Source organism: Patagioenas fasciata, chromosome 39 (genome assembly GCF_037038585.1).
Source record: "Patagioenas fasciata isolate bPatFas1 chromosome 39, bPatFas1.hap1, whole genome shotgun sequence".
NCBI classification, from domain to species: domain Eukaryota; kingdom Metazoa; phylum Chordata; class Aves; order Columbiformes; family Columbidae; genus Patagioenas; species Patagioenas fasciata.
Window position 1 is genome coordinate 635,111 of NC_092558.1, and position 122,390 is coordinate 757,500.

The following is a 122,390-nucleotide window of genomic DNA, read 5'->3' on the forward strand; positions in this document are numbered from 1 at the left end:
AACATGAGCCCCCCAAATTTGGACATAGAGCCCCCAGATATTCAGAGCCCCCAAATTGGGACCCAGAGCCCCAATCAAAACATGAGCCCCCCAAATCACAACATGAGCCCCCCAAATTGGGACCCAGACCCCCCAGATATTCAGTGACCCCTATTTGGGACTCAGACCCCCAAATCACAACATGAGCCCCCCCAAATTGGGACCCAGACCCCCCAGAGATTCACTGACCCCAAATCAGTACCCAGACCCCCAACCACAACATGAGCCCCCCCAAATTGGGACCCAGACCCCCCATAGATTCACTGACCCCAAATCAGTACCCAGACCCCCAACCACAAACATGAGCCCCCCCAAATTGGGACCCAGACCCCCCGTAGATTCACTGACCCCAAATCAGTACCCAGACCCCCAACCACAACATGAGCCCCCCAAATTGGGACCCAGACCCCCCATAGATTCACTGACCCCAAATCAGTACCCAGACCCCCAACCACAAACATGAGCCCCCCAAATTGGGACCCAGACCCCCCATAGATTCACTGACCCCAAATCAGTGCCCAGACCCCCAACCACAACATGAGCCCCCCAAATTGGGACCCAGACGCCCCAGATATTCAGTGACCCCTATTTGGGACTCAGACCCCCAAATCACAACACGAGCCCCCCCAAACTGGGACCCAGACCCCCCAGAGATTCACTGACCCCAAATCAGGACCCAGGCCCCCAAATCAGTACCCAGACCCCCAACCACAACATGAGCCCCCCCAAACTGGGACCCAGACCCCCCCATAGACTCAAACCCCCAAATCACACCACGACCCCCCCCCCCAAATTTCTACCCACCCCCCCACCTCACACCATCCCCTCCCTCACCTGCTGCACCACCCGTGCCCTCACAGCCCTCCCCTCGCTGCACCCCCCGCCGTGCTGGGGGGGGGTCCCCGTGTTCTGCTGTTGGGGGGCGCCCCCCGGGGTGCCCTCGTCGGGCTGGGGGGGCCCTTCGGGCAGCGGGAGGCGGCGGCGCAGGGCGATGTTGTGCAGGACGCAGCAGGCCAGGAAGATGCGGCACACCTTGGGGGGGGCGTACTGCAGCGGGCCCCCCCGCGAGCGGTCCAGGCAGCGCCAGCGGCGCGGGAGCAGCCACAGCGTGCGGCGCAGGGCGCCCAGCGCCCCGTGGTGCAGAGCGTTGTAGCGCAGCTCCGCGGGGCCCCGCGGCGCCGCGATGGGCGTCAGCAGCCACGGCTTCAGCGGGTAGCTGCCGTCACCTGGGGGGGGACATAGGGACACACATGGCACCCACAGACCCACAGGTGAGTCCTGAGACACCCATGGCACCCACAGAGCCATAGGTGAGCCATGAGACCCCCATGAGACCCCCATGGCACCCACAGAGCCATAGGTGAGCCCTGAGACCCATGGCTTCAGCGGGTAGCTGCCGTCACCTGGGGGGGGACAGGGACACCCATGGCACCCACAGACCCACAGGTGAGTCCTGAGACACCCATGGCACCCATAGAGCCATAGGTGAGTCCTGAGACACCCATGGCACCCACAGAGCCATAGGTGAGTCCTGAGACACCCATGGCACCCACAGACCCACAGGTGAGTCCTGAGACACCCATGGCACCCACAGACCCACAGGTGAGCCCTGAGACACCCATGAGACCCCCATGGCACCCATAGAGCCATAGGTGAGCCCTGAGACCCCCATGGCACCCACAGAGCCATAGGTGAGCCCTGAGACACCCATGAGACCCCCATGGCACCCACAGAGCCATAGGTGAGCCCTGAGACCCCCATGAGACCCCCATGGCACCCACAGAGCCATAGGTGAGCCCTGAGACCCCCATGAGACCCCCATGGCACCCACAGAGCCATAGGTGAGCCCTGAGACCCCCATGAGACCCCCATGGCACCCACAGAGCCATAGGTGAGCCCTGAGACCCCCATGACACCCCCATGGCACCCACAGAGCCATAGGTGAGCCATGAGACCCCCATGAGACCCCCATGGCACCCATAGAGCCATAGGTGAGCCATGAGACCCCTATGGCACCCACAGAGCCATAGGTGAGCCCTGAGAGCCCCATGAGACCCCCATGGCACCCACAGAGCCATAGGTGAGCCCTGAGACCCATGGCTTCAGCGGGTAGCTGCCATCACCTGTGGGGGGACATAGGGACACCCATGGCACCCACAGACCCACAGGTGAGTCCTGAGACCCCCATGGCACCCACAGACCCACAGGTGAGTCCTGAGACCCATGGCTTCAGCGGGTAGCTGCTGTCACCTGGGGGGGGACATAGGGACACACATGGCACCCACAGACCCACAGGTGAGTCCTGAGACACCCATGGCACCCACAGACCCACAGGTGAGCCCTGAGACACCCATGGCACCCACAGAGCCATAGGTGAGTCGTGAGACACCCATGGCACCCACAGAGCCATAGGTGAGTCCTGAGACACCCATGGCACCCACAGACCCACAGGTGAGTCCTGAGACACCCATGAGACCCCTATGGTACCCATAGAGCCATAGGTGAGCCCTGAGACGCCCATGAGACCCCTATGGTACCCATAGAGCCATAGGTGAGTCCTGAGACACCCATGGCACCCACAGAGCCATAGGTGAGTCCTGAGACCCCCATGAGACCCCTATGGTACCCATAGAGCCATAGGTGAGCCCTGAGACGCCCATGAGACCCCTATGGTACCCATAGAGCCATAGGTGAGTCCTGAGACGCCCATGAGACCCCCATGGCACCCACAGACCCACAGGTGAGTCCTGAGACACCCATGGCACCCACAGAGCCATAGGTGAGCCCTGAGACCCCCATGGCACCCATAGAGCCATAGGTGAGCCCTGAGACCCCCATGGCACCCACAGAGCCATAGGTGAGCCCTGAGACCCCCATGGCACCCCCAGAGCCATAGGTGAGCCCTGAGACCCCCATGAGACCCCCATGGCACCCACAGAGCCATAGGTGAGCCCTGAGACCCCCATGGCACCCCCAGAGCCATAGGTGAGTCCTGAGACCCCCATGGCACCCACAGACCCACAGGTGAGTCCTGAGACACCCATGGCACCCACAGAGCCATAGGTGAGCCCTGAGACCCCCATGGCACCCACAGAGCCATAGGTGAGCCCTGAGACCCCCATGGCACCCATAGAGCCATAGGTGAGTCCTGAGACCCCCATGAGACCCCCATGGCACCCATAGAGCCATAGGTGAGCCATGAGAACCCAATGGCACCCACAGAGCCATAGGTGAGCCCTGAGACCCCCATGAGACCCCCATGGCACCGACAGAGCCATAGGTGAGCCCTGAGACCCCCATGGCACCCACAGAGCCATAGGTGAGCCCTGAGACCCCCATGAGACCCCCATGGCACCCACAGACCCACAGGTGAGCCCTGAGACCCCCATGAGACCCCCATGGCACCCATAGAGCCATAGGTGAGCCCTGAGACCCCCATGAGACCCCCATGGCACCCACAGACCCATAGGTGAGCCCTGAGACACCCATGAGACCCCCATGGCACCCATAGAGCCATAGGTGAACCCTGAGACCCCCATGAGACCCCCATGGCACCCACAGAGCCATAGGTGAGCCCTGAGACACCCATGAGACCCCCATGGCACCCACAGAGCCATAGGTGAGCCCTGAGACCCCCATGAGACCCCCATGGCACCCACAGAGCCATAGGTGAGCCCTGAGACCCCCATGAGACCCCCATGGCACCCACAGAGCCATAGGTGAGCCCTGAGACACCCATGAGACCCCCATGGCACCCACAGAGCCATAGGTGAGCCCTGAGACCCCTATGGCACCCACAGACCCACAGGTGAGTCCTGAGACCCCCATGAGACCCCCATGGCACCCATAGAGCCATAGGTGAGTCCTGAGACCCCCATGAGACCCCCATGGCACCCCCAGAGCCATAGGTGAGTCCTGAGACCCCCATGAGACCCCCATGGCACCCACAGAGCCATAGGTGAGCCCTGAGACCCCCATGGCACCCACAGAGCCATAGGTGAGCCCTGAGACCCCCATGAGACACCCATGGCACCCACAGAGCCATAGGTGAGCCCTGAGACCCCCATGAGACCCCCATGGCACCCCCAGAGCCATAGGTGAGTCCTGAGACCCCCATGGCACCCACAGACCCACAGGTGAGTCCTGAGACCCACGGCTTCAGCGGGTAGCTGCCATCACCTGCGGGGGGACATAGGGACACCCATGGCACCCACAGAGCCATAGGTGAGTCCTGAGACACCCATGGCACCCACAGAGCCATAGGTGAGCCCTGAGACCCCCATGAGACCCCCATGGCACCCACAGAGCCATAGGTGAGCCCTGAGACCCCCATGGCACCCCCAGAGCCATAGGTGAGCCCTGAGACCCCCATGAGACCCCCATGGCACCCACAGAGCCATAGGTGAGCCCTGAGACCCCCATGGCACCCCCAGAGCCATAGGTGAGCCCTGAGACCCCCATGAGACCCCCATGGCACCCCCAGAGCCATAGGTGAGTCCTGAGACCCCCATGAGACCCCCATGGTACCCACAGAGCCATGGGTGAGCCCTGAGACCCACAGGTCACTCCTGAGACCCCCAGCCCCCCAGGTGACCCTTGAGACCTCCAGGTGGCCCCCGAGGACCCCAGGTGACCCTTGAGCCCCCCAGGTGTCCCCAGGTGACCCCTGAGAACTCCAGCCCCCCAGGTGACCCTTGAGACCCCCAGGTGTCCCCAGGTGACCCCTGAGAACTCCAGCCCCCCAGGTGACCCCTGAGACCCCCAGGTGTCCCCAGGTGACCCCTGAGAACTCCAGGCCCCCAGGTGGCCCCTGAGACCCCCAGGTGTCCCCAGGTGACCTCTGGCGACCCCAGGTGACCCCTGAGCCCCCCAGGTGTCCCCACGTGACCCCTGAGAACTCCAGGCCCCCAGGTGACCTCTGAGACCCCCAGGTGTCCCCAGGTGACCCCTGAGCCCCCCAGGTGTCCCCAGGTGACCCCCTCACCCAGCAGCCAGGCCCCGTCGGGCCGCGTCCCGTCCAGCAGCCGCGCCAGCGCCGAGTTCTCCAGCACCGCCGCGTTGGGGCACGACCCGGGGAACTTGGCCACCACGTTGGTGATGGCGCCGGCCGCGTCGCAGACCACCTGCGGGGCCACCGCGTCACCAGGGGCACCCCCACACCCCCCGGGACCCCCCAGGAAACCCCAGACCCCCCAGGGAACCCCCAGACCACCCAGGGAACCCCCAGACCCCCTGGGCACCCCTGAGACCCCTTGGGCACCCCCAGACCCCCTGGGCACCCCTGAGACCCCCAGGGAATCCCCAAATCCCCCAGGGCACCCACAGGCCCCCTGGGGAACCTCCAGACCCCCAAGTCATCCCCAGACCCCCTGGGGAACCCCCAGATGCCCCAAAACCCCTGGGCTCCCTCAGACCTCCCAGGCACCCCCAGGGCCCCCTGGAGACCCCCTGAGACCCCCATATCACCCCCAAGTCACCCCTGGGACCCCCAGACCCCCTGGGCCCCCCAGTCATCATGGGGAACCCCCAGACCCCCTGGGGAACCCCCAGACCCATTGGGTACCCCCAGCCCCCCCAGGGCACCCCCAGAGCCCCTAGGGCACACACAGACCCCGCAGTCACCTTGGGTCACCCCCAAGGCCCCCAGGTGACCCCTGGGACCCCTTGGTCATCTCCAACCCCCCCAGTCACCCCTGAGACCCCCAGGTCACCCCTGGGGAACCCCCAGACCCCCCCTGGGAACCCCCGGGCACCATGGGTCACGCACAGACCCCCTGGGGAACCCCCAGACCCCCTGGGAACCCCCAGACCACCCAGGGCACCCCCAAGACCCCCTGGAGACCCCAGAGACCCCCAGGTCATCCCCAGTCCCCCAGGTGACCCCAGGTGACCCCCACATCACCCTCAGCCCCCCCAGGTGACCCCAGATGCCCCCAGGCGCCCCCCCCCATCACCCCCAGCCCCCAAGGCCCCCAGGTGACCCCCACATCACTCCCACCCCCCAGGTGACCCCCTGATCCCCACACACCCCCCAGGTGACCCCTGAGACCCCCACATCACCCCCAGCCCCCCAGGTGACCCCAGGTGACCCCCAGAGCCCCCCAGCTGCCCCCTACATCACCCTCAGCCCCCCAGGTGCCCCCAGTCCCCCAGGTGACCCCTGAGACCCCAATATCACCCACAGCCCCTCAGGTGACCCCAGGTGACCCCCACATCACCCTCAGCCACCCAGGTGCCCCCCAGATCACCCTCAACCCCCCAGGTGACCCCCACATCACCCTCAGCCCCCCAGGTGACCCCCAGACCCCCCCAGCCCCCCACATCACCCTCAGACCCCCGGTTGCCCCCAGGTGACCCCCACATCACCCTCAGCCCCCCAGGTGACCCCAGATGCCCCCAGGTGCCCCCCACATCACCCCCAGGCCCCCAGGTGACCCCCACATCACCCCCAGCCCCCCAGGTGCCCTCAGGTGCCCCCAGGTGACCCCCAGCCAACCCCCAGCCCTCCACATCACCCCCAGCCCCCCAGGTCCCCCCAGGTGACCACAGGTGACCACAGGTGACCCCCAGCCAACCCCCAGCCCTCCACATCACCCCCAGTCCCCCAGGTGCCCCCAGGTGACCCCAGGTGACCCCCACATCACCCTCAGCCCCCCAGGTGACCACAGGTGACCACAGGTGACCCCCAGCCAACCCCCAGCCCTCCACATCACCCCCAGCCCCCCAGGTCCCCCCAGGTGACCCCAGGTGACCCCCACATCACCCTCAGCCCCCCAGGTGACCACAGGTGGCCACAGGTGACCCCAAGTGACCCCCACATCACCCTCAGCCCCCCAGGTGACCACAGGTGACCACAGGTGACCCTCAGCCAACTCATAGCCCTCCACATCACCCCCAGCCCCCCATGTGACCACAGGTGACCACAGGTGACCCCAAGTGACCCCCACATCACCCCCAGCCCCCCAGGTCTCCCCAGGTGCCCCCAGGTGTCCCCAGGTGACCCCAGCCCCCCCCCAGGCTCCCCCCCGCCGCACCTGCGCGTTGACGGAGTGGAAGTTGCCGGCGTTGCGGTAGGCGGGCTCGTCGCGGGACGGCGCGCGCAGCGCCACGTGCATGGCGCCCACCAGCCCCAGCACCCCGGGGAACGCGCCGGCGACACCTCCGGCACCGCCGGCGGCACCGACACCCGCAGCGACGGCCGGGAAGGCGATGTGGCGGGCGGCCCGGCGCCGCAGCGCCTCCAGGAACTGCGCCAGGCAGTTGGACACGGCCGACTGGCTGATGCCGGCGGCGGCGCGCGTGGCCGCCTGGAAGGAACCGGAGGCCAGGAAGGCCAAGGCCGCCGTCACCTTGACGGCCACCGGCAGCGCGTGGCTGCGGCCCGTCAGGCTCTCCAGGTCGGCGCCCAGCTCGCGGCACAGCGCCGCGATGGCCGCCTTGTCCAGCCGGTAGCGCCGCAGCACCTGCTCCTCGCTCAGGTCCAGGAAGGAGCAGCGCGCCCGGTACACGCGGTGCTCCGGGTAGAAGCGGCGCCGGCGGACGCGCTTGCGGCGAGGGGAGGGGGACGGGGCGGCGGGGGGGACGGCGGGGACACCGGGGACGTCGGGGACACCCCCTCCGGTTGTCGCTGCTTCCGCCGCACCGCGGTCTCGAACCCGCCGCAGCAGCAGCACCGGGGCCGACATGGAGGGGCGGGGCTAAGGGAGGGGCGGGGCGAGTGGCGAGAGGGCGTGGCTAATGGATGGGCGTGGCTAAGGTTGCACACAGAACGGTGCTGTGCAGGGAGGGGCGGAGCCAAGGGTGGGGGGGGCTAAGGATGGGAGGGCGGGGCTAAGGACGGGAGGGCGGGGCTAAGCCCGCACACAGAACAATGATGTGCGGGAGGGGCGGGGCTAAGGGAGGGGCGGGGTTAATGGCGAGAGGGCGGGGCTAAGGCCGCACACAGAATAGTGGTGTGTGGAGGGGCGTGGCTAAGAATGGGAGGGCGTGGCTAAGGGCTAAGGGCGGGGCTAAGGCGCACATAGAAGTGATGTGCGGGAGGGGCGGAGCTAAGGGGTGGGAGGGGCTAAGGACGGGGGCGTGGCTAAGGGCTTAGGGCGGGGCTAAGGGCAGGAGGAGCGGGGCTAAGGCCGCAGACAGCTATGCGCAGGGATGGGCGGGGCTCCAGGAAGAGGGGCGGAGCTGTAGGGGGAGGGGGCGTGGCTCCAGATGAGGGTGGGGCCCCAGCAGAAATGAGCGGGGGTCTAGGTGAGGGGCGTGGCCTTGCGGGCGAGGGGCGTGGCTCAAGTGCCGGTCCCGCCTATAGGAGCAGCGCTCCAGCGAGAAGGGCGTGGCTCTAGAGGAGGGGGCGGAGCTTCGCGCCGCGAAGGGGCGGGGCCACGCTCGGTCGCGGTCGGTCCCGGTGGGCGCGGGGGATCCCGGTGAAGCCCGCGGGTGCCGGTGCCGGCAGGGGCCGCCTGCCCGCTCTGTCCCCGTCCCGGACGTCGGTCCCGGTGCGGCGCGGTCGGTCCCGGTGCGGTCGGTCCCGCTCCCGCTCCCGCTCGGGCCCGGCCCGGCCCGGCCGCCCCCGCTCCGGCCGCCGCCGCCGCTCCGACCCCGCCGGCTCCGCCAGGCCACGCCCCCTCCTCCCACCCCGATTGGCCGCCGGCGCCGTCACGTGCCCACAGGTTTCCCTCTTCGACCCGCGATTGGCCGGCGGGCGCGCGGGCGCGCTCGGGCGGTGACGTCGTCCGGCGCGCGGGGCTGGGCGGCTCCCCCCCTCCCAACCCTCCGCACCAATCGCCTGCCGCCGTCTCGCCGCTCTCCGCCAATCGGCGTGCGCGGTGGGCGGGGCGCCGCGCGCGGTGGGCGCCGCGGGGGGCGGAGCCGCAGCTGCCGCCATTTCGTCGCCGTCACCGTCCCGGCCGGAGGGAGCGCGGGCGCCGCGGTGAGGGCCGGGCCCGGCGGGGCCCAGCAGGGCCGGGCGGACCGGGGGGCGGCCGGGCCGGACCGGGCCGGGCCTGGGGGGGCTCCGGGGTTGGGCCGTGTGAGCTGCGTGGGCTGAGGGGGCTCCGTGGGCTGAGGGGGCTCCGTGGGCTGAGGGGGCTCCGTGGGCTGAGGGGGAGCGGGGCCTGAGGGGGCTCCATGGGCCGAGGGGGAGCGGGGCCTGAGGGGGCTCCGTGGGCTGAGGGGGCTCCGTGGGCTGAGGGGGAGCGGGGCCTGAGGGGGCTCCGTGGGCTGAGGGGGAGCGGGGCCTGAGGGGGCTCAATGGGCTGGGGGCGCTCTGGAGGCTCCGTGGGCTGAAGGGGCTCTGGGGGCTCCATGGTTGGGAGGCGTCTACGGGGCTCCATGGGCTGAGGGGGTCGATGGGGGCTCCATGGGCTGAGGGACTCTGGGGGCTGGGGGGGGTCTATGGGCGCTCCATGGGTTGTGGGGGCTCCATGGGCTGAGTGGGCTGCAGGGCCTAAGGGGGTCTGTGGGGCTCTGGGGGCTGGGGGGGTCTATGGGCGCTCCGTGGGTTGTGGAGGCTCCATGAGCTGGGGGAGCTCTGGGAGCTCCATGGGCTGAGGGAGTTCCATGGTCTCCATGGCCTGAGGGGGCTCCATGGGCTGAGGGTGTCGATGGGGGCTGAGGGGGCTTCATGGGCTGGGAGAGCTCTGGGGGCTCCATGGGCTCAGAGGGTCTATGGGGGCTGAGGGGGCTCCATGGGCTGGGGGAGCTCTGGGGGCTCCGTGGGCTCAGGGGGTCTATGGGGGCTGAGGGGGCTTCATGGGCTGGGGGAGCTCTGGGGGCTCCATGGGCTCAGGGGGTCTATGGGGGCTGAGGGGGCTCCATGGGCTGGGGGAGCTCTGGGGGCTCCATGGGCTCAGGGGGTCTATGGGGGCTGAGGGGGCTTCATGGGCTGGGGGAGCTCTGGGGGCTCTGTGGGCTCAGAGGGTCTATGGGGGCTGAGGGGCTTCATGGGCTGGGGGAGCTCTGGGGGCTCCATGGGCTCAGGGGGTCTATGGGGGCTGAGGGGGCTCCATGGGCTGGGGGAGCTCTGGGGGCTCTGTGGGCTCAGGGGGTCTATGGGGGCTGAGGGGCTCCATGGGCTGGGGGAGCTCTGGGGGCTCCATGGGCTCAGAGGGTCTATGGGGGCTGAGGGGGCTCTGGGAGCTCCGGGCCCTGTGGCGAGCAGGGAAAGACCCAGGAGTGTTTGGTGGCCCCTGAGGGGGTTTAGAGGCGGGGAGGTGATTCCAGGCCCCTGGGGCTGGGCCAGGGGGGCCGTGGCCGATCCTCCCTCTGAGCCTCCGCTTCCTTTTGTCAGGCTGGGCAGGATGGTGAAGCTGTTCATCGGGAACCTGCCGCGCGAGGCGACGGAGCAGGAGATCCGCTCGCTGTTCGAGCAGTACGGGAAGGTGCTGGAGTGCGACATCATCAAGAACTACGGCTTCGTGCACATCGAGGACAAGACGGCGGCCGAGGACGCCATCCGCAACCTGCACCACCACAAGCTGCACGGCGTGTGCATCAACGTGGAGGCCAGCAAGAACAAGAGCAAGGCCTCCACCAAGCTGCACGTGGGCAACATCAGCCCCGCCTGCACCAACATGGAGCTGCGCGCCAAGTTCGAGGAGTACGGCCCCGTCATCGAGTGCGACATCGTCAAGGATTACGCCTTCGTGCACATGGAGCGGGCGGAGGACGCGGTGGAGGCCATTCGCGGGCTGGACAACACCGAGTTCCAAGGTGATCCGCCGCTCGGGTAGGAGCCGCGTTCGCGCCGCCGGGGCCGCTCGGTGTCGTTCGGGGCCGTTCGGTGCTGTTCGCGTCGCTCCAGGCGCTCGGGACCCGCGTCCTCGTCCCCGTCCTGCGTCATAGAACCTTAGACCTATAGAACGTTGTGGGTCGGATTGAGCTCAATGATCATTGATTGCGGAGCAGGGACACCCAGGGGGGTCACACAGGAACCTGGGGGGGTTGAACATCACCACAACCCCCCCGGACACCGTGTTCTGGGCTTTATCACCTTCGCCACGTAGCGGTTTGTTCTCATATTTAATTGGAACGCTCTGCGCTCCAATTTGAACCCATTGTCTTATTGTTGTCACTGATGGTTCCGTTGTCCCGGCGCTCACCGTTTATATATTAAACCCCCCCCCGGTTTGGCGGCACCGCCGCGTTTTATTGGCAAACGGGGGCGGATTTGCCCCCAAAGCGGCACCTTCGCGCCGTCCGGGGCGGGGAACACAGGGCGACAACACGGAGCCCCCGGCTCCGCATCCGCGGCGCCTCCAACCCCCCCGGCTCCCCCCGCGCCGCCGTGGCCGCGGCGTAACCGGCGGCTCTTGCGTCTCTCCCCAAGGCAAGCGGATGCGCGTGCAGTTGTCCACCAGCCGGCTGCGGACGGCGCCCGGGATGGGAGACAAGAGCGGCTGCTACCGGTGCGGCAAGGAGGGGCACTGGTCCAAGGAGTGCCCGGTGGACCGCCCGGGGCAGGTGCCGGACTTTACCGAGGCCTATACCGAGCAGTACGGCGCCGTGCGCACCCCCTACGCCGCGGGCTACGGCGACGCCGTCTATTACGACGAGGCCTACGGCGGGATGGCCGACTACTACAAGCGCTACCGCGTCCGCTCCTACGCCGCCGCCTCGGCGTACGACGCCTACGCCGAGCAGACCATGGCCCAGTACTCCCAGTACGCCCAGTACTCGCAGGTCCAGTCCTCGGCCGTGGCCGCCAGCACCGCCATGGCCGCCCGCATCCCCACCACGCTCGACGCGTACGACCGAGCGCTGCTGCCCACCCCGGGCGCCGCGGCCGCCGTCGCCGCCGCCACCGCCGCCGCGGCCGCCGCCTCCTCCTCCTATTACACGCGGGACCGGAGCCCCCTGCGCCGCGCGGCCGCCGCGGCCGGCACCGTGGGAGAGGCCTACACGTACGAGCGGGGGCAGCTGTCGCCGGTGTCCTCGGTGGCCCGCGCCTCCCTCTACGACGTCCAGCGCTTCGAGCGCGACCCGTACGGCGACCGCGCGCGGTACTCGGCGTTCTGAGCCGCAGGTGAGTGCCGGCGCCGCGGGGGCCGCTCGGTGGCGTCGGCACCGGCGCTAACGGCACCGTTTCCCCCCCGAACCCGCACAGGAGGCGCCGCCGCGGCCCTGCACCGCGCAGCACCGGGGCCTCGCCGCCGCCGCCGCCCCCCCGGATCTCCCCCGTTCCCCGGACGCCGCCGCCGCGCCAGGTCAGCCGTGTTCCCCGCGCCGCCGCCGCCGGCTCCGTCACCGCGTCGCTCCCTCCCCCGGCGCCGCGGGACCGGGGGGGGCGTGGCTCCGGACACCCCCCCCCGAGCGCCCCCCCCCACCTCGTCGCCGGAGCGGGTCCCGTCGTCGTCGCTGTCGCCGTCGTCGTCGCCGCGTCCCCGTCTGTCCCGCCGTCCGTCCGTCTGGCCGCGCGCCCCCCCGCCCCACGCCGCTCACCTCTTTGCTCTTTTCCAGGTCCGGCGGCCTCGGATGGAGCCCGCGCCCCTCCCCCCGCAGCCTCAGCCCCCCCTTTTTGTACGGAGCTGCCCCCGAATCACCCCCCGACCCCCCTGGGACTGGGACCCCCCCTCCCCCCTGGCCCCCTCCCCAGCCCCCCGATTTTCCAGCAAAATAAAGGTTTTCACCGACTCTTTTTGTCCGGGTTTATTGGGGGGGGTCGGGGCTGAGTGGGGGGGACGAACCGGGGCGGGGAACCAGGGGAACGGGTCCCGTTTTGGGCCGGAACCTTTTTGCCGCCCGGACCTTTTTTTCACCCCATGCGGGTCCGTGTTTCCATCCGGGCACTTGGCTCCAGCCGCGTCGCTCTCTCCGTGACGTCATTGCGCCGCGACGCCGTCTCCGCCGTGACAATGGCGCTGAACGCGGGTACGGGAACCGACGGGACCCCCGAGACCCCCCCCCGGGATCCCCCGAACCCACCGGGAACCCCCGAGACCCCCCCCCGGGATCCCCCGAACCCACCGGGAACCCCCGGGATCCCCCGAACCCACCGGGAACCGCCGGGACCCCCCCCGGGATCCCCCGAACCCACCAGGAACCGCCGAACCCACCGGGAACCGACGGGACCCCCCCCGGGATCCCCCGAACCCACCGGGAACCGACGGGACCCCCGGGACCCCTCCCGGGATCCCCCGAACCCACCGGGACCCCCGAACCCACTGGGAACCCCGGACCCACCGGATACCGCTGGGACCCCCCGAACCCACCGGGGACCCCCGGGACCCGCCCCCCCCCGAGACCCCCGACCCCACCGGGGACCCCCGGGACCCCCAAACCCACCGGGACCCCGGGACCCTCCCCGCCCCCCCGGGCCACCCTGAGCCCCCGGGTTCCTCCGCCCGCCGGTTCCATCCCCCCGCTCACTCGGCTCTTCCCCGTCCCCATTAACCCCCGGTTGCCCCTCCGATGCCCCCCCGGTCTCCCGGTGCCCTCCCCGTTCCTCCCCCCGGTGACCCCCCCAGTGACCCCCCGGTTCCCTCCCCGGTAACCCCCGGTGTCCCCCCCAGCGACCTCCCCGTTTCCCCCCTGTTGACCCCCTGGTGTCTCCCGGTGCCCCCCCTGGTATCCCCCTGTGACCCCCCCTATTTCTCCCCCCGTTTCCCCCTCGGTGTCCCCCCCACGATGTCCTCTGGTGCCCCCTGTTCCCCCCCGTTTTTCCCCCCGATGTCCCCCGGTGACCCCCCCGGTGACCCCCCCGGTGAGCCCTGTTCCCCCCCGTTTCCTTCCCGGTGTCCCCCCCGGTGACCCCCGTTCCCCCCATGTCCCCCCCGATGTCCCCCGGTGTCCCCCCCGATGTCCTCTGGTGCCCCCCATTCCCCCCCGATGTCCCCCGTTCCCCCCCCGCTGTCCCCCCCGATGTCCTCTGGTGCCCCCCGTTCCCCCCCGATGTCCCCCGGTGTCCCCTCCGGTGACCCCCATTCCCCCCCGTCACCCCGGTGTCTCCCAATACCCCCCGTTCTCCCCCTGGTAGCCCCCGATGGGCCCCTTGGTGACCCCCCCGATGTCCCCCGGTGCCCCCCTGGTGTCCCCCCCATGTCCTCTGGTGCCCCCCGTTCTCCCCCAGTGTCCCCACCGATGTCCCCCGTTCCCCCCCCGGTGTCCCCCCCGATGTCCCCCGGTGTCCCCTGTTCCCCCCCGTGTCCCCCCCCATGTCCCCCGGTGTCCCCCCCAGTGACCCCCGTTCCCCCTCGATGTCCCCTGGTGACCCCCTTGATGTCCCCCGTTCCCCCCCCGCTGTCCCCCCCGATGTCCTCTGGTGCCCCCCGTTCCCCCCTGATGTCCCCCGGTGTCCCCTCCGGTGACCCCCGTTCCCCCCCATCACCCCGGTGTCTCCCGATACCCCCCGTTCTCCCCCTGGTAGCCCCCGATGGGCCCCTTGGTGACCCCCCCGATGTCCCCCGGTGCCCCCCTGGTGTCCCCCCCATGTCCTCTGGTGCCCCCCGTTCTCCCCCGGTGTCCCCTCCGATGTCCCCCGGTGTCCCCTGTTCCCCCCCGGTGTCCCCCGGTGTCCCCTGTTCCCCCCCGTTTCCCTCCCGATGTCCCCCGGTGTCCCCCCCGATGTCCCCTGGTGTCCCCCCCAGTGACCCCCGTTCCCCCTCGATGTGCCCGGTGACCCCCTTGATGTCCCCCGTTCCCCCCCCGGTGTCCCCTCCCATGTCCCCCGGTGCCCCCCGTTCCCCCCCGATGTCCCCTGGTGACCCCCCCGATGTCCCCCATTCCCCCTCTGGTGTCCCCCCACGATGTCCCCCGGTGACCCCCGTTCCCCCCCCTGTTCTCCCCCCGGTAACCCCCGATGTCCCCCGGTGCCCCCCCCGGTGACCCCCGTGTCCCCCCCGATGTCCCCCGGTGCCCCCCCCGATGTCCCCCGGTGCCTCCCCCAATGTCCCCCGGTGTCCCCCCGTGACCCCGGTGTCTCCCGATACCCCCCATTCCCCGCCCCGTTCTCCCCCCGGTGCCCCCCCGGTGTCCCCCGGTGCCCCCTGCGGTGTCCCCTCCGTGTCCCCCCCGTGACCCCGGTGTCCCCCCCGATGTCCCCCGGTGACCCCCGTGTCCCCCCCGATGTCCCCCGGTGTCCCCCGTTCCCCCCCGTGTCCCCCCCCATGTCCCCCGGTGTCCCCCCCAGTGACCCCCGTTCCCCCTCGATGTCCCCCGGTGACCCCCTTGATGTCCCCCGTTCCCCCCACGGTGTCCCCTCCCATGTCCCCCGGTGCCCCTCGTTCCCCCCCGATGTCCCCTGGTGACCCCCCCGATGTCCCCCATTCCCCCTCTGGTGTCCCCCCACATGTCCTCTGGTGCCCCCCGTTCCCCCCCATGTTCCCCCCCACGATGTCCCCCGGTGACCCCCGTTCCCCCCCCTGTTCTCCCCCCGGTAACCCCCGATGTCCCCCGGTGCCTCCCCCGATGTCCCCCGGTGCCCCCCCCGATGTCCCCCGGTGCCTCCCCCAATGTCCCCCGGTGTCCCCCCGTGACCCCGGTGTCTCCCGATACCCCCCATTCCCCGCCCCGTTCTCCCCCCGGTGCCTCCCCGGTGTCCCCCGGTGCCCCCTGCGGTGTCCCCTCCGTGTCCCCCCCGTGACCCCGGTGTCCCCCCCGTGTCCCCCCCGTGACCCCGGTGTCCCCGTTGCGCAGGCGCGGAGGCGGCGGCGGAGGCGGCGGCGGAGGCGGAGGCGGCGGCGCGGCGGGAGCGGCAGGAGCGGGTCAGCCGGGCGCTGGGGGAGCTGCTGCTGCGCGGGTACCGGATGCTCGGCCGCTGCTGCCCCCGCTGCGGGGTACGGGAACGGGACGGGACGGGAATGGAACGGGAACGGGATGGGAAGGGAATGGGAATGGAACGGGACGGGAACGGGACGGGAACGGGAATGGGAACGGGAACGGAATGGGAAGGGAATGGGAACGGGACGGGACGGGAACGGGAATGGGAACGGGAACGGAATGGGAAGGGAATGGGAACGGGACGGGACGGGAACGGGACGGGATGGGAACGGGAACAGGACGGAACGGGAATGGAACGGGAACAGAATGGGACGGGACGGGATGGGAACGGGAACAGAATGGGAACGGGAACAGAATGGGAACGGGAACGGGAACGGAATGGGAACGGGACGAGACGGGACGGGACAGGAAGGGAACGGGAACAGAATGGGAACGGGAACGGAATGGGAACGGAACGGGAACGGGAACGGGAAGGGAATGGGAATGGAACGGGAACGGGACGGGAACGGGAACGGGAACGAAATGGGAATGGAATGGGAACGGGAACGGGACGGGAACAGAATAGGAACGGGAACGGAATGGGAACGGAATGGGAAAGGAAATGGAACGGGAACGGGACGGGAACGGGACGGGACGGAACGGGAAGGGAACAGAACGGGAACGGGACGGAACGGGAAGGGAACGGGAACGGGACGGGAACGGGAATGGGAACGGGAAGGGAATGGAACGGGACAGGAACGGAACGTGAAGGGAACGGAACGGGAAGGGAAGGGAAAGGAACGGGAAGGGAACGGGAACGGAATGGGAATGGGAACGGGAACAGGATGGGAACAGAACAGGAATGGGAACGGGAACGGAATGGGAACGGGAACGGGAACGGGACAGAACGGAACGGGAACGGGAACGGGAACAGAACGGGATGGAATGGGAACGGAACGAGAACGGGAACGGGAACAGAACAGGAAGGGAACGGGACGGGAATGGAACGGGACGGGAACGGGAACGGGAACGGAACGGGACGGGAACAGAACGGGAACGGGAACAGAACAGGAGCGGAACGGGAACGGGAACAGGAAGGGAACGGAACGGGAACGGGAACGGAATGGGAACGGAATGGAAACGGGAACGGGAACGGGAAGGGAACGGAACGGAATGGGAACGGGAACGGAATGGGAACGGAATGGGAACGGAACAGAATGGGAACGGGAAGGGGAAGGGAACGGAACGGGAACGGGAACGGAATGGGAACGGAATGGGAACGGAACGGAATGGGAACGGGAACAGAATGGGAACGGGAACAGAATGGAAACGGGAACGGAATGGGAACGGAACGGGGGGAGACAGCTCGGGGAGCCGGGGAGCCGGTTTAGGGGGGAACAGGGGGATCTGGTTTGGGGGAAATGGGGAAGGGGGAACCGGTTTGAGGGGAAATGGGGAAGGGGGAACCGGTTTGAGGGGGAACAGGGGGATCTGGTTTGGGGGGAATGGGGGGATCTGATTTGGGGGGGAACGGGGAACCGGTTTGGGGGGGAACAGGGGGATCTGGTTTGGCGGGAATAGGAGGATCTGATTTGGGGGGGAATGGGGAAGGGGGAACCAGTTTGGGAGGGATGGGGGAGCCGGTTTGGGGGAGAATGGGGGGATCTGATTTGGGGGGAATGGGGGAACCAGTTTGGGGGTAACAGGGGGATCTGGTTTGGGGAGAACGGGGAAGGGGGAACCAGATTGGGGGAGAACAGGGGGAGCTGATTTGGGGGGGAACAGGGACTCTGGTTTGGGGGGGGAACCGGTTTGGGGGGGAATGGGGGGACAGGGGATCTGGTTTGGGGGTAACAGGGGGAGCCGGTTTTGGGGGGGGTCAGGGTTTGGGGGTGCAGAGTCTTGGGGGGAATTGAGGGGTCAGGGGTTTGGGGGGGTCAGAGTTTGGGGGTGCAGAGGTTTGGGGGGTCATGGTTTGGGGGTTTGGGGGGCTGTGGTTTGGGGGGGTCAGGGTTTGGGGGGTCGGGGTTCGGGGGTTTGGGGGTGCAGAGGTTTGGGGGGGTCAGGGTTTGGGGGGTCGTGGTTTGGGGGTTTGGGGGGTCAGGGTTTGGGGGTGCAGAGGTTTGGGGGGTCGTGGTTTGGGGGTGCAGAGGTTCGGGGGGTTGTGGTTTGGGGGTTTGGGGGTGCAGAGGTTTGGGGGGTCATGGTTCGGGGGTTTGGGGGGTCAGGATTTGGGGGTGCAGAGGTTTGGGGGGTCGTGGTTTGGGGGTTTGGGGGGCTGTGGTTTGGGGGGGTCAGGGTTTGGGGGGTCGGGGTTCGGGGGTTTGGGGGTGCAGAGGTTTGGGGGGGTCAGGGTTTGGGGGGTCGTGGTTTGGGGGTTTGGGGGGTCAGGGTTTGGGGGTGCAGAGGTTTGGGGGGTCGGGGTTTAGGGGTTTGGGGGGCTGTGGTTTGGGGGGGTCAGGGTTTGGGGGGTCGTGGTTTGGGGGTTTGGGGGTGCAGAGGTTTGGGGGGGTCAGGGTTTGGGGGGTCGTGGTTCGGGGGTTTGGGGGGCTGTGGTTTGGGGGGTCAGGGTTTGAGGGGTCGTGGTTTGGGGGTTTGGGGGGTCATGGTTTGGGGGGGTCAGGGTTTGGGGGGTCGTGGTTTGGGGGTTTGGGGGGTCATGGTTTGGGGGTGCAGACGTTTGGGGGGTCGGGGTTTGGGGGTTTGGGGGGCTGTGGTTTGGGGGGTCAGGGTTTGGGGGGTCGGGGTTCGGGGGTTTGGGGGTGCAGAGGTTTGGGGGGTCATGGTTTGAGGGTTTGGGGGGCTGTGGTTTCGGGGGGTCAGGGTTTGGGGGGTCATGGTTTGGGGGTTTGGGGGATCAGGGTTTGGGGGCTTGGGGGTGCAGAGGTTTGGGGTTGCAGAGGTTTGGGGGGTCGGGGTTTGGGGGTTTGGGGGGCTGTGGTTTGGGGGGGTCAGGGTTTGGGGGTGCAGAGGTTTGGGGGGTCGTGGTTTGGGGGTGCAGAGGTTTGGGGGGTCAGGGTTTGGGGGCTCAGGGTTTGGGGGGCATGGTTTGGGGTGCAGGGGGGGTGTCGCTGACCCCCCCCCCCCAGACCATCCTCGTGCAGGACAAGCAGCAGCAGCTGCACTGCGTCACCTGCCAGGACCCCGAGGGGGGGGACGGTACGGGGGGGACATGGCGGGGGGGGGGACAGAATGGGGGGGGGGACATGGGGGGCTGGGTGGGGAACACATGGGGGCTGGGGGATGGAATGGGGGGGGGACATGGGGGGCTGGGGGGGGACATGGGGAGGGGGACAGAATGGGGGGGGTCATGGGGGGCTGGGGGGGGACATGGGGAGGGGGACAGAATGGGGGGGGACATGGGGGGCTGGGGGACAGAATGGGGGGGGACATGGGGGGAGGGGGGGACAGAATGGGGGGGGTCATGGGGGGCTGGGGGACAGAATGGGGGGGGGACATGGGGGGCTGGGGGGGGAACACATGGGGATTGGGGGATGGAATGGAGGGGGGGACATGGGGGGCTGGGGGGGGGGACATGGGGAGGGGGACAGAATGGGGGGGGACATGGGGGGGAGGGGGGGACAGAATGGGGGGGGACATGGGGGGGGGACAGAATGGGGGGGGACATGAGGGGCTGGGGGACAGAATGGGGGGGGACATGGGGGGGGGGGACAGAATGGGGGGGGACATGGGGGGCTGGGGGACAGAATGGGGGGGGACATGGGGGGGAGGGGGGGACAGAATGGGGGGGGTCATGGGGGGCTGGGGGACAGAATGGGGGGGGACATGGGGGGGAGGGGGGGACAGAATGGGGGGGGACATGGGGGGGGGACAGAATGTGGGGGGACATGGGGGGCTGGGGGACAGAATGGGGGGGGGACATGGGGGGGAAGGGGGGGGAACATGAGGGGGCTGGGGGATGGGCAAGGGGGGGATGGGGACAGAATGGGGGGTGGGGATGGGGGGGGATGGGGATGAAATGGGGGGGGATGGGGGGGATGGAATGGGGGATGGGAGGGGGTGGGGGATGAAATGGGGGGGGGACAAGGGGGGGATGGGGACAGAGTGGGGGGTGGGGACAAGGGGGGGGATGGGGACAGAATGGGGGGGGTGGAGTAGGGGGAGTGGGGATGGGGGGATGGGGATGGAATGGGGGGGTGGGGATGAATTGGGGGGTGCGGGGGGGTCCCAGCTGTGGGACTTGGGGGCCAAATTTGGTGGGGGGGGACACACAAGCTCTGAGTCCCCCCCTGACCCTGTGTCCGTCTGTCTCCCCTGATCCCTGTGTCCATCTGTCCCTCCTGACCCCCTGACCCCTGTGTCCGTCTGTCCCCCTTGACCCCCTGACTCCCCTGTCTGTGTCCTCTTGACCCCCGTGTCCGTCTGTCCCCCGTGACTCCGTGTCCATCTGTCCGTCCTGACTTCCTGACCCCCATGTCTGTCTGTCCCCCCTGACCCCTGTGTCCGTCTGTCCCTCCTGACCCGTGTCCGTCTGTCCCTCTTGACCCCCCTGTCCATCTGTCCCTCCTGACCCCTGCCCCACCTGTCTGTCCGTCTCATCCGTCCATCTGTCCCCCCCATCCACCTGCGTCCCCTTGCTCCCCATGTCCGTCTGTCCCTCCTGACCCCCCCGTCCATCTGTGTCCCCCTGACCCCTGTGTCTGTTTGTCCCTCCTGACCCCAATGTTTGTCTGTCCCTCCTGACCCCCATGTCCATCTGTCCCTCCTGACCCCAATGTCCGTCTGTCCCTCCTGACCCGTGTCCATCTGTCCCTCCTGACCCCCGTGTCCGTCTGTCCCTCCTGACCCCCTGCCCCACCTGTCCGTCTCATCCGTCCGTCTGTCCCCCCCATCCACCTGCGTCCCCTTGCTCCCCGTGTCCATCTGTCCCTCCTGACCCCCCTGTCCGTCTGTCCCTCCTGACCCCTGTGTCCATCTGTCCCTCTTGACCCCCTGACTCCCCTGTCCGTCTGTCCCTCCTGACCCACCTGTCCGTCTGTCCCTCCTGACCTGTGTCCATCTGTCCCTCTTGACCCCCCTGTCCATCTGTCCCTCCTGACCCCCCTGTCTGTCTGTCCCCCCTGACTCCCCTGTCCGTCTGTCCCTCCTGACCCCAATGTCCGTCTGTCCCTCCTGACCCCCCCGTCCATCTGTGTCCCCCTGACCCCTTTGTCTGTCTGTCCCTCCTGACCCCAATGTCCGTCTGTTCCCCCTAACCCCTGTGTCCGTCTGTCCCTCCCGACCCCCTGCCCCACCTGTCCATCTCATCCGTCCGTCTGTCCCCCCCATCCACCTGCGTCCCCTTACCCCCCATGTCCATCTGTCTCTCTTGACCCCCGTGTCCATCTGTCCCTCCTGACCCCTGTGTCCATCTGTCCCTCTTGACCCCCTGACTCCCCTGTCCGTCTGTCCCTCCTGACCCACCTGTCCGTCTGTCCCTCCTGACCCGTGTCCATCTGTCCCTCCTGACCCCCCTGTCTGTCTGTCCCTCCTGACCCGTGTCCGTCTGTCCCTCCTGACCCCAATGTCCGTCTGTCCCTCCTGACCCCCCCGTCCATCTGTGTCCCCCTGACCCCTGTGTCTGTTTGTCCCTCCTGACCCCAATGTTTGTCTGTCCCTCCTGACCCCCATGTCCATCTGTCCCTCCTGACCCGTGTCCATCTGTCCCTCCTGACCCCCCTGTCCATCTGTCCCTCCTGACCCCCCTGTCCGTCTGTCCCTCCTGACCCGTGTCCATCTGTCCCTCTTGACCCCCTGACTCCCCTGTCCGTCTGTCCCTCCTGACCCCCCTGTCCATCTGTCCCTCCTGACCCCCCTGTCCGTCTGTCCCTCCTGACCCGTGTCCATCTGTCCCTCTTGACCCGTGTCCATCTGTCCCTCTTGACCCCCTGACTCCCCTGTCCGTCTGTCCCTCCTGACCCACCTGTCCGTCTGTCCCTCCTGACCCGTGTCCATCTGTCCCTCCTGACCCCCCTGTCTGTCTGTCCCCCCTGACTCCCCTGTCCGTCTGTCCCTCCTGACCCCAATGTCCGTCTGTCCCTCCTGACCCGTGTCCGTCTGTCCCTCCTGACCCCAATGTCCGTCTGTCCCTCCTGACCCCAATGTCCGTCTGTCCCTCCTGACCCGTGTCCGTCTGTCCCTCCTGACCCCAATGTCCGTCTGTCCCTCCTGACCCCCCCGTCCATCTGTGTCCCCCTGACCCCTGTGTCTGTTTGTCCCTCCTGACCCCTGTGTTTGTCTGTCCCTCCTGACCCGTGTCCGTCTGTCCCTCCTGACCCCCGTGTCCGTCTGTCCCTCTTGACCCCTGTGTCCATCTGTCCCTCCCGACCCCCTGCCCCACCTGTCTGTCCGTCTCATCCGTCCGTCTGTCCCCCCCATCCACCTGCATCCCCTTACCCCCCGTGTCCATCTGTCCCTCCCGACCCCCTGCCCCACCTGTCTGTGTCCCCCCCCCCCATCCACCTGCGTCCCCTTACCCCCCGCGTCCATCTGTCCGCCCGTGCCCAGGCCCCGCCCCCCCCGCGGACCCCCCCGCCCCCCGCCCCGAGCACTGCGAAGGAGCGGCCGCCGCTCTCCGGGGCGCCCCCCCCTGCCCGGCCCCCTCCCCGGAGGAGGAGGCGGCGGCGCTGGGGGCGGCGCGGGGGGCGGTGCTGGCCAAGCTGGGCTGGGCCGCGCGGGAGCTGGGCCGGAGCGGCTCGGCCGACGGCGGCGCCCGGCTCTGTGCGCTCATCCGCGCATGCGCAGACGCGCTGGGGGCGCTGCGGGCGCTGGGTCCCCCCGCCGGGACCCCGTGAGTGGGGGGACCCCGAAACACAACCGAGTGCTGGGATCCCCCCCCAAAACACACCCGAGTGCTGGGACCCCCGAAATACACCTGACTGCTGGGACCCCCAAAACACCCGAGTGCTGGGACCCCCAAAATAAACCCGAGTGCTGGGACCCCCAAAATAAACCCGAGTGCTGGGACCCCCAAAAACACCCGAGTGCTGGGACCCCCAAAATAAACCCGAGTGCTGGGACCCCCAAAATAAACCTGAGTGCTGGGACCCCCAAAACACCCGAGTGCTGGGACCCCCAAAATAAACCCGAGTGCTGGGACCCCCAAAACACCCGAGTGCTGGGACCCCCAAAATAAACCTGAGTGCTGGGACCCCCAAAACACCCGAGTGCTGGGACCCCCAAAATAAACCCGAGTGCTGGGACCCCCCCAAAACACCCGAGTGCTGGGACCACGTGACTGGGGGACCCCAAAACACACCCGAGTGCTGGGCCCCCCCACCGGGACCCCGTGAATGGGGGGACCCCCGAAACACACCCGAGTGCTGGGACCCCCAAAATAAACCCGAGTGCTGGGACCCCCCAAAACACCCGAGTGCTGGGACCCCCAAAATAAACCCGAGTGCTGGGACCCCCAAAATAAACCTGAGTGCTGGGACCCCCAAAATAAACCCGAGTGCTGGACCCCCCAAAACACCCGAGTGCTGGGACCCCGTGACTGGGGGACCCCAAAACACACCCGAGTGCTGGGCCCCCCCATCGGGACCCCGTGAATGGGGGGACCCCCGAAACACACCCGAGTGCTGGGACCCCCAAAATAAACCCGAGTGCTGGGACCCCCCAAAACACCCGAGTGCTGGGACCCCCTAAATAAACCCGAGTGCTGGGACCCCCAAAACACCCGAGTGCTGGGACCCCGTGACTGGGGGACCCCAAAACACACCCGAGTGCTGGGACCCCCCATCGGGACCCCGTGAGTGGGGGGACCCCCCCAAAACACACCCGAGTGCTGGGACCCCCCATCGGGACCCCGTGAGTGGGGGGACCCCCGAAACACACCCGAGTGCTGGGACCCCCAAAATAAACCCGAGTGCTGGGACCCCCAAAACACCCGAGTGCTGGGACCCCCAAAAGAAACCCGAGTGCTGGGACCCCCAAAACACCCGAGTGCTGGGACCCCCAAAATAAACCCGAGTGCTGGGACCCCCAAAACACCCGAGTGCTGGGACCCCGTGACTGGGGGACCCCAAAACACACCCGAGTGCTGGGCCCCCCCACCGGGACCCCATAAAGGGGGGGACCCCCCAAAACACACCCGACTGCTCCTATTTATTGGGGAGCTGGGGATGGGGTTGGGGTACAGTGGGTTTGGGGGGGCATGGGGTGGGTTTGGGGGCTGGGAGGCGAGGTTGGGTCCCCCCGAACGCCTGGGTCCCCTCCCGAACTCCTGGGTCCCTCCTGAACTCCTGGGGCCCCTTGCCCCTCCTCGGGGGTGGGTTTGGGGGTACAGTGGGATCTGGGGGGCCATGGGGTGGGTCCGGAACCTCTGGGACCCCCTCGGGACCCTCCCGGACCCCACGTGTTCCCCAGGAACCTGCAATCCCCCTCCCCCCCCGCTTCTGCTGCCGCTTTCGTTTTGAGTTCAAAATGCCCAGAAACGGGTCCGGGCGGGCAAACGGCGACTCCGCCCCTTTCAGTCCCCGCCCCTTTAAGTCCCCGCCCCTCGCAGTCCCCGCCCCTCGCAGTCCCCGCCCCTCGCAGTCCCCGCCCCTCGCAGTCCCCGCCCCTCTCAGACTCCGCCTCCGTGCTCAGACTCCGCCCCCGCGCTGCAGGCCACGCCCCTTGCACACTCCGCTCCCGCCCCATGGTGACTCCGCCCCTGCCTTGTGCAGACTCCGCCCCCGCGCATGCGCAGCGCCGCTGCCGCCGCTCCCGCCGCCGCCGCCATCATGTCGGGCCTGTGCGACCCCCCCGGAGCCACCAGCCCCCCCCGACCCCCGCTCAGGTACCGGGACCCCCCGGGACCCCCAGGGAGCCCCCCGGGAACCCCCCATAACCCCCTGTAACCCCTCATATTCCCCCCCAGCGCCTCGGAGCTGTCGCAGGAGGTGAAGCCGTTCCTGAGTGGGCTGGAGCCCCTGGGACCCCCCAGGACCCTCTGATCCCCTCTGGGACCCCCAAACCCCCCATAACCCCCCCAAGACCCCCATATTTCCCCTCCATAACCCCCGTATTTCCCCCCCAGCGCCTCGGAGCTGTCGCAGGAGGTGAAGCCGTTCCTGAGCGGGCTGGAGCCCCTGGGACCCCCAGGACCCTCTGATCCCCTCTGGGACCCCCCAGGACCCTCTGATCCCCTCTGGGACTCCCAAACCCCCCATAACCCCCAATGTTTCCCCCCCATATACCCCCATATTTCCCCCCCCAGCGCCTCGGAGCTGTCGCAGGAGGTGAAGCCGTTCCTGAGCGGGCTGGAGCCCCTGGGACCCCCAGGACCCTCTGATCCCCTCTGGGACCCCCCAAGACCCTCTGATCCCCTCTGGGACCCCCCAGGACCCTCTGATCCCCTCTGGGACCCCAAACCCCCCATAACCCCCAATATTTCCCCCCCATATACCCCCGTGTTTCCCCCCCCAGCGCCTCGGAGCTGTCGCAGGAGGTGAAGCCGTTTCTGAGCGGGCTGGAGCCCCTGGGACCCCCAGGACCCTCTGATCCCCTCTGGGACCCCCCAGGACCCTCTGATCCCCTCTGGGACCCCAAACCCCCCATAACCCCCAATATTTCCCCCCCATATACCCCCGTGTTTCCCCCCCCCAGCGCCTCGGAGCTGTCGCAGGAGGTGAAGCCGTTCCTGAGCGGGCTGGAGCCCCTGGGACCTCCAGGACCCTCTGATCCCCTCTGGGACCCCCCAGGACCCTCTGATCCCCTCTGGGACTCCCAAACCCCCCATAACCCCCAATGTTTCCCCCCCATATACCCCCGTATTTCCCCCCCAGCGCCTCAGAGCTGTCACAGGAGATGAAGCCGTTCCTGAGCGGGCTGGAGCCCCTGGGACCTCCAGGACCCTCTGATCCCCTCTGGGACCCCCAAACCCCCCATAACCCCCCCAAGTCCCCCATATTTCCCCTCCATAACCCCCGTATTTTCCCCCCCCAGCGCCTCGGAGCTGTCCCAGGAGGTGAAGCCGTTCCTGAGCGGGCTGGAGCCCCTGGGACCCCCAGGACCCTCTGATCCCCTCTGGGACCCCCAGGACCCTCTGATCCCCTCTGGGACCCCCAAACCCCCCATAACCCCCAATGTTTCCCCCCCATATACCCCCATATTTCCCCCCCAGCGCCTCGGAGCTGTCGCAGGAGGTGAAGCCGTTCCTGAGTGGGCTGGAGCCCCTGGGACCCCCCAGGACCCTCTGATCCCCTCTGGGACCCCCAAACCCCCCATAACCCCCCCAAGTCCCCCAATGTTTCCCCCCCATATACCCCCATATTTCCCCCCAGCGCCTCGGAGCTGTCGCAGGAGGTGAAGCCGTTTCTGAGCGGGCTGGAGCCCCTGGGACCCCCAGGACCCTCTGATCCCCTCTGGGACCCCCCAGGACCCTCTGATCCCCTCTGGGACCCCCCAGGACCCTCTTATCCTCTCTGGGACCCCCCAGAACCCTCTGATCCCCTCTGGGACCCCAAACCCCCCATAACCCCCCCAAGTCCCCCATATTTCCCCCCCATATACCCCCGTATTTCCCCCCCCAGCGCCTCGGAGCTGTCGCAGGAGGTGAAGCCGTTTCTGAGTGGGCTGGAGCCCCTGGGACCCCCCAGGACCCTCTGATCCCCTCTGGGACCCCCAAACCCCCCATAACCCCCCCAAGCCCCCCATATTTCCCCTCCATAACCCCCGTATTTCCCCCCCCAGCGCCTCGGAGCTGTCGCAGGAGGTGAAGCCGTTTCTGAGCGGGCTGGAGCCCCTGGGACCCCCAGGACCCTCTGATCCCCTCTGGGACCCCCCAGGACCCTCTGATCCCCTCTGGGACCCCCCAGGACCCTCTGATCCCCTCTGGGACCCCCCAGGACCCTCTGATCCCCTCTGGGACCCCCAGGACCCTCTGATCCCCTCTGGGACCCCCCAGGACCCTCTTATTCTCTCTGGGACCCCCCAGGACCCTCTGATCCCCTCTGGGACCCCCAAACCCCCCATAACCCCCCCAAGCCCCCCATATTTCCCCTCCATAACCCCCGTACTTCCCCCCCCAGCGCCTCGGAGCTGTCGCAGGAGGTGAAGCCGTTTCTGAGCGGGCTGGAGCCCCTGGGACCCCCAGGACCCTCTGATCCCCTCTGGGACCCCCCAGGACCCTCTTATTCTCCCTGGGACCCCCCATAACCCTCTGATCCCCTCTGGGACCCCCAAACCCCCCATAACCCCCCCAAGTCCCCCATATTTCCCCCCCATAACCCCCGTATTTCCCCCCCCAGCGCCTCGGAGCTGTCGCAGGAGGTGAAGCCGTTCCTGAGTGGGCTGGAGCCCCTGGGACCCCCAGGACCCTCTGATCCCCTCTGGGACCCCCCAGGACCCTCTGATCCCCTCTGGGACCCCCAAACCCCCCATAACCCCCAATGTTTCCCCCCCATATACCCCCATATTTCCCCCCCAGCGCCTCGGAGCTGTCGCAGGAGGTGAAGCCGTTCCTGAGTGGGCTGGAGCCCCTGGGACCCCCTAGAAACCTCTGATCCCCTCTGGGACCCCCAAACCCCCCATAACCCCCCCAAGTCCCCCATATTTCCCCCCCATAACCCCCGTATTTCCCCCCCCAGCGCCTCGGAGCTGTCGCAGGAGGTGAAGCCGTTCCTGAGTGGGCTGGAGCCCCTGGGACCCCCAGGACCCTCTGATCCCCTCTGGGACCCCCCAGGACCCTCTTATCCTCCCTGGGACCCCCCATAACCCTCTGATCCCCTCTGGGACCCCCAAACCCCCCATAACCCCCAATGTTTCCCCCCCATATACCCCCATATTTCCCCCCCAGCGCCTCGGAGCTGTCGCAGGAGGTGAAGCCGTTCCTGAGTGGGCTGGAGCCCCTGGGACCCCCAGGACCCTCTTATCCTCTCTGGGACCCCCCAGAACCCTCTGATCCCCTCTGGGACCCCCAAACCCCCCATAACCCCCAATGTTTCCCCCCCATATACCCCCATATTTCCCCCCCAGCGCCTCGGAGCTGTCGCAGGAGGTGAAGCCGTTCCTGAGCGGGCTGGAGCCCCTGGGACCCCCCAGGACCCTCTGATCCCCTCTGGGACCCCCAAACCCCCCATAACCCCCCCAAGTCCCCCATATTTCCCCTCCATAACCCCCGTATTTCCCCCCCAGCGCCTCGGAGCTGTCGCAGGAGGTGAAGCCGTTCCTGAGTGGGCTGGAGCCCCTGGGACCCCCTAGAAACCTCTGATCCCCTCTGGGACCCCCAAACCCCCCATAACCCCCCCAAACCCCCCATATTTCCCCTCCGTAACCCCCGTATTTCCCCCCCCCAGCGCCTCGGAGCTGTCCCAGGAGGTGAAGTCTTTCCTGAGCGGGCTGGACCCGGTGCAGGGCACGGCGCTGAGCCCCAAGGCGCACGCCCGCTGCGCCCTGCTGCTGCTGCGCTGCCTCCCGCCCGCCCGCCACGCCGCCCTGGACCACCTGCGCTCGCTGTTCGACGAGCACGTCTGCGCCCACCTCCTGCAGCGCGAGAGCGGCGCCGCGCACCCCGGCCCCGCCGCGCTCGGCGCCCTGGAGGAGGTGGTGCAGGAGGTGCAGCGCGTCCTGTCCGAATTCATCCGCCTCAACCCCAAATCCTGGGCGCCGCTCGTCTCCGCGTGGTCCATCGACCTGATGGGGCAGCTGAGCAGCAAATACGCCGGGCGGCACGGCGTCCCGCACCCGTCCAACCTCAACGAGCTGCTGCAGCTCTGGATGGCGTGCGGCTCCACGCGGACGCTCATGGAGATCTACAGCCTGTGCCTGGCGGCCATGAGCGGCGGCGACGCCTGCGTGGACGCGCTGCTCGACACCTCCCTGCAGCACTCGCCGCACTTCGACTGGGTGGTGGCCCACATCGGCTCCTCCTTCCCCGCCACCATCATCAACCGCGTCCTCGCTTGCGGCTTGAAGGATTTCGGCGCCCACGGGGAGAACCTGCAGTTCCCCGGCGGCGCCGGCGATAAGCGGGTGCCCAAGATCGCGTCGGTGGTGGGGATTTTGGGGCACCTGGCGGCGCGGCACGGCGGCAGCATCAAGCAGGAGCTGCTGAGGATGTTCCACGAGAGCTTGGCGCGCGAGCAGCCGCAGCACAAAGCCACCGTCCCCTTCCTGCTGCAGCTCGCCGTCATGTCCCCCCCGCTGCTGGGCGCCGTCTCCTCGGAGCTGGTGGACTCCCTGCAGCCCGCCGTGCTCAACCAGCTCCACCAGAGCCTGGCGCCGCTGCCGCGCGAGGACCTGGACAACATGGTCACCATCCTGGTGCACCTCATCGCCCAAACGGCCGCCGGCGCCTACCGCACCCTGCAGTTCCTGGTCAACACGGCCATCCCGGCCTCGGTGATCACGCCGCCGGGGGGGTCGCTGGCCCCGCACGAGGGCGTCCGCGACGCCTGCGACCGCCTGGTGCACCTGCTGCTGCTGCACCTGCAGAAGCTGGTTTACCACCGCGGCGCCGCCAGCCTGAGCGACGCGGCGCCGCCGCGGGCCGTGCCGTTCCTGGACTCGCTGCAGGCGCACCTGCGCGAGCTCTGCGCCGAGACGCTGCGCCTGGAGAGGAAGCGCTTCCTATGGCAACACCGCCTTTTAGGCCTCCTCGGCGTCTACTCGGCGCCGTTCGGCGCGGCCGACGCGCTGGTGCTGCTGCTGCGCTTGGCGCGGGGGGAGAACGAGCTGGCGCTGGTGCCGCAGCTCTTCGCCGTGCTCAGCGCCAGCCTCACCGGGCTGCTCCCCGCCGCCCTGGCCGCCTGCGTGCGCCACGTCCACGCCGGCACGCTCCCGCCGCCCGAGATCGCCCAGTTCTGCCGCAATCTGGCGCTCATCCTGCAGTGGGAGGGCGGCGAGGGCGGCGCGGCCGCCATGGGCGCCCAGCTGGCCGCCGCGTTGCCGCAGTTCCTCCCCGATTTGGCGCAGCTCCTGCTGCACCGCGACGCCGAGGTGGCCGAGGCCGCGTGCCACCTGCTGTCCGTCTGTCCCTTCCCGCGCGTCCCGCCGCCCGCCCACCTCTCGGCCGCCGTGCGCGCCGCCGTGCGCCAGTTCTTCCGCGTGCTGCGCCAGAAGAACGCGGCCAACCTGTGCCACAGCGCCCGGCTGGTGGCGCGGCTCAGCGCCGTCTCGCCCGCCGCCGGCAAAGCCGCGGTGCAGCAGCTGGTGGAGGGGGCTCTGCGCCGCCAAAACGCCCCCGTTTTCGGCGGGTTTTGCGACGACGACGACGCCGAAAGGGACGCGACCGCCCGGCACGTGTCGCTGCTGGAGATCAACCAACGCTTCACCGCCACCGTCAACTTCACCGGGGGGGTCTGGGCCGTTTTCCACGCCGGGGTGATCGGGCGCGGGTTGAAATCGCCCGCACCGGGCGAGGAGACGCTGGAGGAACCGGCGCAGAACCTGCAGATCTTCCTCACCCTCCTCCTGCGCTGCTGCGGCGCCCGCGCCCCGACCCCCCCCATAAACCCCCCTCTAAACTCCCATTACTCCCCCCCCATCGTCAACCCCGACGCCGCCAAAGCCGTGGCGGCCGCGCTGGTGGAGGCCGTTTGCCCCGAAGCCGCGGGGGGTGGCGACTTAATCTGGCCCCCTGAGGACCAAACGCGCGCCACGGTCGAGCGGGATTTGCGCATCTGCCGGCGTTTTCGCCAAAACCCCCTGCTTTTCCCCCTTTTGCGCGTGGTGGCCGCCGGGCGCCCCGCGCTCTGCTACTGCTCCGTGCTGCTGCGGGGGCTGCTGGCCGCCCTCATGGCGCATTGGGACGCCTGCCGCCAGCCCAGTACCACCAGTTCGCCCTGGCAACTGGGAGCCTCGTGCGCCGTGGTGGCCGCCATGGCCGAGGGCTCGCTGCTGCCGCCCGTTTTGGGGAACGTCCACGAGGTTTTCCCCCATTTGGCGCCGTTCGAGGTGCATCTGCTGCTGCTCAGCGTCTGGGATTACCTGCGCGACAACCACCCCCTGCCGCAGAAGTTCACCTTTTTGCCCGAAAAAGGGGTTTTTGTGAGGGATTTCGCCCGCGATGGGGAGGTGGGGAAGCACCTGGGGGTGCTGCATAGCGTGCTGCATAAAAATATACACAAATTGGGGAGGCTGGCCGGGCGCTTTCGGCCCTAAAATGGGCCAAATTGACCCAAAGCGTTGCCGCTTCGCGGACGCTTTGTGGGGAAAATGGAGGGGAATTGAAGTTGTGGAACTGGGGGGTTCAGGGGGGTCCTGGGGGTCTTGGCCGCACATTTTTGAGCCCAAAACACCCCAAATCGCCCACTGCTTCGCACCCGGTTTGTGAGGAAAATGGAGGGGAATTGAGGGAAGGTTGTGGAGTTTGGGGGGTTCAGGGGGGTCCTGGGGGTCTTAACCAGGTGATTTTGCACCTAAAGTCTCCCCAGACCCCAAATTTTTAATAAAATTGGTGGAAAATGAGGTGAAGTTGTGGAACTGGGGGGTTCAGGGGGGTCCTGGGGGTCTTGGCTGCACATTTTTGAGCCCAAAACACCCCAAATCGCCCACTGCTTTGCACCCGGTTTGTGAGGAAAATGGAGGGGAATTGAGGGAAGGTTGTGGAGTTTGGGGGGTTCAGGGGGGTCCTGGGAGTCTTAACCGGGTGATTTTGCACCTAAAGTCTCCCCAGACCCCAAATTTTTAATAAAATTGGTGGAAAATGAGGTGAAGTTGTGGAACTGGGGGGTTCAGGGGGGTCCTGGGGGTCTTGGCCACACATTTTTGAGCCCAAAACACCCCAAATTACCCCAAATCGCCCACTGCTTTGCACCCGGTTTGTGAGGAAAATGGAGGGGAATTGAGGGAAGGTTGTGGAGTTTGGGGGGTCCAGGGGGGTCCTGGGGGTCTTAACCGGGTGATTTTGCACCTAAAGTCTCCCCAGATCCCAAATTTTTAATAAAATTGGTGGAAAATGAGGTGAAGTTGTGGAACTGGGGGGTTCAGGGGGGTCCTGGGGGTCTTGGCCGCACATTTTTGAGCCCAAAACACCCCAAATTACCCCAAATCGCCCACTGCTTTGCACCCGGTTTGTGAGGAAAATGGAGGGGAATTGAGGGAAGGTTGTGGAGTTTGGGGGGTTCAGGGGGGTCCTGGGGGTCTTAACCGGGTGATTTTGCACCTGAAGTCTCCCCAGACCCCAAATTTTTAATTAAATTGGTGGAAAATGAGGTGAAGTTGTGGAACTGGGGGGTTCAGGGGGGTCCTGGGGGTCTTGGCTGCACATTTTTGAGCCCAAAACACCCCAAATCGCCCACTGCTTTGCACCCGGTTTGTGAGGAAAATGGAGGGGAATTGAGGGAAAGTTGTGGAGTTTGGGGGGTCCAGGGGGGTCCTGGGGGTCTTAACTGGGTGATTTTGCACCTAAAGTCTCCCCAGACCCCAAATTTTTAATAAAATTGGTGGAAAATGAGGTGAAGTTGTGGAACTGGGGGGTTCAGGGGGGTCCTGGGGGTCTTGGCCGCACATTTTTGAGCCCAAAACACCCCAAATCGCCCACTGCTTTGCACCCGGTTTGTGAGGAAAATGGAGGGGAATTGAGGGAAAGTTGTGGAGTTTGGGGGGTTCAGGGGGGTCCTGGGGGTCTTAACCAGGTGATTTTGCACCTAAAGTCTCCCCAGACCCCAAATTTTTAGTAAAATTGGTGGAAAATGAGGTGAAGTTGTGGAACTGGGGGGTTCAGGGGGGTCCTGGGGGTCTTGGCCGCACATTTTTGAGCCCAAAACACCCCAAATTACCCCAAATCGCCCACTGCTTTGCACCCGGTTTGTGAGGAAAATGGAGGGGAATTGAGGGAAGGTTGTGGAGTTTGGGGGGTCCAGGGGGGTCCTGGGGGTCTTAACTGGGTGATTTTGCACCTAAAGTCTCCCCCAAGCCTCAAATTGTAATAAAATGCACCAAAAATGAGGTAAAGTTGTGGAATTTGGGGGTTTCTGGGGCTCCTGGTTGGATGTTTTGACCCTAAATTGCCCCAAATTCCCCCAAAACGCCGCCGCTTCGCACCCGGTTTGTGAGGAAAATGGAGGGAAACTGAGGTAAATTTGTGGAGTTTGGGGGTTTTGGGGGGGTCCAGGGGGTCCCTGGGGGTCTTGACCGGGTGATTTTGCACCTAAAGTCTCCCTCAAACCCCAAATTTTAATAAAATGGAATGAAAATGAGGAAGAAGTTGTGGAGTTTGGGGGCTTAGGGGGCCCCCCCACCTGTCAATCACTCCCCTTCTTCCCGCCCCCGTCCATCCCCGCGCCTTTTTCCTGCGCCCTGTCCATCAAGCCCGACTGGCCAATCATCGCACGCTTCTTCTGCCGTAGCCCGCCCCCCCACCTGTTCACGCCCATCAGCGGTTGCGTGGGTGTGGCTTCTCGCGGGCAGCGACCAATCAAAACGGAGCCGAGGGGCGGGGCCTGAGCGCCACTTCCGGCCCGGCGGCGGCGGCGGGAGGATGTTTTACCATGTGAGCGGCGGCGGCGGCGGCGGGGGGAGTGGGCGGGGCCAGGACGGTACCGGCGGTCACGTGTCTTACCGGGATGGTCACGTGTCCTATCGGGGGTCAGTGTGGGGGGGGTCCGGTGTGTTTCCGATGGGGGAGCGGCCTGTTCTGAAGGAACGGGTCCGGTACGGGGAGTCCCGGTGGGTCCCGTTATTCTAACGGGGGGGTCCCGGTGTCCCTTCCGGCCCCCCCCCCCCGCCCAGATTTCCCTGGAGCACGAGATCCTGCTGCACCCCCGGTACTTCGGGCCCAACCTGCTGAACACGGTGAAGCAGAAACTGTTCACCGAGGTGGAGGGGACGTGCACCGGGAAGTGAGTGACACCGGGGGGGGACACACCGGGGGGGGCACCGGGGACATGGGGAGGGGGCACTAGGACCTGGGGGACATCGGGACATGGGGGTCACCGGGGACATGGGGAGAGGGCACTAGGACCTGGGGGGCACTGGGGACGTGGGGAGGGGGCACTAGGACTGTGGGGACACTGGGGACGTGGGGAGGGGGCACTAGGACCTGGGGGCCACTGGGGACGTGAGGAGGGGGCACTAGGACCTGGGGGGCACTGGGGACGTGGGGAGGGGGCACTAGGACCTGGGGGGCACTGGGGACGTGGGGAGGGGGCACTAGGACCTGGGGGCCACTGGGGACGTGGGGAGGGGGCACTAGGACCTGAGGGACACCAGGACATGGGGAGGGGGCACTAGGACCTGAGGGGCACTGGGGACACATCTTTGTCATTGCTGTCACCACCATCCACAACATCAGTGCCGGAGTCACCCAGACCCCCCATTTCCCCCTGTAATCCCCCAAAATCCCCCCCCAAATCCCCACAGGACCCCCCCCCGCGATGTCCCCCCTGATGTCCCTGTGTCCCCCCCCAGGCACGGCTTTGTCATCGCTGTCACCACCATTGACAACATCGGCGCCGGGGTGATCCAGCCGGGCCGCGGGTTCGTGCTCTACCCGGTCAAGTTCAAGGCCATCGTGTTCCGGCCCTTTAAGGGCGAGGTGGTGGACGCCGTGGTCACCCAGGTCAACAAGGTGACGTTCTGGGGGGGGACATTGGCCAATACCCCCCGGGGGGGGCTGTGGGGAGGGTGACACCCCTATTGTCACCCCCACAGCTCAGTGAGGTGACACTGGCGACACACAAGTGACATGACCCCCAACTGTGTGTCCCCCGCAGGTCACCAAGGTGACATTGGGGGACGTATTGGGACCCCCCCCTGTCCCCCTGTCACACCTCCCTAGGTCACCAAGGTGACATTTGGGGACATATTGTGACTCCCCTGTACCCCGCAGGTTACCAAGGTGACATTTGGGGACATATTGTGACCCCCCTGCCTCCCCCCAGGTTACCAAGTTGACATTTGGGGACATATTGTGACCCCCTTGTGCCCCCCCCAGGTCACCAAGATGACACTTGGGGACATATTGTGACCCCGCCATGTCCCCCTGTCACACCCCCCTAGGTCAACAAGGTGACATTTGGGGACATACTGTGACCCCCCCATGTCCCCCTGTGTCCCCACCCAGGTCACCAAGGTGACATTGGGGGACATATTGCGACCCCCCTGTCCCCCCCAAGTCACCAAGATGACATTTGGGGGGGGGGACACACACATGTCATGATCCCTTTGTCCTCATGTGTCACCCCCATTTCATCAAGGTGACACTTTTCTTGGGGGGGGGACGGGGGACACGCACAGGAGCCCCCCCAGATGTCCCCTGGGGGGTATTGGGGACAATGACCCCCCCAAATGTCCCCCTTTGTCCCCACCGCTTGGTGAACACAGTGACATCGGGGGGGGGGACATGACACACAGGGGGACGGTGACCCCCCCCGGTCACCGAGGTGACGCTATGGGGGGGCCACACACACATGGGGGGGTCAGTGTCCCCATGTCCCCCCCCAGGTCGGGCTGTTCACGGAGATCGGCCCCATGTCCTGCTTCATCTCCCGCCACGTGAGTCCCGGGGGGTGTCACTGTCACCCCCCACGGTGACACCGGACCCCCCCCACCCCAGGGCCCCGTTTACCCCGCCTGGGGACCCCCCTGTTTATCCCTTTGGGGACCCCAGGGCCCCCCAACCCCCCCATTTCTCCCTGTAGGGACCCCTTGACCCCTCCATTTCCCCCACCTTTGGGGACCCCCCCAGCCCCCCTATTTATCCCTTTGGGGACCCCCCCCCATTCCCCCCATTTCTCCCTTTGGGGACCCCCCCGACCCCCCTATTTATCCCTTTGAGGACCCCCCATTTCTCCCTTTGGGGACCCCCACAGCCCCCCTATTTATCCCTTTGGGGACCCCCCCCCATTCCCCTCATTTCTCCCTTTGGGGACCCCCCCGACCCCCCTATTTATCCCTTTGAGGACCCCCCATTTCTCCCTTTGGGGACCCCCCCAACCCCCCTATTTATCCCATTGGGGACCCCCTTGACCCCCCCCATTTCCCCCCATTTTTCCCTTTGGGGACCCCCCTGATTCCCCCCCCATCTCCCCCCATTTGGGGACCCCCCAGCCCCCCATTTATCCCCTTGGGGTCCCCCCTGACCCCCCAATTCCCCCCATTTCTCCCTTTGGGGACTCCCCCAACCCCCCTATTTATCCCATTGGGGACCCCCTTGACCCCCCCCATTTCCCCCCACTTTTCCCTTTGGGGACCCCCCTGATTCCCCCCCCATCTCCCCCCATTTGGGGACCCCCCAGCCCCCCATTTCTCCCCATTTATCCCCTTGGGGTCCCCCCTGACCCCCCAATTCCCCCCATTTCTCCCTTTGGGGACTCCCCCAACCCCCCTATTTATCCCATTGGGGACCCCCTTGACCCCCCCATTTCCCCCCATTTTTCCCTTTGGGGACCCCCCCAATTCCTCCCTGACCCCCCATTTCCCCCCAGTCCATCCCCTCCGAGATGGAGTTCGACCCCAACTCCAACCCCCCCTGCTACAAAACCGTGGACGAGGTGAGTCCGGGGGGGTTCCCCCATTCCTGTGACACCCCCCCCCAAATTTGGGGTGGTCCCCAGCAGATTTGGGGGGGTCCTGACCCCATGTCCCCCCCCCAGGACATTGTGATCCAGCAGGACGACGAGATCCGGCTCAAGATCGTGGGGACACGAGTGGACAAAAATGACATTGTCAGTGAGGGGGGGGCCCCAAATTCACGAGGGGGGTCCCCAAATTCGGGGGGGGTGTCCCTAACATCTTTGGGGGGGGTACAGATCCATGGGGGGGGGGGGTTCCAGGTCTTTGGGGGAGGCCCCAAATCCATGGGGGGGGGGTCCCAGCTCCATAGGGGGGTTCCCAGGTCTTTGGGGAGGGGGGGAATATCTGGGGGGGTCCCCAAATCTATGTGGGGGTCCCCAGCTTGAGGGGAGGGGCCCTAAATTCATGGGGAGGTCCCAAGGTCCACAAAGGGGTCCCAAAATGAATGGGGGGTCCCCAGCTACTTGGGGGGGTTCCCAGGTCTTTGGGGGAGGGGGAAGATCTGGGGGGGTCCCCAGTTCTGGGGGGGCACAAATCCCTGGTGGGGGGCCCTAAATTCATGGGGGGTCCCAAGGTCCACAGGGGGGTCCCCAAATGAATGGGGGGTGTCTTGGGGAGGGGGTAAATCAAGGGGGCCCCACAATACGGGGGGGGGCCCAAATCAATGGGGGGGTACCCATTTCCTTGGGGGGGTCCCCAGCTATTTTGGGGGGGCTCCTACTCACACCCCCTCCCCCCCCCCCCCTCCAGTTCGCCATTGGGTCCCTGATGGACGATTATCTGGGTGAGTCTGGGGGGGGACACATGGGGCGGGGGGACACATGGGGTCATGGCCCCCCCAAAAAGGCCTGGGGGGAGGTTTGGGGGGGGTCACCCCTTTCTCACCCCCCCTCCTTTCCCCAGGCCTTGTCAGCTGAGCACATGAGGCAACCATGCCCCCCCCCATCGGTTGTGCCCCCCCTGCCTGGTTCCTCCTTCCACCCCCCCCCCCCCCCAAATTCTGCCCCCCCACCCAAGGCTGGTGGCCCCTCCCCGGGATGGGGGGGCTCTGTCCTTCCCCACCGAAAAGCTGATATTTCAATAAAAAACCTCATTTTTGTCACCTCTCACTTGTTTTATTCCGGGGGGGGGGCAGCGGAGGGGGGAATACGGGAGTTTGGGGCCCACCGCGTCCATCGTCACTTTAAGGGGCATCGCCGCTTTAAGACTCATTGCCGCTTCAAGGTGCGTGGCCGCTTTAAACGGGCGATGCCAGCGCGCATGCGTAGCTGCTTTCCCCCCACCCATCACCACGGCAACCGCCCGGCCGTCTCGCTTTACGGCTGCACCGCCTTCAAACTCCCCCACAGCAGCTGCGCTTTGCCAGCACTTCGCGGCTTTACGGCTTGCCGCGCTGCACGCCGTCCTTCTCTCTGTCTCCGCTCGCCAAGATGGCCGTGGCCGGGGTGAGTGCGGCGGCGCCATCCTCCTCCATCCGCCGCCATCCGCCGCCCCGGGGCGCCGCCGCCGCCCCCGATGTGCTCCCAGGGGCCGGGGAAGCCGGGCGGAGCGGGGCTGGAGCCGCGGGGGCCGGGGATGGCGGCTTGGTGGGGGGGGGGTTGCGGCCTGAGGGAGCCGGGGCTGGAGCGGCGGCCATGGGCCCCGGGTTGGGATGGGGGGGGGGGGGCGTTTGCGGTCACCCCCACTCGTGACAGTGGCCTCAGCGGTCCCGGTGTCACCCGGGGTGGTGTTCCCGCCCGTGACTGTCCCATTGTCGCCCGAAGTGACCCCCCCCACGCGAGTGACACCCCCTTTGACACCCCCCTATTGCCCAACGTGACTCCCCCCGCCCCGTGTCCCCCCCAACATGTCCCCAGCTGTGTCCCCAACCCCCAGTGACCCTGTCCCCCCCCATGATACTGTGTGTTCCCCCCATCCCCCAAGATCTGTCCTGTGACCTCCCCTTTAACAACCCCCCCATCACCCATAGTGACTCCCCCCACCCTGTGTGTGTGTCCCCAGTGTCCCCAAGCCCCAGGTGACCCTGTCCCCCGCCCAGTGACCCTGTGTCACCCCCCTTGGTGACCCCGTCCCCCCATGTCCCCCCCAGACATTGTCCATGTCCCCCACGATCTGTGACGTCCCCTTTAACGTCCCCCCCATCACCCATAGTGACTCCCCCCACCCTGTGTGTGTGTCCCCAATGTCCCCAAGCCCCAGGTGACCCTGTCCCCCCTCCTTGGTGACCCTGTCCCCCCGTGTCTCCCCCAGACACTGTCCCCATATCCCAGGATCTGTCCTGTGACGTCCCCTTTAACGTCCCCCCCATCACCCATAGTGACTCCCCCCACCCCTTGTCCCCCCCCACATGTCCCCAGCTGTGTCCCCAACTCCAGGTGACCCTGTCCCCCCTCTTGGTGACCGTGTCCCCCCCAGACACTGTCCCCATCCGCCAAGATCTGTCCTGTGACGTCCCCTTTAACGTCCCCCCCATCACCCATAGTGACTCCCCCCACCCTGTGTGTGTGTCCCCAGTGTCCCCAAGCCCCAGGTGACCCTGTCCCCCCCCCAGTGACCCTGTGTCACCCCCCTTGGTGACCCCGTCCCCCCATGTCCCCCCCAGACACTGTCCATGTCCCCCACGATCTGTGACGTCCCCTTTAATGTCCCCCCCATCACCCATAGTGACTCCCCCCACCCCGTGTCCCCCCCAACATGTCCCCAGGTGTGTCCCCAACCCCCATGACCCTGTCCCCCCCGCCATGACATTGTTCCCCCCAACTCGGTGACCCTGTCCCTCCCCCAGACACTGTCCCCATGCCCCAGGATCTGTCCTGTGACGTCCCCTTTAACGTCCCCCCCATCACCCATAGTGACTCCCCCCACCCCTTGTCCCCCCCCACATGTCCCCAGCTGTGTCCCCAACCCCAGGTGACCCTGTCCCCCCTCTTGGTGACCGTGTCCCCCCCAGACACTGTCCCCATCCGCCAAGATCTGTCCTGTGACGTCCCCTTTAACGTCCCCCCCATCACCCATAGTGACTCCCCCCACCCCGTGTCCCCCCCAACATGTCCCCAGGTATGTCCCCAACCCCCATGACCCTGTCCCCCCCGCCATGACATTGTTCCCCCCAACTTGGTGACCCTGTCCCTCCCCCAGACACTGTCCCTGTCCCCCAAGATCTGTCCTGTGACGTCCCCTTTAACGTCCCCCCCATCACCCATAGTGACTCCCCCCACCCCGTGTCCCCCCCCACATGTCCCCAGGTGTGTCCCCAACCCCAGGTGACCCTGTCCCCCCTCTTGGTGACCCTGTCCCTCCCCCAGACACTGTCCCCATCCCCCAAGATCTGTCCTGTGACGTCCCCTTTAACGTCCCCCCCATCACCCATAGTGACTCCCCCCACCCTGTGTGTGTGTCCCCAGTGTCCCCAAGCCCCAGGTGACCCTGTCCCCCCCCCCCAGTGACCCTGTGTCACCCCCCTTGGTGACCCCGTCCCCCCATGTCCCCCCCAGACATTGTCCGTGTCCCCCACGATCTGTGACGTCCCCTTTAACGTCCCCCCCATCACCCATAGTGACTCCCCCCACCCCGTGTCCCCCCCCAACATGTCCCCAGGTATGTCCCCAACCCCTGTGACCCTGTCCCCCCCGCCATGACATTGTTCCCCCCAACTTGGTGACCCTGTCCCTCCCCCAGACACTGTCCCTGTCCCCCAAGATCTGTCCTGTGACGTCCCCTTTAACGTCCCCCCCATCACCCATAGTGACTCCCCCCACCTCGTGTCCCCCCCCACATGTCCCCAGCTGTGTCCCCAAGCCCCAGGTGACCCTGTCCCCCCCCTTGGTGACCGTGTCCCCCGTGTCCCCCCCAGACGCTGTACACGTACCCCGAGAACTGGCGCGCCTTCAAGGCCCTGATCGCCGCCCAGTACAGCGGGGCCAAGGTCAAGGTCGCCTCGTCCCCCCCCCACTTCCACTTCGGCCAAACCAACAAGACCCCCGAGTTCCTGCGCAAGTTCCCGCTGGGCAAGGTGAGTCCGGACCCCCCCATTTGGGATGGGACACCCCCAAAATACCCCGCATTTGGGAGGGGACACCCCCAAAACAACCCCATTTTGGGGGGAGCGCCGTCACCAACGTGTCCCCACCAGGTCCCGGCCTTCGAGGGCGACGACGGTTTTTGCGTCTTCGACAGCAACGCCATCGCTTATTATGGTGCGTGGCGGGGGGGCTGCGGTGTGGGGGGGGTCATTATGTTAATTAGTGTGTTAATTAGTGGTTTGGGCCCCCCCACAGTGAGTAACGAGGAGCTGCGGGGGACGACGCGCGAGCGAGCGGCCGAGATCGTCCAGTGGGTGAATTTCGCCGACAGCGACATCGTCCCCCCCGCCAGCACTTGGGTTTTCCCCACGCTCGGCATCATGGGATACAACAAGCAGGTTTGGGGGGGGTTCCCCAAAAATCACCGTCCCCCCAGGACCCCCAAAACCTCCTCGTTTCACCCCAAAAATGCACCATTTCGCCCCAAAAACTCAGCGTCTCTCCCCAAACTCATCATCCCCCCCCACCAGGACTTGGTTGTTCCCTCCATCTTGGTATCATGGGACACACCAAGCAGGTTTGGGGGGGTCCCCAAAAATCGCCGTCCCCCCAGGACCCCCAAAACCTCCCCGTTTCACCCCAAAAATGCACCATTTCGCCCCAAAAACTCAGCGTCTCTCCCCAAACTCATCGTCCCCCCCCACCAGGACTTGGTTGTTCCCTCCATCTTGGTATCATGGGACACACCAAGCAGGTTTGGGGGGGGGGGCCTCAAAAATCACCGTCCCCCAGGACCCCAAAACCTCTTTGTTTCACCCCAAAAACTCAGCATCTCTCCCCAGACTCATCGTCCCCCCCCACCAGGACTTGGTTGTTCCCTCCGTCTTGGTATCATGGGACACACCAAGCAGGTTTGGGGGGGTCCCCAAAAATCACCATCCCCCCAGGACCCCCAAAACCTCCTCGTTTCACCCCAAAAATGCACCATTTCGCCCCAAAAACTCAGCGTCTCTCCCCAAACTCATCGTCCCCCCCCACCAGGACTTGGTTGTTCCCTCCATCTTGGTATCATGGGACACACCAAGCAGGTTTGGGGGGGTCCCCAAAAATCACCATCCCCCCAGGACCCCCAAAACCTCCTCGTTTCACCCCAAAAACTCAGCGTCTCTCCCCAAACTCATTGTCCCCCTCCACCAGGACTTGGTTGTTCCCTCTGTCTTGGTATCATGGGACACACCAAGCAGGTTTGGGGGGGGTCCCCAAAAATCACCATCCCCCCAGGACCCCTGAAACCTCTTTGTTTCACCCCAAAAACTCAGCATCTCACTCCAAACTCATCGTCCCCCCCCACCAGGACTTGGTTGTTCCCTCCATCTTGGTATCATGGGACACACCAAGCAGGTTTGGGGGGGGGTCCTCAATAATCACCGTCCCCCAGGACCCCCAAAACCTCCTCGTTTCACCCCAAAAATGCACCATTTCGCCCCAAAAACTCAGCGTCTCTCCCCAAACTCATTGTGCCCCCCCACCAGGACTTGGTTGTTCCCTCCATCTTGGTATCATGGGACACACCAAGCAGGTTTGGGGGGGGTCCCCAAAAATCACCATCCCCCCAGGACCCCTGAAACCTATTTGTTTCACCCCAAAAATGCACCATTTCGCCCCAAAAACTCAGCGTCTCTCCCCAAACTCATCGTCCCCCTCCACCAGGACTTGGTTGTTCCCTCCATCTTGGTATCATGGGACACACCAAGCAGGTTTGGGGGGGGATCCCCAAAAATCACCGTCCCCCCAGGACCCCCAAAACCTCCTCGTTTCACCCCAAAAATGCACCATTTCGCCCCAAAAACTCAGCATCTCTCCCCAAACTCATCGTCCCCCCCCACCAGGACTTGGTTGTTCCCTCCGTCTTGGTATCATGGGACACACCAAGCAGGTTTGGGGGGGGGTCCCCAAAAATCACCATCCCCCCAGGACCCCCGAAACCTCCTCGTTTCACCCCAAAAATGCACCATTTCGCCCCAAAAACTTAGCGTCTCTCCCCAAACTCATCGTCCCCCCCCGCCAGGACTTGGTTGTTCCCTCCGTCTTGGTATCATGGGACACACCAAGCAGGTTTGGGGGGGGTCCCCAAAAATCACCATCCCCCCAGGACCCCCAAAACCTCCTTGTTTCACCCCACAAATGCACCATTTCACCCCCAAAACTCAACATCTCACTTCAAACTGGGACCCCCCAATATTTTGGGGGGACACACACACAGTGACCCCCTGGTACCTCTGTGCACCCCCAAATCCTCCCTGGGGTTCCCCAAATCATGGTGGGGGGTTCTGAGGGCTGGATTTTGGGCCTAAATCCCCCAATTTTGGGCCTAAATCCCCTGGTTTGGGGCCTTTTTACCTCCAGACACTGATGCTCTGGTGCCTCCCCCCACCCCAATATTCCCCCCCTGCACCCCCAAACCCACCCTGGGGTGCACAATGACCCCCGGGGGGGTCCCCAAATCATGGTAGGGGGGTCTGAGGCCTGGATTTTGGGCCTAAATCCCCCAATTTTGGGCCTAAATCCCCTGGTTTGGGGCCTTTCTACCTCCAGACCCTGATGCTTTGGTGCCTCCCCCCACCCCAATATTCCCCCCCTGCACCCCCAAACCCACCTTGGGGTGCACAGTAACCCCTGGGGGGATCCCCAAATCATGGTAGGGGGGTCTGAGGCCTGGATTTTGGGCCTAAATCCCCCAATTTTGAGTCTAAATCCCCCGATTTTGGGCCTAAATCCCCCAACTTTGGGTCTAAATCCCCTGATTCATTGGTTTTATTGTCTCCAGACCCTGATGCTTTGATCCCTCTCTTCACCCCAATATTGCCCCCTGCACCCCCAAACCCACCTTGGGGTGCACAGTAACCCCTGGGGGGGTCCCCAAATCATGGTAGGGGGGTCTGAGGCCTGGATTTTGGGCCTAAATCCCCCAATTTTGGGCCTAAATCCCCTGGTTTGGGGCCTTTTTACCTCCAGACACTGATGCTTTGGTGCCTCCCCCCACCCCAATATTCCCCCCCTGCACCTCCAAACCCACCCTGGGGTGCACAATGACCCCCAGGGGGGTCCCCAGATCATGGTAGGGGGGTCTGAGGCCTGGATTTTGGGCCTAAATCCCCCAATTTTGAGTCTAAATCCCCCGATTTTGGGCCTAAATCCCCCAACTTTGGGTCTAAATCCCCTGATTCCTTGGTTTTATTGTCTCCAGACCCTGATGCTTTGATCCCTCTCCTCACCCCAATATTTCCCCCCTGTACCCCCAAACCCACCCTGGCGTGCACAGTAACCCCTGGGGGGATCCCCAAATCATGGTAGGGGGGTCTGAGGCCTGGATATTGGGCCTAAATCACCCAATTTGGGGTCTAAATCCCCCAATTTGGGGTCTAAATCCCCTGATTCATTGGTTTTATTGTCTCCAGACCCTGATCCTTTGATCCCTCTCTTCACCCCAATATTGCCCCCTGCACCCCCAAACCCACCTTGGGGTGCACAGTAACCCCATGGGAGATCCCCAAATCATGGTAGGGGGGTCTGAGGCCTGGATTTTGGGCCTAAATCCCCAAATTTTGGGCCTAAATCCCCTGGTTTGGGGCCTTTTTACCTCCAGACACTGATGCTTTGGTGCTTCCCCCCACCCCAATATTCCCCCCCGTACCCCCAAACCCACCCTGGGGTGCACAGTAACCCCTGGGGGGATCCCCAAATCATGGTAGGGGGGTCTGAGGCCTGGATTTTGGGCCTAAATCCCCCAATTTTGAGTCTAAATCCCCCAATTTTGGGCCTAAATCCCCCAACTTTGGGTCTAAATCCCCTGATTTGTTGGATATTGTTGTCAGACCCCGATGCTTTGGTGCCTCCCCCCACCCCAATATTCCCCCCCTGTACCCCCAAACCCGCCCTGGCGTGCACAGTAACCCCTGGGGGGATCCCCAAATCATGGTAGGGGGGTCTGAGGCCTGGATTTTGGGCCTAAATCCCCCAATTTTGAGTCTAAATCCCCCGATTTTGGGCCTAAATCCCCCAACTTTGGGTCTAAATCCCCTGATTCCTTGGTTTTATTGTCTCCAGACCCTGATGCTTTGATCCCTCTCCTCACCCCAATATTGCTCCCTGTACCCCCAAACCCACCCTGGGGTGCACAATGACCCCCGGGGGGGTCCCCAGATCATGGTAGGGGGGTCTGAGGCCTGGATTTTGGGCCTAAATCCCCCAATTTTGAGTCTAAATCCCCCAATTTTGAGTCTAAATCCCCCAATTTTGGGCCTAAATCCCCCAATTTTGGGCCTAAATCCCCCAACTTTGTGTCTAAATCCCCTGATTTGTTGGATATTGTTGTCAGACCCCGATGCTTTGGTGCCTCCCCCCACCCCAATATTCCCCCCCTGTACCCCCAAACCCACCCTGGCGTGCACAGTAACCCCTGGGGGGGTCCCCAAATCATGGTAGGGGGGTCTGAGGGCTGGATTTTGGGTCTAAATCCCCTGATTCCTTGGTTTTATTGTCTCCAGACCCTGATGCTTCGATCCCTCTCCTCACCCCAATATTCCCCCCCTGCACCCCCAAACCCACCTTGGGGTGCACAGTAACCCCTGGGGGGATCCCAGGGGGGTCCCGCGAGCTGGATTTTGGGTGTAAAAGCGGCGGTTTTGGTTGCAGGCCACGGAGCAGGCCAAGGAGGAGGTGCGGCGGGTGCTGGGGGTGCTGGACGCCCACCTGCGCACCCAGACCTTCCTGGTGGGCGAGCGCGTGTCCCTGGCCGACATCTCGGTGGTCTGCGCCCTGCTTTGGCTCTACAAACAGGTACGGGGGGGCTGGACCCTCTTGTCACCTCTTGTCCCCTCCTGTCACCTCCTGTCTGTTTTTCTGCCCTCCTGTCTCCCCTAAACTGTTCCCCCCCAACCACATCTCTCTGGTGACATCTGGGTGCTCTGAGCCATCCTATGGGGCTGTAGATGGGTCTGGGGGTCCTTGTCACCTCTTGTCCCCTTCTGTCATCTCTCGTCACCTCCTGTCCCCTCTTGTCCCCTCCTGTGTCACCTAAACTGTTCTCCCAAACGACATCTCCCTGGTGACATCTGGGGACTCCGTGCCCTCCTGTGGGGCTGTAAATGGGTCTGGGGGTCCTTGTCCCCTCTTGTCCCCTCTTGTCCCCTCTTGTCCCCTCTTGTCCCCTCTTGTCCCCTCTTGTCCCCTCTTGTCCCCTCTTGTCCTCTCCTGTGTCATCTAAACTGTTCTCCCAAACCACATCTCCCTGGTGACATCTGGGGACTCCGTGCCCTCCTGTGGGGCTGTAAATGGGTCTGGGGGTCCTTGTCACCTCCTGTCCCCTCTTGTCCCTTCCTGTCACCTTGTGTCATCTGCTGTCCCCTCCTGTCTCCCCTAAACTGTTCCCCCCCAACCACATCTCTCTGGTGACATCTGGGTGCTCTGAGCCATCCTATGGGGCTGTATATGGGTCTGGGGGTCCTTGTCCCCTCTTGTCCCCTCTTGTCCCCTCTTGTCCCCTCTTGTCCCCTCTTGTCCCCTCCTGTACTCTCTTGTCCCCTCCTGTGTCACCTAAACTGTTCCCCCCAACCGCATCTCTCTGGTGACATCTGGGTGCTCTGAGCTATTCTATGGGGCTATAAAAGGGTCTGGGGGGTCTTTGTCCCTTTTTGTCACCTTGTGTCATTTCCTGTCCCCTCCTGTCTCCCCTAAACTGTTCCCCCCAACCACATCTCCCTGGTGACATCTACGGGTTCTGAGCCATCGTGTGGGGCTGTAAATGGATCTGGGGGTCCTTGTCCCCTCTTGTCCCCTCTTGTCCCCTCTTGTCCCCTCTTGTCCCCTCTTGTCCCCTCTTGTCCCCTCTTGTCCCCTCTTGTCCCCTCTTGTCCTCTCCTGTGTCACCTAAACTGTTCTCCCAAACCACATCTCCCTGGTGACATCTGGGGACTCCGTGCCCTCCTGTGGGGCTGTAAATGGGTCTGGGGGTCCTTGTCCCCTCTTGTCCCCTCTTGTCCCCTCCTGTGTCACCTAAACTGTTCTCCCAAACCACATCTCCCTGGTGACATCTGGGGACTCCGTGCCCTCCTGTGGGGCTGTAAATGGATCTGGGGGTCCTTGTCACCTCCTGTCCCCTCTTGTCCCTTCCTGTCACCTTGTGTCATCTGCTGTCCCCTCCTGTCTCCCCTAAACTGTTCCCCCCAACCACATCTCTCTGGTGACATCTGGGTGCTCTGAGCCATCCTATGGGGCTGTAGATGGGTCTGGGGGTCCTTGTCACCTCCTGTCCCCTCTTGTCCCTTCCTGTCACCTTGTGTCCCCTCCTGTCTCCCCTAAACTGTTCCCCCCAACCACATCTCCCTGGTGACATCTACGGGTTCTGAGCCATCGTGTGGGGCTGTAAATGGGTCTGGGGGTCCTTGTCCCCTCTTGTCCCCTCTTGTCCCCTCTTGTCCCCTCTTGTCCCCTCTTGTCCCCTCCTGTGTCATCTAAACTGTCCTCCCAAACCACATCTCCCTGGTGACATCTGGGGACTCCGTGCCCTCCTGTGGGGCTGTAAATGGATCTGGGGGTCCTTGTCCCCTCTTGTCCCCTCTTGTCCCCTCCTGTGTCACCTAAACTGTTCCCCCCAACCGCATCTCTCTGGTGACATCTGGGTGCTCTGAGCTATTCTATGGGGCTATAAAAGGGTCTGGGGGGTCTTTGTCCCTTTTGTCACCTTGTGTCATTTCCTGTCCCCTCCTGTCTCTCCTAAACTGTTCCCCCCAACCACATCTCCCTGGTGACATCTACGGGTTCTGAGCCATCGTGTGGGGCTGTAAATGGATCTGGGGGTCCTTGTCCCCTCTTGTCCCCTCTTGTCCCCTCTTGTCCCCTCTTGTCCCCTCTTGTCCCCTCTTGTCCCCTCTTGTCCCCTCTTGTCCCCTCTTGTCCCCTCTTGTCCCCTCTTGTCCCCTCCTGTGTCATCTAAACTGTTCTCCCAAACCACATCTCCCTGGTGACATCTGGGGACTCCGTGCCCTCCTGTGGGGCTGTAAATGGGTCTGGGGGTCCTTGTCCCCTCTTGTCCCCTCTTGTCCCCTCTTGTCCCCTCTTGTCCCCTCTTGTCCCCTCTTGTCCCCTCCTGTGTCATCTAAACTGTTCTCCCAAACCACATCTCCCTGGTGACATCTGGGGACTCCGTGCCCTCCTGTGGGGCTGTAAATGAGTCTGGGGGTCCTTGTCCCCTCTTGTCCCCTCTTGTCCCCTCTTGTCCCCTCTTGTCCCCTCCTGTACTCTCTTGTCCCCTCCTGTGTCACCTAAACTGTTCCCCCCAACCGCATCTCTCTGGTGACATCTGGGTGCTCTGAGCTATTCTATGGGGCTATAAAAGGGTCTGGGGGGTCTTTGTCCCTTTTGTCACCTTGTGTCATTTCCTGTCCCCTCCTGTCTCCCCTAAACTGTTCCCCCCAACCACATCTCCCTGGTGACATCTACGGGTTCTGAGCCATCGTGTGGGGCTGTAAATGGATCTGGGGGTCCTTGTCCCCTCTTGTCCCCTCTTGTCCCCTCTTGTCCCCTCTTGTCCCCTCTTGTCCCCTCTTGTCCCCTCCTGTGTCACCTAAACTGTTCTCCCAAACCACATCTCCCTGGTGACATCTGGGGACTCCGTGCCCTCCTGTGGGGCTGTAAATGGGTCTGGGGGTCCTTGTCCCCTCTTGTCCCCTCTTGTCCCCTCTTGTCCCCTCTTGTCCCCTCTTGTCCCCTCTTGTCCCCTCTTGTCCCCTCCTGTGTCACCTAAACTGTTCTCCCAAACCACATCTCCCTGGTGACATCTGGGGACTCCGTGCCCTCCTGTGGGGCTGTAAATGGGTCTGGGGGTCCTTGTCCCCTCTTGTCCCCTCTTGTCCCCTCTTGTCCCCTCTTGTCCCCTCTTGTCCCCTCCTGTGTCATCTAAACTGTCCTCCCAAACCACATCTCCCTGGTGACATCTGGGGACTCCGTGCCCTCCTGTGGGGCTGTAAATGGGTCTGCGGGTCCTTGTCCCCTCTTGTCCCCTCTTGTCCCCTCCTGTACTCTCTTGTCCCCTCCTGTGTCACCTAAACTGTTCCCCCCAACCGCATCTCTCTGGTGACATCTGGGTGCTCTGAGCTATTCTATGGGGCTATAAAAGGGTCTGGGGAGTCTTTGTCCCTTTTGTCACCTTGTGTCATTTCCTGTCCCCTCCTGTCTCCCCTAAACTGTTCCCCCCAACCACATCTCCCTGGTGACATCTACGGGTTCTGAGCCATCGTGTGGGGCTGTAAATGGATCTGGGGGTCCTTGTCCCCTCTTGTCCCCTCTTGTCCCCTCTTGTCCCCTCTTGTCCCCTCTTGTCCCCTCTTGTCCCCTCTTGTCCCCTCTTGTCCCCTCCTGTGTCATCTAAACTGTCCTCCCAAACCACATCTCCCTGGTGACATCTGGGGACTCCGTGCCCTCCTGTGGGGCTGTAAATGGGTCTGGGGGTCCTTGTCCCCTCTTGTCCCCTCTTGTCCCCTCTTGTCCCCTCTTGTCCCCTCTTGTCCCCTCCTGTGTCACCTAAACTGTCCTCCCAAACCACATCTCCCTGGTGACATCTGGGGACTCCGTGCCCTCCTGTGGGGCTGTAAATGGGTCTGGGGGTCCTTGTCCCCTCTTGTCCCCTCTTGTCCCCTCTTGTCCCCTCTTGTCCCCTCTTGTCCCCCCTAAACTGTTCTCCCCAAACCACATCTCCCTGGTGGCATCTGGGTGCTCCATGTCCTCCTATGGGGCTGTAAGTGGGTCTGGGGGGGTCCCTGGATTATGGGGTGTCCCCGGGGGTGTCCCCACACTGATGTCCCCCTGTGTCCCCCCCCGCAGGTGCTGGAGCCCTCGTTCCGTCAGCCCTTCGTTAACGTCAACCGCTGGTTCGTCACCTGCCTGAACCAGCCCCAGTTCAAGGCCGTGCTGGGCGAGGTGACGCTGTGCCAGAAGATGGCCCAGTTCGATGGTACGGGGACATGGGGACATCGGGGGGACCTGGGGACATCAGGGACACTGAGGTCATTGCGGGGGCATGGGGATGTTGGGGATATTGAGGTCATTGGGGGACATGGGGATATTGAGGTCGTTGGGGGGACATGGGGACATCATGGGGACATTGGGGGGATATGGGGACATCGGGGGCATTGGGGACGTTGCAGTCATTGAGGGGACACGGGGACATTGGGGGGATATGGGGACATCGGGGGCATTGGGGACGTTGCAGTCATTGAGGGGACACGGGGACATTGGGGGGATATGGGGACATCGGGGGCATTGGGGACGTTGCAGTCATTGAGGGGACACGGGGACATTGGGATATGGGGACATAGGGGGCATTGGGGACGTTGCAGTCATTGAGGGGACACGGGGACATTGGGGGCATATGGGGACATCGGGGGCATTGGGGACGTTGCAGTCATTGAGGGGACACGGGGACATTGAGGTCATTGGGGGGGACACGGGGACATTGAGGTCATTGGGGGGACACGGGGACGTTGAGGACGTGGGGACGTTGGGGTCATTGGGGGAATCGGGGGGACATCAAGGGGACATCGGGGGCATTGAGATCATTGGGGGAACACGGGGACATTTGGGACATTGAGGTCATTGGGGGGACATTGGGGACTTTGAGCTCATTGGGGGGACGTGGGGACATTGAGGTCATTGGGGGGACATCAGGGGGACATGGGGACATCAGGAGGACATGTGGACATCAGGGGGACATGGTGACATCGGGGGGGACATCAGGGACATTTGGGGGACACAGGGACAGGGCCATCCTGGGGTATGGGGACATTGCGGGGGGGGCGTGGGGACGTTGAGGTCGTTGGGGGGACTTGGGGCCATTGAGGTCATTGGGGGGACATGGGGACATCAGGGACATTGGGGGGGACATGGGGACATTGGGGGGGATGTGGGGACATCGGGCGCATTGGGGACATTGAGGTCATTGGGGGAACATGGGGACATTGGGGACTTTGAGCTCATTGGGGGGACGTGGGGACATTGAGGTCATTGGGGGGACATCAGGGGGACATGGGGACATCAGGAGGACATGTGGACATCAGGGGGACATGGTGACATCGGGGGGGACATCAGGGACATTTGGGGGACACAGGGACAGGGCCATCCTGGGGTATGGGGACATGGCGGGGGGGTGTGGGGACGTTGAGGTCGTTGGGGGGACTTGGGGCCATTGAGGTCATTGGGGGGACATGGGGACATCAGGGACATTGGGGGGGACATGGGGACATTGTGGGGGATGTGGGGACATCGGGCGCATTGGGGACATTGAGGTCATTGGGGGAACATGGGGACATTGGGGACTTTGAGCTCATTGGGGGGACGTGGGGACATTGAGGTCATTGGGGGGACATCAGGAGGACATGGGGACATCAGGAGGACATGTGGACATCAGGGGGACATGGTGACATCGGGGGGGACATCAGGGACATTTGGGGGACACAGGGACAGGGCCATCGTGGGGTATGGGGACATTGCGGGGGGGGCGTGGGGACGTTGAGGTCGTTGGGGGGACTTGGGGCCATTGAGGTCATTGGGGGGACATGGGGACATCAGGGACATTGGGGGGGACATGGGGACATTGGGGGGGATGTGGGGACATCGGGGGCATTGGGGGGGACATGGGGACATTGTGGGGGATGTGGGGACATCGGGGGCATTGGGGACATTGAGGTCATTGGGATTTGGGGCGCAGGGAAGAAGTTTGCGGAGACGCAGGGCCGGAAGGAGCAGCCCCCCCGCAAGGAGAAGCCCCCCCGGGAGGAGAAGAAGAAACCCCCCCCGCCCCCCCCCGAGGAGCAGGACGAGGACGACGAGCCCCCCCGGGACAAGGACAAGGACAAGGACCCGTTCGGCCACCTGCCACGCAGGTGGGACATGGGGACAATGGGGGGGACATGGGGACAATGCGGGGGGCAGGGACACCGTGGGGGGGTTATTGTCACAATGGGGGGGACAAGGACCCCTTTGGCCACCTGCCGCGCAGGTGGGACATGGGGACAGTGGGGGGGACATGGGGACAATGCGGGGGACAGGGACACCGTGGGGGGGTTATTGTCACAATGGGGGGGACAAGGACCCCTTCGGCCACCTGCCGCGCAGGTGGGACATGGGGACAATGAGGGGGACATGGGGACAATGGGGGGGTTATTGTCACAATGGGGGGGACAAGGACCCCTTCGGCCACCTGCCGCACAGGTGGGACATGGGGACGGTGGGGGGGACATGGGGACAATGCGGGGGGCAGGGACACCGTGGGGGGGTTATTGTCACAATGGGGGGGACAAGGACCCCTTCGGCCACCTGCCGCGCAGGTGGGACGTGGGGACAATGAGGGGGACATGGGGGCAATTGGGGGGTATTGTCACTGAGGGGGGGACATTGTCACACCATGGGGGGGTTATTGTGACAATGGGGGCGACAGGGACACCGTGGGGGGGTTATTGTCACAATGAGGGGGACAGGGACAAGGACAAGGACCCGTTCGGCCACCTGCCACACAGGTGGGACGTGGGGACAATGGGGGGGACATGGGGACAATGGGGGGGTTATTGTCACAATGGGGGGGGACATTATCACAGTGGTGGGAAGGGGGGTCTGTCTGTCTGTCCCATTCAGTCCGTTTGTCCTGGACGAGTTCAAGTTCAGCAACGAGGACACACTGGGGGTGGCCATGGGGGCTCATTAACGTCTGTCTGTCTGTCCCGTTCAGTCCGTTTGTCCTGGACGAGTTCAAGTTCAGCAACGAGGACACGCTGTGGGGGAAGGGGGTCATTAACGTCCGTCTGTCTGTCTCTCCCATCCAGTCCGTTTGTCCTGGACGAGTTCAAGCGCAAGTTCAGCAACGAGGACACACTGGGGGTGGCCATGGGGGCTCATTAACGTCTGTCTGTCTGTCCCCTTCAGTCCGTTTGTCCTGGACGAGTTCAACTTCAGCAACAAGGACACACTGGGGGTGGCCATGGGGGCTCATTAACGTCTGTCTGTCTGTCCCGTTCAGTCCGTTTGTCCTGGACGAGTTCAAGTTCAACAACAAGGACACACTGGGGGTGGCCATGGGGGCTCATTAACGTCTGTCTGTCTGTCCCGTTCAGTCCGTTTGTCCTGGACAAGTTCAAGTTCAGCAATGATGACACACTGGGGGGGGGGTGATTAATGTCCGTCTGTCTGTCTCTCCCATCCAGTCCGTTTGTCCTGGACGAGTTCAAGCGCAAGTTCAGCAACGAGGACACGCTGGGGGTGGCCCTGCCCCACTTCTGGCAGCACTTTGACCCCGCGGGCTGGTCGCTGTGGCTGGCGGAATATCGCTTCCCCCAGGAGCTCACGCAGGTCTTCATGAGCTGCAACCTCATCACCGGTCAGTGCGCTTCCTCTTCCTCTTCCTGTTCCGTTTCCTGCTTCATTTCCTGCTCCGTTTCCTCTTCCCGTCCTCCTTCCCCCCTGCTTTCTCTTCCCGTGTTCTTTCTGCTCCGCCTTTGCTCCTTCGTGAGCTGCAACCTCATCACTGGTCAGTGCCACTTCCTCTTCCTGCTCCATTTCCTGCTTCGTTTCCTGCTGCGCTTACTCTTCCTGTCCTCCTTTCCCCCCCGCTCCGCCTTCCCGTGTTCTTCACGTTCTTTCTCTTTCTGCTCCACCTTTTCTCCTTCATGAGCTGCAACCTCATCACCGGTCAGTGCGCTTCCTCTTCCTCTTCCTGTTCCATTTCCTGCTTCATTTCCTGCTCCGTTTCTTCTCCCCATCCTCCTTCCCCCCGCTTCCCCTTCCCGTGTTCTTTCTGCTCTGCCTTTGCTCCTTCGTGAGCTGCAACCTCATCACCGGTCAGTGCCACTTCCTCTTCCTGCTCCGTTTCCTGCTTCGTTTCCTGCTGCGCTTACTCTTCCTGTCCTTCTTCCCCCCCGCTTCCCCTTCCTGTGTTCTTCACGTTCTTTCTCTTTCTGCTCCGCCTTTTCTCCTTCATGAGCTGCAACCTCATCACCGGTCAGTGCGCTTCCTCTTCCTCTTCCTGTTCCATTTCCTGCTTCATTTCCTGCTCCGTTTCCTCTTCCCGTCCTCCTTCCCCCCTGCTTTCTCTTCCCGTGTTCTTTCTGCTCCGCCTTTGCTCCTTCGTGAGCTGCAACCTCATCACTGGTCAGTGCCACTTCCTCTTCCTGCTCCATTTCCTGCTTCGTTTCCTGCTGCGCTCACTCTTCCTGTCCTTCTTCCCCCCCGCTTCCCCTTCCTGTGTTCTTCACGTTCTTTCTCTTTCTGCTCCGCCTTTTCTCCTTCATGAGCTGCAACCTCATCACCGGTCAGTGCGCTTCCTCTTCCTCTTCCTGTTCCGTTTCCTGCTTCATTTCCTGCTCCATTTCTTCTCCCCATCCTCCTTCCCCCCGCTTCCCCTTCCTGTGTTCTTTCTGCTCCGCCTTTGCTCCTCCGTGAGCTGCAACCTCATCACCGGTCAGTGCCACTTCCTCTTCCTGCTCCGTTTCCTCTTCCCGTCCTCCTTCCCCCCTGCTTTCTCTTCCCGTGTTCTTTCTGCTCCGCCTTTGCTCCTTTGTGAGCTGCAACCTCATCACCGGTCAGTGCCACTTCCTCTTCCTGCTCCGTTTCCTGCTCCGTTTCCTGCTCCATTTCCTGCTGCATTTCCTGCTGCGCTTACTCTTCCTGTCCTTCTTCCCCCTCTTCCCCTTCCCGTGTTCTTCACGTTCTTTCTCTTTCTGCTCCACCTTTTCTCCTTCATGAGCTGCAACCCCATCACCGGTCAGTGCGCTTCCTCTTCCTCTTCCTGTTCCGTTTCCTGCTTCATTTCCTGCTCCGTTTCCTCTTCCCGTCCTCCTTCCCCCCTGCTTCCTCTTCCCGTGTTCTTTCTGCTCCGCCTTTGCTCCTTCGTGAGCTGCAACCTCATCACTGGTCAGTGCCACTTCCTCTTCCTGCTCCGTTTCCTGCTCCATTTCCTGCTGCATTTCCTGCTGCGCTTACTCTTCCTGTCCTTCTTTCCCCCCCGCTTCGCCTTCCCGTGTTCTTCACGTTCTTTCTCTTTCTGCTCCACCTTTTCTCCTTCATGAGCTGCAACCTCATCACCGGTCAGTGCGCTTCCTCTTCCTCTTCCTGTTCCATTTCCTGCTTCATTTCCTGCTCCGTTTCCTCTTCCCGTCCTCCTTCCCCCCTGCTTTCTCTTCCCGTGTTCTTTCTGCTCCGCCTTTGCTCCTTTGTGAGCTGCAACCTCATCACCGGTCAGTGCTGCTTCCTCTTCCTATTCCGTTTCCTGCTTCGTTTCCTGCTGCGCTTACTCTTCCTGTCCTTCTTCGCCCCCGCTTCGCCTTCCCGTGTTCTTCACGTTCTTTCTCTTTCTGCTCCGCCTTTTCTCCTTCATGAGCTGCAACCTCATCACCGGTCAGTGCGCTTCCTCTTCCTGTTCCGTTTCCTGCTTCATTTCCTGCTCCATTTCTTCTCCCCATCCTCCTTCCCCCCGCTTCCCCTTCCCGTGTTCTTTCTGCTCCGCCTTTGCTCCTTCGTGAGCTGCAACCTCATCACTGGTCAGTGCCACTTCCTCTTCCTGCTCCGTTTCCTGCTCCCTTTCCTGCTGCATTTCCTGCTGCGCTTACTCTTCCTGTCCTTCTTCCCCCCCGCTTCCCCTTCCTGTGTTCTTCACGTTCTTTCTCTTTCTGCTCCACCTTTTCTCCTTCATGAGCTGCAACCTCATCACCGGTCAGTGCGCTTCCTCTTCCTCTTCCTGTTTTGTTTCTTGCTTCATTTCCTGCTCCGTTTTCTCTTCCCATCCTTCTTCACCCCCACTTCCCTTTCCCGTGTTCTTTCTGCTCTGCCTTTGCTCCTTCGTGAGCTGCAGCTTCAGCACCAGGTGGTGCTGCTGATCCCCCTTCCTCTTTTTCCCCTTCCTCTTTTTCCCCTTCCTCTTTTTCCCCTTCCTCTTTTTCCCCTTCCTCTTTTTCCCCTTCCTCTTTTTCCCCTTCCTCTTTTTCCCCTTCCTCTTTTTCCCCTTCCTCTTTTTCCCCTTCCTCTTTTTCCCCTTCCTCTTTTTCCCCTTCCTCTTTTTCCCCTTCCTCTTTTTCCCCTTCCTCTTTTTCCCCTTCCTCTTTTTCCCCTTCCTCTTTTTCCCCTTCCTCTTTTTCCCCTTCCTCTTTTTCCCCCATTCCCATTTCCCCTCCCATTTCCATTTCCCTCTTTTCTCTCTCATTTTCCCCATTCCCACCTCTTTTTCCCCCATTCCCCCTGTTGCCCCTCGTTTCCCCCTTTTTCTCTCTTTTCTGTATTCCCCCCACTTCCCCCCCCCACTTCCCCCCCCCCACTTCCCCCCCCCACTTCCCCCCCCCACTTCCCCCCCCACTTCCCCCCCCCACTTCCCCCCCCCCACTTCCCCCCCCACTTCCCCCCCCACTTCCCCCCCCACTTCCCCCCCCCCCACTTCTCCCCCCCCCACTTCCCCCCCCCCACTTCCCCCCCCCCCACTTCCCCCCCCCCCACTTCTCCCCCCCCCACTTCTCCCCCCCCCACTTCTCCCCCCCCCACTTCTCCCCCCCCCACTTCTCCCCCCCCCACTTCTCCCCCCCCCACTTCTCCCCCCCCCACTTCCCCCCCCTCCCTCCCACTTCCCCCCCCTCCCTCCCACTTCCCCCCCCTCCCTCCCACTTCCCCCCCCTCCCTCCCACTTCCCCCCCCTCCCTCCCACTTCCCCCCCCTCCCTCCCACTTCCTCCCCCCTCCCTCCCACTTCCCCCCCCCCTCCCTCCCACTTCCCCCCCCTCCCTCCCACTTCCCCCCCTCCCTCCCACTTCCCCCCCTCCCACTTCCTCCCCCCTCCCTCCCACTTCCTCCCCCCTCCCTCCCACTTCCCCCCCCCTCCCTCCCACTTCCCCCCCCTCCCACTTCCCCCCCCCCTCCCACTTCCCCCCCCTCCCTCCCACTTCCCCCCCCTCCCTCCCACTTCCCCCCCCTCCCTCCCACTTCCCCCCCCTCCCTCCCACTTCCCCCCCCTCCCTCCCACTTCCCCCCCCTCCCTCCCACTTCCCCCCCCTCCCTCCCACTTCCCCCCCCTCCCTCCCACTTCCCCCCCCTCCCTCCCACTTCCCCCCCCTCCCTCCCACTTCCCCCCCCTCCCTCCCACTTCCCCCCCCCTCCCTCCCACTTCCCCCCCCTCCCTCCCACTTCCCCCCCCTCCCTCCCACTTCCCCCCCCTCCCTCCCACTTCCCCCCCCCTCCCTCCCACTTCCCCCCCCCCCCACTTCCCCCCCCTCCCTCCCACTTCCCCCCCCTCCCTCCCACTTCCCCCCCCTCCCTCCCACTTCCCCCCCGCCTCCCTCCCACTTCCCCCCCGCTCCCATTTCGCCCTCCAATTTCCCTTCCCCCCCCCGTTTCCCCCCCACTTCCGCCCACTTCCGGGTTGTTTCCTCAGGGATGTTCCAGCGCCTGGACAAGCTCCGCAAAAACGCCTTTGCCAGCGTCATCCTGTTCGGCACCGACCACGACAGCAGCATCTCGGGCATCTGGCTGTTCCGCGGCCACGAGCTGGCCTTCACGGTGAGGAAACACCCCCAAAACACCCCAAAACACCCCAAAAACACCCCAAAACACCCCAAAACACCCCCAAAACACCCCCAAAACACCAAAAAACACCCCCAAAACACCTAAAACCATCCCAAAATACCCCAAAAACCACCCCAAACCCCCTCAAAACCAGCCCCAGAAACATCCCCAAACCCATGCCCCAAACCCCCTAAAACACCCCAAAAACAGCCCAAAATAACCCCAAAACACCCCCAGACCTCCCCACATAAACCCTCAGACCCCCCCACAGGCCCCCCAAACCCCTCCCAAAAAACACCCCCCAAAACCCCCCCAAACCCCCTCAAAACCATCCCCAAAACAGCTCAAAAACCATCGCCAAAACCCCCTAAAACACCCCAAAAATGACCCCAAAACCCCCCCAAACCAGCCCCGAATAACCCAAACCCACACCCAAATAACCCCCAGACCCCCCCAAATTCACCCCCAACCCCCCCATAAACCACCCCCCCCAAACACCCCAAAAACCACCCAAAAACCCCCCAAAACAAGCTCCAAAACCATCCCCAGATGCCCCCAAATCCATCCCCAAAACCCCCCAAAACCACCCCCAAATAACCCAAAACCACCCCCAGACCCCCCACATAAACCCCCAGACCCCCCACAAGCCCCCCAAACCCACCCCCAAAAACCCCCCCCCAAAACCCCCCAAACCATCTCCAACCCATCTCCAGAACCATCCCCAAGACCCCCACAACCATCTCCAAATCCATCCCCAAAACCCCCTAAAACCCCCCAAAACCACCCCCAAATACCCCAGAACCACCCCCAGACCCCCCACATAAACCCCCAGACCCCCCACAAGCCCCCCAAACCCACCCCAAACCCCACCCCCCAAAACCCCCCAAACCATCTCCAACCCATCTCCAGAACCATCCCCAAGACCCCCACAACCATCTCCAAATCCATCCCCAAAACCCCCTAAAACCCCCCAAAACCACCCCCAAATAACCCAAAACCACCCCCAGACCCCCCCACATAAACCCCCAGACCCCCCACAAGCCCCCAAACCCACCCCCAAACCCCCGTCCCCCAAAACCCCCCCAAACCATCTCCAACCCATCTCCAGAACCATCCCCAAGACCCCCAGAACCATCCCCAAGACCCCCAGAACCATCCCCAAGACCCCCACAACCATCTCCAAATCCATCCCCAAACCCCCTAAAACCCCCCAAAACCACCCCCAAATACCCCAGAACCCCCCCCAGACCCCCCCACATAAACCCCCAGACCCCCCACAAGCCCCCCAAACCCACCCCCAAACCCCACCCCCCAAAACCCCCCAAACCATCTCCAACCCATCTCCAGAACCATCCCCAAGACCCCCACAACCATCTCCAAATCCATCCCCCAAACCCCCTAAAACCCCCCAAAACCACCCCCAAATAACCCAGAACCACCCCCAGACCCCCCCACATAAACCCCCAGACCCCCCACAAGCCCCCCAAACCCACCCCCAAAAAAACCCCCCCAAAACCCCCCAAACCATCTCCAACCCATCTCCAGAACCATCCCCAAGACCCCCACAACCATCTCCAAATCCATCCCCAAAACCCCCCAAACCCCCCAAAACCACCCCCAAATACCCCAGAACCACCCCCAGACCCCCCCACATAAACCCCCAGACCCCCCACAAACCCCCCAAACCCACCCCCAAACCCCCGTCCCCCAAAACCCCCCAAACCATCTCCAACCCATCTCCAGAACCATCCCCAAGACCCCCACAACCATCTCCAAATCCACCCCCAAACCCCCTAAAACCCCCCAAACCACCCCCAAATACCCCAGAACCACCCCCAGACCCCCCCACATAAACCCCCAGACCCCCCACAAGCCCCCCAAACCCACCCCCAAACCCCCCCCCCCCAAAACCCCCCCAAACCATCTCCAACCCATCTCCAGAACCATCCCCAAGACCCCCACAACCATCTCCAAATCCACCCCCAAAACCCCCTAAAACCCCCCAAAAACCACCCCCAAATAACCCAAAACCACCCCCAGACCCCCCACATAAACCCCCAGACCCCCCACAAGCCCCCCAAACCCACCCCCAAACCCCCCCCCCAAAACCCCCCAAACCATCTCCAACCCATCTCCAGAACCATCCCCAAGACCCCCACAACCATCTCCAAATCCATCCCCAAACCCCCTAAAACCCCCCAAAAACCACCCCCAAATAACCCAAAACCACCCCCAGACCCCCCCACATAAACCCCCAGACCCCCCACAAGCCCCCCAAACCCACCCCCAAACCCCCGTCCCCCAAAACCCCCCCAAACCATCTCCAACCCATCTCCAGAACCATCCCCAAGACCCCCACAACCATCTCCAAATCCATCCCCCAAACCCCCTAAAACCCCCCAAAACCACCCCCGAATAACCCAGAACCACCCCCAGACCCCCCCACATAAACACCCAGACCCCCCACAAGCCCCCCAAACCCACCCCCAAACCCCACCCCCCAAAACCCCCCAAACCATCTCCAACCCATCTCCAGAACCATCCCCAAGACCCCCACAACCATCTCCAAATCCATCCCCCAAACCCCCAAAAACCCCCCAAAACCACCCCCAAATAACCCAGAACCCCCCCCAGACCCCCCACATAAACCCCCAGACCCCCCACAAGCCCCCCAAACCCACCCCCAAACCCCCCCCCCCAAAACCCCCCCAAACCATCTCCAACCCATCTCCAGAACCATCCCCAAGACCCCCACAACCATCTCCAAATCCATCCCCAAAACCCCCCAAACCCCCCAAAACCACCCCCAAATAACCCAGAACCACCCCCAGACCCCCCCACATAAACCCCCAGACCCCCCACAAGCCCCCCAAACCCACCCCCAAACCCCACCCCCCAAAACCCCCCAAACCATCTCCAACCCATCTCCAGAACCATCCCCAAGACCCCCACAACCATCTCCAAATCCATCCCCAAAACCCCCTAAAACCCCCCAAAACCACCCCCAAATACCCCAGAACCACCCCCAGACCCCCCCACATAAACCCCCAGACCCCCCACAAGCCCCCCAAACCCACCCCCAAACCCCACCCCCCAAAACCCCCCCAAACCATCTCCAACCCATCTCCAGAACCATCCCCAAGACCCCCACAACCATCTCCAAATCCATCCCCAAAACCCCCTAAAACCCCCCAAAACCACCCCCAAATACCCCAGAACCACCCCCAGACCCCCCCACATAAACCCCCAGACCCCCCACAAGCCCCCAAACCCACCCCCAAACCCCCGTCCCCCAAAACCCCCCAAACCATCTCCAACCCATCTCCAGAACCATCCCCAAGACCCCCACAACCATCTCCAAATCCATCCCCCAAACCCCCAAAAACCCCCCAAAACCACCCCCAAATAACCCAGAACCACCCCCAGACCCCCCCCCATAAACCCCCAGACCCCCCACAAGCCCCCCAAACCCACCCCCAAACCCCACCCCCCAAAACCCCCCCAAACCATCTCCAACCCATCTCCAGAACCATCCCCAAGACCCCCACAACCATCTCCAAATCCATCCCCAAAACCCCCTAAAACCCCCCAAAACCACCCCAAATAACCCAAAACCACCCCCAGACCCCCCCACACAAACCCCCACGCCCCCCACAAGCCCCCCAAACCCACCCCCAAACCCCCGTCCCCCAAAAGCCCCCAAACCATCTCCAACCCATCTCCAGAACCATCCCCAAGACCCCCACAACCATCTCCAACTCCATCCCCAAACCCCCCAAAGCCCCCCAAAACCACCCCCAAACCCCCCAAAAACCACCCCCAGACCCCCCCACATAAACCCCCACACCCCCCACAAGCCCCCAAACCCACCCCCAAACCCCACCCCCCAAAACCCCCCAAACCATCTCCAACCCATCTCCAGAACCATCCCCAAGACCCCCACAACCATCTCCAAATCCATCCCCCAAACCCCCCAAAACCACCCCCAAATACCCCAGAACCACCCCCAGACCCCCCCACATAAACCCCCAGGCCCCCCACAAGCCCCCCAAACCCACCCCCAAACCCCACCCCCCAAAACCCCCCCAAACCATCTCCAACCCATCTCCAGAACCATCCCCAAGACCCCCACAACCATCTCCAAATCCATCCCTAAAACCCCCCAAAAACGGCCCCCAAACCCCCCAAAAACCCCCCCCAAACCCCCCAAAAACCCTCCCAAGCCCCCCCAGCCCCCCCCCAACGCATCTGTGGGGCTGACCCCCCGGTGTGGGGTGCGTTGCAGCTGCACCCCGACTGGCAGGTGGACTATGAGTCCTACTCATGGCGCCGCCTGGACCCCGGCAGCGCCGAGTGCCGGGCCCTGGTGCAGGAATATTTCTCGTGGGAGGGGGCCTTCAAACACGTGGGGAAGCCCTTCAACCAGGGCAAGATCTTCAAGTGACCCCCCCCGCCCCCCCGGGACCCCCAAATAAACCACCCCACGGCGCTATGGGGCTTGGGGGTGGCGTGGGGATGAGGTGGGGCTGTGTGGGTCCCCCCTCCTCTTCCCCGCTGCAACCTGGGAAGTGATTGTGGTGATGGAGGTTTTGTTTGGGGGGTGGGGGGAATGGGGGTGGTCGGCCCCGTGGGGTTGTGGGGGTGGGTATGGGGGTTATGGGGGTGGTTATGGGGCTGGGATGGTGGGGTTGGGGGGGGTTATGGGGCTGGTTATGGGGCTGGGATGCTGGGGTTCTGGGGGGGTTATGGGGCTGGGATGCTGGGGTTGTGGGGGTGGGTATGGGGGGGTTGTGGGGCTGGGATGGTGGGGTTGTGGGGGTGGGTATGGGGGGGTTATGGGGCTGGGATGGGGGGGTTGTGGGGGTGGGTATGGGGGGGTTATGGGGCTGCGACACTGGGGTTGTGGGGGGGGGTTATGGGGCTGGGATCCTGAGGTTGTGGGGGTGGGTATGGGGGGGTTATGGGGGTGGGTATGGGGGGGTTATGGGGCTGAGATGCTGGGGTTGTGGGGGTGGGTATGGGGGGGTTATGGGGCTGGGATGCTGGGGTTGTGGGGGTGGGTATGGGGGGGTTGTGGGGCTGGGATGGGGGGGTTGTGGGGGTGGGTATGGGGGGGTTATGGGGCTGGGATGCTGGGGTTCTGGGGGGGTTATGGGGCTGGGATCCTGAGGTTGTGGGGATGGGTATGGGGGGGTTATGGGGCTGGGATGGTGGGGTTGTGGGGGTGGGTATGGGGGGGTTATGGGGCTGGTTATGGGGCTGCGACGCTGGGGTTGTGGGGCTGGGATGGTGGGGTTGTGGGGGTGGGTATGGGGGGGTTACGGGGCTGGGATGCTGGGGTTGTGGGGGTGGGTATGGGGGGGTTGTGGGGCTGAGATGCTGGGGTTGGGGGGAGTGGGTATGGGGGGGTTATGGGGCTGGGACGCTGGGGTTGTGGGGGTGGATATGGGGGGGTTATGGGGCTGGGATGGTGGGGTTGTGGGGGTGGGTATGGGGGGGTTATGGGGCTGGGACGCTGTGGTTCTGGGGGGGGTTATGGGGCTGGGATGCTGGGGTTGTGGGGGTGGGTATGGGGGGGTTATGGGGCTGGGATGCTGGGGTTGTGGGGATGGGTATGGGGGGGTTATGGGGCTGCGTTGGTGGGGTTGTGGGGATGGGTATGGGGGGGTTATGGGGCTGGGATGCTGGGGTTGTGGGGATGGGTATGGGGGGGTTATGGGGCTGGTTATGGGGCTGGGATGCTGGGGTTCTGGGGGGGGTTGTGGGGCTGGGATGCTGGGGTTGTGGGGGTGGGTATGGGGGGGTTATGGGGCTGCGACGCTGGGGTTGTGGGGATGGGTATGGGGGGTTATGGGGCTGGGATGCTGGGGTTGTGGGGGTGGGTATGGGGGGGTTATGGGGCTGGGATGCTGGGGTTGTGGGGGTGGGTATGGGGGGGTTATGGGGCTGGGATGCTGGGGTTGTGGGGATGGGTATGGGGGGGTTGTGGGGCTGGGACACTGGGGCTGGCTATGGGGGGTGGGTTATGGGGCCGGGACACCATGGGGCCGGCTATGGGGGGTGGGTTATGGGGCGGGGACACCATGGGGCCGGCTCTGGGGGGTGGGTTATGGGGCTGGGCCACCATGGGGGTGGGTTATGGGGCGGGGACACCATGGGGCCGGCTCTGGGGGTGGGTTATGGGGCTGGGACACCATGGGGCCGGCTATGGGGGGTGGGTTGTGGGGCGGGGACACCATGCGGCCGGCTATGGGGGGTGGGTTATGGGGCGGGGACACCATGGGGCTGGCTATGGGGGGTGGGTTATGGAGCTGGGACACCATGGGGCCGGCTATGGGGGGTGGGTTATGGGGCGGGGACACCATGGGGCTGGCTATGGTGGTGGGTTATGGGGCGGGGACACCGTGGGGCCGGCTATGGGGGTGGGTTATGGGGCGGGGACACCATGGGGCCGGCTATGGGGGGTGGGTTATGGGGCGGGGACACCATGGGGCCGGCTATGGGGGGTGGGTTATGGGGCGGGGACACCATGGGGCCGGCTATGGGGGGTGGGTTATGGGGCTGGGACACCATGGGGCTGGCTCTGGGGGTGGGTTATGGGGCTGGGACACCATGGGGCCGGCTATGGGGGGTGGGTTGTGGGGCGGGGACACCATGGGGCTGGCTATGGGGGGTGGGTTATGGGGCGGGGACACCATGGGGCTGGCTCTGGGGGTGGGTTATGGGGCTGGGACACCATGGGGCCGGCTATGGGGGGTGGGTTGTGGGGCGGGGACACCATGGGGCTGGCTATGGGGGGTGGGTTATGGGGCTGGGACACCATGGGGCTGGTTATGGGGGTGGGTTATGGGGCGGGGACACCATGGGGCTGGCTATGGGGCGGAGAGGCTGAACGGGCCCCGTGTGGGTGCGGTTGGGGGGCGGCCGGAACGGTGACTCATGCGGCGCATCCTGCTGCTCCCAGTACAAACCAGCAACCCCAGTAACCGCGCTGGTTCCTTCCTGGGGGGGGCGGGGTGCGGCCCCCCCCAGATGTGGGGACACGCGGCCCTGGGTGTGGCCGCCCCACCCCCACCACCACCATCCCCCCCCCCGGGCCACATCTGGATCCAGTTGGGCTGGAGCTGAGTCAGCGGCAGCTGCACCCACACTGGGGGGCGGGGATGGGGGCACCCATGGTGGGGCTGGGGGCACCCATGGGTGTTGATGGGGGGCTGGGTGCACCCATGGGTGCTACTGGGGGTACCCATGGGGGCTGGGGGGGGGGCTGGGTGCACCCATGGGTGCTACTGGGGGTACCCATGGGTGCTACTGGGGGTACCCCTGGGGGGGGGGGGGGGCTGGGTGCACCCATGGGTGCTGCGGGGGGTGTGTTGGTGCTGCCCTTGCACCCATAGGTGTTAATGGGGGAGTTGGGGGTACCCATTGGTGCTGCTGGGGGGGGGCTGACTGCACCCATGGGTGGTGATGAGGGGACTGGGGGCACCCATGGGTGCTGCCGAGGGTGCCCCGGCACCCATGGGTGCTGCTGGGGGGCTGGTGCTGCCCCTGCACCCATGGGTGCGGCTCTTCAGACAGGTGGGTGCAGCCCCACGGCGCCCCCTGAGCCCCACGGCCACTTGTGGGGCTGGAGCCCCACGGACCCCACCCCGGTCGCTTACGGGACTCGAACCCCCGGACTGGCGGGTCCGGAATCCCCCGAGGGGCGGAGCCTGGGCTGAGGGGGCGGGGCCCGCCCACCACGTGACCGCTGCCACATTCCTGCCTGTTTACGGGCAGCGCGAGGGGCGGGGGGGACACGGGAGCGGGAGCAGAATGGGAATGGGACCAGGAACCGGACTGGGACCAGTAACGGACCAGTAACCGGGAATGGGACCAGGAACCGGACTGGGACCAGTAACGGACCAGTAACCGGGAATGGGACCAGGAACCAGACTGGGACCAGGAACGGACCAGTAACCGGGAATGGGACCAGGAACCGGGACCAGGAACCGGACTGGGACCAGTAACGGACCAGTAACCGGGAATGGGACCAGGAACCGGACTGGGACCAGTAACGGACCAGTAACCGGGAATGGGACCAGGAACCGGACTGGGACCAGTAACGGACCAGTAACCGGGAATGGGACCAGGGACCGGGACCAGGAACCGGACTGGGACCAGTAACGGACCAGTAACCGGGAATGGGACCAGGAACCGGACTGGGACCAGTAACGGACCAGTAACCGGGAATGGGACCAGGAACCGGACTGGGACCAGTAACGGACCAGTAACCGGGAATGGGACCAGGGACCGGGACCAGGAACCGGACTGGGACCAGTAACCGGGAATGGGACCAGGAACCGGACTGGGACCAGTAATGGACCAGTAACCGGGAATGGGATCAGGAACCGGGACCAGGAACCGCACTGGGACCAGGAACGGACCAGTAACCGGGAATGGGACCAGGGACTGGGACCAGTAACGGACCAGTAACAGGGAATGGGACCAGGGACCGGGACCAGGGACCGGACTGGGACCAGTAACGGACCAGTAACCGGGAATGGGACCAGGAACCGGACTGGGACCAGTAACGGACCAGTAACCGGGAATGGGACCAGGAACCAGACTGGGACCAGTGGCCGGGACTGGGACCAGGAACGGGAATGGGACCAATAACCGGACTGGGACCAGTAACCGGATGGGGACCAGTAATGGGAGTGAGACCAGTAACCGGGACCAGTAACCGGACTGGGACCAGTAACAGGGACCAGTAATGGGAATGGGACCAGTAACAGGGACCAGTGACTGGACTGGGACCAGTAACGGAGAATGGGACCAGGAACCCAGACCAGTGACCAGACTGGGACCAGTAACGGGACTGGGACCAGTAACGGAACTGGGACCAGTAATGGGGAATGGGACCAGTAACAGGGACCAGTGACCGGGACTGGGATGAGTAACTGGACTGGGACCAGTAACAGGGATCAGTAATTGGACTGGGACCAGTTACATGGACCAGTAACCAGGAAAGGGAGCAGTAACTGGGACCAGTTACATGGGAATGGGACCAGTAACCAGGACCAGTACAGTGCAGCCAGACACCAGTATGGAGCAAACACCCCCAGTTGGGCTGAACTGGTCCCAGTTCAGTGCAAACACCCCGCAGTATGGGGCAAACAGACACCAGTATGGAGCAACTCGGACCAGTATGGAGCAACTGGGACCGGTATGGAGCAACTCGGACCAGTATGGGGCAACTGGGACCAGTATGGGGCAACTGGGACCAGCGTGGAGCAAACCCCCCAGTTCAGTTGAACTGGTCCCAGTTTGGTGTCACCCCCCCCAGTTCAGCTGAACTGGTCCCAGTTCAGTTTGCCCCCCCAGTTCAGCTGAACTGGTCCCAGTTCAGTTCCCCCCCAGTTCAGCTCAACTGGTCCCAGTTTGGTGTCCCCCCCAAGTTCAGCTGAACTGGTCCCAGTTCAGTTCCATCCCCCCCAGTTCAGTTGAACTGGTCCCAGTTCAGTTCCATCCCCCCCAGTTCAGTTGAACTGGTCCCAGTTCAGTTTACCCCCCCCAGTTCAGTTGAACTGGTCCCAGTTTGGTCCCCCCCCAGTTCAGTTGAACTGGTCCCAGTTCAGTTCTCCCTTAGTTCAGCTGAACTGGTCCCAGTTTGGTGTCCCCCCCAAGTTCAGCTGAACTGGTCCCAGTTCAGTTCCATCCCCCCCAGTTTATTTGAACTGGTCCCAGTTTGGTGTCACCCCCCCCAGTTCAGCTGAACTGGTCCCAGTTCAGTTTGCCCCCCCAGTTCAGTTGAACTGGTCCCAGTTCAGTTCCATCCCCCCCAGTTTATTTGAACTGGTCCCAGTTTGGTGTCACCCCCCCCAGTTCAGCTGAACTGGTCCCAGTTCAGTTTCCCCCAGTTCAGTTGAACTGGTCCCAGTTCAGTTTGCCCCCCCAGTTCAGCTGAACTGGTCCCAGTTCAGTTCCATCCCCCCTAGTTCAGATGAACTGGTCCCAGTTCAGTTTACCCCCCCAGTTAGTTGAACTGGTCCCAGTTTGGTGTCCCCCCCCAGTTCAGCTGAACTGGTCCCAGTTTGGTGTCCCCCCCAAGTTCAGCTGAACTGGTCCCAGTTCAGTTCCATCCCCCCCAGTTCAGCTGAACTGGTCCCAGTTCAGTTTACCCCCCCAGTTCAGTTGAACTGGTCCCAGTTCAGTTCCCCCCCAGTTCAGCTGAACTGGTCCCAGTTCAGTTCCCCCCCAGTTCAGCTGAACTGGTCCCAGTTCAGTTTCCCCCAGTTCAGTTGAACTGGTCCCAGTTCAGTTTGCCCCCCCAGTTCAGTTGAACTGGTCCCAGTTCAATTTACCCCCCCCAGTTCAGTTGAACTGGTCCCAGTTCAGTTCCATCCCCCCCAGTTTATTTGAACTGGTCCCAGTTCAGTTCTCCCCTAGTTCAGCTGAACTGGTCCCAGTTTGATGTCCCCCCCCAGTTCAGTTGAACTGGTCCCAGTTCAGTTCCATCCCCCCCAGTTCAGCTGAACTGGTCCCAGTTCAGTTTACCCCCCCAGTTCAGTTGAACTGGTCCCAGTTCAGTTCCCCCCCAGTTCAGCTCAACTGGTCCCAGTTCAGTTTGCCTCCTCAGTTCAGTTGAACTGGTCCCAGTTTGATGTCCCCCCCCAGTTCAGTTGAACTGGTCCCAGTTTGGTGTCCCCCCCCAGTTCAGTTGAACTGGTCCCAGTTTGATGTCCCCCCCCAGTTCAGTTGAACTGGTCCCAGTTCAGTTCCACCCCCCCCAGTTCAGTTGAACTGGTCCCAGTTCAGTTCCATCCCCCCCAGTTTATTTGAACTGGTCCCAGTTTGGTGTCCCCCCCCAGTTCAGTTGAACTGGTCCCAGTTCAATTTACCCCCCCCAGTTCAGTTGAACTGGTCCCAGTTCAGTTCCATCCCCCCCAGTTTATTTGAACTGGTCCCAGTTCAGTTCTCCCCTAGTTCAGCTGAACTGGTCCCAGTTTGGTGTCCCCCCCAAGTTCAGTTGAACTGGTCCCAGTTTGGTGTCCCCCCCAGTTCAGTTGAACTGGTCCCAGTTTGATGTCCCCCCCCAGTTCAGCTGAACTGGTCCCAGTTTGGTGTCCCCCCCAAGTTCAGTTGAACTGGTCCCAGTTTGGTGTCCCCCCCAGTTCAGTTGAACTGGTCCCAGTTTGGTGTCCCCCCCCAGTTCAGCTGAACTGGTCCCAGTTTGGTGTCCCCCCCAAGTTCAGTTGAACTGGTCCCAGTTTGGTGTCCCCCCCCAGTTCAGTTGAACTGGTCCCAGTTTGGTGTCCCCCCCAAGTTCAGCTGAACTGGTCCCAGTTCAGTTTCCCCCAGTTCAGTTGAACTGGTCCCAGTTCAGTTTCCCCCAGTTCAGTTGAACTGGTCCCAGTTCAGTTTCCCCCAGTTCAGCTGAACTGGTCCCAGTTCAGTTCCATCCCCCCCAGTTCAGCTGAACTGGTCCCAGTTCAGTTCCCCCCCAGTTCAGCTCAACTGGTCCCAGTTTGGTGTCCCCCCCAAGTTCAGCTGAACTGGTCCCAGTTCAGTTCCATCCCCCCCAGTTCAGCTGAACTGGTCCCAGTTCAGTTTGCCCCCCCAGTTCAGTTGAACTGGTCCCAGTTCAGTTCCCCCCCAGTTCAGTTGAACTGGTCCCAGTTTGGTGTCCCCCCCAAGTTCAGCTGAACTGGTCCCAGTTCAGTTTGCCCCAGTTCAGTTGAACTGGTCCCAGTTCAGTTTCCCCCAGTTCAGCTGAACTGGTCCCAGTTCAGTTCCCCCCCAGTTCAGCTGAACTGGTCCCAGTTCAGTTTGCCCCCCCAGTTCAGCTGAACTGGTCCCAGTTCAGTTTACCCCCCCAAGTTCAGCTGAACTGGTCCCAGTTCAGTTTGCCCCCCCCAGTTCAGTTGAACTGGTCCCAGTTCAGTTCCCCCCCAGTTCAGCTCAACTGGTCCCAGTTCAGTTTGCCTCCTCAGTTCAGTTGAACTGGTCCCAGTTTGATGTCCCCCCCCAGTTCAGTTGAACTGGTCCCAGTTTGGTGTCCCCCCCAAGTTCAGCTGAACTGGTCCCAGTTCAGTTCCACCCCCCCCAGTTCAGTTGAACTGGTCCCAGTTCAGTTCCATCCCCCCCAGTTTATTTGAACTGGTCCCAGTTTGGTGTCCCCCCCCAGTTCAGTTGAACTGGTCCCAGTTCAATTTACCCCCCCCAGTTCAGTTGAACTGGTCCCAGTTCAGTTCCATCCCCCCCAGTTTATTTGAACTGGTCCCAGTTCAGTTCTCCCCTAGTTCAGTTGAACTGGTCCCAGTTTGGTGTCCCCCCCAGTTCAGTTGAACTGGTCCCAGTTTGGTGTCCCCCCCCAGTTCAGCTGAACTGGTCCCAGTTTGGTGTCCCCCCCAAGTTCAGTTGAACTGGTCCCAGTTTGGTGTCCCCCCCAGTTCAGCTGAACTGGTCCCAGTTTGGTGTCCCCCCCCAGTTCAGTTGAACTGGTCCCAGTTTGGTGTCCCCCCCAGTTCAGTTGAACTGGTCCCAGTTTGGTGTCCCCCCCCAGTTCAGCTGAACTGGTCCCAGTTTGGTGTCCCCCCCAAGTTCAGTTGAACTGGTCCCAGTTTGGTGTCCCCCCCCAGTTCAGTTGAACTGGTCCCAGTTTGGTGTCCCCCCCAAGTTCAGCTGAACTGGTCCCAGTTCAGTTTCCCCCAGTTCAGTTGAACTGGTCCCAGTTCAGTTTCCCCCAGTTCAGCTGAACTGGTCCCAGTTCAGTTCCATCCCCCCCAGTTCAGCTGAACTGGTCCCAGTTCAGTTCCCCCCCAAGTTCAGCTGAACTGGTCCCAGTTCAGTTTGCCCCCCCAGTTCAGTTGAACTGGTCCCAGTTCAGTTCCCCCCCAGTTCAGCTGAACTGGTCCCAGTTCAGTTTGCCTCCTCAGTTCAGTTGAACTGGTCCCAGTTTGATGTCCCCCCCCAGTTCAGTTGAACTGGTCCCAGTTTGGTGTCCCCCCCAGTTCAGTTGAACTGGTCCCAGTTCAATTTACCCCCCCCAGTTCAGTTGAACTGGTCCCAGTTCAGTTCCATCCCCCCAGTTTATTTGAACTGGTCCCAGTTCAGTTCTCCCTTAGTTCAGCTGAACTGGTCCCAGTTTGATGTCCCCCCCCAGTTTATTTGAACTGGTCCCAGTTTGGTGTCCCCCCCCCAGTTCAGCTGAACTGGTCCCAGTTCAGTTCCATCCCCCGCAGTTCAGTTGAACTGGTCCCAGTTTGGTGTCCCCCCCAGTTCAGCTGAACTGGTCCCAGTTCAATTTACCCCCCCCAGTTCAGTTGAACTGGTCCCAGTTCAGTTCCATCCCCCCCAGTTCAGCTGAACTGGTCCCAGTTCAGTTCCCCCCCAGTTCAGCTGAACTGGTCCCAATTTGGTGTCCCACCCCCAGTTCAGCTGAACTGGTCCCAGTTCAGTTCCATCCCCCCCAGTTTATTTGAACTGGTCCCAGTTCGGTGTCCCCCCCCAGTTCAGTTGAACTGGTCCCAGTTCAGTTTGCCCCCCAAGTTCAGTTGAACTGGTCCCAGTTTGGTGTCCCCCCCAAGTTCAGCTGAACTGGTCCCAGTTCAATTTACCCCCCCCAGTTCAGTTGAATTGGTCCCAGTTCAGTTCCACCCCCCCCAGTTCAGTTGAACTGGTCCCAGTTTGGTCCCCCCCCCAGTTCAGTTGAACTGGTCCCAGTTCAATTTACCCCCCCCAGTTCAGTTGAACTGGTCCCAGTTTGGCGTCCCCCCCCAGTTCAGTTGAACTGGTCCCAGTTCAGTTCCACCCCCCCCAGTTCAGTTGAACTGGTCCCAGTTCAGTTCCACCCCCCCCAGTTCAGTTGAACTGGTCCCAGTTCAGTTCCACCCCCCCCAGTTCAGTTGAACTGGTCCCAGTTCAGTTCCACCCCCCCCAGTTCAGTTGAACTGGTCCCAGTTCGCCCCCCCCGTCCCGTCCCCCCGTCCCCGCCCCCCCCGCGTTGGCGGCTCCCGCGGAATCCGCCGCGTGCTCAGGAATTGGGGGGGTCCCGGGGGGGTCCCCGCGCCCCGACCCCCCCGCCCCCCCCACAGCGACACGGGGGGGACCCCGGGGAACCCCCCCCGCGCCCCTCCCCCCTTCCCCGCCCCTCCCCCCCCGCCCAGCGCCGCCTTTTGGGGACCCCCCCCCCATAATGAGGCCCCGGGGGGCCCGGACGCGACCAACGCGGCCGCGGGGGGGGGGGGGGGTGATGAGGCATCGCTGCGGAATGCGGGGCTGGCGGGGCCCGAATTCCCGCGTTCCGACCCAAAAAAGCGGCTTTTGGACCCAAAACCCTGCTCCGGGAGCCAAAAAAACGTGATTTGGGACCTTAAAAATATGATTTGGGGACCCAAAAATGTGGTTTGGGACCCCAAAATGTGCCCTGGGACCTGCAAAATGGGATTTGGGCCCCAAAATAATCCGCTTTGGCACCCAAAAAATCGACTTGAGCGCCCAAAATCTGCTCTGGAATGCGCAACAAAAAGTCCCAAAAATCTGCTTTAGGACCCAAAAATCCACTTTATCACCCCAAAAAATGCTCCTTGACTCCCCCCAAAAACGCTTTGGTGCCCCAAAACGCCACTTTGGGCCCCAAAATACCGTTTTTTAGCCCCAAAAAGTGCTTAAGACCCCCCCCAAAAATAAAACTTGAGGCCCCAGGCAGCACTTTTGGTGCCCAAAAACCCATTTTTGTCCCCAAAAATCCACTTTGCCCCCCCTAAAAAGACCCCAAAAGGTCCGAAAAATCCACTTTGGGCCCAAAAAAGCTTCGTGAGGCCCCTCAAAAATAACTTTGCCCCCCCAAAAATAGCGATTTGGGCCCCAAAAAAGCCACTTTGTCCCCAAAAAACACTTGGGGACCCCCCCCCAAAATATGTTTGGCTCAGAAAGCACCATTTTGGACCCAAAAAGCACCATTTTGGCCCCCAAAAAAGCCACTTTGACCCCAAAAAACACTTTGGGACCCCCCCCCAAAAAACCCCACCAATGGTTTGGTCCCAAATTGCCCGTTTTGGCTCCAAAAAAGGGGGAGGTCATAGGGGGGGGGGTCCCCAAAGGTCCTGGTGGCCCTGGGGGGGTCCCCTGGGGTCTGGGAATAGGGGGACAGGGATGGGACTGGGAGGACATGGGGGACATGGGGACAATGGGGGACAAGGATGGGATTGGGGGGACATGGGGGGACAGGGATGGGATTGGGGGGACTGGGGGGACTGGAGGGGACTGGGGGGACAGGGATGGGATTGGGGGCACCAGGGGGGACATGGATAGGATTGGGGGGACATGCGGGGACAGGGATGGGATTGGGGGGACATGGGGGGACATGGGGGGACAGGGATGGGATTGGGGGACCAGGGGGGACAGGGATGGGATTGGGGGACCAGGGGGGACATGGATAGGATTGGGGGGACATGCGGGGACAGGGATGGGATTGGGGGGACCAGGGGGGACAGGGATGGGATTGGGGGACCAGGGGGGACATGGATAGGATTGGGGGGACATGCGGGGACAGGGATGGGATTGGGGGGACTGGAGGGGACTGGGGGGACAGGGATGGGATTGGGGGGACATGGGGGGACATGGGGGGACAGGGATGGGATTGGGGGGACCAGGGGGGACATGGATAGGATTGGGGGGACATGCGGGGACAGGGATGGGATTGGGGGGACTGGAGGGGACTGGGGGGACAGGGATGGGATTGGGGGACCAGGGGGGACATGCGGGGACAGGGATGGGATTGGGGGGACTGGAGGGGACTGGGGGGACAGGGATGGGATTGGGGGCACCAGGGGGGACATGGATAGGATTGGAGGGGCATGGGGGGACAGGGATGGGATTGGGGGGACATGGGGGGACATGGGGGGACAGGGATGGGATTGGGGGACCAGGGGGGACATGCGGGGACAGGGATGGGATTGGGGGACCAGGGGGGACATGGATAGGATTGGGGGGACATGCGGGGACAGGGATGGGATTGGGGGGACTGGAGGGGACTGGGGGGACTGGAGGGGACTGGGGGGACAGGGATGGGATTGGGGGGATCCAGGGGTACTGGGGGGACCAGGAGGGAACTGGGGGGACCAGAGAGGCTGGGGGGACCAGGTTGGGGACAAGGAGGGGACAGAGTTGGGACTGGGGACCAGGGGGGGATTGGGGGGATCCAGGGGTACCGGGGGGACCAGGAGGGAACTGGGGGACCAGAGGGGACAAGGGGGGACAAGGAGGGGACCAGGAGGGACAGGGATGGGACCTTGGGGCTGGGGGGGACCGGGGGGATCCAGGGACATCCAGGGGGTCCAGAGAGACAAGGAGGGGACCAAGGGAGATCAGGGGGGGACAAGGAGGGGACAAAGATGGGACCGGTGGTGTGGGGGGGGTCCGGGAGGGACTGGGGAGGTCTGGAAGGGACCATGAGGGGACCGAGATGGGACTGGGAATCTGGGGGGATCCAGGAGGGGACCGGGGGGACACCGGGGGTCTGGGGGGGACCGGGAGGGGACACCGGGGGTCTGGGGGGGACTGGGGGATCCGAGAGGGGAGCGGGAAGTACCGGGTCAGGATGGGGAAGGGACCGGGATGGGACTGGGGGGACCGGGATGGGAATGGGGGGACCGGGAGGTACCGAGGAAGGACCGGGAGAGAACGGAGGGACCGGGACGGGACCGGGATGGGAATGGAGGGACCGGGAAGGACCCGTAGGGAACCGGGAGGGACCGGAATGGGAATGGAGGGACCGGGAAGGACCCGTAGGGAACCGGGAGGGACCGGAATGGGAATGGAGGGACCGGGAAGGACCCGTAGGGAACCGGGAGGGACCGGGATGGGACCGGGAGAGGACGGAGGGACCGGGACGGGACCGGGATGGGAATGGAGGAACCGGGAAGGACCCGTAGGGAACCGGGAGGTACCGGGATGGGACCGGGGAAGGACCGGGATGGGAATGGAGGGACCGGGAAGGACCCGTAGGGAACCGGGAGGTACCGGGATGGGACCGGGGAAAGACCGGGAGAGAACGGAGGGACCGGGAGGGGACTGGGATGGGAATGAAGGGCCCGGGAAGGCCGGGAGGGGAGCGGGCGGGATGGGGCCGTCCCGCGGCGGCCGCCGCCCCGGTTGGTCCCTCCCCGGCGTTACAAGAGCCCGGCCCCGCTCGGGGCGCGGCCACTCGTTCCGCTCCCGCCGCCCCGCACGGATCCACCGGGACCCGCCGCCACCAACCCGGGAGCTACCGGGGGAGCAACCGGGACGTCCCGGCACCGGCACCGGGAATGGCAGCGCCGGGGACCTGAGCGCTCAGCCCGCAGGTACCGCCCGGGGCAACGGGAGCGGCGGCGGCGGCGGCTCCGCCCGGGGCAGCGGGAGCGGCCGCGACGGGCGGCGGCTGCGGGGGGGGGGGGGGAGCGCCCGGGGGGGACCGGGGAGGACCGGGGGGTGCGGGACGGGCGAGGGGGTGGCCCGGGGGTGGCCCCCGAGTGGCCCCCGAGTGGCCCCCGAGTGGCGCCGGAGGGCGGGGGGGTCCCGGGAGTAGCCCCGGAGTGCAGGGGGGTGGCCCCCGAGTGCATGGGGGGTGTCCCGGGGGTCCCCCGAGTGTCCCCGAAGTGCGGGAGGGGGTCCTGGGGGTGTCCCCCGAGTGTCCCCGAAGTGCATGGGGGGTGTCCCGGGGGTCCCCCGAGTGTCCCCGAAGTGTCCCCGAAGTTCAGGGTGGGGTCCCGGGGAGTGACCCGGTTGTCCCGGGGCTGTACCCGGAGTGCAAGGGGGGGTCCTAGGGGTGTCCCGAGTGTCCCCCGAGTGGCGCCGATGTGCAAGGGGGGGTGTCCCGGTGGTCACGGAAGTGCGGGGGGGTCCCCCGAGTGTCCCCCGAGTGTCCCCGAAGTGCGGGGGGGTGTCCCGGTGGTCCCGGGAGTGTCCCTGGAGTGCATGGGGGGGATCCCGGGGGTGCCCCGGTGGTCCCCATGGTGTCCCCGAAGTGTCCCCGGAGTGCGCGGGGGTGTCCCGGGGGGCTCTGGTTGTCCCCGAAGTGTCCCCGAAGTGCATGGGGGGGTCCTGGGGGGGTCCTCGGGGTGTCCCGGCGGCTCCGGTTGTCCCGGGAATGTCCCCGGAGTGGAGCGGGGGGACACCCGGGGGGGCTCGGGGAGTCCCGGGGACTCCGTGGGGCGCTGAGCGGGTGTCGCACGCGTGGCCCGGGTGGGGCCCGGGGGGGCCGGTTGTCCCGGGTGTGTCCGGGGGGGTCCGGTTGTCCCGGGTGTGTCCGGGGGGGTCCGGTTGTCTCGGGTGTGTCCCGAGGGGGGTCCGGTTGTCCCGGGGGGGTCCGGTTGTCCCGGGGGTGTCTCGTTCGTTTCGGGCGTGTCGTGAAGTTTTCTCGGGGGGGCCCCACGAGTGTCCCACGCGTGGCCCGGGGGGGGGGGGTGGTCCCGGGGACTCCGTGGGGCTGGGGGGGTGGGGGGTGTCCCGTGAGTGTTCGGGGAGGTCCGGGGGGGTTTAGGGGTCCCGGTGGGTGCGGGGGGGGGGGGGTCTGCAGGTCCCTATGGGTGCAAGGGGGGGTCCGGTGGGTGCAAGGGGGTGCAGGGGTGGGGTCCGCAGGTCCCTATGGGTGCAAGGGGGGGTCCCGTTGGGCTCTTTTGGTGCTGGGGGGGGTCCCATTGACCCCGGGGGGGGTCCCGGAGGCCCCGGCCGCGCCCCACGGGCTCGCGCAGGGCGTGTCCCCCCCATCCCCCCCCCCCCCCCCGCTCGGGGAGTCCCCGCGAGGGGCGGGGCCACGGAATTCCCCCCTTCCCCCCCCCTTAACGGCCCCGCCCGGACACCGGGGACCCCCCGGGGGGGGAGGGGCCGTGGGGGGGTGTCCCGGGAAGGGGGGGGGGAGGGGCGTGGGGGGGTGTCCCGGGCGGGGGGGGTGGGGAGGAGCGGGGGGGGGGGATCCCGTTTCGGGCGCGGTTCGGCCGCAGCGACGGGCGGCGCCTTTTAATTAACGTTCATTAAGGGGCCGGTTTCAGCGCGGGGGTGGGACGGGGCCCCCCCCTTTCCCCACGGGGTGGGGGGGGGGGAGAGGAATTTTAGGGTGCGTTTGACCCCCCCCATGCACTAAAGGGTTGGTTTTTTATGGGGGGGGGGGGGGGTGTCCCCCATTCTTGTTGTGATTTGGGGTGCGGCCGCACCCCTCCCATGTGACCCCCCCCATATGTCCCGCCCCCCTATGTGTCCCCCCCACCCCCATGTGACACCCCCCCCCATCCCCATGTGACCCCCACACTCCCATGTGACCCCCACTATGTGTCCCGCCCCCCCCCCCACCTATCCCCCCCCCAATTTCCCTCGGGACCCGGAACCCCAAAAATTCGGCTGCACCCCCCAACTTAAACCTTATGGGGGGGGGGGGGGGGGGGGATAACTCCAACGCCCCCAAAGCATTGAGGGGGGGGGCAATAAATCCCACCCCACCCCCCCCCCCGTTGGAAATTTGGGGGGGGGGGCGGATTTTGCTGGGGATGAATTTGGGGGGGGTGGATGAACTTGACCCCCCCGGGGCCGCGTTCGGAGCCGGTGGAACCGGTCGGGGCGGGGGGGGGCGGAGCCACCGGAGCCGGTCGGGCCGGTACCGCCGTTGTTCGCCCCGGGACAACGGGGGGGGGGGGGACACCCCCTTCCCCCCCCCCCCATCCCCAAAATCGTGCGAAAAACGGGGGTTTAGGGCAAAAAAAGCCCCGATTTCGCAGCTGAAAATTCGCGGGAATAATCAGCCCCCCCCCCCCCCCCCCCCCGCTCCCGTTAATTGCGCCGGGTAATTAATGGGGGGTTTGGTCTTCACTGGGGGGTGCGATGGGGGTTTGGGGACAAATTGAAGGGTTTTGGGGACAAATTGAAGGATTTTTGGGGACAAACTGGAAGATTTTGGGGGCAAATTAAGGGGTTTAGGGCCAAAAGGATTTTGGGGACAAGATGAAGGATTTTGGGGACAAATTAAGGGGTTTAGGACCAAAGGTTTTTGGGGACAAATTAAGGGGTTTAGGACCAAAGGTTTTTGGGGCCAAACTGAAGGATTTTGGGGACAGATCGAGGATTTTGGGGGTGCAGGATTTTGGGGATAAACTGAAGGATTCTGGGGACAAATTTAGGGATTTGGGGCCCAAACTGAAGGATTTTGGGGCCAAATTAAAGGGTTTAGGGCCAAAGGTTTTTGGGGCCAAACTGACGGTTTTTTGGGGCCAAACTGAAGGATTTTGGGGACAAATTAAGGGGTTTGAGGGCAAACTGAAGGATTTTGGGGACAAATTAAGGGATTTGGGGACAAACTGAAGGATTTGGGGGACAAATTAAGGGATTTGGGGGACAAATGGAGGATTTTGGGTTCAAACTGAAGGATTTTGGGACCAAACCGAAGGATTTTGGGGACAAAGGTTTTTGGGGACAAACTGAAGGATTTGGGGCACAAATGAAGGATTTGGGGGGTGAAGGATTTTGGGGCCAAACTGAAGGATTTTGGGGCCAAACTGCAGGATTTTGGGGCCAAACTGCAGGATTTTTGGGGCCAAATTAAGGGTTTTGGGGCTGAAGGTTTTTGGGTCCAAACCGAAGGATTTTGGGGCCCAAACCGAAGGATTTTTGGGCCCAAACTGAAGGATTTTGGGGGGCAGATGAAGGATTTGGGGGGGTGAAGGATTTTGGGGACACACTGACAGATTTTGGGTTCAAATTAAGGGGTTTGGGGGTGAAGGATTTTGGGGCCAAGATGAAGGATTTGGGGGGCAAGATGAAGGATTTTGGGGGTGCAGGTTTTTGGGGCCAAACTGCAGGATTTTGGGTCCAAACCGCAGGATTTTGGGTCCGTCCGCCGTGTTTGGTGCCCCCGCCGTTTCGGGGGGGGGTGGGGTGGGGGTTGTTGGGGGGGGGTTCACCCCCCGTTATTAATTAACGGGGCCACACTAACGAGCGTCGCGGTCCCTTTTGTGTCCCCGATGTGGCTGCACAAACGCGCGGTGACATTTCTGCTGATGGTGGCGCCGGGGGGGGGGGGGGGACACGGGGGGGGGGGTCACCCTGAGGTGGGGGGGGGGTGGGGGTGTGCATTTAGCGGTGATTTTGGTGCATTTTGGGCGCATTTCGATGTATTTTGGGGGTGGTTTTTTGGTGCTTTTTGGGGACATCAACATGTCAACATGGGGGGGGGTGGCTAAAAATATAAGGACACGTGGTTCACCCCAAAAATAGCCCCGTGGGGGGGGGGTGGGGGGTGACATCGGGGGGGATGTGGCGGTGTCACCTCAAACAGCCCGGGGGGGTCACCCCCGTGTCCCCTCCCCCCGCTGTGTGGGTGTTATGGGGGGGGAGGGGCGGGATCGGGCCCCTCCCGGGGCCTCGGGGCTCTGAGTCACCCCCCCCCGCCCATCCCCCCCCCCTCCCCGCGGCCTCTCCCAGTTCCCTGAGTCACAAACCAGTTTGGCCGGGACCCGTGGTGCTGCTGGTTAACGCTGGTTAGCGCTGGTTACTGTTGGTTATTGGGGGTCGCTGTTGGTTATTGGGGGTCGCTGTTGGTTATTGGGGGTCGCTGTTGGTTATTGGGGGTCGCTACTGGTTATTGGTGGTTGTTGGTGGTCGCTGCTGGTTGTTGGTGGTCGCTGCTGGTTGTTGGTGGTCGCTGCTGGTTAGTGGTGGTTACTGTGGGTTAGTGCTGGTTACTGCTGGTTAGTGGTGGTCAGTGGTGGTCGCTGTTGGTTATTGGGGGTCGCTGTTGGTTATTGGGGGTCGCTGCTGGTTAGTGGTGGTCGCTGCTGGTTATTGGTGGTTGTTGGTGGTCGCTGCTGGTTGTTGGTGGTCGCTGCTGGTTAGTGCTGGTTACTGCTGGTTAGTGGTGGTCAGTGGTGGTCGCTGTTGGTTATTGGGGGTCGCTGTTGGTTATTGGGGGTCGCTGCTGGTTAGTGGTGGTCGCTGCTGGTTAGTGGTGGTTGTTGGTGGTCGCTGCTGGTTGTTGGTGGTCGCTGCTGGTTAGTGGTGGTTACTGCGGGTTAGTGCTGGTTACTGCTGGTTAGTGGTGGTCAGTGGTGGTCGCTGTTGGTTATTGGGGGTCGCTGTTGGTTATTGGGGGTCGCTACTGGTTATTGGTGGTTGTTGGTGGTCGCTGCTGGTTGTTGGTGGTCGCTGCTGGTTAGTGGTGGTTACTGCGGGTTAGCGCTGGTTACTGCTGGTTAGTGGTGGTCAGTGGTGGTCGCTGTTGGTTATTGGGGGTCGCTGTTGGTTATTGGGGGTCGCTGTTGGTTATTGGGGGTCGCTGCTGGTTATTGGTGGTTGTTGGTGGTCGCTGCTGGTTGTTGGTGGTCGCTGCTGGTTAGTGGTGGTTACTGCGGGTTAGTGCTGGTTACTGCTGGTTAGTGGTGGTCAGTGGTGGTCGCTGTTGGTTATTGGGGGTCGCTGCTGGTTATTGGGGGTCGCTGCTGGTTAGTGGTGGTCGCTACTGGTTATTGGTGGTTGTTGGTGGTCGCTGCTGGTTGTTGGTGGTCGCTGCTGGTTAGTGGTGGTTGCTGCAGGTTAGTGCTGGTTAGTGTTGGTTAGTGGTGGTCGCTGCTGGTTACTGAGGGTTATTGGGGGTTGCTGTTGGTTATTGGGGGTCGCTGTTGGTGATTGGGGGTCGCTGCTGGTTAGTGGTGGTCGCTACTGGTTATTGGTGGTTGTTGGTGGTCGCTGCTGGTTGTTGGTGGTCGCTGCTGGTTAGTGGTGGTTACTGCTGGTTAGTGGTGGTCAGTGGTGGTCGCTGTTGGTTATTGGGGGTCGCTGTTGGTTATTGGGGGTCGCTGCTGGTTATTGGTGGTTGTTGGTGGTCGCTGCTGGTTGTTGGTGGTCGCTGCTGGTTAGTGGTGGTTACTGCGGGTTAGTGCTGGTTACTGCTGGTTAGTGGTGGTCAGTGGTGGTCGCTGTTGGTTATTGGGGGTCGCTGTTGGTTATTGGGGGTCGCTGCTGGTTAGTGGTGGTTGTTGGTGGTCGCTGCTGGTTGTTGGTGGTCGCTGCTGGTTAGTGGTGGTTACTGCGGGTTAGTGCTGGTTAGTGTTGGTTAGTGGTGGTCGCTGCTGGTTACTGAGGGTTATTGGGGGTTGCTGTTGGTTATTGGGGGTCACTGTTGGTTATTGGGGGTCGCTGTTGGTTATTGGGGGTCGCTACTGGTTATTGGTGGTTGTTGGTGGTCGCTGCTGGTTGTTGGTGGTCGCTGCTGGTTAGTGCTGGTTACTGTGGGTTAGTGCTGGTTACTGCTGGTTAGTGGTGGTCAGTGCTGGTTACTGAGGGTTATTGGGGGTTGCTGTTGGTTATTGGGGGTCGCTGTTGGTTAGTGGTGGTCGCTACTGGTTATTGGTGGTTGTTGGTGGTCGCTGCTGGTTAGTGGTGGTTACTGCGGGTTAGTGCTGGTTAGTGCTGGTTAGTGGTGGTCGCTGCTGGTTACTGAGGGTTAGTGGTGGTCGCTGCTGGTTAGTGGTGGTCGCTGTTGGTTATTGGGGGTCGCTGCTGGTTAGTGGTGGTTACTGCGGGTTAGTGCTGGTTAGTGGTGGTCGCTGCTGGTTAGTGCCGGTTATTGGTGGTCGCTGCTGGTTACTGAGGGTTAGTGGTGGTCGTTGCTGGTTATTGGTGATTGTTGGTGGTCGCTGCTGGTTAGTGGTGGTCGCTGCTGGTTAGTGCTGGTTAGTGGTGGTCGCTGCTGGTTAGTGGTGGTCGCTGCTGGTTACTGCGGGTTAGTGCTGGCTATTGGTGGTTAGTGGTGGTCACTGCTGGTTATTGGTGGTCACTGGTAGTTGCTGGTAGTTACTGCTGGTTATTGGTGGTTACTGCTGGTTATTGGTGGTCCCAGGTGGATTCTGATGGTGCCAAATGGTTCCTGGTGGTCCCAGATGGTTCCAGGTGGTTCCTGATGGTTCTGAATGGTCCCAGATGGTTCCTGGTGATTCCTGATGGTGCCAAATGGTTCCTGACGGTCCCGGGTGGTCCTGGGTGGTTCCTGATGGTGCCAAATGGTTCCTGATGGTCCTGGGTGGTCCCAGATGGTCCCAGGTGGTTCCTGATGGTTCTTGGTGGTTCCTGGTGGTCCCAGGTGGTTCCACAGCCACCGGTGACACCCCTGGAGCGGGGGACACATGGGGACGGGGACACGGGGGCAGATCAGATGTCCCCCGCCCCAACCCCAACACATCCTGGGGGTCCCCGAGGCGGGAGGTGCCACCAATGTCCCAACATCTCTTGATGCTCCTCAAGGGAGAGATGCCACCGACCCCTTGGGGACAATGTCCCAACATCTCTTGATGCTCCTCAGCTGGTAGAAAAGGCTGAAAACCCCCAAATCCACCCCCCAAAATCCCCTCATGTGTCATTGTCACCCCTTGGGTGACACTGGGAGACATGGGTGAAGGACACGTGACGTGAGACCCTTCTTTTGGATAACGTCAGGGGTTTGAGGACATCATGGTTGGTCATCAAGGGTTTGGGGACATCATGGTTGGTCATCAAAGTCTTTGGGGGCATTGTGGTTGGTTGTCGAGGGTTTGGGGACATCATGGTTGGTCATCAAGGGTTTGGGGACATCGTGGTTGGTCATCAAAGTCTTTGGGGACGTCGTGGTTGGATGTTGAGGGTTTGGGGACGTTGTGGTTGGACGTCAAGGGCTTTGGGGACATTGTGGTTGGACGTCGAGGGTTTGGGGACATTGTGGTTGGTCATGAGGGTCTTTGGGGTCATCGTGGTTGGTCATCAAGGGTTTGGGGACATCATGGTTGGTCATCAAAGTCTTTGGGGATGTTGGATGTCAAAGTCTTTGGGGACGTCGTGGTTGATGTCAAGGGTTTGGGGACATCGTGGTTGGACACTGAGGCTTTGGGGACATCATGGTTGAACGTCAAGGGTTTGGGGACATTGTGGTTGGATGTTGAGGGTTTGGGGACGTCGTGGTTGGACATCGAGGGTTTGGGGACATCATGTGTGGTCATCAAGGTCTTTGGGGTCATCGTGGTTGGTCATCAAGGGTTTGGGGACGTTGTGGTTGGATGTTGAGGGTTTGGGGACACCGTGGTTGGTCATCGAGGTCTTTGGGGACGTCGTGGTTGGACACTGAGGGTTTGGGGACATTGTGGTTGGATGTCAAAGTCTTTGGGGACATCGTGGTTGGACATCGAGGGTTTGGGGACATCATGGTTGGACGACAAAGTCTTTGGGGACATCGTGGTTGGATGTCAAGGGTTTGGGGACATTGTGGTTGGACATTGAGGGTTTGGGGACCCCAAAACCACCCAAAAGGGAGCGGGAGAGGCCGGATCTTGTCGTGACCGTCGCCGGTGTCCCCAGCAGGGACACGGTGACACCAGAGCCACCACCAGGGCCACCGAGTGACGGCGACGGGGATTCCCGGGGCGGATCTGGCCAGGACCAGTCATCCCAGTAAGGTGAGCGGGGGCAACTGGGGGAGGCCGAGGTGATGCCTGCTCGCTCTTCTTGGGGGGGGATTTTAGAGTCCCTGTGGGGTATTTTTTGGGGTCCCTGGGATGTATTTTGGGCTCTCTAAGGACCATTTTGGTGTCCCCGGGGGGTATTTTGGGGTCTCTAAGTATCATTTTGGGGGTCCCTGGGAGGTATTTTTGGGGGTCCCTGGGATGTATTGTGGGTTCTCTAAGGACCATTTTGGGGATCCCTGGGGGTATTTTGGGCTCTCTAAGGATCATTTTGGGTTCCCTGGGGGTTATTTTGGGTTCCCTGGGGGCTATTTTGGGTTCTCTAAGGATCATTTTGGGGTCTCTGGGAGGTCCTGGGATGTATTTTGGGGTCACTTGGGGATTTTTGGGAGTCCCTGGGGTTATTTCGGGCTCTCTAAGGACCATTTTGGGGACCCTGGGGGTTATTTAGTGGTTCATGGGATCATATTTGGGTCCCTGGGGGGTATCTTTGGGGGTCCCTGAGGGGTATTTTTTGTGGTCCCTGGGGGATATTTTGGGGTCCCTGGAGGTTATTTCAGGCTCTCTAAGGATCATTTTGGGCTCTCTAGGAGGTCTTGGGATGTATTTTGGCATCACTTGGTCACATCCCATTTCCCACCCTCACCCCCACCACCCTCACCCCCACCACCCTCACCCCAACCCCAATGGGGCCGCCCCCGTTTGCTCACAGATGGAGCAGGAGGAGGAGACGCGGGAGCTGCTGCTCCCCAGCTGGCAGGGCAGCTCGTCCCATGGCATCACCATCGACCAGACCGACGCCGGCGTCTTCGTCCGGCGCGTGCAGCAGAACTCGCCGGCCGCCAAGATGGGCGTCGTTAGGGAAGGTGGGACCTGGACTGGGGGGAAAACGGGGGTTTGGGGCTATTTTGGACACCTTGGTGCCTCAGTTGCTTCCTCCTTCTTCTCCTCCTTTCCCCCTTCCCTTCCCTTCTCCTTTTCCCCTTCCCTTCCCTTCTCCTCCTTTCCCCCTTCCCTTCCCTTCTCCTCCCTGTGCCCCTTCCCTTCCCTTCTCCTCCTTTCCCCCTTCCCTTCCCTTCCCTTCCCTTCCCTTCCCTTCCCTTCCCTTCCCTTCCCTTCCCTTCCCTTCCCTTCCCTTCCCTTCCCTTCCCTTCCCTTCCCTTCCCTTCCCTTCCCTTCCCTTCCCTTCCCTTCCCTTCCCTTCCCTTCCCTTCCCTTCCCTTCCCTTCCCTTCCCTTCCCTTCTCCTCCTTTCCCCCTTCCCTTCCCTTCTCCTCCTTTCCCCCTTCCCTTCCCTTCCCTTCCCTTCCCTTCCCTTCCCTTCCCTTCCCTTCCCTTCCCTTCCCTTCTCCTCCTTTCCCCCTTCCCTTCCCTTCCCTTCCCTTCCCTTCCCTTCCCTTCCCTTCCCTTCCCTTCCCTTCCCTTCCCTTCCCTTCCCTTCCCTTCCCTTCTCCTCCTTTCCCCCTTCCCTTCCCTTCCCTTCCCTTCCCTTCCCTTCCCTTCCCTTCCCTTCCCTTCCCTTCCCTTCCCTTCCCTTCCCTTCCCTTCCCTTCCCTTCCCTTCCCTTCCCTTCCCTTCCCTTCCCTCCCCTTCCCTTCCCTCCCCTTCCCTTCTCCTCCTTTCCCCCTCCCCTTCCCTTCTCCTCCTTTCCCTCTTCCCTTCCCTTCTCCTCCTTTCCCCCTTCCCTTCCCTTCTCCTCCTTTCCCCCTCCCCTTCCCTTCTCCTCCTTTCCCCCTCCCCTTCCCTTCTCCTCCTTTCCCCCTCCCCTTCCCTTCTCCTCCTTTCCCCCTCCCCTTCCCTTCTCCTCCTTTCCCCCTCCCCTTCCCTTCTCCTCCTTTCCCCCTCCCCTTCCCTTCTCCTCCTTTCCCCCTTCCCTTCCCTTCTCCTCCTTTCCCTCTTCCCTTCCCTTCCCTTCTCCTCCTTTCCCTCTTCCCTTCCCTTCCCTTCTCCTCCTTTCCCTCTTCCCTTCCCTTCCCTTCTCCTCCTTTCCCTCTTCCCTTCCCTTCTCCTCCTTTCCCCCTTCCTTCCCCTTCTCCTCTTGCTTTCCCCCTTCCCTTCTCCTCTTGCTTTCCCTCCCTCGTTTCCCTCCCCCTCTTCTTTTCCTCCCTCTTCTTTTCCTCCCTGTGCCCCTTTGCCCCCCCAATTTCTGACCCTTTTCCCCCCCAAATTGTCCCCCCATTTCTGACCCTTCCCCCCCCATTTATCCCAATTTACCCCCCTCCATAGTTCCCCCTTTTCCCCTCCATAGTTCCCCCTTTTCCCCCCCATTGGTGCCACTTTCCCCCCTATTTATCCCGATTTAACCTCCCCAATTTGTGCCCCTTTTCCCCCCCAATTTGTGCCCCTTTTCCCCCCCAATTTGTGCCCCTTTCCCCCCAATTTGTCCACCTTTTCCCCCTCATTGGTGCCACTTTTCCCCCCTATTTATCCCGATTTAACCCCCCCAATTTGTGCCCCTTTCCCGCCCCAATTTGTGGCCCTTTCCCCCCCAATGGTGCCACATTTCCCCCCTATTGGTGCCACTTTCTCCCCTATTTATCCCGATTTAACCCCCCCATTTGTTCCCCTTTCCCGCCCATTTGTTCCCCTTCTCCCCCCCATTTATGCCACTTTCCCCCAATTTGTCGCCCTTTCCCTCCCCAATTGTCCCCCTTTCCCCCCTCATTGTTCCCCCATTTCTGATCCTTCCCCCCTTACTTATCCCAATTTAACCCCCCCAATTTGTTCCCCTTCCCCCCCCAATTTGTTCCCCTTTTCCCCCCATTTGTGCCCCTTTTCCCCCCATTTGTTTCCCATTCCCCCCCCATTTGTGCCACTTTTCCCCCCATTTGTGCCCATTTCCCCCCCAATTTGTTCCCCATTCCCCCCCCCATTTGTCCCCCATTTCCCCCCCATTTGTACCACTTTTCCCCCCTTTTGTTCCCCATTCTCCCGCCATTTGTGCCACTTTTCCCCCCATTTGTGCCCATTTCCCCCCCAATTTGTTCCCCATTCCCCCCCATTTGTCCCCCATTTGTCCCCCATTTGTCCCCCATTTGTCCCCCATTTCCCCCCCATTTGTACCACTTTTCCCCCCATTTGTTCCCCATTCTCCTGCCATTTGTGCCACTTTTCCCCCCATTTGTGCCCATATTCCCCACAATTTGTTCCCCATTCCCCCCCCAATTTGTTCCCCATTCCCCCCCCAATTTGTTCCCCATTCCCCCCCAATTTGTTCCCCCTTTCCCCCCCATTTGTGCCACTTTTCCCCCCCTTTGTGCCACTTTTCCCCCCATTTGTTCCCCATTCTCCCCCCATTTGTGCCCCTTTTCCCCCTATTTGTGCCCCTTTTCCCCCACCATTTGTTCCCCATTCCCCCCCGATTTGTTCCCCTTTTCCCCCCATTTGTCCCTCATTTCCCCCCCATTTGTTCCCCTTTCCCCCACCATTTGTTTCCTATTCCCCCACCATTTGTTTCCTATTCCCCCACCATTTGTTCCCCATTCCCCCCCAATTTGTTCCCCATTCCCCCCCCCATTTGTTCCCCTTTCCCCCCCATTTGTCCCCATTCCCCCCCCAATTTGTTCCCCTTTCTCCTGCCATTTGTACCACTTTTCCCCCCTTTTGTTCCCCATTCTCCCGCCATTTGTGCCACTTTTCCCCCCATTTGTGCCCATTTTCCCTCCAATTTGTTCCCCATTCACCCCCCCATTTGTTCCCCATTCCCCCCCCAATTTGTTCCCCCTTTCCCCCCCATTTGTGCCACTTTTCCCCCCATTTGTTCCCCATTCTCCCCCCATTTGTGCCCCTTTTCCCCCTATTTGTGACCCTTTTCCCCCACCATTTGTTCCCCATTCCCACCATTTGTTCCCCTTTTCCCCCCATTTGTCCCTCATTTCCCCCCCATTTGTTCCCCTTTCCCCCCCATTTGTCCCCCATTCCCCCCCCCATTTGTCCCCCATTCGCCCCCCATTTGTCCCCCATTCCCCCCCCAATTTGTCCCCCATTTCCCCCCCATTTGTTCCCCATTCCCCCCCCATTTGTCCCCCATTTCCCCCCCATTTGTACCACTTTTCCCCCCTTTTGTTCCCCATTCTCCCGCCATTTGCGCCACTTTTCCCCCCATTTGTGCCCATTTTCCCCCCAATTTGTTCCCCTTTTATGCCAACCTAGTGACATTTCCCCCCATTCCGTGACATTTCCCCCCATTCCGTGACATTTCCCCCCGTTTAAGTGACAATTTCCCCCTTGTCCGCAGGTGACCAGATCGTGGGCGCCACTGTGTACTTCGACAACCTGCAGTCCGGGGAGGTGGCGCAGCTGCTCAGCTCCATGGGGCACCACACGCTGGGGCTGCGCCTGCAGCGCAAGGGGGACCGCTCCCCCCTGCCCGGACAGACGTGGGGACACGACGTCTTCGTCCCCAGCAGCCCCGAGCTCGTGCTGGTGAGTGGGGACCCGACTGTGACCTTCCAGGGACGCCATGTTGAGCCTTGAGGGGATTTTGGCGCCATATTGAGTCTGAGGGGATTTTGGCGCCATTTTCACTCTGAGGTGATTTTAGTGATATTTTAACATTGAGGTGATTTTGGCGCCATTTTGATCCTGAGGTGATTTTGGCGCCATTTTGATCCTGAGGTGACTTTGGCGCCATTTTGATCCTGAGGTGACTTTGGCGCCATTTTGATCCTGAGGTGACTTTGGCGCCATTTTGATCCTGAGGTGGTTTTGGTGCCATTTTGATCCTGAGGTGGTTTTGGCGCCTTTTTGATCCTGAGGTGGTTTTGGCGCCTTTTTGATCCTGAGGTGGTTTTGGCGCCATTTTGATCCTGAGGTGCTTTTGGCGCCTTTTTGACCCTGAGGTGATTTTAGTGATATTTTAACATTGAGGTGGTTTTGGCGCCATTTTGATCCTGAGCTGATTTTGGCGCCTTTTTGATCCTGAGGTGATTTTAGTGACATTTTGACCCTGAGGTGATTTTGGCGCCATTTTGATCCTGAGGTGCTTTTGGCGCCTTTTTGACCCTGAGGTGATTTTAGTGATATTTTAACATTGAGGTGATTTTAGTGACATCTCAACATTGAGGTGATTTTAGTGACATTTTAACATTGAGGTGATTTTAGTGATATTTTAACATTGAGGTGATTTTAGTGACATTTTGACCCTGAGGTGATTTTGGCGCCATTTTGATCCTGAGGTGGTTTTGGCGCCATTTTCCCCCTGAGGTGACTTTGGCGTCATTTTGATCCTGAGGTGGTTTTAGCGACATTTTAACATTGAGGTGATTTTAGTGATATTTTAACATTGAGGTGATTTTGGCGCCATTTTGATCCTGAGGTGATTTTAGTGACATTTTAACATTGAGGTGATTTTAGTGACATTTTGATCCTGAGGTGATTTTAGTGACATTTTAACATTGAGGTGATTTTAGTGACATTTGGACCCTGAGGTGAATTTAGTGACATTTTAACATTGAGGTGATTTTAGTGACATTTTGATCCCTGAGGTGATTCCGGCGCCATTTTGAGGCGCTTTGAGGGTCGCTCTATTAATTGATAATTCCCACATTAGTCACTTTTTGTACATTTTCTTCCATTATATCATGAAATTAAGACTAAACAACCCAAAATTGGTGCCCCTGGTGCCACCATTTTGAGCCCTGAGGTGATTTTTGGCGCCATTTTGACACTGAGGTGATTTTTGGCGCCATTTTAGGCCCTGAGGTGATTCTGGCGCCATTTTGACACTGAGGTGATTTTTGGCGCCATTTTGAGCCCTGAGGTGATTTTTGGCGCCATTTTGAGCCCTGAGGTGATTCTGGCGCCATTTTGACCCTGAGGTGATTCTGGAGCCATTTTGGGCCCTGAGGTGATATTGGCGCCATATTGGGCCCTGAGGTGATTTTTGCCACCATATTGAGCCCTGAGGGGACTCTGGCGCCATTTTGAGCTCCAGAACAGATGATCTTTGGCGGTCAATCCAACCCCTGACCCCCCGTGACTCCATGATGGCGGCGGGCGGACGAAGCCGCGTCTCGTCGCTAATGGCGGTTCTCCCCGTTGGCAGAGCGGCGATGACGAGGAGTACCGGCGCATCTACACGACGAAGATCAAACCGCGCCTCAAGTCGGAGGAGCTGGCGGAGCCCGACGGCGGCGGGACGCAGAGCAGGACCATCACGGTGACGCGGAAGGTGACGGCGTACACCGTGGACGTCACCGCGCAGGACGGCTGCCAAGACGCCGACGTCCTCGGCCCCGAGTTTCGAATCCGCGTCCCCGGGATGACTGGGGGAGAATCGGCGACAAGCATCATCAAGATGGCGCCGGGGGAGGCTCCTCCGGGGCCTACGGTTGGATCTTCCACCCAAAAGTTGGACGTCAAGCCCGGGATCGGCGTCTCAGGCGTCGAGATGAGGACTCGGGTCCCTCAGCCGCCGCAAAGTCAAGTTCCTGGCGGAGAAACTGGAAAATGGGTGGCGGCGGAACTGCCGGGACGCGACGTTTCCGGCCCCGCGTTCCCGGCATCACCAGCGTTTGAGGCCAACGGCCAAACGGGCAACATGGAGATGGGTTTTCACATCAAGGGGCCCGGCCTGGATGGCAAAGGACACATTTACGGCGCCGATGGCCGAGGGGAGACGCCGGGGGGCACACGCGCCCCCGCGGTTGACGTCGCTTTGCCGGCGGTGGAGAACGCGGCGCTCAATGTGGGAAAAATCAAGATCCCCGTGTTGAAAATGCCCAAATTCGGCTTCCCCGGCGCGGGATCCGGCGCCGATGCTCAAGCTCCATGTGCCGACGTTGACTCCTCGTCCGTCCACCTCCCGGCGCCGCAAGTTCCGGCTCCTTCAGCCCAAATCCCGAAGCCGCAGGTGGATGTGGGGCTGAAGGGGGACATGAAGGTCCCGTCCCCACAACTGGAGGTCCCCGGCGTGGCCATCAAAGGACACAGCATGGCCATCAAAGAGCCCGACGTGGCCATCAGCGGACCCAATGTGGCCATCAAAGGACCCGACGTGGCCATCAGCAGACCCGACGTGGCCATCAAAGGCCCCGGCATGGCCCTCCCGCCTTCTGACGCCAACGTTCACGATGAGAAGATAAAGCTCAAAATCCCCCACATGACTTATCCAAAGTTTACGGCCCCATCCGCGCAAGGGGACGGTCCCGCCATGGATGTGACGCCCCCGAAGGCCGAGGTGGCGCCGGCGCCGTGTGACGTGGCCATCGGCGTCGCCGGCCAAGGGGAATGGAAAGGCCCCACATTCAAGAAGGTGGAAACGCCCCACATTTCTCTGTCGGACGTCAACTTGAACCTGAAGGGCCCTCAAGCGAAGGGAGATCTGGGTGTCAGCGTCCCCAAGATGGACGTGAAGGTTGCTGCTGGTGAATTGGTGACAGGCCCCGGTGTGGCCGTGCCGGAGCTGGATGTGAAGGTGAAGGGAGACGCGGGTGTTTCCGTCCCAAAGATGGACTTGAAAGGGCCTCAACTTGACGTGAAAGGCCCCAAACTGGGGGTGGACGCGCCCGACGTCGACGTCAAAGGCCCCAAATTCACGATGCCGGGGGTGCACGTCCAGACCCCCCAGATCTCCATGCCCGACATCGACTTGAACCTGAAAGGCCCCAAAGTGAAGGGAGAACTGGACGTTTCTGCCCCAAAACTGGAAGGGGAGCTGAAAGGGCCCGGACTTGACATCAAAGGCCCCAAAGTCGACATCAAAGCGCCAGACGTGGACGTTCATGGTCCAGACGGCAAAGTGAAGATCCCCAAGCTGAAAATGCCCAAATTTGGGGTGCCCGGTATGAAAGGAGAAGGTCCTGATGTTGACGTGACTCTTCCAAAGGGCCAAGTGGACATTTCTGGCCCCAAAGTAGATATCAACGTGCCAGGTGTGGCCATCGAAGGGCCCCAAGGGCAACTGAAGGGCCCCAAGGTCTCCGTGCCGGACGTCGATCTCAACCTGAAAGGCCTCGATGTCAAGGGTGACGTGGGGGTTTCCATTCCCACTGTAGGAGCTGATTTGAAGGGGCCTGAACTCGAGTTCACAGGCCCCAAAGTTGACATTGAAACACCGGATGTGGACATTCATGGTCCAGAGGGCAAACTGAAGATCCCCAAGCTGAAAATGCCCAAATTTGGGGTGCCCGGTATGAAAGGAGAAGGTCCTGATGTTGACGTGACTCTTCCAAAGGGCCAAGTGGACATTTCCGGGCCCAAGGTTGATGTTGACGTGCCGAGTGTGGCCATCAAAGGCCCCGAAGGACACCTGAAGGGCCCCAAGATGCCCGAGATGAGCTTCAAGACCCCCCAGATCTCCATGCCCGACATCGACTTGAACCTGAAAGGCCCCAAAGTGAAGGGAGAACTGGACGTTTCTGCCCCAAAACTGGAAGGGGAGCTGAAAGGGCCTGGACTTGATATCAAAGGCCCCAAAGTCGACATCGAAGCGCCGGATGTGGACATTCATGGTCCAGACGGCAAAGTGAAGATCCCCAAGCTGAAAATGCCCAAATTTGGGGTGCCCGGTATGAAAGGAGAAGGTCCTGATGTTGACGTGACTCTTCCAAAGGGCCAAGTGGACATTTCCGGGCCCAAGGTTGATGTTGACGTGCCGAGCGTGGCCATCGAGGGCCCGGAAGGAAAAGGAAAAGGTCTCAAATTGAAAATGCCCGGATTAAACGTCCAGACACCCAAACTGTCCATGCCAGACGTGGATCTCGCTTTGAAGGGCCCCCACCTGAAAGGGGAAGTGGAAATTTCCGCTCCCAAGATCTCGGGAGATCTGAAAGGCCCCAAAATTGACGTGGAAGGGCCCAAAGTGGATGTCGACTTGCCCGACGTAGACTTGGAGTGTCCGGAAGGGAAAATCAAAGGCTCCAAGTTCAGGATGCCGAAACTCAACATCAAGGCGCCCAAAATCTCCGTGCCGGACGTCGATTTGAACCTAAAGGGACATAAAATGAAAGGGGAGGTGGATGTTTCCCTTCCGAAGGTTGAAGGTGATGTCAAAGGGCCGAAAATAGACGTCGAGGTCCCCGACGTCAACCTGGAGTGTCCAGAAGCCAAACTGAAAGGTCCCAAAGTGAAACTTCCTCATTTTAACGTCTCTGGACCCAAATTGGAGGGAGCTGACATAGACGTCAACCTGCCCAAAGCAGAGGTGGATATTTCGGGGCCGGAGGTGGATATTGAAGCGCCGGAGCTGGACGTTGCGGGGCCGGAAGGCAAATGGAAAGGCCCCAAGTTCAGGATGCCAAAGCTCAACATCAAAACGCCGAAGATCTCCATGCCAGACGTCGATTTGAACCTGAAGGGGCCTAAAGCCAAAGGAGAGTTGGACATCGCGGCTCCCAAGGTAGAGCTGAAAGGGCCAGAAGTAGATGTTAAAGGGCCAAAAGTAGACGTTGAGGCACCAAATATTGATTTGGAGTGTCCAGAAGGGAAACTGAAGGGCCCCAAGTTCAAGGTGCCCGAGATGCACGTCAAGGCGCCCAAGATCTCCATGCCCGACGTGGACATCGGTCTGAAAGGGCCCAAGATTAAGGGAGATGTGGATGTGTCTGTCCCCAAGCTGGAAGGGCCTGATGTGGACATCAAGGGCCCCAAGGTGGACATTGATGTTCCAGACGTGGACGTTCACGGCCCGGAGGGAAAATTCAAGCTGCCCAAGTTCAAAATGCCCAAGTTTGGGGTTCCGGGTTTCAAAGGAGAAGGCCCAGAGGTGGACGTGAACCTGCCCAAGGGAGACATTGAGGTGTCTGGTCCGAAGGTCGATATTGAAGGTCCAGAGTTGGACATTGAAGGCCCAGAGGGGAAGCTGAAGAGCCCCAAGTTCAAGATGCCCGAGATGCACATCAAGACACCCAAGATCTCCATGCCGGACATTGACCTGAACCTGAAAGGCCCCAAAGTCAAGGGGGACGTGGACGTGTCTGTTCCCAAGCTGGAAGGTGATTTGAAAGGCCCAGACATCGATATCAAAGGCCCCAAGGTCGATATCGACCTTCCCGACGTTGAGCTGGAAGGTCCAGAGGGGAAACTGAAGGGCCCCAAGTTCAAGATGCCCGACCTGAACATCAAGGCACCCAAGATCTCCATGCCCGACGTCGACTTCAACCTGAAGGGCCCCAAGATTAAGGGAGATGTCGATGTCTCTGTTCCCAAGCTGGAAGGTGAGCTCAAAGGCCCTGAGGTGGACATCAAGGGCCCAAAAATAGATGTTGAGGCACCAGACGTGGATGTTCATGGCCCAGAGGGAAAGTTCAAGATGCCCAAGTTCAAAATGCCCAAGTTTGGGATTCCAGGTTTCAAAGGAGAAGGCCCGGAAGTGGACGTGAACCTGCCCAAGGGAGACATTGAGGTCTCTGGTCCGAAGGTCGATATTGAAGGTCCAGAGTTGGACATTGGAGGTCCTGAAGGAAAAATTAAAGGCCCCAAGTTCAAGATGCCCGAGATGCACATCAAGACCCCCAAGATCTCCATGCCGGACATTGACCTGAACCTGAAAGGCCCCAAAGTCAAGGGGGACGTGGACGTGTCTGTTCCCAAGCTCGAAGGTGATTTGAAAGGCCCAGACATTGACATCAAAGGCCCCAAGGTCGATATCGACCTTCCCGACGTTGAGCTGGAAGGTCCAGAGGGGAAACTGAAGGGCCCCAAGTTCAAGATGCCCGACCTGAACATCAAGGCGCCCAAGATCTCCATGCCCGATGTCGACTTCAACCTGAAGGGCCCCAAGATTAAGGGGGACATGGACGTGTCTGTTCCCAAGCTGGAAGGAGAGCTCAAAGGCCCTGAGGTGGACATCAAGGGCCCAAAAATAGATGTTGAGGTACCAGATGTGGACGTTCATGGTCCAGAGGGAAAATTCAAGATGCCCAAGTTCAAGATGCCCAAATTTGGGATTCCAGGGTTCAAAGGAGAAGGCCCAGAGGTGGATGTGAACCTGCCCAAGGGAGACATTGAGGTCTCTGGTCCAAAGGTTGATATTGAAGGTCCAGAGTTGGACATTGAAGGTCCTGAAGGAAGAATTAAAGGCCCCAAGTTCAAGATGCCCGAGATGCACATCAAGACCCCCAAGATCTCCATGCCGGACATTGACCTGAACCTGAAAGGCCCCAAAGTCAAGGGGGACGTGGACGTGTCTGTTCCCAAGATTGAAGGAGACTTGAAGGGCCCAGACATTGATATCAAAGGCCCTAAACTGGATGTGAATGTTCCTGACGTTGAGCTGGAAGGTCCAGAGGGCAAACTGAAGGGCCCCAAGTTCAAGATGCCCGACCTGAACATCAAGGCGCCCAAGATCTCCATGCCTGACGTTGACTTCAACCTGAAGGGCCCCAAGATTAAGGGAGATGTTGATGTGTCTGTCCCCAAGCTGGAAGGTGAGCTCAAAGGCCCTGAGGTGGACATCAAGGGCCCAAAAATAGATGTTGAGGTACCTGATGTGGACGTTCATGGTCCAGAGGGAAAGTTCAAGATGCCCAAGTTCAAAATGCCCAAATTTGGGATTCCAGGGTTCAAAGGAGAAGGCCCAGAGGTGGATGTGAACCTGCCCAAGGGAGACATTGAGGTCTCTGGTCCAAAGGTGGATGTTGATTTACCAAGTGTGGACATTGAAGGTCCAGAGGGGAAGCTGAAGGGCCCCAAGTTCAAGATGCCCGAGATGCACATCAAGACCCCCAAGATCTCCATGCCGGACATTGACCTGAACCTGAAAGGCCCCAAAGTCAAGGGGGACGTGGACGTGTCTGTTCCCAAGATTGAAGGAGACTTGAAGGGCCCAGACATTGACATCAAAGGCCCCAAGGTCGATATCGACCTTCCCGACGTTGAGCTGGAAGGTCCAGAGGGGAAACTGAAGGGCCCCAAGTTCAAGATGCCCGACCTGAACATCAAGGCGCCCAAGATCTCCATGCCCGACGTCGACTTCAACCTGAAGGGCCCCAAGATTAAGGGAGATGTGGATGTGTCTGTCCCCAAGCTGGAAGGGCCTGATGTGGACATCAAAGGCCCCAAGGTGGACATTGATGTTCCAGATGTGGACGTTCATGGTCCAGAGGGAAAATTCAAGATGCCCAAGTTCAAAATGCCGAAGTTTGGGGTTCCGGGTTTCAAAGGAGAAGGCCCAGAGGTGGACGTGAACCTGCCCAAGGGAGACATTGAGGTCTCTGGTCCGAAGGTCGATATTGAAGGTCCAGAGTTGGACATTGAAGGACCTGAAGGAAAAGTGAAAGGCCCCAAGTTCAAGATGCCCGAGATGCACATCAAAACCCCCAAGATCTCCATGCCAGACATTGACCTGAACCTGAAAGGCCCCAAAGTCAAGGGTGGTGCTGATGTTTCCCTTCCAAAATTGGAGGGCGACTTGAAAGGGCCGGATGTGAATATTAAGGGCCCGAAGTTGGATGTTGATGTTCCCGACGTTGAGCTGGAAGGTCCTGAGGGCAAATGGAAAGGACCCAAGATAAAGATGCCCGAGATGCACTTCAAGGCACCCAAGTTTTCTATGCCCGATATTGACCTCAACCTGAAAGGCCCCAAAGTGAAAGGAGACGTGGACGTTTCCCTCCCCAAAATGGAGGGTGATGTGAAAGGGCCAGACCTGGAACTCCAAGGGCCCAAAGTGGACATCGACGTCCCTGATGTTGAACTTGAGGGCCCAGAAGGGAAGTTGAAGGGTCCCAAGTTCAAGATGCCCGAGATGCACTTCAAAGCCCCCAAGATCTCCATGCCCGACTTCGATCTCAACCTAAAGGGCCCCAAAGTCAAGGGCGACGTGGACGTGTCTGCCCCGACGATCGAGGGAGATTTGAAGGGCCCTGAAATCGATATCAAAGGCCCCAAAGTGGACGTGAACGTTCCCGACGTTGAGCTGGAGTGTCCGGAAGCGAAGCTCAAAGGCCCCAAGTTCAAGATGCCCGAGATGCACTTCAAAACACCAAAAATCTCCATGCCCGACATCGATTTGAACCTGAAAGGCCCCAAACTGAAGGGAGACGTGGATGTTTCTGCCCCTAAACTAGAGGGTGACCTGAAAGGCCCCGAAATGGACATTAAAGGCCCAAAACTGGACGTGGAAGCCCCTGGTGTGGATATTGAGGTCCCAGAAGGAAAACTGAAGGGCCCCAAGTTCAAGATGCCGGAGATGCATTTTAAGGCTCCAAAAATCTCCATGCCGGACTTTGATCTCAACCTGAAAGGCCCCAAAGTGAAGGGGGACGTGGACGTTTCCGTCCCCAAGATAGAAGGTGACCTGAAAGGGCCCGAAGTGACAGTAAAAGGCCCAAAAGTGGACATAGAGGCTCCGGATGTTGAGCTGGAGTGTCCAGAAGGGAAGTTGAAGGGTCCCAAGTTCAAGATGCCCGAGATGCACTTCAAAGCCCCCAAGATCTCCATGCCCGACTTTGATCTCAACCTAAAGGGTCCCAAAGTCAAGGGGGACGTGGACGTGTCCGCCCCGAAAATCGAAGGTGATTTGAAATGTCCAGATGTTGACATCAAAGGCCCCAAAGTGGATGTTGAGCTTCCTGATGTTGAGCTGGAAGGTCCTGAAGGGAAGTTGAAAGGCCCCAAGTTCAAGATGCCCGAGATGCACATCAAGACCCCCAAGATCTCCATGCCCGACATTGACCTGAACCTGAAAGGCCCCAAAGTCAAGGGGGACGTGGACGTGTCTGTTCCCAAGATTGAAGGAGACTTGAAGGGCCCAGACATTGACATCAAAGGCCCCAAGGTCGATATCGACCTTCCCGATGTTGAGCTGGAAGGTCCAGAGGGGAAACTGAAGGGCCCCAAGTTCAAGATGCCCGACCTGAACATCAAGGCGCCCAAGATCTCCATGCCGGACTTCGATCTCAACCTGAAAGGCCCCAAAGTCAAGGGAGATGTCGATGTTTCCCTTCCCAAGCTTGAGGGCGACCTGAAGGGTCCTGAACTGGACATCAAGGGCCCCAAGGTGGACATTGATGTTCCAGACGTGGACGTTCATGGTCCAGAGGGAAAATTCAAGCTGCCCAAGTTCAAAATGCCCAAGTTTGGGGTTCCGGGTTTCAAAGGAGAAGGCCCAGAGGTGGACGTGAACCTGCCCAAGGGAGACCTGGACATTTCTGGTCCAAAGGTCGATATTGAAGGTCCAGATTTGGACATTGAAGGTCCTGAAGGAAAAATTAAAGGCCCCAAGTTCAAGATGCCCGAGATGCACATCAAGACCCCCAAGATCTCCATGCCAGACATTGACCTGAACCTGAAAGGCCCCAAAGTCAAGGGGGACGTGGACGTGTCTGTTCCCAAGATTGAAGGAGACTTGAAGGGCCCAGACATTGATATCAAGGGCCCCAAGCTGGATGTTGAGCTTCCCGATGTTGAGCTGGAAGGTCCAGAGGGGAAACTGAAGGGCCCCAAGTTCAAGATGCCCGACCTGAACATCAAGGCGCCCAAGATCTCCATGCCCGACGTCGACTTCAACCTGAAGGGCCCCAAGATTAAGGGAGATGTGGATGTGTCTGTTCCCAAGCTGGAAGGGCCTGAACTGGACATCAAGGGCCCCAAGGTGGACATTGATGTTCCAGACGTGGACGTTCACGGCCCGGAGGGGAAATTCAAGATGCCCAAGTTCAAAATGCCCAAGTTTGGGGTTCCGGGTTTCAAAGGAGAAGGCCCAGAGGTGGACGTGAACCTGCCCAAGGGAGACATTGAGGTCTCTGGTCCGAAGGTGGAAGTTGAAGGTCCAGAGTTGGACATTGAAGGCCCAGAGGGGAAGTTGAAGGGCCCCAAGTTCAAGATGCCCGAGATGCACATCAAGGCGCCCAAGATCTCCATGCCCGATGTCGACTTCAATCTGAAAGGCCCCAAAGTCAAGGGGGACGTGGACATTTCGGTCCCCAAGCTTGAGGGTGAATTGAAAGGCCCCGAACTGGACATCAAGGGCCCCAAGGTGGACATTGATGTTCCAGATGTGGACGTTCACGGCCCAGAAGGTAAAATCAAGATGCCCAAGTTCAAAATGCCCAAGTTCGGGTTGTCTGGGTTGAAAGGAGAAGGCCCAGACGTTGATGTTGACCTCCCCGAGGCTGACATCAGTATTTCGGGTCCGAAGGTTGACGTCAATGTTCCCGACATCGACATTGAAGGCCCGGAAGGGAAAATTAAGGGCCCCAAGTTTAAAAAGCCTGAGATTCAGTTCAACGTGCCCAAAATCTCCATGCCAGATATTGACTTAAACCTGAAAGGCCCCAAACTCAAAGCTGACGTTGATCCTTCCCTTCCCAAATTAGAGGCTGAGCTGAAAGGCCCTAAAATGGACGTCAAGGGGCCTGAGTTTGAGGTCGAGGGACCGAAGTTTGATGTGGAAGGCAAAGCTAAAAAACCCAGGTTTAAACTGCCCAAATTTGGCTTTTCTGGCCCTAAAGTTCAAAGCCCCGAGGTGGATTTGAAACTGAAGAAACCCGACGTGGAAATATCTGGTCCGAAAGTCGAGGTTCAGGCTCCGGATGTGGACGTGCAGGCGAAAACCAAAGGGTCCAAGTTTAAAATGCCTTTCCTGAGCATTTCCTCACCAAAAGTGTCGATGCCGGACGTGGAGCTGAACCTGAAAGGGCACAGAGTGAAAGGGGAATTGGATGTTTCCAGCCCTAAGTTGGAAGGGGAACTGAAGGGCCCCGAGTTGGACATCAAGGGCCCCAAAGTCAACGTGGAAGGTCCAGACGTGGACGTTCACGGCCCGGAGGGGAAAGTCAAGCTGCCCAAGTTCAAAATGCCCAAGTTTGGGGTTCCGGGTTTCAAAGGAGAAGGCCCAGAGGTGGACGTGAACCTGCCCAAGGGAGACATTGAGGTCTCTGGTCCGAAGGTTGATATTGAAGGTCCAGAGTTGGACATTGAAGGTCCTGAAGGGAAGTTGAAGAGCCCCAAGTTCAAGATGCCGGACCTGAACATCAAGGCGCCCAAAATCTCCATGCCCGATGTCGACTTCCACCTGAAAGGACCCAAGATTAAGGGGGACGTGGACGTGTCTGTTCCCAAGCTGGAAGGTGATTTGAAAGGCCCAGACATTGACATCAAAAGCCCAAAGGTCGATATCGACCTTCCCGACGTTGAGCTGGAAGGTCCAGAGGGGAAACTGAAGGGCCCCAAGTTCAAGATGCCTGACCTGAACATCAAGGCGCCCAAGATCTCCATGCCCGACGTTGACTTCAACCTGAAGGGCCCCAAGATTAAGGGAGATGTGGATGTGTCTGTCCCCAAACTGGAAGGACCTGAACTGGACATCAAGGGCCCCAAGGTGGACATTGATGTTCCAGACGTGGACGTTCACGGCCCGGAGGGGAAATTCAAGATGCCCAAGTTCAAGATGCCCAAGTTTGGGGTTCCGGGTTTCAAAGGAGAAGGCCCAGAGGTGGACGTGAACCTGCCCAAGGGAGACATTGAGGTCTCTGGTCCAAAGGTCGATATTGAAGGTCCAGAGTTGGACATTGAAGGCCCAGAGGGGAAGCTGAAGGGCCCCAAGTTCAAGATGCCTGAGATGCACATCAAGACACCCAAGATCTCCATGCCCGACATTGACCTGAACCTGAAAGGCCCCAAAGTCAAGGGGGACGTGGACGTGTCTGTTCCCAAGATTGAAGGTGATTTGAAAGGCCCAGACATCGATATCAAAGGCCCCAAGGTCGATATCGACCTTCCCGACGTTGAGCTGGAAGGTCCAGAGGGGAAACTGAAGGGCCCCAAGTTCAAGATGCCCGACCTGAACATCAAGGCGCCCAAGATCTCCATGCCCGACGTCGACTTCAACCTGAAGGGCCCCAAGATTAAGGGAGATGTGGATGTGTCTGTCCCCAAGCTGGAAGGACCTGATGTGGACATCAAGGGACCCAAGGTGGACATTGAAGCACCAGACGTGGACGTTCATGGTCCAGAGGGAAAATTCAAGCTGCCCAAGTTCAAAATGCCCAAGTTTGGGATTCCAGGTTTCAAAGGAGAAGGCCCAGAGGTGGACGTGAACCTGCCCAAGGGAGACATTGAGGTCTCTGGTCCAAGGGTGGATGTTGATTTACCAAGTGTGGACATTGAAGGTCCTGAAGGAAAAATTAAAGGCCCCAAGTTCAAGATGCCCGAGATGCACATCAAGACTCCCAACATCTCCATGCCCGATGTGGATTTCAATTTGAAAGGCCCCAAGTTCAAGGGCGGTGTGGACGTCGACGTCTCGGCGCCAAAACTCGAAGGGGAATTGAGTGGGCCAGACATCAACATCAAAGGACCAACGGTTGACATTGAGACACCCGAGATGGACGTTGAAGGGCCTGACGGAAAATGGAAAGGGCCCAAGTTCAAGATGCCCGAGATGCACATCAAGGCGCCCAAGATCTCCATGCCCGACGTCGACTTCAACCTCAAAGGCCCCAAGTTGAAAGGAGACGTTGACATTTCTGCTCCGAAGGTTGAAGGGGATTTGAAGGGTCCTGACGTCCATATTGAAGGTCCCAAGGTGGACATTGATGTTCCAGACGTGGACGTTCACGGCCCAGAGGGGAAATTCAAGCTGCCCAAGTTCAAAATGCCCAAGTTTGGGGTTCCGGGTTTCAAAGGAGAAGGCCCAGAGGTGGACGTGAACCTGCCCAAGGGAGACATTGAGGTGTCTGGTCCGAAAGTGGATATTGAAGGTCCAGAGTTGGACATTGAAGGCCCAGAGGGGAAGCTGAAGGGCCCCAAGTTCAAGATGCCCGAGATGCACATCAAGACCCCCAAGATCTCCATGCCCGACATCGACCTGAACCTGAAAGGCCCCAAAGTCAAGGGAGATGTTGATGTTTCCCTTCCCAAGCTTGAGGGTGACCTGAAGGGTCCTGAACTGGACATCAAGGGCCCCAAGGTGGACATTGATGTTCCAGACGTGGACGTTCATGGTCCAGAGGGAAAATTCAAGCTGCCCAAGTTCAAAATGCCGAAGTTTGGGGTTCCGGGTTTCAAAGGAGAAGGCCCAGAGGTGGACGTGAACCTGCCCAAGGGAGACCTGGACATTTCTGGTCCAAAGGTCGATATTGAAGGTCCAGAGTTGGACATTGAAGGTCCTGAAGGAAAAATTAAAGGCCCCAAGTTCAAGATGCCTGAGATGCACATCAAGACTCCCAAGATCTCCATGCCGGACATTGACCTGAACCTGAAAGGTCCCAAAGTCAAGGGGGACATTGACGTGTCTGTTCCCAAGCTGGAAGGTGATTTGAAAGGCCCAGACATTGACATCAAAGGCCCCAATGTTGACATCGACGTTCCCGACGTGGAGATTGAAGGTCCAGAAGGGAAACTGAAAGGCCCCAAGTTCAAGATGCCCGAGATGCATTTTAAGGCTCCGAAAATCTCGATGCCGGACTTTGATCTGAATCTGAAAGGCCCGAAAGTGAAGGGGGACGTGGACGTGTCTGTGCCGTGCGGGGAAGGTGACCTGAAAGGCCCCAAAGTTGATGTGAAAGGTCCTGAGTTGGATGTTGGTGGCCCAGATGTTCAAATCGAGGGCCCAGAAGGGAAGTTGAAGGGTCCCAAGTTCAAGATGCCCGAGATGCACTTCAAAGCCCCCAAGATCTCCATGCCCGACTTCGATCTCAACCTAAAGGGTCCCAAAGTCAAGGGGGACGTGGACGTGTCCGCCCCAAAAATCGAAGGAGACTTGAAGGGCCCAGAAATTGATATAAAAGGCCCCAAAGTGGATGCTGAGCTTCCTGATGTTGAGCTGGAAGGTCCTGAAGGGAAGTTGAAAGGCCCCAAGTTCAAGATGCCTGAGATGCACATCAAGGCACCCAAGATCTCCATGCCCGATGTCGACTTCAACCTGAAAGGCCCCAAAGTCAAGGGGGACGTGGACATTTCGGTCCCCAAGCTGGAAGGTGATTTGAAGGGCCCAGATATTGACATCAAGGGCCCCAAGCTGGATGTTGAGCTTCCCGACGTTGAGCTGGAAGGTCCAGAGGGGAAACTCAAAGGCCCCAAGTTCAAGATGCCCGACCTGAACATCAAGGCGCCCAAGATCTCCATGCCTGACGTCGACTTCAACCTGAAGGGCCCCAAGATTAAGGGAGATGTGGATGTGTCTGTCCCCAAGCTGGAAGGGCCTGATGTGGACATCAAGGGCCCCAAGGTGGACATTGATGTTCCAGACGTGGACGTTCACGGCCCAGAGGGGAAATTCAAGCTGCCCAAGTTCAAAATGCCCAAGTTTGGGGTTCCGGGTTTCAAAGGAGAAGGCCCAGAGGTGGACGTGAACCTGCCCAAGGGAGACCTGGACATTTCTGGTCCGAAGGTCGATATTGAAGGTCCAGAGTTGGACATTGAAGGTCCTGAAGGAAAAATTAAAGGCCCCAAGTTCAAGATGCCCGAGATGCACATCAAGACCCCCAAGATCTCCATGCCGGACATTGACCTGAACCTGAAAGGCCCCAAAGTCAAGGGAGATGTCGATGTTTCCCTTCCCAAGCTTGAGGGCGACCTGAAGGGTCCTGAACTGGACATCAAGGGCCCCAAGGTGGACATTGATGTTCCAGACGTGGACGTTCACGGCCCAGAGGGGAAATTCAAGCTGCCCAAGTTCAAAATGCCCAAGTTTGGGGTTCCGGGTTTCAAAGGAGAAGGCCCAGAGGTGGACGTGAACCTGCCCAAGGGAGACATTGAGGTCTCTGGTCCAAAGGTCGATATTGAAGGTCCAGAGTTGGACATTGAAGGTCCTGAAGGAAAAATTAAAGGCCCCAAGTTCAAGATGCCCGAGATGCACATCAAGACCCCCAAGATCTCCATGCCGGACATTGACCTGAACCTGAAAGGCCCCAAAGTCAAGGGAGATGTTGATGTTTCCCTTCCCAAGCTTGAGGGCGACCTGAAGGGTCCTGAACTGGACATCAAGGGCCCCAAGGTGGACATTGATGTTCCAGACGTGGACGTTCATGGCCCAGAGGGGAAATTCAAGCTGCCCAAGTTCAAAATGCCCAAGTTTGGGGTTCCGGGTTTCAAAGGAGAAGGCCCAGAGGTGGACGTGAACCTGCCCAAGGGAGACATTGAGGTCTCTGGTCCAAAGGTGGAAGTGGAAGGTCCGGAGTTGGACATTGAAGGCCCAGAGGGGAAGTTGAAGGGCCCCAAGTTCAAGATGCCCGAGATGCACATCAAGGCGCCCAAGATCTCCATCCCTGACGTCGACTTCAACATCAAGGGACCCCATCTTAAAGGAGACGTCGACATTTCCGCCCCCAAGCTCGAAGGGGATTTGAACGCCCCCCAAATCGACGTGAAAACCCCCAAAATAGACGTCGCCGCGCCCGACGTCACCATCGAAGGTCCAGAGGGGAAACTCAAAGGCCCCAAGTTCAAGATGCCCGAGATGCACATCAAGGCGCCCAAGTTCTCCATGCCCGACGTTGACTTCCACCTGAAAGGCCCCAAAGTCAAGGGGGACGTGGACATTTCGGTCCCCAAGCTGGAAGGTGATTTGAAAGGCCCAGATGTTGATATCAAAGGCCCCAAGGTCGATATCGACCTTCCCGATGTTGAGCTGGAAGGTCCAGAGGGGAAACTGAAGGGCCCCAAGTTCAAGGTGCCCGAGATGCACGTCAAGATGCCCCAGATCTCCATGCCAGACATCGACTTGAACTTGAAGGGACTGAAGCTTAAAGGTGACGCCGACCTTCACGGCCCGAAGCTCGAGGGGGGTTTGAAAGGTCCCGAAATCGATATTAAAGGCCCCAAAATGGACATCGAAGGCCCAGAGGTTGACGTTGAGGGGCTGGAGGGAAAGGTGAAGATCCCCAAAATGAAACTGCCCAAGTTCGGCTTGAAAGGGGAAGGTCCTGATGTGGACGTGAACTTGGCGAAGGCCGAGGTCGAACTTTCAGGCCCCAAGGTCGATATCGGCGGCCCGGACGTGAGCATCGAAGGGCCGGAGGGCAAAGTGAAAGGTCCCAAATTGAAGATGCCAGAAATGCACGTGAACGTCCCCAAAATCTCCATGCCCGAGATAGACTTGAGCTTGAAAGGCCACAAAACCAAGGGGACGTTCGAAGTCTCATCCCCAAAGATGGCGGCTGAGCTCAAAGGCCCCGAAGTGGACGTGGAATGTCCCGATTTAAACATCGAAGGCCCTGAGGCCAACGTCAAACTTCCCAAGTTCAAAAAGCCCAAATTTGGGTTCGGGATGAAAAGCCCAAAGGTGGAAATCAAGGCACCGGGGGCCGAAGTGGATTTAGCAGAGCCGGAGCTCAACGTGGAGTCGCCCGACGCCAACGTCGCCGGCAAAGGGAAGAAGAGCAAGTTCAAGATGCCCAAACTTCCCATGAGCGGCCCCAAGGTCAAGGGCAAGAAGGGCGGGTTTGATGTGAACGTGGCGGGCGGAGACGTGGACGTTGGGTTGAAATCACCGGAGCTGGAGCTGAACGCGGCCGGGCCGGATGTGACCATCAAAGGCGACGCGGCGGTGAAGTCGCCCAAGGGGAAGAAACCCATGTTTGGCAAAATCTCCATCCCGGATGTCGAGTTTGACCTGAAATCGCACCGATTCAAGGGGGACGCCTCGGCGACCCTCCCAAAAATGGAGGCCGGGGTGGTAGTTTCGGCGCCAACGGTCAAAGGGCCGAGTCTTGACGTTGCCGTCGAAGCTCCCGACGTCAACGTGAAGAAAGCGAAGCTCAAGCTTCCCGGTGGGGATTTGAAAGTGGAGGGCGGCCTCAAAGGAGCCGCGGTCGGCGTCGCCGTCCCCTCGGTCGCCGTGCCCGGCGTCGACGTCAACGCCAAAGGACCAAAAGTCAGAGGCGAAGTCACCGCTCCTGGAGCAGAACTGGAAGGTCCCGACGGGCAGTTGAAACTGGGTCTAGGTTTGGAAACACCGGGCGCCAAGTTGGATGTTTCGGCGCCATCGCTTGACGTCGATCTCAAAGGGCCCCGAATCTCCGGCCCCGCTTTGGAGGGAAACCTGAAAGGACCAAAAATTGGGGGAGATCTGGACGTTTCGGGTACGTTGGAAGGGCCCGACGTCAACCTCGACCTGCTGGGGGGTTTGGGGGGGAAGATGAAGCTGCCCAAGATGAAACCGCTCGGCGTGGAGTGCGGTGACGGCTCCACCGCGGACGTGGACGCCGACCGGGGCGTGAACGTCAACCTCAGCGCCCCAACCATCGCCATCAAAGGCCCCGCGGTAGACCTGTCCCCCCCGGATTTGAATTTAGACCCGAAAGGACCAAAGTTGAAGGGAGATCTGGACGTTCAACCCCCCGAAGCGTCACCGGAGTCGCCCGACGCCGCCTTCCAAATTTTGGGCGGCACCATCAAGCTCCCATCCCTCAAACTGCCCCAGTTCAGCGTTTCCAGCCCCGGCGTGAACGGGGCTGATTTGGGGGTTCATCTTGAGGGTCCCCAAGTCAAAGGAGACCTGGGGGTCGGCGTTGGGCTGGAGGGACCCGCCATGGAACTGAAAGGGCCGCAGTTCCAACCATCACCCGGTGTTTCCTCGCCGGACGTCGAGCTGAAGCTCAAAGGACCAAACGTGGACGGCGCCGGCGCAACCCAAGCGCCCAAAGTCACCGTGGAGCCCCACGGGGTCGCACCCGCAATTTCGGGGCCGGGTTTCAACGCCGACATCAAAGGGCCGAAGATCAAAAGCGGCGCCGCCACGAAATGGGGAACGGGAGGTCCCGGCGCTCCTGCCGACTACGCCAAAATCACCTTCCCCAAGCTCCGCATCCCCAAATTCGTCTTTTCCGACCCCGAAATGAAGGGCAGGGAGATGGGGGTGGATGTTGAGTTCCCGGGGGGCGACGCCGAGGCCGAGGCCGAAGAACCCGACGCGCGGTTGAAGAAACACAAGCTCAAAATGCCCAAATTCACCTTTTCCAAGCAAAAAGCGAAGGGCGGCGCGTCCCTGGAGGCCTCGGGCTCCGTTTCGGGCTCTAAGCCCGACTTAAAGAGCTCCAAGGCCAGCTTGGGCTCGACCGACGGCGAAACGGAGGCGGCCAAAGGGGTCTTCGCCATCTTCAAGCCCAAAAAGCCGCGGCACCGCTCGGCGTCGCTCAGCGACGAGGGCCCCGACGGCACCGACAGGGGCAAGGCGCCCAAATTCGGGACGTTCGGGGGGATCGGCTCCAGGAGCCGCGGATGCTACGAGGTGACCGGCAGCGACGAGGAGCCCGAGAAGAGGAAGAAAGCGCCGCCCCCCTCCTCATCCTCCTCCCCGGAGGGCGGGACGAAGGCCGCGCTCGACGCGCCCAAAAAACACCGCTAAAAACGCCCCGAAACGCCTCAAATCGCACCCAAAACGGGCCCCTCCGCCTATAGGCGCCTACATCTATAGGCCCCTCCTTGGCCGTTTCCCGGCGCCATTTTGGGGCCGAATTGGCCTAAATCACGAGCGCGGCCTACGGGACGGCGCCCGACGCTGACGCTTCATCTCTTCGCTCTTTCATTTTTGGGACGTTTTCATGTATTTTCCCCATTTTCCCCAATATTTTCGCCCCGAATTTATTACCAAAAAACCTCTCAAAAAGCTGCTGGAAAACATCAAATTATCGGCGCGTTTCCCGCCGTTTTTGTTGAGGAAGAATTTCGGGTAACGGGGAGGCGGGGGGACGGGTAAAAATGACCCATTTTTGCAAGAAATAACCCCAAAAATCACGTTTTTTGCCACTAAACGTCGCCGCCCTCATTGATTTTTGTTCTTTAAGGGATTTTTAGGGTTGATTTTTCGTTTCTCGGCGCGTTTGTTACGGTTTTTGTGTCATAAAAGGGGGGAAAAGTGTCTCGGAAAGTCGCGTTTTTTTGGTATTTTTGTTAAAGAGTTTTAAAAATAATAATAAATAATAATAAAAGAAGCTAAAAATATAAAATTTAAACAAAAATAAAGAGAAGTAACCCGCCCTCTCAGCACTTTAACGGCAAATTAACGGAGAATGTAAGAAAAACGACGGTGTAAAATGCAAATAAATCGTTTATTAACCGCCGCCCTGCTGCGTTTTGGGTCATTTCAGCCCCAAATTGAGGCGGTTTCGCCCCAAATCGGCTCCGGATTTGACTCAGGGGTGACCCAGGCGTCCGGGGGACCCAGGCGTCCGGGGAGACTCAGGCATCCAGGGGACCCAAGCATGTGGCCATAGGGGACCCAGGCGCCCGGGGGAACTCAGGTGTCCAGGGGACCCAGGCGTCCGGGGGACCCAGGTGTCCAGGGGACCCAGGCGTCCGGGGAGACCCAGGTGTCCAGGGGACCCAGGCGTCCGGTGCAGAAGAGACCCAGGCGTCCGGGGGACCCAGGTGTCCAGGGGACCCAGGCGTCCGGTGCAGATGGGACCCAGGCGTCCGGGGGACCCAGGTGTCCAGGGGACCCAGGCGTCCGGGGAGACCCAGGTGTTCAGGGGACCCAGGTGTTCAGGGGACCCAGGCGTCCGGTGCAGAAGGGACCCAGGCGTCCGGGGGACTCAGGTGTTCAAGGGACCCAGGTGTCCGGTGCAGAAGGGACCCAGGCGTCCGGGGGACTCAGGTGTCCAGGGGACCCAGGCGTCCGGGGGAACTCAGGTGTCCAGGGGACCCAGGCGTCCGGGGGAACTCAGGTGTCCAGGGGACCCAGGCGTCCGGTGCAGAAGGGTCCCAGGTATCTGGTGCAGAAGGGACCCAGGTGTCCAGGGGACCCAGGCGTCCGGTGCAGAAGGGACCCAGGCGTCCGGTGCAGAGGGGACCCAGGCATCCGGGGGGACCCAAGTGCCAATGCAAATGGAACCCAAGCATCTGGTGCAGATGGGACCCAGGCGTCCGGGTGACCCAGGTGTTCAGAGGTCCCAGGTGTCCAGTGCAGAAGGGACCCAGGCGTCCGAGGGACCCAGGCATCCAGGGGACTCAGGCGTCCGGTGCAGAAGGGACCCAGGCGTCCGAGGGACCCAGGCGTCCGGTGTCAGCAGCGCCGGGGGGACTGCGGGTAGCGCTGGGCGAGGGCGGCGCGGAAGCTGCGGAACAGTTGGCGGTTCCGGCGCAGCTCGTCCTCCCGCCCCCCGTGGAACCCCCCGTGCTCCTTGAACCCTCGGTGGACCACGAAGGCGCCGTCCAGCACCGCGAAGCGGAACCCGGCCACGTGCAGCTCGCAGGCCTGCGGACAGACGGACGGACATGAGGGCACCCACAGACACCCAATGACACCCATAGCCCGGCCACGTGCAGCTCGCAGGCCTGCGGACAGACGGACGGACATGAGGGCACCCACAGCCACCCATAGACACCCATAGCCCGGCCACGTGCAGCTCGCAGGCCTGCGGACAGACGGACGGACATGACGGCACCCACAGCACCCATAGACACCCATAGCCCGGCCACGTGCAGCTCGCAGGCCTGCGGACAGACAGACGGACATGAGGTCACCCACAGCACCCAATGACACCCATAGCCCGGCCACGTGCAGCTCGCAGGCCTGCGGACAGACGGACGGACATGAGGGCACCCACAGCACCCATAGACACCCATAGCCCGGCCACGTGCAGCTCGCAGGCCTGCGGACAGACGGACGGACATGAGGGCACCCACAGCCACCCATAGACACCCATAGCCCGGCCACGTGCAGCTCGCAGGCCTGCGGACAGACGGACGGACATGAGGTCACCCACAGCACCCAATGACACCCATAGCCTGGCCACGTGCAGCTCGCAGGCCTGCGGACAGACGGACGGACATGAGGTCACCCACAGCACCCACAGACACCCATAGCCCGGCCACGTGCAGCTCGCAGGCCTGCGGACAGACGGACGGACATGAGGTCACCCACAGACACCCACAGACACCCATAGCCCGGCCACGTGCAGCTCGCAGGCCTGCGGACAGACAGACGGACATGAGGGCACCCACAGATCCTATAGATCCTCTATAGCACCCACAGATTCCCCACAGTACCCATGGCCACCCAATGATCCCTATAGCCACCCCATAGCACCCATAGCCCCCATGGCCACTCTACAGTCCCCATGGCCACCCCATAGCCCCTGTGGCCAGACCATGGTCCCCATGGCCACCCCACAGCACCCATGGTCCCAAGGCCACCCCACAGAACCCATGGCCACCCCATGGTCCCGTGGCCACCCGATAGCACCCACGGCCACCCCATGGTCCCGTGGCCACCCAATGGTCCCCATGGCCACCCCATGGTCCCATCACCACCCCATGGCATCCGTGGCCCCCATGGCCACCCAATGATCCCTACAGCCACCCCATAGCACCCATAGCCCCCATGGCCACTCTACAGTCCCCATGGCCACCCCATAGCCCCCATGGCCACCCCATGGTCCCGTGGCCACCCGATAGCACCCATGGCCACCCCATGGTCCCATGGCCACCCAATGGTCCCCATGGCCACCCCATGGTCCCATAGCCACCCCATAGCACCCACAGTCCCCATGGCCATCCAATAGTCCCCATGGCCATCCAATAGCCCCCATGGCCACCCCATAGTACCCATGGCCACCTCAGCACCCACGGCCACCCCATGGTCCCATCACCACCCCATAGCATCCGTGGCCCCCATGGCCACCCAATGATCCCTACAGCCACCCCATAGCACCCATAGCCCCTATGGCCACTCTACAGTCCCCATGGCCACCCCATAGCACCCATGGTCCCCACAGCCACCCAATGGTCCCCATGGCCACCCCATAGCACCCATGGCCACCGCATGGTCCCATGGCACCTCCACAGCACCCAGGGCTACCCCATGGCCTCACGGCCACCCCACATCCCCCATGGTCCCCATGGCCACCCCACATCCCCCATGGTCCCCATGGCCACCCAATGGTCCCCATGGCCACCCCACAGCCCCCACAACCACCCAATGGTCCCATGGCCACCACATAGCACCCATGGTCCCCATGGCCACCCAACAATCCCTATGACCACCCCACAACCACCCAATGATCCCTATGGCCACCCCATGGCCACCAGGTATACCCAGTGATCCCCAGGTCTACCCAATGGTATCCATGGCCACCCCACAGCACCCATGGCCACCCCATGATCCCCATGGCCATCCCATAGGCCCCATGGCCACCCCATAGCACCCATGACCACCTCACAGCACCCATGGCCACCCCATGGTCCCCATGGCCACCCCATAGCACCCATGGCCACCCCATGGTCCCATGGCCATCTCATAGCCCCCATGGCCACCCCATAGCACCCATGACCACCTCACAGCACCCATGGCCACCCCATGGTCCCCATGGCCACCCCATAGCACCCATGGCCACCCCATGGTCCCATGACCACCTCACAGCACCCATGGCCACCCCATGGTCCCAGGGCTACCCCATAGCACCCACGGCCACCCCATGGCCCCCATGGCCACCCAGTGATCCCTATGTCCACCTGATCGCACCCATGGTCTCCATGGCCACCCAATGATCCCTATGGCCACCCAACAGTCCCCATGGCCACCTCATAGCACCCATGGCCACCCCATGGTCCCATGACCACACCACAGCCCCCACGGCCACCAGGTCTACCCAGTGTTCCCACAAGGATCCCCATGGCCATCCCATGGTCCCCATGGCCACCCCATAGCACCCATAGCCACCAGGTCTACCCTATGATCCCCATGGCCACCCCACAACACCCAAGACCACCCAATGGTCCCCATGGCCACCAGGTCTACCCAATGATCCCCAAGTCTACCCAATGGTATCCATGGCCACCCCACAGCCCCCATGGCCACCAGGTCTACCCAGTGTTCCCACAATGATCCCTATGGCCACTCCATGGTCCCCATGGCCACCCCACAGCCCCCACAATCACCCCGTGGTCCCCATGCCCATCCAATGGACCCCCATGGCCGCCCCACAGCCCCCAAGGCCACCAGGTCTACCCAATGATCGCCAAGTCTACCCAATGGTATCCATGGCAACCGCACAGCCCCCATGGCCACCCCATGGTCCCCATGGCCACCCCCACAGCCCCCATGGCCACCAGGTCTATCCAATGTTCCCACAATGATCCCCATGGCCACCCCATGGTCCCCATGGCCACCCCCACAGCCCCCATGGCCACCAGGTCTATCCAATGTTCCCACAATGATCCCCATGGCCACCCCATAGCACCCATGGTCCCCATGACCACCCCATGGCCACCAGGCCTACCCAACGGTCTCCATGGCCGCCCCACAGCCCCCAGGTCTACCCAACGTTCCCACAATGATCCCCACAACCACCAGGTCTACCCAATGAACCCCATGGCCACCCCACAGCCCCCATGGCCACCAGGTCTACCCAATGTTCTCCATGGCCACCCCACAGCCCCCAAGGCCACCAGGTCTACCCAATGCTCCCACAATGATCCCCACGACCACCAGGTCTACCCAATGGACCCCATGGTCACCCCACAGCCCCCATGGCCACCAGGTCTACCCAATGGACCCCATGGTCACCCCACAGCCCCCATGGCCACCAGGTCTACCCAATGGACCCCATGGTCACCCCACAGCCCCCATGGCCACCAGGTCTACCCAATGGACCCCATGGCCACCCCACAGCCCCCATGGCCAGCAGGTCTACCCAATGCTCCCACAATGATCCCCACGACCACCAGGTCTACCCAATGGACCCCATGGTCACCCCACAACCCCCATGGCCACCAGGTCTACCCAATGTTCTCCATGGCCACCCCACAGCCCCCAAGGCCACCAGGTCTACCCAATGCTCCCACAATGATCCCCACGACCACCAGGTCTACTCAATGGACCCCATGGTCACCCCACAGCCCCCAAGGCCACCAGGTCTACCCAATGCTCCCACAATGATCCCCACGACCATCAGGTCTACCCAATGGACCCCATGGTCACCCCACAGCCCCCAAGGCCACCAGGTCTACCCAATGCTCCCACAATGATCCCCACGACCACCAGGTCTACCCAATGGACCCCATGGCCACCCCACAGCCCCCATGGCCACCAGGTCTACCCAATGCTCCCACAATGATCCCCACGACCACCAGGTCTACCCAATGGACCCCATGGTCACCCCACAACCCCCATGGCCACCAGGTCTACCCAATGCTCCCACAATGATCCCCACGACCACCAGGTCTACCCAATGGACCCCATGGCCACCCCACAGCCCCCACGACCACCAGGTCTACCCAATGGACCCCATGGTCACCCCACAGCCCCCAAGGCCACCAGGTCTACCCAATGCTCCCACAATGATCCCCACGACCACCAGGTCTACCCAATGGACCCCATGGCCACCCCACAGCCCCCATGGCCACCAGGTCTACCCAATGCTCCCACAATGATCCCCACGACCACCAGGTCTACCCAATGGACCCCATGGCCACCCCACAGCCCCCATGGCCACCAGGTCTACCCAATGCTCCCACAATGATCCCCATGATCACCAGGTCTACCCAATGGACCCCATGGTCACCCCACAGCCCCCATCACCTGGCTGATGCGGTTGAATCCGTACTGCACGAACCGGGGGTCGAAGTGGGGGACCCCTCGCGCTGGCCCCACGTAGAAGGGCTCCCATGGGTCCGTCCACGTCACCTCGTAGGCCACACGCACCCCGGGACTGGGGGGCAGCCCCCGCCAGCGCCCGTAGCCCGTGGGGCCATGGCAGCGCGGGCACAGCGTCCCATAGAACGGCCGCACGTCCCCACGGCCCCACAGCCGCAGCAGCTCCGCCTTGGTCACCGGCACCCGCCGGCCCGCGCGCACCTCGAACGCCGGCACCACGAACACCCAGCGCTGCCACGGGGACGCGGCGGGGACATCGGGGCTCGCGGGGTCCTTCGGGGTGGTGGGGACATCCAGAGTGTTGGGGACATCCAGGGTGTTGGGGACATCCGGGGCGTTGGGGACATCCAGGGTGTTGGGGACATCCGGGGCGTTGGGGACATCCAGGGTGTTCGGGACATCCAGGGCATTGGGGACACTTGGGTCATGGAAGGTCTTGGGGTCCTTCATGGTGTTGGGGACACCCAGGGCGTTGGGGACACCCAGTTCATAGAAGTTCTTTGGGACATCCAGGGCGTTGGGAACATCCAGAGTGTTGGGGACATCCGGGGCTTTGGGGACATCAAGGGTGCTGGGGACACCCGGGTCATGGAAGGTCTTGGGGACCTCCAGAGTGCTGGGGACACCTGGGTCATAGAAGTTCTTGGGGACATCAAGGGTGCTGGGAACACCCGGGTCACGGAAGGTCTTGGGGTCCTTCAAGGTGTTGGGGACACCCAGGGCGTTGGGGACATCCAGAGTGTTGGGGACATCCAGGGTGTTGGGGACATCCAGGTCACGGAAGGTCTTGGGGTCCTTCAAGGTGTTGGGGACACCCAGGGCGTTGGGGACATCCAGAGTGTTGGGGACATCCAGGGTGTTGGGGACATCCAGGTCACGGAAGGTCCTGGGGTCCTTCGAGGTGTTGGGGACACCCAGGGCGTTGGGGACATCCAGAGTGTTGGGGACATCCAGGGTGTTGGGGACATCCAGGTCACGGAAGGTCTTGGGGTCCTTCGAGGTGCTGGGGACACCCAGGGCGTTGGGGACACCCAGAGTGTTGGGGACATCCAGGGTGTTGGGGACATCCAGGTCACGGAAGGTCTTGGGGTCCTTCAAGGTGCTGGGGACACCCAGAGTGTTGGGGACATCCAGAGTGTTGGGGACATCCGGGGCATTGGGGACACCTGGGTCATAGAAGTTCTTGGGGACATCCACGGCGTTGGGGACATCCAGAGCATTGGGGACATGTGGGTCATTGAGGGCATTGGGGACACCCAGGTCATGGAAGATCTTGGGGTCTTCCAGAGTGTTGGGGACATTGAGAGTGTTGGGGACACCCGGGTCATTGAAGGTGTTGGGGACACCAGGGTCATGGGAGCTCTTGGGGTCCTTTGGGACATTGGGGACCCCCAGAAAGTTGGGGACACCATTGAGCACCCTGGGGTGACCAGGGACATCGGGGCTATTGGGGTCACCTGGGACTTTGGGGTGATCAGGGACACTGGGGACATTGGGGTCCCCCCAAATTTCAGTGTCGCCCAAAACCCTCCGAGCCCCCCAAGTTTTGGGGTCCCCTTGAAGCCCCAAAACTTTGGGGTCACCCTGAGCCCCCCAAAACCCCAGAACCCCCAAATTTTTTGGGTCCCCAAATTCCCCTTGAACCTCCATGACATTGGGGTCCCCCCAACTTTCAGCATCCCCCAAAACCCTCCGACCCCCCCAAGTTTCGGGCCCCCCCAAATCTCCAGGCCCCCCCAAACTTCTGTGGTCCCCCAAGCCCCATTTTTGGGGTGTCCCCCCCAAAACCATCCTCAGGAACCCCTCCCGCAGCCCCCGGCTGGGCACCAGATCCGCATCCAGCAGCAGCACGAAATTCGGGGGGTCCCCCCCATTATTTTGGGGGATCCCCCCATTTTCAGGGCGAATCCCCCCATTTTTTGTTCCATTTGCCCCGTTGCCGGGCAGATTTTCCCCATTTTCGGGGCGATCCCCCCCGTTCTTTTTCCCCCTCCCGTGATATTTTGGGGGGTCCCCCCTTATTTTTGGGGGTTCGGGGTCCAGCGCCCCCTCCCAGGCCACGTTGCGCAGTAAATTCCCGGGGTACGGGACCCCCAAATTATAACTGGGGGGGTCAGCGGCCGCCAAACGCCTCAGGGCCCCCCGACATTTTGTGGGGGGGTCGGGATGGGGCGGGGGGATAATTTGGGGGTTCGGGGGGGACCCCGAAAGCGTCAGCACCGCGTGTAACCTCAAACGGCCCCGAAAAGCCCGACAGGGCCCCCCCAAAATAGCCAAGAGCTCCCGGAACCCCCCGGGGGGGACCCCAAAAACAGCGACCGATACGGGACCCCCCCAAATCTGATCCCCGAGGGTCCCCCCTAAAAACTCCGCCACCCGGCCGGGGGTGCCGTGAGTGGCCAGAACCAACTCGGGGGGGTCCCCGAGTTTCGGGGGGGTCCCCAAAAGGTGTCGGTAGATGCGGAAGGAGCCGGAGGGATCCAGGACCCCCCTGGGGGGGTTTTTGGGGGGTCTCTGGGGGGGTTTTGGGGGGGGTAGAGAATGGAGGTAAAGGGTCTGGAGAACAACCAGGCCCCCCAGGAACCAGTGACAGCCCCCCGGGAAACGGGGCATGGGGACACTGGGGGGTCCCTCCCGAACTCCTGGGTCCCCCCCCGGACTCCTGGGTCCCCCCCCGGACTCCTGGGTCCCTCCCGAACTCCTGGGTCACCCCCCGAACTCCTGGGTCCCTCCCGAACTCCTGGGTCCCTCCCGCACTCCTGGGTCCCCTCCCGGCCTCCTGGGTCCCTCCCGAACTCCTGGGTCCCTCCCGGCCTCCTGGGTCCCTCCCGCACTCCTGGGTCCCTCCCGAACTCCTGGGTCCCTCCCGGCCTCCTGGGTCCCCCCCCGGACTCCTGGGTCCCTCCCGGCCTCCTGGGTCCCTCCCGGACTCCTGGGTCCCTCCCGAACTCCTGGGTCCCCCCCTGAACTCTTGAGTCCCCCCCCCGAACTCCTGGGTCCCTCCCGAACTCCTGGGTCCGCCCCCTGAACTCTTGAGTCCCCCCCCGAACTCCTGGGTCCCTCCCGAACTCCTGGGTCCCTCCCGGACTCCTGGGTCCCTCCCCGAACTCCTGGGAGATTGGGGGGAACTGGGGGTTACTGGACCTCACTGGGAGGGCACTGGTGGGACTGGGACCCGTATGGGGTGACCTGGACCAGTGCTGGGGGGGTCACTGGGGCCGAACTGGGACCAGTGCAGCATACTGGGAGCACTGGGTGCCACTGGGACCAGTATAAGGGGGTCACTGGGGCCAGTATGGGGCCACTGGGACCAGTACGGGGCCGGAACTGGGCCCAGTTTGGGGTGGACTCACCCGCCGCGTCGCCGGGAGGAGCCGCGCATGCGCGGGAGGGACCCAGGCGTTCGGGAGGGGGCGTGGTCAGGGCGGGCGGGGCCAGACGGGTGTCTGGGTCCTAATGCCTCTGCACGGCGCTCGGACGCCTGGGTCCTCTCCCGAACTCCTGGGTCCCTACCGAACGCCTGGGTCCCCCCCCCGAGCTCCTGGATCCCCCCCCCGAGCTCCTGGGTCCCTCCCGGACGCCTGGGTCCCTTCCCGGACTCTTGGGTCCTCCCCGATCTCCTGGGTCCTCCCGCGAACTCCTGGGTTCCCTCCCGAACTCCTGGGTCCCCTCCCGAACTCCTGGGTCCCCAAAGAAGCTGTCACAGTCACGGGGACATCGGGCGTCACTTTATTGCCGGGGGTGTCGGTGGCAGCGGCGCTTCCAGGGGACAGTGGGGACATTGGGGACATCGGGGACACTGGGGACACGGGGACACGACAGGTCTCAGTCCTTTGTGTTGGGGACACTGGGGACATTGGGGACACTGGGGACACGCGGTGTCTCAGTCCATTGCTCCAGGGTGACGAGGTCCCGCGTCCTTCGGGGACATTGGGGACACGTGGCCGTGATGGGTCCCTTGATGGTCCCTCTGGGTGGTGTCCCCGGCCCTTGGGGACACCTTGGGGACATCGAGCCCCTTGGGGTCCCAGTGGTGACGTGTCCTCGGTCCCTCGGTGACATCGTGCAGAGACGGTCGCGGCGGCTCGTGGGGGGGACAGCGGGGACATCGGGGACATTGGGGATGTTTGGGGACATCAGGGACTTGGGGAATATTTGGGGATATTGGGGACATTGCGGGTATTTGGGGACATTGGGGGCGTTTGGGGACATCGGGGACATCAAAGACTTTGGGGACATCAGGGATTGGGGGACATTGGGGACATTGGGGATGTTTGGGGACATCAGGGACTTGGGGAATATTTGGGGACATTGGGGACATTGCGGGTATTTGGGGACATTGGGGGCGTTTGGGGACATCGGAGACATCAAAGACTTTGGGGACATCAGGGACTTGGGGAACATTGGGGATTTGGGGGATATTTGGGGACATTGGGGATCTGGGGGACATTGGGGACCTGGGGGCTATTTGGGGACATTGCGGACATTGGGGACTTGGGGACATTGGGGACGTTTGGGGACATCAGGGACTTTTGGGACTTGAGGGGTATTTGGGGACATTGGGGACTCTGGGGACATTGCGGATATTTGGGGTTATTGGGGTCATCAGGGACTTGGGGGACACTGGGGACTTGGGGGATATTTGGGGACATTGGGGACTTGGGGGAAATTTGGGGACATTGGGGACATCAGGGACTTGAGGGATATTTGGGGACCTGAGGGACGTTGGGGACATTGGGGACACTGAGTCACCATGTCCCTGGAGTTGGGGACATTGGGGACATTGGGGACATCACCATCCCCGGGGTCGGGGACATTGGGGACATTGGGGACATTGAGCCACATTGTGCCTCAGCCCCTTGGGGACATCACTTGGTGGGGGAGGGGGGGGACACAAACAATTTTGGGGGGACTCTGCCAAAAACGCAGACCCTGGGTGGGGGGGGGGGGTTGGGGGACAAGAACCGGGGACATCGGGGGGGGTGTCACCAATGACACCCAATTTGGGGACATTTCCCAGCGTGGGGGACACTTGGGGTCATCGCGGACCCAGGCGTCCGGGCTTGGGGGGAGTGGGGGGGGAGGCCACCAGCCCCCCCCCAATTACCTTAGAGACTCGTTACGAGTTAAATTAAGCACGAAAGGCCCCGGGGGAGGGGCTGGGGGGGGGGAGGGGACACGGCCCGGGGCCGGGGGGGGGTCGGGGTCCCCGGGCCGGGGTGACAATGACAATATGTCATACTGGGGGCAAAGTCGCGTCACAGACTTAGTTCAGAACGACGGGGCGCGTTGGCTTCCGGCTGCAAAGAGGAGGGGGGGGACACAAAGGGGACAGCGTTAGGGACCCAGGCGTCCGGGGGGACCCAGGCGTCCGGGGTATTAACACCCACCCTGGGACCCAGGGGTTTGGGAGCATGCGATCACCCAAAAAGGGACCCAGGCGTCCGGGAGCATGCGACCACTCATAAAGGGACCCAGGCATTCGGGGGGACCCAGGTGTCCGGGAGGATCCTCCCATAAAAGGGACCCAGGAGTCCGGGAGCATGTGATCACCCAAAAAGGGACCCAGGCGTTCGGGGGGACCCAGGCGTTCGGGGGGACCCAGGTGTCCGGGAGGATCCCCCCACAAAAGGGACCCAGGCGTCCGGGAGCATGCGACCACCCATAAAGGGACCCAGGCGTTCGGGGGGACCCAGGTGTCCGGGAGGATCCTCCCATAAAAGGGACCCAGGAGTCCGGGAGCATGTGATCACCCAAAAAGGGACCCAGGCGTTCGGGGGGACCCAGGCGTTCGGGGGGACCCAGGTGTCCGGGAGGATCCTCCCACAAAAGGGACCCAGGCGTCCGGGAGCATGCGATCACCCATAAAGGGACCCAGGCGTTCGGGGGGACCCAGGTGTCCGGGAGGATCCCCCCACAAAAGGGACCCAGGCGTCCGGGAGCATGCGACCACCCATAAAGGGACCCAGGCGTTCGGGGGGACCCAGGCGTTCGGGGGGACCCAGGTGTCCGGGAGGATCCTCCCATAAAAGGGACCCAGGAGTCCGGGAGCATGCGACCACCCATAAAGGGACCCAGGCGTTCGGGGGGACCCAGGTGTCCGGGAGGATCCTCCCATAAAAGGGACCCAGGAGTCCGGGAGCATGCGACCACCCATAAAGGGACCCAGGCGTTCGGGGGGACCCAGGCGTCCGGGACATCAGCCCCCCCCCACGGGACTCCCCAGGGGACCCAGGCGTCCGGGGCATTAACACCCAAAAAAGGGACCCAGGCATCCAGGAACATCCACCCCCCAAAAAAAGGACCAAGGCGTCCGGGCACCCCCATTCGCCTTCCCCACAGCCCCACTGGGGACCCCCAAATAAGGGACCCAGGCGTCCGGGGCATTAACCCCCACCCAGGGACCCAGGCATCCGGGAGCATGCGACCACCCAAAAAGGGACCCAGGCGTTCGGGGGGACCCAGGCATCCGGGACACCAATGCTCCATGGACTCCCCAAAGGACCCAGGCGTCCGGGCACCCACCCCAACCCCCACAAAGAAGGGGACCCAGGCATCCGAGCACCCATTCCCACCCCAAATAAAAGGGACCCAGGTGTCCGAGCACCCATGGCCCCCCCCCCCAAATAAAAGGGACCCAGGCGTTCGGGCACCCACCTGTGCGGAAGGCGTCCTGGGGGAGGGGCGGGAGTTGATACAACTCAGCGAAGGGGCCGCGGGGCGACCGGGGGGGGTGGGGTGGGTGGGGTGGGGGAGGGGCCACGGGGGGGGTCACCCCCACGCCCCTCCCCCCAGCCCCTCCCCCTCCCCCGCGGGCGGCGACCAATCCCTGCAGGAGACGGCGCAGGGCGGGGCCGGGGGGGGGAGGGGGAGGTGGGGGTGGTGGGGGGGGAGGGGAGGTCTCGGGGGTCAAAAGGGACCCAGGCGTCCGGCCCCCTCCCCCGGGGCTGTCGGGACTGGGCGGGAATTTCTCGGGGGGGTCGGGGGGGCCGAAGGGGAAGGGCGGGGCCAGGCGGGGGGTGTAGGGGGGGGTCCAGGTTTCGGCCCCGCCCCCCGCCCCGCCCCCCACCCTGGGGGTGGGGCCGAGAGCGCCCAGGGTGGGGCCAAGGGCGCCAAGGTCAAGGGCGGGGTCAATGGCGCCAAGGGCGGGGTCAACAGTGGCGACCCCATTGGGTCCAAGGTCAAGTCCAACATTGGCGCGGCCATTGGGTCCAAGTCCAACGGTGGCGCCATTGGGTCCAAGGTCAAGTCCAATGGTGCTGCCGCCATTGGGTCCAAGTCCAACGTTGGCGCGGCCATTGGGTCCAAGGTCAAGTCCAACGGTGGTGCCGCCATTGGGTCCAAGTCCAACGTTGGCGCGGCCATTGGGTCCAAGGTCAAGTCCAACGGTGGTGCCGCCATTGGGTCCAAGTCCAACGGTGGCGCCATTGGGTCCAAGATCAAGTCCAACGTTGGCGCGGCCATTGGGTCCAAGTCCAACATTGGCATGGCCATTGGGTCCAAGTCCAACGGTGCCACCATTGGGTCCAAGGTCAAGTCCAACGGTGCTGCTGCCATTGGGTCCAAGTCCAACGGTGGCGCCATTGGGTCCAAGGTCAAGTCCAATGTTGGTGGAGCCGAGCGCAGCCCCAACAGCGAATCCCAGGGCAGAGCCACCGGCGCCGAGTTCAACAGCGACATCGGTCCCAAGTTCAACATCGGTGCCAAGTTCAACGTTGGTCCCAAGTTCAACGTCGCTCCCAAGTTCAACGTCGCTCCCAAGCCCAAGGTCAATGGTGGGTCCAAGGCCAGACCCCACATTGGGCCCCACGGCAGCCCCGAGGGCGATTTCAGCGTCGGGTCCCACGTTGGGCGCCAAAGACCCAACGGTGGCTCCAATGGGAAGTTCAATGTTGGGTCCAAGAGAAGACCCAACGGTGGCCCCAACAGCAGCTCCAAGGCCAAGGCCAAGGCCGGACCCAAGAGAAGACCCAACGGTGGTTCCAACGGTGGTTCCAACGGAAAGTCCAACGGTGGATCCAAGGGAAGACCCAACGGTGGCTCCGACCGACAGTTCAACACCAGAGCCAAGAGAAGACCCAACGGTGGACCCAACAGCGGCTCCAAGGCCAAGTCCAAGGCCGGACCCAAGAGAAGACCCAATGTTAGTGGCTCCAATGGAAAGCTCAATGTTGGATCCAAGAGAAGACCCAACGTTGGTTCCAACCGACAGTTCAACACCAGATCCAAGAGAAGACCCAACGGTGGCCTCAACAGTGGCTCCAAGGCCAAGTCCAAGGCCGGACCCAAGAGAAGACCCAACGGTGGCCCCAACAGTGGCTCCAAGGCCAAGTCCAAGGCCGGACCCAAGAGAAGACCCAACAGTGGCTCCAATGGAGAGTTCAATGTCGGATCCAAGAGAAGACCCAACGTTGACTCCAACGTTGGCTCCAATGGGAAGTTCAAGGCTGGATCCAAGAGAAGACCCAACGGTGGCTCCAACCGACAGTTCAACACCAGATCCAAGAGAAGACCCAACGGTGGCCCCAATGGGAAGTTCAAGGTTGGATCCAAGAGAAGACCCAACATTGGCCCCAACGGCGGCTCCAAGGCCAAGTCCAAGGCCAGACCCAAGCGAAGACCCAACGTTGGTGGCTCCAAGTCCAACTCCAGCCCCTTGATTGGCTCTGAGTCCACGGTTGAGCGTGGCCGCCATGTTGGCGCCGGGGTCGACGTTGGCGCCAAGACCGTGGCCAACGTCGCGCCCAACGGTGACCCCGAGGCCAAGGTTGACGCCAACGTTGACGCCAATGTGAGGTCCAACAGTGTCTCCAAGGTCTAGGGCGGGGCCGGGAGTGACACCGACGTCCCCTCTGGTGACACTGACGTCCCCACCGGGAAGGTCAAGGCCGGGGGACACGAAGGGTTCGGGGGGACCCGGGGGGGTCTCGGCCGCCAATTGTTGCCGCAGGGACCAGGCCTCAGCCTCACTGGGGGAGACGGGGGTCAGCCGGATGCCTGGGTCCCCTCCCGGATGCCTGGGTCCCTCCTGAACTCCTGGGTCCCTCCCAAATGCCTGGGTGCCTCCAGAATGCCTGGGTCACCCCGAACTCCTGGGTCCCCCCCGAACACCTGGGTGCCCCCCGAACTCCTGGGTCCCCCCCGAACTCCTAGGTCTGCCCTGGACTCCTGGGTCCCTCCCGGACTCCTGGGTCCCGTCCCAGACGCTTGGGTCCCTCCTGAACACCTGGGTCCCCCTGAACTCCTGGGTCCCCTCCTGAACTCCTGGGTCCCTCCTGGACTCCTGGGTCCGCCCCCCGGACTCCTGGGTCCCTCCCGAACTCCTGGGTCCCCCCCTGAACTCTTGAGTCCCCCCCCCGAACTCCTGGGTCCTCTGAACTCCTGGGTCCCCCCCAAACTCCTGGGTCCCCCCCAAACTCCTGGGTCCCCCCCGAACTCCTGGGTCCCCCCCGAACTCCTGGGTCCCCCCTGAACTCCTGGGTCCCTCCTGAACTCCCAGGTCCCCCCAAACTCCTTGGTCCCTTGGATGCCTGGGTGCCCCGAACTCCTGGGTCCCCCCGAACGCCTGGGTCCCCCGGACGCCTGGGTCCCCACCTGATGACGAAGTTGAGCCCCAGCAGGGCGGGCCCATCGGGGCGCAGTCGGGTGTAGACCCAGGTCCAGCCCAGCTCGTCCTTGCGCTGCAGCCGCGTCACCAGCTCCGCCCGTCCGTCTGTCCCTGCGCCCGCTGCGGGACACGGGGATGTCAGGGGGGACACGGGGACATCGGGGGACATGGGGACATCGGGGGGACACAGGGACATGGGGGACATGGGGACATTGACGGGGACATCAGGGTGGGACACCGGGGGACCCTGGGGCCAGGTTGGGGACACAGGGACACCCACTGAGGTGCAGGGGACCCTTGGACCAGGTTGGGGACCCTGGGATCAGGTTGGGGACCCTGGGATCAGGTTGGGGACATGGGGACAGGTTGGGGAGTCGGGGTCAGGTTGGGGACCCTGGGGCTGGGTTGGGGACAGTTTGGGGACACGGGGACACCCACCGAGGCGCAGGTGCTGCCGCGCCACGTGTCCCAGGTCCTCGGGGTGCAGGAGCCGGTACCACGAGCGCCCCAACAGCTCCCGGCGCCCATAGCCCAGGTGGGTCAGGACACTGTGGACACCACAGGGTCACCCCGGACGCCTGGGTCCCCCCGGACGCCTGGGTCCCCACCTGTCGCCACCCGGATGCCTGGGTCCCATCTGTCCCACTTAGGTCCCTCCCGAACGCCTGGGTCCCTCCAGAACTCCTGGGTCCCCTGGATACCTGGGTCCCTCCCGAACGCCTGGGTCCCCCCAGACTCCCAAATCTCCCCGAACTCCTGGGTCCCTCCTGATCTCATGGGTCCCCGAAACACCCAAGTTCCCCCCAACTCCTGGGTCCCCCCGAACTCCTGGGTCCCCCCAAACTCCCAATTCCCCTCCCAACTCCTGTCTCCCCCACTCCCTCCCGCACTCCCCGGACGCCTGGGTCCCCCCGGACGCCTGGCTCCCCCAAACTCCCAAGTCCCCCATAACTCCCGGCTCCCCCTGCCCTCCTGTGTCCCCGAACTCCTGGGTCCCCCCGAACTCCTGGCTCCCCCAAACTCCCAATTCCCCCCCCATCTCAAGTCTCCCCCACTCCCTCCCGCACTCCCCGGACGCCTGGGTCCC

At 62.0% G+C, this 122,390-nt stretch overlaps 9 protein-coding genes and 1 pseudogene across 21 annotated transcripts in view; 7 read left to right on the forward strand and 3 right to left on the reverse strand.

Moving 5' to 3' along the window:
- Window positions 1–852: 852 nt before the first annotated feature.
- LOC136115972 (putative nuclease HARBI1) lies at window positions 853–8,648 on the reverse strand. The gene is made up of 3 exons (XM_065862190.2): window positions 7,074–8,648; window positions 5,024–5,162; window positions 853–1,265 (listed from the first exon to the last, which is right to left on the reverse strand). The coding sequence occupies exons 1-3, from the start codon at window positions 7,722–7,724 to the stop codon at window positions 853–855; spliced, it is 1,203 nt and encodes a 400-aa protein (XP_065718262.1). The 5' UTR covers window positions 7,725–8,648.
- A 244-nt stretch (window positions 8,649–8,892) lies between these two features.
- Window positions 8,893–12,665, forward strand: LOC136115975 (RNA-binding protein 4B-like). 3 transcript variants are annotated; one of them, XR_010653340.2, is made up of 5 exons: window positions 8,893–8,965; window positions 10,325–10,746; window positions 11,363–12,058; window positions 12,140–12,239; window positions 12,493–12,665. XR_010653340.2 is itself a non-coding variant. In XM_071801449.1 (4 exons), exons 2-3 carry the CDS (start codon window positions 10,335–10,337, stop codon window positions 12,049–12,051), a joined length of 1,101 nt encoding a protein of 366 aa, XP_071657550.1. In that variant the 5' UTR covers window positions 8,893–8,965; window positions 10,325–10,334; the 3' UTR covers window positions 12,052–12,058; window positions 12,140–12,665. The 3 variants fall into 3 exon arrangements, 2 of the variants coding, with proteins under 2 accessions (XP_071657550.1, XP_071657551.1); XM_071801449.1 differs by having other exon boundaries at window positions 12,140–12,665; XM_071801450.1 differs by lacking the exons at window positions 11,363–12,058; window positions 12,140–12,239 and having other exon boundaries at window positions 10,325–10,762.
- Window positions 12,666–12,858: 193 nt separating this feature from the next.
- ZNRD2 (zinc ribbon domain containing 2) lies at window positions 12,859–23,614 on the forward strand. Of its 2 annotated transcripts, none has more exons than XM_065862192.2 (4): window positions 12,859–12,903; window positions 15,667–15,806; window positions 18,819–18,888; window positions 22,237–23,614. In XM_065862192.2, exons 1-4 carry the CDS (start codon window positions 12,888–12,890, stop codon window positions 22,521–22,523), a joined length of 513 nt encoding a protein of 170 aa, XP_065718264.2. In that variant the 5' UTR covers window positions 12,859–12,887; the 3' UTR covers window positions 22,524–23,614. The 2 variants fall into 2 exon arrangements, with proteins under 2 accessions (XP_065718264.2, XP_071657552.1); XM_071801451.1 differs by having other exon boundaries at window positions 15,667–15,769.
- Window positions 23,615–24,398: 784 nt separating this feature from the next.
- Window positions 24,399–32,751, forward strand: INTS5 (integrator complex subunit 5). 4 transcript variants are annotated; one of them, XM_071801470.1, is made up of 3 exons: window positions 24,399–24,511; window positions 24,932–24,953; window positions 28,033–32,751. In XM_071801470.1, the coding sequence occupies exons 1-3, from the start codon at window positions 24,414–24,416 to the stop codon at window positions 30,814–30,816; spliced, it is 2,904 nt and encodes a 967-aa protein (XP_071657571.1). In that variant the 5' UTR covers window positions 24,399–24,413; the 3' UTR covers window positions 30,817–32,751. The 4 variants fall into 4 exon arrangements, 3 of the variants coding, with proteins under 3 accessions (XP_071657571.1, XP_071657572.1, XP_065718276.2); XM_071801471.1 differs by lacking the exon at window positions 24,932–24,953 and adding an exon at window positions 25,998–26,019; XM_065862204.2 differs by lacking the exon at window positions 24,932–24,953 and having other exon boundaries at window positions 28,011–32,751.
- Window positions 32,752–33,050: 299 nt separating this feature from the next.
- Window positions 33,051–37,273, forward strand: POLR2G (RNA polymerase II subunit G). Its single transcript, XM_065862202.2, has 8 exons — window positions 33,051–33,148; window positions 33,388–33,497; window positions 34,066–34,225; window positions 35,101–35,151; window positions 36,084–36,149; window positions 36,252–36,323; window positions 36,922–36,955; window positions 37,075–37,273. The coding sequence occupies exons 1-8, from the start codon at window positions 33,137–33,139 to the stop codon at window positions 37,086–37,088; spliced, it is 519 nt and encodes a 172-aa protein (XP_065718274.1). The 5' UTR covers window positions 33,051–33,136; the 3' UTR covers window positions 37,089–37,273.
- Window positions 37,274–37,497: 224 nt separating this feature from the next.
- On the forward strand, window positions 37,498–61,347 carry EEF1G (eukaryotic translation elongation factor 1 gamma). Its single transcript, XM_065862203.2, has 10 exons — window positions 37,498–37,616; window positions 40,025–40,183; window positions 40,304–40,367; window positions 40,449–40,591; window positions 44,889–45,032; window positions 49,074–49,203; window positions 50,956–51,130; window positions 52,445–52,617; window positions 56,649–56,773; window positions 61,065–61,347. Exons 1-10 carry the CDS (start codon window positions 37,602–37,604, stop codon window positions 61,221–61,223), a joined length of 1,287 nt encoding a protein of 428 aa, XP_065718275.2. The 5' UTR covers window positions 37,498–37,601; the 3' UTR covers window positions 61,224–61,347.
- On the forward strand, window positions 59,242–61,039 carry LOC139826249 (uncharacterized; annotated as a pseudogene).
- A 12,553-nt stretch (window positions 61,348–73,900) lies between the features above and the next one.
- AHNAK (AHNAK nucleoprotein) lies at window positions 73,901–106,162 on the forward strand. Of its 6 annotated transcripts, none has more exons than XM_071801456.1 (6): window positions 73,901–74,109; window positions 82,112–82,209; window positions 82,928–83,081; window positions 86,452–86,639; window positions 88,261–102,000; window positions 102,607–106,162. In XM_071801456.1, the coding sequence occupies exons 3-6, from the start codon at window positions 82,928–82,930 to the stop codon at window positions 105,445–105,447; spliced, it is 16,923 nt and encodes a 5,640-aa protein (XP_071657557.1). In that variant the 5' UTR covers window positions 73,901–74,109; window positions 82,112–82,209; the 3' UTR covers window positions 105,448–106,162. The 6 variants fall into 6 exon arrangements, with proteins under 6 accessions (XP_071657557.1, XP_071657555.1, XP_071657556.1 ...); XM_071801454.1 differs by having other exon boundaries at window positions 73,902–74,109; window positions 88,261–99,859; window positions 100,244–106,162; XM_071801455.1 differs by having other exon boundaries at window positions 73,902–74,109; window positions 88,261–99,846; window positions 100,231–106,162.
- A 671-nt stretch (window positions 106,163–106,833) lies between these two features.
- On the reverse strand, window positions 106,834–113,361 carry B4GAT1 (beta-1,4-glucuronyltransferase 1). Of its 2 annotated transcripts, none has more exons than XM_065862146.2 (2): window positions 111,622–113,361; window positions 106,834–107,295 (listed from the first exon to the last, which is right to left on the reverse strand). In XM_065862146.2, exons 1-2 carry the CDS (start codon window positions 113,344–113,346, stop codon window positions 107,104–107,106), a joined length of 1,917 nt encoding a protein of 638 aa, XP_065718218.1. In that variant the 5' UTR covers window positions 113,347–113,361; the 3' UTR covers window positions 106,834–107,103. The 2 variants fall into 2 exon arrangements, with proteins under 2 accessions (XP_065718218.1, XP_065718220.1); XM_065862148.2 differs by lacking the exon at window positions 106,834–107,295 and adding an exon at window positions 107,302–108,010.
- Window positions 113,362–118,513: 5,152 nt separating this feature from the next.
- The window catches only part of NPAS4 (neuronal PAS domain protein 4), a gene marked incomplete at its 3' end in the record, with an annotated part of 9,542 nt that continues 5,665 nt past the window's right edge, over window positions 118,514–122,390 (reverse strand). The window contains exons 5-7 of the mRNA XM_071801439.1: window positions 121,742–121,851; window positions 121,291–121,423; window positions 118,514–120,665 (exon numbers count right to left, since the gene is read on the reverse strand). Of these exons, the coding sequence (XP_071657540.1) occupies window positions 118,514–120,665; window positions 121,291–121,423; window positions 121,742–121,851 (2,395 nt within the window). The remainder of the gene's footprint in view (window positions 120,666–121,290; window positions 121,424–121,741; window positions 121,852–122,390) is intronic.

Coding starts and splice junctions, on each gene's coding strand:
- LOC136115975 (XM_071801449.1), top strand. CDS start 10,335: ATGGTGAAGCTGTTCATCGGGAACCTGCCGCGCGAGGCGACGGAGCAG. Junction 10,747..11,362: donor GGACAACACCGAGTTCCAAG/GTGATCCGCCGC, acceptor TCTCTCCCCAAG/GCAAGCGGATGCGCGTGCAG.
- POLR2G (XM_065862202.2), top strand. Junction 33,498..34,065: donor GAGGGGACGTGCACCGGGAA/GTGAGTGACACC, acceptor GTCCCCCCCCAG/GCACGGCTTTGTCATCGCTG. Junction 36,150..36,251: donor GCTACAAAACCGTGGACGAG/GTGAGTCCGGGG, acceptor TCCCCCCCCCAG/GACATTGTGATCCAGCAGGA.
- B4GAT1 (XM_065862146.2), bottom strand. CDS start 113,346: ATGGAGGTTCAAGGGGAATTTGGGGACCCAAAAAATTTGGGGGTTCTG. Junction 107,296..111,621: donor GATTCAACCGCATCAGCCAG/GTGATGGGGGCT, acceptor GTCTGTCCGCAG/GCCTGCGAGCTGCACGTGGC.
- AHNAK (XM_065862143.2), top strand. CDS start 82,928: ATGGAGCAGGAGGAGGAGACGCGGGAGCTGCTGCTCCCCAGCTGGCAG. Junction 83,082..86,451: donor GATGGGCGTCGTTAGGGAAG/GTGGGACCTGGA, acceptor CCTTGTCCGCAG/GTGACCAGATCGTGGGCGCC. Junction 86,640..88,260: donor GCAGCCCCGAGCTCGTGCTG/GTGAGTGGGGAC, acceptor CCCCGTTGGCAG/AGCGGCGATGACGAGGAGTA.
- INTS5 (XM_071801470.1), top strand. CDS start 24,414: ATGCGCAGCGCCGCTGCCGCCGCTCCCGCCGCCGCCGCCATCATGTCG. Junction 24,512..24,931: donor CCCCCCCGACCCCCGCTCAG/GTACCGGGACCC, acceptor TTCCCCCCCCAG/CGCCTCGGAGCTGTCGCAGG. Junction 24,954..28,032: donor CCTCGGAGCTGTCGCAGGAG/GTGAAGCCGTTC, acceptor CTGTCCCAGGAG/GTGAAGTCTTTCCTGAGCGG.
- EEF1G (XM_065862203.2), top strand. Junction 40,184..40,303: donor GCAAGTTCCCGCTGGGCAAG/GTGAGTCCGGAC, acceptor TGTCCCCACCAG/GTCCCGGCCTTCGAGGGCGA. Junction 49,204..50,955: donor GAAGATGGCCCAGTTCGATG/GTACGGGGACAT, acceptor TTTGGGGCGCAG/GGAAGAAGTTTGCGGAGACG.
- ZNRD2 (XM_071801451.1), top strand. Junction 15,770..18,818: donor GGGGAGCTGCTGCTGCGCGG/GTACCGGATGCT, acceptor CCCCCCCCCCAG/ACCATCCTCGTGCAGGACAA. Junction 18,889..22,236: donor GGACCCCGAGGGGGGGGACG/GTACGGGGGGGA, acceptor GCCCGTGCCCAG/GCCCCGCCCCCCCCGCGGAC.
- LOC136115972 (XM_065862190.2), bottom strand. CDS start 7,724: ATGTCGGCCCCGGTGCTGCTGCTGCGGCGGGTTCGAGACCGCGGTGCG. Junction 5,163..7,073: donor TCCACTCCGTCAACGCGCAG/GTGCGGCGGGGG, acceptor GTGGCCCCGCAG/GTGGTCTGCGACGCGGCCGG. Junction 1,266..5,023: donor CGACGGGGCCTGGCTGCTGG/GTGAGGGGGTCA, acceptor GTCCCCCCCCAG/GTGACGGCAGCTACCCGCTG.